We start from the raw sequence: 137,395 nt of genomic DNA, 5'->3' as shown, positions 1-137,395 counted from the left end.
GGATTGAGATAGAGAGACTACTAGTTGCGTGTCATCCGCATATGACACAACACTAATACAGTATTTTCGGATGATGTCTGCCAGAGGGGCCACATAAAGATTAAAAAGAGTAGGGCTTAGTATGGAACCCTGGGGAACTCCTTGAGCCAGCTTAATGCTTTTAGAGTAGTGTGGTCGTTGGGACACTTGGAAACTTCTGTCCTGTATAAAAGATCTCAGCCACTTCAAGGCCAGATTATCGAGCCCTCCTTCCTTGAGGCGCTGTAGGAGTATTGGATGGGCGACGGTGTTGAATGCGGCACTGAGGTCCAACAGGACCAATGCCACCGTCTGCCCTTCATCCACGTGCCTGCATATGGTTTCTGTAGACAGAAGCAGTGCTGACTCCATGGAGTACATGGCCCGAAAGCCTGATTGTGTCGGATAGAGTAGGCCGTGCTGGTCAATGTGCATTGTTAGTTGTGTATTGACCACATTTTTAGAAAAATATGGCAGAAGCGAGACTGGTCGTAGGTTCTCCAGCTGACTCGCACTTACACCCGCTTTTTTTTTTATGGGGATAACCACAGCTTCTTTCCACTTTTGTGGGACCACCCCTGAATCAAAGGAGAGTTTTAAGAGGTGTCTAATATAGGGTATTAGTGCCTCCATACTCTCCCTCAACGTTTTTGGAGTCGTAGAGTCCCTAGGTGAACCGGACTTAATACTCAGGGCCGTCTTTTTGAGATCGTCGCAGGTGGGGAGGGTAAAACTGGAGAGGCGGAGTGCTTCCTCCGTGATACATATTCCTGTCCCCTCCGACCTCCCATTGCGTGCCTCCTCTGGAAAGGTGTTGTAAATATTTTCCACCTTCTCAGAGAAAAAGACTGCTATCCGGTTGCAAATCTCCACTGAGTCGCTGCTAGGAGCTGTGGTTCTGGCTAGTGATGATAGATCCTTAAAAATCATAAATAACTCTCTAGAGGAGTTTTCGGCTTGCTCTATCTTCGTATTATAATATGCGGCCCGAGTTTTCCTAATGAACGCGTGGTAGTGTTTAAGGCTGGTTTTTATATGTAGCCCTCCTTTGATCTGAAAAGTCTCCTCTCCAGCTTCTTTCCAAGCACTTACATGATGACTTAACCGCCCTAAGTTCTTTGTTGAACCAAGGGGCAGAATTTGACTGTCTCCTTGGTGCGCTCGTGGCCCATGGGCCACTCTGTCTAGCGCCTCAATTATCCTGTCGTCAAGCAAGATGCAGGCGGATTCTGCATCACTTCCACCCAGTGGACTGCCCTGCTGGAGGGCGTGATTAAAACAGGCTGCTGAGAATCCAGCGCATTTCCTCTGCAGTCTCCCTGCCCTTGCCTTTTGCAGGAGAGGAGTGTTGGGAATCCTGGTGCTAAAAGGAATCATATAATGGTCTGTCCATGGGTCTGCGGTAGGATTTTCAACTGTTAGCTCCCCCCAGTTGGCAAAAATTGGATCTGATAGGTGGCCATGTTGGTGAGTCGGGAGGGATGATTGCAGCACCAGCTGTAACGCGGCCAACTCCTGACAGAGCTCTTGCGCTGCAGTATTATTAATAGCATTAAAGTGTAAATTCATGTTTCCTAGCACCAGTACTTTGGAGTACCGCAGTGCCGGTTGTATTACTAGTTCTCTGAGGCTAGATGCAAACTGTACAATAGGGCCTGGTGGTCTATAAATTAAAAAACCTTTCATGACATATTTAGTATTCGCTATGATAGTAAAGAAGCCTGCCTCACTGGCTTCAATGGTCACTGCTTCTAATGAGCATTGTACCGATAGCTTATGGATGATGGCTATCCTGCCCCCCTGTTCACTTGGCGATCAAGTCTGACGATCCCATAATTCAGAGGGAGGGCCTCAAGGATTTCTGGTGCAGAATCTTCATTCAGCCAAGTTTCAGTCTGAAACATGATAGCCAACCATATCAGTCAGATGGTCGTAGAGCTCGTACCTATGCTTATTGAGGGATCTACAATTGACCAGTATCATTTTGAATTCCTGATCCTTGTTAGTTTGTCCCTTGTTGCCCGCCATCGTATAAGAACAGTGGCTGCATTTATGTGTGCTAGAACCCATCTGTATACTATGTTTACATAGATCTTGGATGGGGGGGCACATTGAGTATAATTGCTCTACGGTGTATTTGTGAGATGGTAAAACATGGGCAGGGGTTCTGGCCCCGGCCGGCCGCGGACGGGTGCAGACGGGCTTGCCTTTGGCGCTCCTTTGTTGTGCCAGTGGCGCGCCCGCTACACGTGTCAGCTGCGTGTTGGTACAGGCATGCGATTTAAATAGTTTCCTCCCCTCTTCCACACTAAACCGATGACTGCCGTCCAGCCCAGAAGACCGGAAGTACCTCACCTTCTTTCCCTGCCCTCCGTTCAATCGGCACTGAAACGCCGCGACCGACCGGGGTGGGAAAACAAAATCAACTCCGATGCTCTGTGCGTGATTAGCAACCGTGAGTAACCATACATAAAAAGGCACAGTTAATTCAGTGATTTTCAAAAGAAACAGTGTTTCAGCTTCACACTAATGCAAATTCACAAATTCACTTTTAAAAAGTGTTATTCAGTTAAGTGTTAAAAAAGCGCTGTTGAGTGCCCTTCGTTATTACCGCTACAGACGGGTCACAAGCAGACACTGCCACTGTCTGCCCTTTCCCCGCTGCGCGTCCGTACAGGCAAGCGATTTAAATAGTTTCCTCCCCTCTCCACACTAGACCGCTGACTACCGTCCAGCCCAGGAGACCAGAAGTACATTGCCTTCTTTCCCTGCCCTCCATTCAATCAGCACTGAAATGCCGCGACGGACCGGGCGGGAAAAGAAAATCAACTCAGATGCTCTGTGCGTGATTAGCAAGCTGTGAGTAACCATACATAAAAAGACACAGTTAATTCAGTGAGTTTTAAAAGAACCAGTGTTTCAGCTTCACACTAATGCAAATTCACAAATTCAGTTTTAAAAAGTGTTATTGAGTTCAGTGTTAAAAAAGCGCTGTTGAGTGCCCTTCGTTATTACCACTACAGACGGGTCACAAGCAGACACTGCCACTGTCTGCCCTTTCGCCTGTATGAATGTACAGAATGTGACAAACTGTTCTTAATGAAGCAACCAAATGAGTGTACAGAAAGTAAAAAGGCATTTATTAGGAGGGTAGAGCTAAGCTAATGTACCATCAGAAAGTTCACAAATGGGAAATACCATATCAGTTCACTTATTGTACAAAGGCATTTGTAAAAAAAAAAACTAAAAAAAAACAACTGCATCAGAGAGTTCAAATGGTAGAGAAAGGACATGATTGCAACAAAACATTTATTAGAAAGGCATAGCTAATCAAAGTCTACATAGAGAAGAACACATGTGTCAGACACAGGATTGGATTAAAAAGGTCCCTCTCAGGATCGGTTCGTATCTCAATATGATCGACCTCTCGACACCCTCAATCTCTGAAGCCTTTTATAGTACAGAGCTTGGAAATGGTCAAGTGGGGAAAGGGAAGGAAGGGAACAGCGGGGAAGGAGACCTGTAACATAGAACAATGAGTGAGATCCAATAATTAACCAAACTTTATTGCAATATACTTTTGTCTAGTGTGTGTGTATATGTATGTGTATATAGACCTTGAAATACCTGTAACAAAACTAACTTCTGCATACTGAATGTTCAATTCTCATCTCATCTTGGTTATTCCTCAAGCTTAATCAGATTCATCACACTAAAAGAAAATCTGGATGTAATAATTAATATGTAAGCAATAAGATATCATAGCACTGTTAAAACACCTACCTAGGCCATTTACCATTCACACATCACAGGGGGGAAGATTCCTCCCTCAAAACTCTAGTAGCCCCTGGTAGAAATGCCCAGAAAAAATCATCAGAAAACATACATTGATGCGCATTCGTTTTTTTTTTTATCATAGTTCTATTTTCATTACCAGGTAGAAGTTCATTCAGTGTTTCCTTAACATTTTATTCTCCATCAGTAGAAAAGACTGAATAACTCTTTGATATGCTAGTAGAACGGTTTTGTCTCTATAATGAGAAGTGTAAATTAAGCAACTTATCCACATAGTGGCATTCCTTTCAGAACTGTATCAAAAGATATTCAGAGTAACTTTCCTCAAGAGCCAAGGGACAGTTTCCAACAGTTGAAAGTGTTCGATAGAGAAGTTATACCATATCGGTTAGAAGACTACATATAACAAGAAATAATGGTGGATCCTACGAGGACTCGGTTCCTTTAATAAACATACGAGGGCTATAACGAAAGGAGGAAACTTCCCTCTTATCACACCAAAACATGCCACATGCTGCATTAGGGACTTTGGAACTCCGTCTGTAGGTGACGAATAATCTACCCCAAAATGCGGTCAGGCTCTGATTTATCTCTTCCGCTAACAAAAGAAAGGGGGAAAAATGGAAGTACCACATAATCCTAAGCAGGCATATAAAACCGCATTGCTTCATGCGAAATGTAGTGCGATCTTCACAAGGTTTGTTTTTCTACCTAGTTTCGCACCGTCCGCCACTCTGTTAAGGTGGAATACGTTTGCCTACATTACTTGTGTCTGTCTTCCCAGTGACAGTTCTCCTTCTCCTGAGAACCACCCAAACAAGTGGCAGCGTTCCTTTGTCTTCTGGAAGAGTGTCTCAATCGAGTGGTAACAGCAGGACAAGAAGATCAGATATCACAATAAATGTGTACTGTCATTTGTAAAAAAAGACCGAACACAACATCAAAAAGTCAACCCTGGGGAGAAACTATATACATGTCATGAATGTGACAATTAATTTTTGGCAGCGCAAAGCTACTAGAATAACAATAAGTCAACACAGAGGAGAAAGTCCTGACGGTGGAGAATGCATATCACTGCACTCAAAGCAGCAAGACATCCTTTACAACAGAGATTCCTAAACTTATTTGGCTTACCGCAATTACCTTTTTATTTTGTCTTCTTTCTTAATGATCCACTGCCTCTTTTTTGTTTTCAACGTCCCCCAATTGCACCGGAGGCTACTACCTTCCCCTGGATCATTCTAGTGCCCGTGGGGGGGGGGGGGGGGCAGTATTGCTCACTTTGGGAACGACTGCTTTACAAGGTCAAAGCTAATGCAACATCAGAAAGTCGTTACTTGAGGTACTCCTGTCCTGCACACAGGAGCGACACCATAGGAATATACTGAATGTGACAAACCCGTCATTACAAAGGGACTATTTATGCAACATCTGAAAATCCACAGTGGGAAGTAATTGAAGCAATAAATGTGACCAGGTGCTGAGCAGATAGTGCATATTGGCAGAAACAACTTTTTATTGCAAACCATTTTTTCACGGGATGAACCTCATGTGTCAACATGCATTCCAGGGAAAAATGTTATGTCCTCATTGTGACAAGACATTCCTTACAAAGGAATAGCTAACGCTTGATCAGAAGTTATACACTGGGGAGAAGCAATTTGAATATTATAAATATGAAAGCACATTCCCTTCAAGCGCTCTCCGATAGGGCATCATAACGTCCACCTGGGTGTAAGATGTACTGATCGTGAAGTCTTCAATTTGAATCACCTATCAGTTTCTACATCAAAAGATCCACACCTGCTCACAGATATAGGGGATGAAATACCTGAAGAAAATGTGGAACAAAGGAATAGAAATGGTGTCAGTCATCGCAGGTGCCGAAGGATTGGTCAAGAAAAAGCTCTTTTCCACGGAGGTGACTATGTACAAACTCCAGTGAGCATCAAACTTTCTCAGAATGCAAATTTTACAGAAAGCAACAGCTAGATTTCTTTCAAAGCTCCCAGCTTATTGTGGTATAAGGCCTATTTTTCCCACCTAGTGATAAGACCTGGCTCTGCCTTTTTACCCAGTTATGTGAGATTTGTTCTGCAGGGCCTTCTACGGCTCATATCCACTGTTTTGATTGACATTTCTGATAATAAGATCCTAGCTAACAAACTTGGAATTTCATGTTCATGGTGTTTCCCGTTGACATTTTGTTTCTTTCATTAACACTACAGCCCGGTAGAGCACAAATGGAGTTTTGGGGTTGGTTGAAAGTCAGATGCCACTGACCTTCGAGGTTTGCAGCCCCTGAAGTACGTGTATATCAGGTTTATGGTCTCATGTGGGACAGGAGCTGCCACCATTTGTACAGACGTTGCAGGACAGTTTGCTGGACAAGCAGTGAATTAGAAACCTCTGCTTATAGCAGTGATTACCATCTCCTATATTCTGTGTAGACAATTGTATTCTTTCTACTTCTGTACGGTGTATTTTTTTAACGTGCTGATCAGTAACAAAATGAGCATCTGCTGAAAGGGCTGACTGCAAATTTAAATTTGAACACTGTAATCGTTCTTCTTCCGTACAGTGTATGTAGTTATTTACTTTTCTAAATAGCTCTTATGTCCATTCAGGCTATGCCTGTGCAACAGAAAAGAAAATGAAATCTGTTTGCCTGAATAGGGAAAGACCAAGCCGACTCCGTCATCGCACCCCAACTCCGGGACATCATCAACTGCTCCTTCAACACCGCCACCTTCCCAGAGAGCTGGAAGCATGCCGAACTCAGCGCCCTCCTGAAGAAACCATCAGCAGACCCTACCGACCTCAAGAACACCGCCCCATCTCGCGCCTCCCTTTTCCTGCCAAAGTCATCGAGAAGACCGTCAACAGACAGCTGGCCGCCTTCCTCGAGACGAATGGATCCCTCGACCACTCAAAGTCTGGCTTCCGCGCCAACCACAGCACCGAGACCGCCCTCATCGCAGCCACTGACGACATCCGAGCCCTGCTCGACAACGGGGAAACAGCGGCCCTCATCCTCCTAGACCTCTCCGCGGCGTTCGATACTGTCTGCCACTGCACCCTTGTGCAGCGCCTCAGCAACATCGGAATCCAAGAGAAGGCACTAGAGTGGTTCACCTCGTTCCTCGCCAGAAGAACCCAGAGAGTCCGCCTCCCTCCGTTCAGATCCGAGGCCACCGAAGTCATCTGCGGCGTTCCACAAGGATCATCACTCAGCCCCACCCTCTTCAACGTCTACATGAGCCCCCTCGCAGCCATCACACGCCAACACAACCTCAACATCATCTCCTACGCCGACGACACCCAGCTGATCCTCTCCATCACCAACGACCCAGCCACCGCCAGAACCAACCTACACGAAGGGATGAAAGACGTAGCCGAGTGGATGATGAACAGCCGCCTGAAACTGAACTCAGACAAGACGGAAGTCCTCATCCTTGGCTCATCCCCCTCTGCCTGGGACAACTCCTGGTGGCCCCCTGCACTGGGCAGCGCGCCCAAACCAACGGACCACGCACGTAACCTGGGCTTCATCTTGGACTCTTCCCTCTCGATGACCAGACAAGTCAACGCCATCGCATCATCATGTTTCAACATCCTACGCATGCTCGGAAAGATCTTCCGATGGATCCCCACCGAAACCAGGAAGACGGTCACCCAGGCCCTCGTCACCAGCCGACTGGACTACGGAAACACCCTCTACACCGGAACCACAGCCAACCTACAGAAAAGACTCCAACGCATCCAGAACGCCTCCGCACGACTCATCCTGGACATCTCCCGACACAGCCACATCTCCGGACACCTGAGAGACCTGCACTGGCTCCCCGTCAGCAAGACAATCACGTTCCGACTTCTCACCCACGCACACAAGGCCCTTAACAACCTGGGCCCCAGGTACCTCAATGACCGCCTGACCTTCTACACTCCCACTCGCCAGCTACGATCAACCAGCCACTCCCTCGCTGTTGTTCCACGCATCCGAAGAGCCACCATGGGAGGAAGATCCTTCTCCTACCTGGCAGCCAAGACTTGGAACTCCCTCCCCATCCACCTCCGTCTGACCCAAGACCACCTCTCCTTCAGGAAGCAACTCAAGACCTGGCTGTTCGAGCAGTAGCGGACCCCCCCCCCAAGCGCCTTGAGACCCTCTGGGTGAGTAGCGCGCTATACAAATTTCTTGATTGATTGACATATCTCTCCATGAACCTTGCTCCGAAAGGATAAACTCTGTGGGCACCATAGGGGAAAAATAGGAGGGGGTTAATGAGGAGACTAAAACAGAGAATTTATGTTTAGAGACCATGGAGACGGACTTGAAATTTCACCAATGTGTACCGCTCCCCTCACCCCAGTCTTATAAAATGTGAACACCTGGTCGATGGACCCCTTAGTTTTTTCGAATGTGAGTAAATGGTCTAGTACCCCCCCCCCCCCCGATTTGGGGGTGGAGGTGGAATTTATACAATCCTGATCCTGGAAGTGGGCAGAATGATGCATCATGGGATAGCCGGATGTAGCACTTTGCAGGAAGTGGTTATCCGGAGATAGGGAACCTGGTAGCCCACTGACTACCAACGGCAACCTACCCTGAGGGCATTTTATGAAGATAAATTGGGCACCCTGGCCTCCGATATTGTCCTGGTCTGGAAGCAGGACTACCCTGCTGCACCAAGTTTCAGGCACAGAGAGGGTGCACCAACACAGGCTGCACCAGGTAACTCGCAAAGAAGATCTGTACCTTAGAGCAAGCCAAAATCCAGAGAAGGATTTGGCTGTGACCGAGACACTGGATGACTGGCCATCCAGTGACAACTGGACTTCTGCCAGGCCCGAGAGGACCGTGAGGGACGTCAACATTTGTGGCCAGGATCACCTCACCAAGCCCGTGAACTGAGGAGCAGCTGCAGGAAGACACCCGTCAACCATGTTGCATCTACAGCATCTTTTAAGCATCTACAACGCATGTCTTTACCACGCATGCGTTACAACGGAATGCTATTGCCACGCATAACCTTTACCACGAATATTCCTTTACCACACACACCTTTACAATAATTTTTGTTGTAAATTCATGCATGGTTGATAAATGTTATACCCCTTCCCTGTACCCTTACGTGACCCCCCAGCCCGCAATCCTTCTTAGAAGTACCCCTGCCCAGAACCCTCAATCCTTATAGATATATATATATTTTTTTTTTATACTAAAATTCCCTTTACCTCTTCACGTCGTCTCCTCTCCTTGATCTTCCTTGGTGACGTTGCACGTCATAAAGAGGAAGCGGAAGTGTCTTTCCGTTTCCTCTAAAACGATGCCGATTGCCTCCACTTCGCAATGTTACAATAGGTGTTTTTTTTGGGGGGGAGACTCCACCAAGCCCCTTTTTTTCCCATGCATTTATTTTTTATTTTTGCGGGGAGACCCCCCAAGCCCCCTTTTTCTAATTTTAGCCTTTTAACACATAGGCCTTTACTACGTATCTCGTAGTAAAGGTATGCGTGGTAAAGGCTTTTCGTGGTAACCACGCATGCGTTGTAATGCATGTGTGGTTAACGTTTGCGTGGAAAGGGCCACGTTGTAGTGGCCGTTTCCCACACTGGGCATACATGTTAACACAGGTAAGACACACTCAGGATGTTAGCGTCAAGGACTGGGTAAACACACAGAAGGGTAACTTTACATGGGGGGCCAATAGGCCTTTTCAAAGGAAATCCACCTCTTCCTGTTGATCATCCTGGATTTCTTTGACTCTTTTGCCTGACTTTTCATCTTTGCTGGCTTTAGAACTCTGTGTACAATACCCCTGCTGACCAGTATGCTTCCCCTTTTAATTGTAGTTAAATTGGCTTATTCCTGACTGGCTCAATTAACTTGCCTGTACGTCACTAGTGTATGGTGTAGAAAATAGCACCCAAGGCCTAGAAGTTAAAAGGCACATGTGGACTGCAGTGCCAGTTGTGCCATCTACTAAAGTGGCAGTAAACATGCCTGCAGGCCTACCCCGTGTAGCTTGACTGCTCCAATGTAAACCTGCAGTGCGACCTGTTGTTTTAACAGCACAGTGTCATAAGTCCTGCTCGACAGGTCTGTTGTGCCATGTGCAACACTTGGAGTGCACTTCAACATGAAAGAACTGGATGCTAAGACAATTTTTTTGGAGCCCCTGATTGGTTGCTAAGGAACCCTGCTTTTGTCCTACCAGACTTCTTTCTGTATGTTTGTTGTGGGTGCAGTGTCTGCTTCAAACTGAATTTTAGTGTTCAATGTGGAATGACACTAGAATTACCACAGTATATTCCTCCGGCCCAGGTTTAGGGGTACTGAAGAGTTTCACCATCTTATAAATGCCTTGACACATGGCATTTTGGCCGTGTTTACAGTGATGCAGACATGAACTGGTGAGAGTGTATTGTAATGATTTCAAACAAATAAAAATAACACATTATTGTTTACTTGTTCTTTGTTGTGCATCTCAAAAACACCCCAGCACATTGTGGACACTGCAATTGACTTTAAGGTTGTCCGACCCTATGGAAAGTGGACTACGTTTCACTACAACACAGGAAACGTGGGCACGCAAGTGTAGAACACTCTTCATTCCTCTCCTACTTACCCTCACTTTAAGAGTAACAAAGTATTCTGGTCCTGACAAGGGGACTTCCTTGTAATTTCACACTTACGTAAGCAAAGTCATAATAATGGTATTTATGTATCTCAATCGGGTACGGTATTATTGGACAAGACACAACACAAGCATAATGATATGTTCCATGGTTGACAACACATGGTGATGATAAACATTACCTACAGGGCATCAAATCCTGCTGATGGAACCATTGGCAATGACCTACTATATCTTACTATTCATTGGCATCGACTCCTACATTGGTAGCACTTGCAAGGCATCACTTATTGCGTGACTTCCTTGCGTTTGTGTGGATCATGGTCGAACTACAGAGTTAACTTAATTAGTGTCTATCCACTGTTTCTGCTTCAAATTACGCAAGTTCACATTTATTTTTGTATATACCGGGAGAATAAGTGATTTACTTAGAATCACAGGATGTTGATGCGACACCGCATGTTTGTTTTTTTCAGTTGACTTCCTTGAATGTTGCAACTTTTGAGCCATTAATGCACCACTGTGGGTGGGCTTCAGGCAGTGCTGTTTTCAGTCGGCACCAGTAAACAAGCAGCGCATGTACTTTCACTGTTCACATTACCAGGGTTAGACTGGGACTAAAAATAGGTCTGGGAACAGGAAAAAAAAATTTGCCCTGATTAGTGATTCAAGTAGCTACAAAGGTGGCCCCCATTTGCAATTTAGAACAGTTTTGAACTTGTAAAGACGCTCTGTATGGGTATTTCACAAGGTATGAGAGACTGAATGCATTTGTGTTTGTTGCAGGCAAAGGGAAGTCATCGGTGAAAAGTGGCCTACCTGACACTAAAACAGGCCCGCAAACAGCCACCACAGTTTCATGCCAGAATAGCTTATCAGACATTGCCTGATTGCCCACCAGGCCATTCTGACCCTCTCCATTACAAATCCTGTCATTGAAACACTGTTTTGTCTATTGCGATTTTCCAAGTCCAGAAGTTGTGAGCACAGAGGTGATATTTTCGCCACAAGTGGAGTAAAAGCATCGACTTTAACTTTATTGTCTTGTATTTTAATTGAGTTGTCTGAGATTTTCATCGACAAACTCGCCATTTCCTTTCGTACATTTTTTATTTCAGTCGCAATAGTTTCTGTACTAGCACGAAGAGCCTGAATTTCCTCCAAAATGAAAGAAAGCGAGGGTTCAGATGACTCCACCACCTTTGATTTTATTGGGGGCGGTGAACTCTGCTGTTTTCTTTTATTTTTGTTATCCATTTTAGAGAAAAGATAATATAATTTGATTAAAAAAGTGTAGATTATGAGTAAAAAACGAAAAGGAACAAAGCAATCCTTCAAAATACTGGTGCAGCAGCTAAACTGGACTAGGGGTGTGGCTAGGCCCAAGCCAGGCCCTTTCCTGAAGTATGCTCCGCCCCCCTGACAGACTAACCAGGCAGTCCTTCAAAGCAGAGCTCGGAGCAGGAACCAGGGAGCCAGAAACACGACTTCCCACGAAGAAAACGAGCTGAAACCCCTTCACAATGCTGGTAAGCCTGTAATTAGCGCAGCGACCTCCTTTAGAGCAAAATTTTGACAGACTTTCGGCGTTTTATATAAAAAAACGGGCGAAAACGCGGAGGAGCTCACCGAGTGGCGGCCATCTTGATTCGCGCGCTCGCGCGTCTCCGAAACACTGTTTTAATCGCTGGAAAACAACATGGTTGTTGAAAGTCACCCCTGTTGTAGGACCAGCTGCATCTATGTGACCAGGTAAAAATTATTATCAAGAATGCCGCCCATTTGCTTGTTCCTCAGTGGCCTCTGCTGCTTTGTAATGTACTCCTATCCACCCACTCCACTACTATATACCTCTGTCTACTCCACTACAGTCTACCCCAATCTACCCCACTCCACCATGCTCCAATCTACAGCACTCTATTTTGCCACAATGTACCCCTGTCTACTGCACCCCACCATACCCCAATCTACCAAACCCTATCTCACTCCACCCTACCACAATCTACCCCACTCCACCCCAATCTCCACCGTTCCATTCTACCCTATTCCATTCTACCCCACTCCCACCTATTTCCTGCCAATCTACTCAACTCTATTCTACCACACTCTAATCTAACCCACTCCCCTGCATCCTGCCCCATTATATCCCTCCACCCCACTCTACTCTAACACACTCCACCCTACACCTATCTACTTCACTCTACCCCTTTCTACCCCACTTCAATCTACCCTACTCCAATCTACACCATTCTACACCACTCCATTCAAACCCACCCGATCTACCCCGATCTACACCACTTTGATCAACCCCAATCTTCCTCACTCCACTCTACCCCACTCCATCCCACGCCAATTTATTCCACTTTACCCCAATCTATTCCACTCTACCCAAATATATCCCACTCCACTCTATCCCACTCTACCGCACTGTATACTAGTCTATCCCACCTCACCAACGTTTACCCATGCTGAACAGCATCCACACTAGTTTACAACATGGCTAAAATACTATCCCAAAACCAATAGCTCTCGCATAGGTGTGACCTATGGCCTTTGCCAATGCTTGTTTTAAATTGTCACCTACTTCAGGGATCAACTAATTGTATGGAGATGCATTGTAATAGATTATGCTCTTAAGTATTCTTTGCATGTCTTCATTGTAGCTTTTCTTGCCAACTTTTGATTGTTACCATCAGAGCTACCCCTTACACAGCATAGCTCCACCATACAGTGCATAACTCCTCCAAACAGTGCATAGCTCCTCCAAGCACAGCATAGCTCCTCCATCCAACTACAGAGCTCCCTCCCCACAGACTTGAACCCACTTGGGTCTGTGAGTTGTACAAATGAGCTCGAGAAGCTGTCCCTAAAGAGGCGAGTTGAGCACATGCCATAAACTGTCACCTGCAGGTTACACAGTCCAGTCCCACTAAGAGAGGTCAGGAAGTCCAGTGCATGCTGGGGTGGTCTGTGGATAACAAGCAGGTCTAAAGACAGTAAGACAGCTTGGTTGGTTTATGCCCCTGCTGAACATGGGTATAGGGGAGTCTGGTTGAAATCACATTACGCAAATTGCTTTACCTTTAAAAAATTGATAATTTGAAGTACATGGAAATGCAACATCTCACCCACAATCACACGATGACGTGAGGATATCTCCACTATCACAGCATCAGTGGGTTACACAGCCATCAGGTCTCAATATCTGCTGGGTCTTCAGTTCTTACGGTGGGGGGGTCATACCCGATGGTGCCAACATACTGCACGCCTAGTTGTTCTGAGCGTCCCCTGAATCACTGAGACAGAACAGTGAACAAGCCATCATTGACAGCCCCTTCTATTTCATTATTCTAAACATTAGTGTGCAATAAATCAATTTAAAAAACGAATTTTCCCAAATGTAGGACTTTAAACCAATGTGGCCGAACGTTAAAGGGACACTGACGATTTGGGTGTAGTATATGATATGGCTGTGGGGCTTTATCATGCCATACAATCACAAATACCATCTTGGGTCCAGTCAGGCTCATTTACTTAACCTCAAGCCCAACCCTGGGCAGCTGTGGCTGAGAGCAGTAAGACTCAGGAAAGGAACTATGTGTAAAGCATTGAACAGCACCGCACAATGAAATAAAGGAATGACACACCAAAGAAAGAAGACCCCAATTTATAAAAATAATGATCTTATTTAATGAATTTCCAAAGAACTTGTAGAATGAAATTCACCTAAGGGTTCTGGAGATTCAGATTTTAGAAGATACTATCACGTTTAGATGCAATGGCAAACAAGCTCTGGTCAACAAAAACTTTGAAGACTTTTGAAAACTTTGAAACAGTTAGTTTGGCCCCTCCGGCTTGCGTTGACCGACCAATTTCAGCAGGACAGAGGTCTAGGGGACAACAGTGGATATATTGGACAGTTACCAGTCTTTTTTTGTACCAGTTTTTTTTTTGTGTGTAAAATCTGAACTTTACAGGGCAACCACCATAGCCCTCAATAGAGTGGTCCTCACGCTGAGGGATGCAAGAAAAAAGAATCTCAAAGGATGATCCAGTTGTGGTGCAGTTGACAGGAGGGGGTCCATTGTGGGCCCTCCTCGGTCCACTGGTGGAGTGGGACAAACTTGGCCTCAAAGATTGGGATCCCTCAAAGACCTCAATGGTGCAGTAGCAGGCCAGCCAATGCCTGGCTACTGGTCGATCTGCGCCATGGTTGGATCAAAATCCTTAGGTGGGGGCTAGTGCCGCGTAGGTGTGACAAATCCAGACTCGGATAGCACTCCCGGGTCAAGCAGACGCCGGTGCAACGTTTGGCTATCTTGGATTTGTCCTCTTTGGTGTCTGGCGACTGGTATTAGCAAACCTTTTGCGGTTGCAACCAACTTGTCGATTTGGGCTACTCCAGCTCTTGATTCCCTGGAGCTCGGTCCAGGAGATTAGCTGACTCGTGTTTGGAGTCACTGCTGTAGGTTAGAGCTGGGAATAAACTTGTTCCCCAACCCAGAGCCCACGGCACAGTTAAATCAATTTTCAGGTGAATGAGGCAGGGATGCCCCAATTTCCCAATTACTTTTTGTCATAGCTATGCACCGTCTTGTTTGCCACATGCAGGCCAGACCTCTTCATCAAGGACTCCAACTCAAGCAGGGACCACTGCTTCTTTCCCTATATGCAGATGACATACTCTTCATTAGACATCATACAGACAACCTCCCCCCACTTAGTGGAGGAGTCTCTCAGGTTTGCAGATTAGTTGGGCCAAGTCTGAGCTATTTCCGCATACAAACGCTACTCATCCAACACCGATTAGATACTCCCTCCAATGGACTGATGGCCACACTTGATACCTTGGCATTCAAATACACAAAGACGAGCACCAAGTACTACAATTAAATTATGGCCCGGCAATGGCGAACCTTCAAGTACAGGTTGAGAGGTGGATTAAGCTGCCACTCTCAATGGCTGGCCGAGTGGCCATTTTCAAGATGACTGTGCTCCCCCGGTTTTTATATCTCTTCCTTAACATTGCAATCCTGCTCCCAAACTTTCTTTCGAACTTTACTTAGCCATCTATTGCGCTTGATCTGGGCGGGTCATAATCCCGGCTAAAGTGGCATGCCCTGACATTACCATGTGATCGAGGAGGCCTGGGAATGCCCGACCCACAACTAATCTAGTTGGCAGCCAAATGCCAATTTGCACATAGATAGTACCATCCCGATGCTTGCATTCCCTATCTGAAACCGGAACTAGACCAACAGCAGGACATGCCGAATTTGTCCCTACTGCCTAAGGGTGTGCCACTAGATGCCACTGATATCAATACGGCATCCACGACATGCTGGGCATAGCGAACACTGCACCGTAAACTTGGCGGTGGCATTCTTTATTTCCCAAAGCTTCCTCTGAAGAACAATCCCTGGCTAATGTTGACTAGCGAGCCCCTCACACAGCGCATATTATGCCACTGTAACATGTACACTATTGGAGACCTGTTCCCAGACGGCCATGTGTTGCAGATTGCAGAAGATCCCCAATGTCAGAACATAAATTACAAGCACCGCTTCATATTTCAGTGTCTCTTCGCAAACCTGCGCTCTCAGCTGAATAGCTATCCTCTTGCCCCATAGGAATTCACACCACTCACACTGGTAGCGTCCAGCCTTGATAGTACGCATCTGACATCCAAACTATACCGTGCATATTTAGCACTAAAACCTGACACAACCACCAAGGTACGCGAGGCATGGGCGCAGGAGATTGGCACGCCAATTCCACATAAAATGAGGGATTATTGCTGTACACAAATTAAGAGAATATCTCTTAATCATGCACAAACTACTTCAAGTCAGGTTTCCTCACCCCACTGGACATTGCCAAGTACGACATAAGCAGACGAGATCACTGTCCCAAATGTCGCACCCCTGCAGCAGATTTTGCACACCTCACATGGACCCGTCCTACCATATCCATATACTGACTACTATCTGTTCGCTCATCCCTACAATACTAGGAGCCGATATGCAGCCTGACCCAGCGGTGGCACTCCTCGGCTACACTGCCAAGCTCCCTAGATCAGTGCGCAGGCTTGCATCCATGTCATTCCAGTTAGCCAAACGGGAGATTGCAGTACCCTGGGGAGGAGCGATACCTCTATCTTCATCCGCCTGGATAAAACGCATGTCTTATTGTGACAGCGTCAGCGCGGACTATGCCTCTCTTCAGCCCCGTCGTCGCGCCACATTGATCTTTGGCAACCCTTGTGTGATTACCTATGAACCCTTGAGCAAGGCACTGCTATGCACTGAACGCCCCCCCCACAAACCCCTGTACAGCCATCCCCAATACGCTGTTAGATTTCCCAGTCCGTTGGGCGATTGACGTCCACAGCCATACTTCTCAGGATATCTCACCTTCTACTGCCTTCATTTGTTTCTATACCTCCTATATCTGTTACCTATCGTACTTTATAGGCAAGTGAATGGAAAAGATACCACTGCAATGTAAAATGTGGAAATGTATAATATACTATGTTGGCACTTATGACATCTTTTTGTTATGACAAAATCAGTAAATAGATTTTTTTGTATTAAAAAAAGATCAAAGATAGTGGTATGATTAAAAATGTGAGATGTGAAAAGAGGTGTTAGGTGTATCTCACATCTATCGCTTGAAGAACCAGGTCAACATGTTTCAACGAACTTTGCGCCCTATGGGTCGATGGCTTTCGTCAGGACTGAAAGGTTGTTTTATAGTATCCCTTCATGAAATCAAATTTAATTAATGGGATACTTTCCCTCCAACTTTTGAAGTTTTTTTCTTTTTTTTTGGTCACATGGGACTTTGTGACTTAGTTACTGTTTTAGACGGTCTTCATAGGTCTGGGCAGAGGTGCGGTATTACTATTCCTTTCATTAGAGAAGAGAAGCTTAGTCCTTCAGTGTGCCCTCCACGTCACATCCTATCGAACCTGCAGAAGTATGTTACACATTTACATTTTGTAAAATAAAAGTTCTTGGCTAACACCAGACGAATAACGGAAACGGTGAATGTGGCATTCTGTATTTGTGCCCATGTGTGCATGAGTGTACATAAAGTGACAAGGCATTTATTAGACGGGCACAGCACAGCCAATGAACCATCAAAGTCCACTCCAGTGACTAAACCTAATACGACTTAAGAAAGTTCCCATGGTAGAGAAATGATATGAATGTACTGAATGCAACAGGGAAAAAAACCATGACACGGAGAACGCATTTGTCAAAAACGAAAGACCTAACATGACATCATAGTCCATGTTGGCAGGAACCACTTTTTTACAGGAGGAACCCAATTTGTCAACATGCATTCCAGGGAAATCTGTATCAGTCTTCAGTGTGACACGACATTCATTGCAAAGGAATAGCTAACGATTGATCAGAAATCATACACTGGGGAGAAGCTATTTGAATATTATAAACATGAAAGAGCATTTCCTGCCAAGCGCTCTCTGATGAGGCGTCAAAAAGGCCTCCCGGGTTTAAGATGCACTGATTGTGAAGTCTTTCATTTGAAACAGTCATCAGTCGCTGCGTCAATAAACCCACACCTGTACACTGATCTAGGGAATTAAATGCCTGAACAAAAGGTGGAACAAAGGAACAGGAATGGTGGCAGACATCGTAGGTGCCGAAGGATTAGTCAAGAAAAGGTTCCAGGACAACTTACCCGTTTCCCACAGAGGTGACGCTGTTCAAACTCCAGAGAGCATCAAACTTTCTCAGAATGCAAACGTTAAAGAAGCAACAGCTAGATTTCTTTCCCTGTTCCCAGCCTACTGTGGTATAAGAATTGTTTTGGCTTCCTCGTGATAAGACCTGGCTCTGCTTATTTACTCCGTTATGTAAGATTTGTTCTGCAAGGCCTTCTAGTGCTCGTATCCACAGTTTTAGAGACATTTGTGATAATAAAGTTCAGAGTGTGTTATCTACGATGTTATGTTCATGCTGTTTATTGTTGACATTTTGTTCCTTTCATTTGCAATACTGCCGGGGAGAGGACAAGTGAAGTTTTGGGGGGTGGTTGGAAGTCAGATGCCACTGGCCTTTTAGGATTTCAGCCCCCGAAGTGTGTGTGCATGAGGTGTATGCTTTCATGTTTAACGGGAACTTCCACCATTTGTACAGACATTGCAGGATAGTTTGCTGGACAACCTGTGAATAAGAGGCTTCTATTTAGATCAGTGATTACAATCTCCGATATCACTTGTGGGAAACCATTGTATCCTTTCTACTTCTGTGCGGTGTATTTTTTAACATGCTGATCTGGAATAAAATTAACATCTGCTGAAAGGACCGACTGCAATCCTAGATGTTTGAACGCTGTAAACGTTCTTATACTGTACAGTGTATATAGTTATTTACTCTCTTAAAGAACGCTAATATCCATTCAGGATATGCCCTTGCAGTATAAACAATCATTTGCAATGCAATAGGTCTCGCATTTGCAATTGTTTAAGGTATTGGCATTGTAAATGACAATCCCTTTTATTTATCTGTTTTGATAATTAACACAAATAAAAGGCATTGTCATGTACAATGCCAATAGCTCAAACTCTTGTAAATGTGAGACCTATTTCAAAGAAGCGGTCGCCATTGTCCCTGGCAGCTTGGAAAGTGAAAGCACGCATGGCGTGCTGAATACTGCAGGAAAGCATGTCGTGCCTGCAGTAGGAGAAACTCATTAAAGAAAATAGTGCTTACAGACTAAATAAAACTTACCGTGTAACTAAGTAAAAGGGCCAGTCCTCATGGGAGGTTATAAATGAAGATAAGGCAGTACTTAGGAGTGACTAACAAGCCTATTAACAAATCAAAAGCCATGATTTACAAAAGACAATGACACAAGCCATAAATATTGGCGGAGAGTGGTCGGGGCTTCAAGTCCATACTCGAATACAGCATGCCTCGCAGAGCAGCGCATGCGCTGCCCAGGCTCGACCTAAAATATAGCAAGGGTACAACGCACACAGCACTGGCATGCCTCAAAGTCAGCTACCACAATGCCAACAGCAACATCCAACATTAGCAAATTCCACCCACTGACTTAACTATACACAAAGGGCAGACCTTTTGGTACACATCAAACACAATTTGGAAATCTCATATAAGCTAATGTCCTTACACATGTGACCCCATCGACCTAACAATGTTTTTTTGTTTTTTTACTCTATCCAGATACACTTACAATTGCCTCTAACTCAACAGAGAACGTTAAACAAGCCTTCTGGCAAACATAAATGCACAGCTCCAAAGCTATTCAGTTTATTTATTTATTATAGTTTTTTGATATAGCGCTATTTATTCCCAACGGGAGTCACAGCACTTTAAATGTGCATTTTAGAGTCATGAGACAATATTACTATGAAAGGGTGGAATTTACAGCAAAACATTTGGAAGATAACAGGCATGTGACATAAGGAGCAGTCAGTCTTATAAGGCTGGGGCAGTGGGGAAAAATAATGGGGCATGGGCAACAGATCAGCATCCTGCGACAGGACCAGGTGAGACTGAGGACTAAGACTTGAGATCTGACTCGGTGCCCTGTGTGCCCAGTTTAGTTTTGAAGATCTGGAGGGAGGGTGCAGTGAGGGCATCCTATCTTATTCCGTGCAGGGGGAGGGTGCAGTGAGGGCATCCTATCTTATTCCGTGCAGGGGGAGGGTGCAGTGAGGGCACCCTATCTTATTCCGTGCATGGGGAGGGTGCAGTGAGGACATCCTATCTTATTCCGTGCAGGGGGAGGGTGCAGTGAGGGCATCCTATCTTATTCCGTGCAGGGGGAGGGTGCAGTGAGGACATCCTATCTTATTCCGTGCAGGGGGAGGGTGCAGTGAGGGCACCCTATCTTATTCCAAGCAGGGCTCGAAAAGATGTGTTTTATGGAGACTTGTTCTTGGAACTTGTGCAGTGATGAGAATCATTGAGGTTTCCTTCTAAGTGTTCTGTTGCAGCAGACTCCCTGCGAGAGGTCAGCAAATTTAATTGAGTGGCTGTAGGTGAGAAAAGCTTGTGACAGCGAGGGTTTAAAGAGAGCTGAGTCTAGTGCCTAGATCGGAGCAATGGAGAGAATGTTTGAAATTGCAAGGGTGATTAAATTATAAACACGTGCATTAACATGCAGAAGATAAAGCTCTCACTGCTCTAGTAGTTGGTTCACTTGTGCAGCTCTGCCTCCATGGTGGGACTAGGGGCTCTAGCCAAGCCAGGGTTTAAAGCCACGCTTGACCCCTCCCGGTCATAAACAGAGCGCGGTGTCTCTAAAGCGGGTGCCACGCTCAGCATGCAAGTTTATTTAATAAAGGTAAAAGAAAGCGCGGTGTTTCCATTGTACTATGGAGGTAGGGGGCAGGCACTTTTAAAGTTAGACCGGCATTGCGCTCAATAAGAAAGCGGCAAATTCAACATAAAGCAGCCGCCATTTTTCCCCCACTCTCTGGGTGAGCAGATGGCTCACCTTATGATGAACCATGCAAACATATTGCTGATTGGCGATTTTAATTATTGGGCCAATGATGCTCTGGGCGGCGGCCATGCTGAAGAGCTAACTGACCTACTTAATGGGTTAAATTTCACTCAGTGGGTAACTCTGGCCACGCACAGTAAGGGGCACACCCTAGACCATGATTGGACGGTTAACACCACAGTGTTGGCTTTGACAGTTTCTCCCTGTACATAGTCTGACCACCACCTAATACAGTTTACTATCAACAATATAACCAAGATCATTCCATCAGTAACTAAAGGGACTATGGCCAGGAATTGGAAGAGTATGGACAAAACTTCCTTCTTGGATACGCTGACAAACACAGTCACTACCACTCAGCCCTCCATCACAGCCAGTGTGGAAAGCCTCACCGCATGGCTTTTAGCGGCCAGCAACAATCACGCCCTGCTTAGGAGGGTGAAATCTGTTAGGCGCCACAAAGCCCAGAAATGGTTTTCGGAGGAGTTAAAAATACAAAAATTAGCCCTCTGTCAAACTGAAAGGAGAGAGGTCTATTTAGCTCAACTTAAGCTATATAAAAAGTCAATTTCCACAGCCAAGGCCACGTATTTTTCCACAAAAATCATGTGCTCTTCTAACAAGTTGAAAGAAATATTCCCCATTATTAATGAACTCTCGAATCCCGATAGTTACAGTAAAATCTACACCATCTCAAGCACTGTGTAACGCTCTCAACACCTTCTTCATAGATAAAATCCTTTCAATCAAGGACAGTATCTTAAAGTACAACACCCCCAAGGCACCTTCAACTATACCGGAAAACTCCCATTTTCTTGAGCAGTTTCCAGCGATCGACAACCTGGACTTTCTGGACCTTTGGTCCAAAGTAAAATCAGGGTCCCCGACGGACATTTGTCCACCACATGTTTTAAAAGAGGTTTTTTCCTTACTTCCTAAACCTTCCCTCTCTCTTTTAAATGAGTCACAGGCTAAGGGTATTGTCCCAAGAGCTTTTAAAGAAGCTGTTATTGTCCCCCTCCTAAAGAAACCAGGGGCTGACCCTGAGATATGGACTAACTATCGCCCAATCTCGCTGCTCCCTTACCTGGCCAAGGTACTTGAATCCCATGTGGCAAAATGTTTGTTCCTTCATCGAACAGTAGGAATTTCTCAACACCCGCCAAGCAGGATTTTGGCGAGCTCACTCTACAGAGGCAGTCATACTGAGCGCCCTGGATACACTCCGGAATGAAATAGACAAAGGATCCCCGCAGGCTTTGGTGCTGTTGGACCTGTCTGCCGCATTTGACACGGTCGATCACGTTATTTTGCTTGATCGTGTCCGATCCGCTGGGCTTCAGGGATCAGCTCTCAGATGGATAGGGTCGTTCTTGGAGGACCGTTCCCAGTCAGTTTGCTTATCCCAGTTCACAGCATCCGAAAGGAGTGTAACTTGCGGAGTACCCCAGGTCTCTTCGCTATCTCCTCATCTATTCAATCTTTATCTCCTACCACTGATTTAGTCTTTAAAGAAAGGAAGGTGTTTTCATTCAACTACGCGGATGATTTACAGCTAATATTCGCCATTAATAACTCTCCTGATTTGGCATTAGAATTCCAAACCACCATGCTGCATATCCGGGACTGGATGAATAGTAACCAGCTGAAACTCAAACCGGATAAGACTGAACTTATCCTGGTAGGAGGCACTCAGAATCCTTGGCGTCCGCAGTTTTGGCCAAACGAGTTGAGTGATTCCCCCACTCCAACTTCCTCAGCTAAAAGCCTTGGGGTGATAATCAACAACAAATTCTCAAAGACACAAATTGCATCGGGTACTTCGACCTGCCTTCATCAATTAAGAAAAATAAGGAAGATCAGCAGACTCCTCACGAGAGAAGCACTAATACAGACTGTTTTAGCCATGGAGATCTCTCATTTAGATTATGCCAATTCTCCGTACTTTGGCATACCATTGTATCTCCTCAGTAGACTGTAACTAGTACAGAACCAGGCCTCTAGACTCATCTTTCAGCAACCCAGATGACAACATGTTTCCCCCCCTTATGAGGGAGCTGCATTGGCCCCCTATCCCACAACGATCTGCTTTTAAAGTGGGCTGTTTGATTTTTAAGTCCCTGTTTGACCCAAGCCCAAAATTCATCTCCAACCTCATTCAAAGGCATTTACCTGTGCGCAGCCTGCGCTCATCTCATATGAACCTCCTAACCGCACCTTCTTACAAACTGAAGCGGCTAGGTGGCTGCAGATTTGCAGTACTAGCACCTAGATTTTGGAATTCCCTTCCATCAAACATCAGAGCATGTACAGACCTCATGAAATTCAAAAGTCTTAAGACCTGGCTATTTGCCCAAGCCTATGACTAACATAACAAATGAGTGAAGACAAAACTCTCAGCTCCAGCACATCCTAGATCAATCGCCAAGAAACCAATCGATAAACGTGCGCTCTATAAGTCATTTCAACATAACATAACACCTTGTCCCCATTAGTCCGCAATAAACTAAATAGTGCTCACCTACTTATAACCCACACTGTGTAACAAGCCAAGTAAAAGGGTCGGTCTCCATGGGAGGTTACACTTGAAGACAAGGCAGTACTAAGGAGGGACTAACAAGCCTATTTATGAATCCGAAGCCAGAATTTACGAAGGGCAATGACACAAGCCAACGAAAAATATGGGTGGAAAGTGAGCGGTGCGTCAAATGCATGCTCCAATACAGCATGCCTCCCAGAGCAGCGCATGAGCGCTGACTCTAGGCTCTACCTGAAAAGGGTGCACTTGTGGTGAAGGTGAGATTGAAAATGAGTGCACCGGGGGTAATGCCAAGGATAAGTATGACTGTCCTAGAGTAAAGATGGGGAGAGGATGTGGCCTAATGGCTATGGTGGTCAACCTCAAATCTGGGCAACGGGGTTAGAGTCTTGGCAACTGGGTGAATCACATAATCTCCCTGTGCCTAAATAAAAAATGAATGTGTCCTTGTGTTAGGCAACTGGTGCTCATGTAAAGTGCTCTGATACCTTCGGGTCAAGTTCCCGCTGTATAAAACTCCTGGGGGGGAAAAGATGAGGATGTAGAGGGATACACTGGTGCTGAAGAAGAGGATAGGGGCTGGTTGCGTTGTGATGAGGATGATGTGGGGGCGGGTGATAGTTCAATGTTTGCTCTGCTACTGCACTGGTGAGTCCACCCTAGTCAGTGTGCAGCCACCGGCTCATCCTCCAGTGCATGTGTGACCTTGGCCCCGCGCCTGTGTGGCTACTGGTGCCTCTCTACTCCTCACCTTTGCTAAAGATGTCTAGGACAGTGCAGCTGCTGCAGATCGGTGCATATAAATTCTCCCTACTTCCACAGACAGAGTAAACCTACAGTCGCACGCACATACTCTCATCATACGCTAGGGCCCATCACACTGACATTCATTCTATTACTCTATCCACACTGAACATATGAGAGAAACCTAAACCAATCTGCATCTAAAGCGAGGTCAATGCGACCATAAAGAAATTGTCCTGAGTCATGATTTTAAACATAGGAAATACATTAGAAACTCAATAAATGACAAAGAAATGACCACCCGACACTAGAATTCAAACAAATGGTTGTTTATCCAAAATGAATTCAAATGAAAGTTAATCAATAGCAAAATCATTATTCTCATAGTTACCTATTCTAGCTAAATGGGTTAGGACAGGTCTCTCAGTAAAGTCTCCCGAGTCGCCGTCCTCTCAATCAGCATCGGTCCTCACGAACATAGGTTTATGAAGAAGTGGCCTTAGACCCTCCCTAGTCTAACATTATTTATAATAAAACTTGCAAAAATAAAGTAACAAACAAACTCCAAATGTCCGTTGAGCCGCTGAGCAGAGCGAGCAGGAAAGGATGTCGCCTGGCAACATTTAGAAAACCTCCGCTCAGAAAAATCACAAAAATAACAACACGGAAGAAGGAAACTCGAGTTAGGCAATCGAAACATTTATGAATGCTCTTCCTTGGATCCATAGCGAAGCCACCACACGCTATCAAAGTTCATTGTGGCTTTATTCTTTTCCAAGGGCACTTGGAAGCAAGCCCGGAGCTGCTGTCCTCACGGAAACTTTTAATTCAGACAGAGGCTGTGGTCAGGTGACTTTCAACCATGTTCAGCAAGGCCTCTCGTCACATCTCAATCACTCGAGCGCAGGCTGTAAATAGCAGCCATCTTTGTTTAGGCCAAAACGGACCATCTTAATTAAAAGAAACACAAAACAACGTTACCACATCATAATGATTATACAGTGTTAATCCCCACTAATACCCTTATGTGTATGTAATTACCTAGCTGTCTGCAACGCAAAGAAGCATTAGAGCACGTTATTTAAAAGCGCCAACACGAAACAAATAGCACTTTTGCGACACTCATTTAATTAATTTGCTCACCAATTTAGTTCACATATTAATAAAGCAACATATATGCATTCCCACGTGTAATTTTCTCATTAGTAATGTTGGTTAATCAAGACTTTTAACAAAACTAATAATTAGTGATTATAAATTAGTAATTTTAATCATAACATATAAACAAAACTGGAGCTTAAAACTCAATACATTTTCAACAGAAAACTCTGCTCCAGCACAGCTCTCCTGTACCATGTGCTGCCCGCCCAGGTTTTCATTCAGACATGCATCAGAAAACAGTGACTGCTGAGTAGAAAATCTAGCAAGAAATATTCAGCTATTGAAAGACTCTATGCTAACCACTGCCTCAATCACAAACTCAGTGTATGTTTGTGCTGTGCAAACACTCACTCACTCTCACCTGTGCCTTCCATTGTGAGCATGTGAAATACATCAATGTTTACCTGTGGCACACATGGCTTCCGAGGCCTACGTCTATGGGTTCATTTTGTTTCGGCAACAAAAAGTTATGAGTTGAAACGCTTGAGCCAACATGTCTTGACCACCCGGAATCCCTATGGAGAACATTCCATTTCACTGTTTTCAGCTCATCTGTGACATCACATGAGAAAAGTAACTATTTTCGGATCAATATTGACCGCACCAAAGAGTCCAGCCCAAAGTGCCGGCAGTGGCTCCTTCAAGCAACCCCCAACCAGCCATAAGTCCAGACATCACATGTTCACCGAAAACATCCTAAAACAACCAACTTCGGCAAGAAACACACTGTTACATACACAGCAAATTTGGGGTATTTATGGAAAACATATAACAATTCTAGTATGTTTCAACTTCTAACCTATTACCCTCCCCACTCACAAGGCACGGCAGCACCCCATCAACCACCCAAACACGTGGCACATGTTTCAGCCTTGTTGGACCTCGGCCTGGGGTGAAGGAGAGATCTTGCACCTCAGAGCACTCTTTGGAATCTCTACTTTGTCAAAACTCTATGCAGTGGCCATGGCCTTCTCCTACAAAATGGAGGTCTGTGACTGAACGGTGCCCCCTATCCGGTGCCTCCACCCCACCCTACCAGCTTCAACATCAGGTCCAGCTCGGGTCAAACCAACTGTAATAAGGGGGAGGGCGGACAGCGCCAGCTGAGGAGTCAAACCCAGCAGACTATACCATCCAATCAAACGGGGGTTGGAAATTATCAAAATCAGGCACAAAATGTGGACCTCTCGCCTTCCTCACTGAATCAAAGCAAATGTCCCACTGTTCCTTAGAAACCCAAAAAAGGTAATTGTCAAGAGCAATAACTCAGAGCCACTATGACGCTGATCGCCTGGAGGTGGCAGAAAGACATGAAACTCCTGTTTTTTTGCAGTTTTTATATGTAGTGCGAACTCGACGTTATTGGAGCGCTTTAGATAAGCACCAGTTTGTTACATTACACAAATATACAATAATTTTTGTAGGCATGAGGATATTTGGTTATTTGCCCAGAATCACAGGGTTTGGAGCCGATGTCGAGACTCGAGCCTGGATCCTAGTTCCAAAGTTGGCAACTCTGATCCTTACACCACATCCTTCACAATACTAGAAGCTGAGTCAGTGCTTGGGCGCCTGAGGGTTTAGGCGCTAAAGAGATGTGAAAAGTAAATACTAATACCTACGCGGGGAGGGTGAATTGGACTCTTGTCAATCTGTGAGTTTTAAAGACAGTTCAGTTGCAAAAGTTGGAAAACGAGAGGCGGTATTCGGGGCGGGTAAGGGGGAAAAGCTTGCGTGTAGTCTGCCAGTGCCAGCTGCCGTGAATTGTAGTTGGCGCTCACAGACTAAAGAAGGCGACCATGTAACAACCTAAGTAAAAGGGCCAGTCGCCACTGGAGGTTACAAATGAAGGGAAGGCGGTACTAAGGAGGGACTAACAAGTCTCTTTACTAATCAAAGCCAGCATTTACGAAGGACAATGAGAGAAGCCTATACAAAATATGGGCGAAGAGTGGTTGGAGCTTCGATTTCATACTCCACTACAACAAGTCTCTCAGAGCAGCGCATGCGCGCTGACTCGGGCTTGACCTAAAAAAACAAAAACAAATTAATAGATCTGTTTGCTTATATAGGAAAAGACAAAGCAAAGGCCTTAACTCTCCACAAGCCGTGTTCCAAAAGGATAAACTCAGTGGCCACCATTGGGGAAAAATGGGAAGGGGTTAATGAGGAAACCCAAGCAGAGGATTTATGTTTAGAGGGCACGGAGAGGGACTAGAGATGTCAGCAATCTGTACCCCTCACCCTTCCTTAGTCTCATAAATTGTGAGTACCTGGTCAATGAACCCCCTTAGTTTCTTCTAATGTGAGTAAATGGTCTAGCACCCCCTCCCTCCCTTTGGTGTCTTCAATGATGAGGATGTGGCAGAAATTCATTCCATCTTGATCTTTTCTATAAATATTTGTTTATTTTTATTTAGAGCGTTTTATAAAGCACGAACATGATCTGAATGAATCAGAGACCTGTACATAGGAAAAGATTGTTTCGGTTACAAATATAAGCACAATACAATCTTTTAAGCCATCAACACAATGTAAGGGAGACATTGAATCAATTTTTCTAACTCTGTGCCCACGTACTTCGATTGAGGTGGTCTACGATGTCACTGCTGGTTGTGGTGATGGGCTAACGCATCCAGTGATGTGTCCCCACCCAGATGTTGCATTTGACTCCTTCCCCACGGCACGCATCTCGAAACTTTAACTTACCGGCTGACCCCCCTGGGGAGATAACTCTGCATCGTGATTTTTGTTTATGTGTGCCGTTCCGGAGGTTCAGGTGCGGCTGGAGGGGGAGGGGCCTGTGGGCCCGACCTGCGACATCCCCCACGACCGGGCCGTTATCGGGGACTGAGTCCATGACTAGGAGATACGTAAGACATTTGCAGCAGCTGCGCACCATCCCTCTGCAGGCAAAACACCCCTCTGAGCGAGATGACCCCTTACCATTCACCTACAGGGAACTTTTCCTAAGCCGCCACCAGCGATCTCCCCCTTCGTCCTCTGGGAGCTTTGAGACCCTAGTTCCTGGTGGAGGCAAGGAGGCTTTAACGGCGGCCTACCTCTTTCCGGGTAGCGGCATCACTATTTGATCCTGAAGCGCCCAGGGCCCCCCTACCACTGGGATCCTGCTCAAATGCCCAACACTCACTACTGCTGCTGGGAATGGGGAAGATCTGCGGACTTTGGAACTGTCCCTTCCACCTCTCCTCTCACCACTCTTGACCTGGGGGCGAGCTGGAGGATGAGGCGGACGGCGTTTACCAGAAGCATCGTAAGCGATGCTCTTGATGGAACTTTGATGCTGCCCTATGGGCGGAATCCATAACTGTCTGCACCTACCGCGGTGCCCGAGAAACCTTTGCTGATACCCGGTGGAGCTGTCCTATGCAGCTGTAGAGGAGTTTGGCCCTGGTTCACCCCTCAGCCGGCACCAACCCAGCCGGATATTGGACATTGTTTCCTCACCTTCCCGTTGTGTTTCCTACCAGCATTCCTAACCCCTGTTTACCATTCCCCCTCGCCCTTTTCACTCCCCATAAGACGTGTGAACGCGCTAATCAATCACATTATTGTGTAATCTCATGTTTTTTTCTCCTATGTCTATACTTGGCTATGTAATTATGCAACCTGCAACTCGCTGATCCTCATGTAAAGCGCTCTGATACCTTCGGGTCTAGCCAGCGCTATATAAAACTTTGCAAATAAATAAAAACTGCCTTAGGCCTGCCATTGTAGGGCCCGAGTATACAGTTTACTGCCACATCAACTTGGCATTTAAAACTACTTGCCAAGCCTTCAACACCCCTTTTATTACATATTATGAGGAGATGACTCCAGACAAGGTGCAAGCGCTGTCATCTACGTGCCCCCACAAGATGTAACCATGCTTTGATTCTTCTTCGGCATGGCCAGTTAATGCTCAAGATACATTCGCAACGTTGCTACAGTCAGTGTCCCATTGAGAGATTTGACCAAGTGAAATATCCCATTCCAGCGTCTCCTGAACATGACCAAAGCTTCGAAGACATAAAGCATGCAATTAAAAATGCATCCGAAATGGCCTATTTTGACCCCAAATTGCATACCGAAATCACAGAAGATGCGACCCGGTGTGGCTGGGAGCAATCCTTGCTCAACATAATGGTCACCCAAATGCACAGAGCCACATTGTGGCCTATGCCAGCTGAAGCCTATCTGAAACTGAACATGCTTACTCTTAGCCGGAGCTGTGGTGTGGGCCTGCGCACATTTTCATGTATTCCTCTACGGGATTAGTTACTCACTGTTTTTGAAAACCTGAAGGCCAAGATGCCCCCTCGCATCTAGAGGAGGGGTTCAGGTTGCAAACATACAAAAATGTCATCATCATCACAATCTTCATTCAATTTTATAGAAAAAATCACAAAAGACAGGTCATTTAAAAACAACATACAAAATATCAGTGCGAGTCATTCATATTTTAAAACTCCCACCAAAAAGCAAACATGAAAAAAGCAGGTAAAAGGTGAATTCCGCAGCTGTAAAAAAAGATGAGGCTGGCCTAACTTGGTTAAAATTGAGCAGTAATAAAATTGGGCATATGAATTTTTGTCACAGGTAACTATATTTTGGGTAAAACATAACCACATGGAATGTGTTTTTAATCGATGTATTATCGCAGTTGCAGAGGGGGCAAATCTGAGTATTTAAAACAACCCTGGTTTAAAGGTACCAGTCGGTGAAATAAATGTAATCTAAACTAGGTCAACAATCGGCGTTGGTGGTGGGGTATGTCCCAAGCCACATAAGGTTCAATATCACTAATTGTTTACACCGATGGCGCGTGTCGCATAGAGTGTTTTGTTCGAGCAACATCCTCGCGTTCTGATCTCAGCTTGTCCATAGGAAGGGGTTCAACCCATTTCCCATCGGCACGAGTTATGCTTGTGGTGTTAACAAACATATCCGATCTACAGCCTGCAAGCTACGTGCCACATACGCCAGCCATGGGATCTGTAGGGGGTTGTCTAATTGTAAGCTGTCTTGCAAGATCAGTCTACTAAAACCCAACTCCTCTGTTGTCCAGATTGAATTCCAGAGTTTTAATGGATTGAGGCACAGCCGATCAGTTAAATAATCCATGCCTAATTATTCGATGACGATTTCATAGGGTGTGCTTTGGCAAACTCCCAGGAGACTCCTTAAAAACGTATTTTCTGTGACTTGGAGTGGTGCAACCTGGCCGTATCCCCAGATTCCACAACCATAACACACTAGAGCAGAGGTCTTCAAATGTTTTGGTGCCGAGCCCCCCCTGTCAACATTTTCAGTCATAAGGACCCCCTCCTGACAATCATTTCTTTTGTGTTTAAGAATTTTATTGAGTTTTCAAGAGAAACAAATACAAAAAGAATACAGTCAATCACAAAATGAACATCCTATTTAACAAATTATAAAAAAAAAAAAATAATATAATGAATACCATAATATGATCAAACAGTAAAGAAAAAAAGAAAAGAAAAGAACTAGAGAAAAAGGGAAATAAAAATAAAGAAGGAGAGATACCAAGAAAATGAAAAGATAAAATTAAGGCATAGGAGCATGTGAAGAGAGATAAGATGTAAAAGGTAACCAGAGAAGATCAGATATAATTTTTTGAGAAAGGACAGAAGAAGAGACATTGGCAATCCGATGTTCATCGCAAATAAAATTCCACCACATTAATGAAGATATTTTCGAATTGTCTTTCCAAGATGATAAAATAACTTTGAATGCCAATGCAATAAAAAGATCGAACAATAAAGAAATAGAAGTGGAGTTATCTACATCAAGGGATGAGGAACCAAGAAAAAAATTGTGAAATGATAATGTAAGATTACAATTAAAAATATTCATGCAAGTAGACCAAACAGATTCCCAAAAAGTCAAAACATTGAAACAATCATAAAGTAGATGTCTCAAAGTGCCAGTATGCTTAGAGCAGGACCAGCATAGTGGAGATGTGGAAGGTGAGAACTTGGATATGCAAACAGGTGTAATAACAGCTCTATTATAAATAAAATACAGAGATTGAGTAATACGGGCAGCAGCAGAAATTTTAAATAACTTAGACCATAATTTATCCCAGAGATGGAAAATGAAAGAGATAAATCTATTTCCCAAGCAAGTTCAGTAGGAGATTTAGGTCTCTCGGTTATATGCAACAACAATAATTTATAAACAAGAGCGGCTTTAGGTTTATGTACAGGAAATAGGCTGTATAAAGGAGTCGGGGGAGTAAGGGATGGCAGGGTAGCGGGGAATGTCAAAAGAAGCTAACTGAGATTGTAACGCATCTGAAAGTAAAAGGTATTCATTTAGAGAAGTTGCAGGTAAATGAAAACATGTTTGCAAATCAGGGAAGGGAGTAACAGAGTGTTGGAGAATTCATTGATGTACAAAAATAATACCCTTCTCCTTCCAATGTTTGTAGTAGAATGACTTGCCCTTATATTTGAGAAATTTATTATACCAAATAGTAGAGGATAAAAAGCATTGAAATGGAGTTAGACCCTTAGTGAATGTATTATACAGTAGATTTTGGGAATAAAATAGGGTTATTAGAGATGAAAGTACAATTAGACATATAAATGACATTCTGGAAAGAAAATCCTTTAAAGAGGAGCGTTCAAAAACAATCCATCTAGGTATGGGAGTATCAGCAAAATCAAAAGATAAAGCAAAGGATTGTTTAATTAGAAAGGCTGAGTGGTATGCTTGAAAATCAGGAAAGCATACGCCACCTTCAGACTTAGGTCGTTTAAGTTTTGTAAGAGCAATACGTGGGTGCTTCTTGTTCCATAAAAATTTCACACAAATGGAATTAATCTGAGAAAAATAGGAAATGGGAATGCAAATAGGCAACATAGACAATGTATAAGGAACATGGGGTACAATCATTATTTTGATAGTATCTAACCTACCCCACCAGGAAAGATAAAGTGGGGTCCAAGAGAGAAGCAAGGATTGAATTTTAGTGATTAATGCAGCAAACGTGTATTTAATTGTGGTAGGGAGAGAAGCAGAAAACCAAATACCAAGGTATTTAATTTTTGTGGGGCACCATGTAAAATTAGTATCAGTAAACATATATTGATAACACATTGAGTTCAGAGGTAAAACTTCTGTCTTGGAGAGGTTTAACTTATAACCAGAAATGCTGGAATATAACCGAACCTCATCCAAGAAAGGGGTAAGGGAAGTAAGAGGGTTAGACATATATACCAAAATATCATCTGCATATGCTGATAATTTAGTTTCTAAAGAGTTATGGGTAAGACCAGCTATATGAGCATTAACACGGATACGCTCGAGGAAGGGTTCAAGGCAAAGAACGAATAACAAAGGGGAAAGAGGACAACCCTGACGTGTACCTCGGGACAAAGAAAAGAATTTTGAAAAATGATTATTAACAAAAATACTGGCCCGTGGACAGGAATACAATAATTTAATGTAGGAAATGAAATTCGGACCAAAACCAAACCATTGGAGAGTTCTAAACCTAAATTGCCAATTAATACGGTCAAAAGCCTTTTCGGCATCAAGTGATAGCGCTGCAAGAGGAGATTTGATTTTTTTTGCATGAGAGATAATATTTGCAAACATTCGAGCATTATCTGCTGCTAATCTACCCTTAACAAAACCAACCTGATCAGTCTTAACCAATACTGGAAAAAGACCCTCAAGACGAATAGCAAGAATCTTTGCAAAGATCTTACAATCATAATTAATTAATGAAATAGGACGATAATTTTTACACAGAGAATGATCTTTGTCAGGTTTAGGGATAAGAATTATAAAAGCATCCATAAAAGAGCCAGAGGCTTTAGCATCCTTGATAAAGGAATTAAACAGTGTCAGAAGTTTAGGGACAAAAATAGATGCAAAGGTAGAATAAAATTCCACCGAAAAGCCATCCGGCCCAGGAGCTTTTGATTTTTTTATAGATTTGATGGCAGTAGTAATTTCTTGGGCAGTAACCGCACCCTCCAAGGAATCAAATTCATTGGGTAAGGATGGAGGCGGGGCAAGGCCTGAAAAGAAAATATCAAAATTTTGAGGGGAAGGATTCGTGTCATCAGAATAAAGGGTTTCATAATAATCATGAAATATAGTAGCAATGTCGTCATCTGAGGACGCAAAGCGTTTAGTGGATTCATTTAAGATGGTCCCAATATTTTTACGTTCAGATTTGATTTTTAAGTAATTGGCTAACATCTTACCAGCTTTGTTTTGGCCACCATGATATTTAGATTTAATTTTAAGGAGAATATTACAGGCTTCAACTGTCGCAAGTTTATTAAGTTCAGATTTGGCCTTAATTAACTCATGAAGAGTCGAGGGTGATTTGGAAGTGAAGTAATTATGCTCCAGTATTTTAAGCTGTTGTAGTAGAACTGAATATTTGTTCCGAGCAATTTTCTTTTTCCTAGAAACATAGGAAATAGTAAACGCCCGAAAGGAGGCCTTAAAAGCATCCCAATTATTGGAAATGGATGTTTCTGAAGGATCGTTGAACATAAAAAACTCTTTAATAAAGGCAGTGGCTTCTGTAATGAAAGTAGAATCTGATAATAAAACATTATTAAGCTTCCAGCGGCTAAATTTTGGGAAGCTTAACGAAAAATCCAAAACAGCAAAAACCGGTGCATGGTCAGAAATAAAAATTGACCCAATTTCCGAGGATTGAATAGATGGGAGTAGGGATTTACTAACTAGGATATAATCAATGCGGGATCGTGTATGATGAACATTGGAAAAAAAAGTAAACTCAAGAGAATCAGGGTTACATGTCTTCCAAACATCTAATAATGGACGAGAGGCAATGGCCGATTGAAAAGCTTTGTGGGATTTGTCTGGATGAAATTTAGACTTAGATTGTCTATCAGAAAAGGGGTCAATCCATTGGTTGAAATCACCAGCAATAACAATATTAGGGCAGTCAAGGGAGGAAAGTAGAACCTTAATGTCATGCCAAAATTTGGGATCTGGTTTTACCGGACCATAAATATTCAATAAAACCAAATCCCTGCCTTGCACAACAATTCTGGCCATGACCCACCGTCCATCAGCATCATTTTGTGTAGATATAATTTGTACAGACAAAGATCTATGAAATAATATAGCAACACCCCCTTTTTTACTAGAAGCAGGAGAGTACACAACTTGGCCCACCCACTGTCTTTTTAACTTAAGTGATTCTGCTTCAGTACAGTGCGTTTCTTGAATAAAAGATATTTGAGAATTTAATTTGGATAAATGAGAAAGTACCTTCTGTCTTTTGACGGGATTTCCAAGACCACGAACATTCCACGAGACAAAATTACACATAATGGAGAAGCAGGAGGGTGAGATACGTAAGGAGGTGACACACTTCAGGGCAATAGCTAAAAAAAGAGAAACACCAAAAATAAGCAAAATAAAAAAAGTACACAGTAATGCAGCACACCGATCCAAAGGACACATGCAACAAATAGCACACTGTCAAAGAAGTGAGAAAACATAGAAGAGGAAAAAAAATCAAAGCGAAAAAAGAAAGAGAGAATAGAAAAAGAAGTAAAAGAAGATAGATCAAGGAAAAATATCCAGATCTAAAGGAAAACATCAATAACAGATGCATGGGGCGTAACAGCGCCGACAAGAGACGGAACGACAGAGAAAAATGTAAAAATAGAAAACTGAGATACAGCCATAGTAATAGAGATAGCAAACAGAGGGGAGTACACTAAGGATGAGAGGAAGAACCAGTTGCAGACATAGAAGACACATTTTGAAGAAACGATTTCAGCTTAAGAGGATCATCAAAAGAAGGAGTGGAGCCTTCATGTGTGATTTTACACAGACAAGGATGGAGGATGCCATAGCGAATATTCAACTGTCTCATTTGAGGGCGAAGAGCCAGAAATTTCTTCCGTCTTGCGTTGGTAGCATTAGATAAGTCTTGTGATATAAAGATGTTGTGACCTGACCAAGTAAGGTGGCGCTTTGTTTTGGCTGCCGAAAGGACTCGCATTAAATCCGTAAATTCCAAAAACAACAGGATAATACCTCTAGGTTTAGAAGCAGTAGGTTGAAAACGACCAAGTCTATGAGCCCGTTGAATATTTAAGGCAGGGTCAGGAGAGAGACCTAAGAGTTCTGTCAGGAATTTCTTCAGGAAGAGAAGCAAATCAGGACCCTTAAGATTTTCCGGCAGGCCATAAAGGCGCAGGTTGTTACGTCTATTACGATTTTCAAGGTCCTCAGTGTGAAGCTTAAGACGTTGGATTTCCTGCTCCAAAATTGGAATTTTAGTGGAAACATCCTGAACATCACTGATACGCTGTTCCATATCGAATACCTTAGCTTCCATAGTAATCCATCTATCCTCAATTAGTTGAAGCGCCTCATTAGTCGTGGCCATGAAAGATTTCAGACCTCTCACTTCATCTAAAATAGTGTCCAAAACAGGATTTTGAGAGGATAGTATAGGTGAGGGAGGGTCATTCTTGGCTCTCTTGGGTTTGGTACCCGATGATAATGCACTTGACGCAATTGAAGCTTCATTAGCCATCTTGAAATGATAGGACGGACGAGAAGTGATTCTCAGTAAGGATTTCCGCCTACCCATACGCCTGATGAAAACACGGCACTCCTCAACAGGACTTCAGAGAAAAAATGAAAAAAGTTAGCATGTGCAGTGAAGAGCGGCCCCAACCGTCAGCACTCTGGTGATATATGATAGACACTGTGAGGATAAACAAAGTTACATAGTAAAAAAAAAATATCAAATCACCAAGAGGCTAGGAAGTGCGACAAAAATAGATCAAGAGGATTGACAAAAAAAGAAAGTAACCACCAACATCTCTGAAGGAACTCCGTAGGCAAGTTAAAGAGTACAAGCTGCAACGTAGCATAGAGTGAGGAGCAGAAAAACATATCCATTATTGCGAAGCATGGTTGTATGCAGCAGGATGTTTGAAGAGAAAGAGTGTCAAATGTAGAACAATAATAAGAAAAAGAAACGTTGCCGCGCGTTTAAAGCTGGAAACGCCGGTTACCTCAGGAGCAGAGAGCAAAAAGCAAGTATCCAACACAAAATGGCGGCCGCCATCCACATTGCGATGAGGGAGGCACACCGCTACTGACACTCGATCCAAGACTGTATAAAACAGGGTCGGAACGACTTCACTCACCGCACCGAGCCCTCAGCAGCCTGAATTCATGCTCGAAAGCCCCCCCAAGGTCGAACCGAAGGCTGCAGCGTCAGGAATATCTCCGCGCTCAAGCGGAGCTCACGAACAAGCCGCCATCTTCTCGCGGCACGAGACCACGCCCCCTGACAATCATTTCTAAACTTGTAGGCAGGGCTACTGGAATTATGAGGCAGGTGAGGACCAAATTACACGACAGGCTTGACTAAATTGTGGTGGGAAGAAAATGTAAATAATGTTATGTGATGCCGCGTTATTTTGGGATAAAATTGCTTCATTATTTTGGCATTTTTTGTACACAGTAACACTGAGGAAAGATTTCACCCCATCAGTACCAGTTTATAACCAAAATACAGCAATTAACATCAGAAAGATGTCTAGTCAACCTTGGGGATGGGCCTTCCACTCCACGGGAATACGCGCTGCCACATAAGAAGCTCACCTGGCCCTAGCCGGGAGCAGCAGGGGTCCCTTAAAACCATGGCGGTCTTGTGCAGAGTTAAGGAATTTACCCATGCTGCTTTCCTCTCACCCCTCCTTTCCATCCCTCTCTCCTCTCCGCCCCCGATCCCGGATCCCTCTCTCACATCTCAGCCATTTTCTTACACCCCTTTTTACAACTTCTGAACTCTCCCCATTCAACTTCTCACTTCAGTCTTAATCACCTCTTGCCATTCTGTCTTTTCACTGCCCTCATCTCTAACAGTCTCTCGCATTTATCTCATGGCCTCTCTGGCCCCGTCACCTCCCGTGCCCATCTGCACTTCTCATTCACCTCAAGTCTCTCCATTCAAATTGTTCTCTATTTGTATCTTACACCTCTCCAGTCCCCCCCATTCATCTTTCCCATCTCTCCTTTGTTCTTCCACACCTTCTTGAACCAATGTCCCTCTCCCCTGTTACCTCAGCACCAGTGCTTAATTTGAGCAGGTGGTTTCTGGTGCTCCGCACTGGCACCTAATTGTGCACACTGGCACTATGACCGTCTGCCACATGGTGGCTCTGTCTGTGTAATTTAGAGATGAGCAGAACAGCTGTTTATTAATACAATATACATTAAACTCCTGACATCCATGCCATTCTTATAGCCTTGGAGGCTTGGAATAGTCACACTTGTACAAGTGTTATGATTGGTAGTTGCTTAGGTATTGTCATTGGCCGCACTGGCAAGGCAATGGGTGGGTGGTTAAAGTTGCAGTGGCCTACTGGTGAGGTCCCTGGCACATGTTTTGTTACAAATTAATCACTGCTCAGCACCCGCCCCAGTACTCCCTCTCTTCCTCGATCGCTGCTGTCCCCAACCCATGTCGCATCAAATTACTTTTTAGGTCACAGATCATCTCTCAGCTATCTTCTCTCACAGTTTGACAGTAGCCCTCCTCTGTGCCCTCAACTTTCCCTCACACTCACTTCTTGCGTGTCTGCACTTCCCTTCGGCACTTCACATTTCTCCTCATCCCTGACCTCTTCAATCGAATTCTCTCACTCCCTTGCTGTCCTTTCTCATCCTCTCATCTCTCCTCACCGAGCACACTGGTTAGACCCGTATGCTCCTCTTGGCCTGTGCCACTCTGCTTATTGTTCCCTAATTCAGGAAGGCACAAATTGTCGGTCATGCTGTTTTGGTGCAAGACGAACAGTTATGGAACGTGCACCCTGCTTTGCTTCACTCAACCAAGAATCTATTATCCTTTAGGAAGATATAAAAACCTGGCTCTATGTTCTGTAGGTCACCCCATTTGGCTGGTTCGCCTTCCCCTTCTGTGTGTTTCTCATTTGCCTTCAGGCAGCAGATGGCTATTAGCCCCTGGACACCTTTTGGTAACAGTAGCGCACTACAAATGTAAAAAATAATAGTAATAGGCAGAAGCAGGGGAGCCACTAGACCCAAACTTTGCGGGGACCTACAGTCCCAGGCAGGCCTGGCCCTAGCACTGGTCACACATGGTGCAACAGTCTTTTTTGGTGCCCCCTTTCCAGTTTCCTCCTTCTCCATAAATTCCCTCACTTCCACTCACCAACAATGCTGCTCATCTCTCTGTAGCACCTTTCTGACAAACATTCATTTGTATTTATAGCGCTACTCATAGTTTGCTCACACTCAGTTCTGTGATCTGCATAGTACATGTACTTTGTAGCAGGCACATTAACCCTCTGCACTCTGTGGATGACAAGAGTGACCATGTGAGTGCACGGTGAGCGATGCAACACTGTGAGAGTAGGGAAAAAGGAGTGACTGCAGGGTGAGTGAGGTGACCATATGAATTTGGGAGCAGATGTAAGTGCAGAGTGGGACAATGAATGCATGGTTAATGATGGGCTTGTTTGAGTGAGTTGCAAATTGAGCAGGGAGGGGGCAGGTGAATGAGGTGTCACATGAGTTCAGGATGAGAGCGGATGAGTAGTGTGACTGCAGGGTGAGGTACAGGGTGAACAGCGCAAGTGCATTCTGAATGCAGAGTGATCGCTGTGAGTGCAGGGTGAGCGGGTGAATGGTGTGAGTGCATAGTGATCAGTGTGAGTGCAGGGTGAGCGTGAAAGTGATGGGCGAGAATGAGAAGTGGGTTCTCTGAATGCAGGATGCATTCCCAGACACTTGAAGTAACTGTCACGATGGCCGGGGAATTCTCTCCTCAGGATGACGCTGAAGTTAATGGGGTCCACCTCCCATCCGTCCCCAGTCCGGAGAACGTGTAACACACACGGACTATGGAGACAGGTGGGCGAGGGAAGGAAGGGAAGGAACAGCGGGGAAAAGGGATCTGGAACGAAACAAGCACACCGTCAGACACCCGTCAGTAGTGACCCACTTGTTGCCTCCCCCCTCCCACTTTGCAGTGGTTTCTCACCTGTCACCTTCCAACCCGGGGTTTTGGGGGTTCTCTGGTCTGGCCTGCGTGACGCTCAGTTGAGGTTAGCACTGACGTGTCACCGCAGAGCCCGTGCGAACCCTTGGGATCGTACCGGACGGGCAGAGGGACGCTACCCCCTGGGAGCAAAAGCCAGCACTTGAACGGCAGTGCTTGATGCCCCCCAGAGCGCGTCCTGGATCAGGGTCACTCCCAAAAGAACGAGGAAATCGCCTCCCTGAAGGCTAAAGGAAAGAACAGTACTCACAGTTGTGCAGTGCTGAAAAAAGGAACGGGCGCTGCTACTCTAAACCTGGAACTCCATGGGCTGAGGAGCGTCCCAGTTCGCGCTTCCACTCTGGACCCGGTTCTCCGTGGGCAGAGGAGCGCACCAGTCCGCGCTACGACTCTGTACCCGGAACTCCGTGGGCAGAGGAGCGCGTGGAATGGATGAGGGAAGAAAACAGGAACGTGGAAGGTTGTTCCGACGCGTACCCGCGTCGGGGCTCACCGGCGAGGTTTTCACCTTCGCGCTACCACTCTGGACACGGTAATCCTTGGGCAGAGGAGCGCTGATGGAGGTTCCCTGGAGTCTGGAACGTTGAAGCTTGGGAGCTCCCCGCGGTCTTCCTTACTTCAGGGAAGGCGGCGAGGTAACACTGCTGGAGACGGAGAGGCTGGATACAAGGACGAGGGTAAGGCCGAGGACGCAAGGCTGGAAAGTTGTTTCCGAAACAAGAGTGCGAACAGGACTGGCTGGAATCATCGGCACCGCTTGGTGTTTGTTGGCGGTTTTAACCGCTGTCGCGCTTGGCGCCGAACACGTGGGGCGTGTTCTGCCGGGTGTCCTGGGAAACGTAGTTCCCCCGCGTGGCGGGGATGCGAGCGGTGCACTACCGGTTCTCGCCACCTGACAGTACACCCCCCTCCCCACTGAGTCAAGCGCCGCGAGGAGCACCGGGCTTCCCGGGGCAGCGGCGGTGGAAGGCAGCCACCAGGCGGGGGGCGTGGATCGCCGACGCTGGCTCCCAGGAATGCTCCTCCGGCCCATACCCCTTCCACGCCAGGAGGTACCACACCCTGCCCCGCACCAGCTTGGAGTCCAGCACCTTCTCCACCACGTACTCCCGCTCATGCTGCACCCAAACCGGAGGAGGAACACGTTTCACAGGACAAAAGGAGGGTTTGAGCAACGAGACGTGGAACACGGGGTGTATGTGCATGTGCGGTGGGAGGCGGAGCTGGACGGCCACAGGGTTGACGTGGCGGACCACCGCATAGGGGCCTATAAACTTGGGATTGAACACACTGGGTTTCTTGAAGGTGATGTGTTTTGTGGACAACCATACTTTATCCCCCTTATGGTACACAGGATTGGGCCTACGGTGCTTGTCGGCCTGCGCCTTGTACCTGTCCTTTGCTATGCAGAGGTTTTCGCGGGCCGTTGTGAGGGTCGAGCGTATCTGCGCGAGTCGGTGTTGGAGATCGGGCAGAGTGACGCCAGAGCGAGGGAGCAAAAAAGGGGTGAAACGAGGGTGAAACCCAGAGGAGAGGTAGAAGGGAGTGTGTTTTGTGGATGCATGAACGGTGCTGTTATAAGCTATCTCAGCCACCCATAACCACTCCACCCAGGCTTCCGAGGCTTTGTTCACATAGCAACGGAGGTACTGCTTCAGGGTTTGGTTGAGGCGCTCGGTTTGACCATCGGATTGGGGATGGAAGCTGGTGGACAGGGACGGTTGAATCCCCAGCTCGGTGCACCAGACCTTCCAAAAGCGGGCTGTGAATTGGGACCCCCTGTCCGACACGATCTCCAATGGAAGGCCGTGTAGCCTTATGATGTCCTTCAACATGAGTTTCGCCAAGGCCCCCGCTGTGGGTATCTGCCTGCACGGGATGAAATGCCCCATTTTGGTGAGGTAATCGATGACGACCACTATAGCCGTGCAGTTCTGATCTTTCGGCAGTCCCACTATGAAATCGACGGAGATCTTTTCCCACGGAGTCATAGGGGTCGGTAGTGGACGTAGGAGGCCTTGTTGCTTGCAGTGGTCGGTTTTCATCTGAGCGCAGACGGTGCAGTGCTTGACCCATCATAGGACATCCGGTCGAACCGACGGCCACCAGAACTGTCGCAGTACCTTTTCCAGGGTCTTGGAGCCACCCATGTGACCGGCGCTGGGGGCGTCGTGACACCAGCTGAACACAAGCTTTCGGAGGCGGAGTGTAGGGATCAGAACTCGGGAGCCACACAAGGGGATGCCTTGCAACAAACGCCACTCCTTGTGGCTGCGCAACCAGGACGACCAGGCGAACGATTTGATACCCCGTCTCACTCCGTCGAGGAACGATCCGGTTTCCACTCTCCCCACCACGTTGTCGGGGGTAATGATGGCTCGTTCGGCGTCTGCCAAGGGGAGACAGGTCATACCCTGGCGGGATAAGGTATCCGCCTCTTGGTTCTGGGTTCCTGGTCGGAACGTGACGAGGAAGTGGTACTCCGCGAAGAAGAGCATCCACCGTTGTTGTCTGGGGGTGAGATGCCTCGCAGACCGCAAAAACTGGAGGTTGCGATGGTCGGTATAGACCGTGACCTGGTGTTGTGCCCCCTTCAGCCAGTGTCTCCATTCCAGGAAGGCTTCCCGAATTGCTAGCAGTTCCTTTTCGGCGATCGTGTAGTTCTTTTCGGCGGGGTTGAGTTTCCTGGACAAGTAGGCCACTGGATGGAGGTGGCCAGTGTCTGGATGCCGCTGTGACAGAACCGCCCCGACTGCGATGTCAGAAGCGTCCGCCTCCACTATGAACGGGAGTTCAGGTTTGGCATGGCGTAGGACCGGAGCGGTGGTGAATGCGGTCTTGAGCTGCTCGAACGCTCTCTGTGTCTCGAGTTGCCAGGAAAACGGAACGCCTTTGCGAGTCAGTTTCGTAAGAGGTGCCACCAGTTGGGAGAAATGATGGATGAAGCGCCGGTAGAAGTTGGAGAAGCCGAGGAAGCTTTGCACTTCCTTGACAGTTGTAGGTGGCGGCCACTTCACCACTGCTTGCACCTTCCGATCCGACATGACTTGTCCGGCGGGAGTCAGGAGAACACCCAGGAATTCCACTGTCGTCACATGGAATTCACACTTCGTGAGCTTGCAGTATAAACGGTGCGCGCGGATGGCTTGCAAGACCTGTCTCACGTGGACGACGTGTTCTTTCGCGTTGGCCGAATAGATAAGGATGTTGTCGATGTAGACAATGACGGACTTATCCAGGTAGTCTCTTAAGGCCTCGTTGAGGAAGAACTGGAAGGCGGCAGGGGCGTTGCAGAGCCCAAAGGGCATCACGAGGTACTCGAATAACCCATACCGCGTCTTGAATGCCGTCTTCCATTCGTCTCCTTCTCTCATTCGAACCAGGTGGTATGCCCCACGGAGGTCCAGCTTGGTGTACAGGGCTGCCTCCCTGACCTGCTCGAGCAGCACCGGGATCAACGGCAAGGGGTATTGATTCTTTATTGTCACTGCGTTGAGCGCGCGATAGTCAATGCAGCAACGCAACTCACCGTTGGCCTTTGGGATGAAGAAGAGCGGAGAGGCTGCGGGCGATCGAGAGGGGCGAATGAAACCCAACGCGAGGTATGTGTCCAGATACTCTCGGAGGTGGCTCGTTTCGGGTCCAGTGAGAGCATAGACACGGCAACAGGGGATGACAGCTCCAGGTTCCAGGTCGATGCGGCAGTCATATGCCCGATGGGGTGGCAGCTCTTCGGCCTTCCGTTTGTCGAAGACGTCCGTATAGGCGCTATACCAAGCCGGGAGCACTACGTCTTTCTCCGCCGCCGTGGCGATATGTTGCTGAGAGACCAACTGAGTGGGTGGAGGCGAGTCAGGCACCGTACAGTGTTGACGACAAAAGGTGGAGCAAAAGGAAATGGGGTTCGCGGACCACTCTATGGTAGGTTCGTGTTTTCTTAACCAGGGTAGCCCCAGAATGAGTTTGCACCGGGGAGCTTTGATGATGTTTAAGGCCAACCATTCGCCGTGGGTCTTCCCGATGGTCATCCAGAGAGCTGGGGTAACATAACGGATGGGCCCCGAGTCCAACTCTTTCCCATCTACAGCATAGACGAGTTCAGGCGTGTGTTTGGGGAGAAGAGTGACCCCCAGCTTCTGGGCTTCGGTCTCGTCCAAAAAGCATCCTGTGGCCCCAGAATCGATCATGGCCCGAATGGTCCGAGTGGTTTGGTCTATCACGACGTGAAGCGTGAGGAAGAAGTGGTCCGGCTCTGCCTCAGCATCGGCTTCCACCGAAGGGATGGAGTGGTGGCTTGAAGGCTTCCCTTCAAGGTCCTTCAAGCCCGGGCGTTTCCCGCCTCCACTTCTCCCGTCACTGTCGCTGCTTGGCCTGCGCGAGGCCTCCCAACCTTAGGACGAACGGGACATTCTCTGAGGTAATGGCCTTTCTTGCCGCAGTACAGACAGAGGCCCTGCTTCCGGCGGTAATCCTTCTCACTCGAGGTTAGGGACGCTCTCACTGCCCCTATCTCCATGGGTTCGGGCCGGGCCGGCCCGTGATCAGGTGCTCGTGCCAGATCCGAGGACGGAGGGGGCCTTTCCTTTCTCCTATGGTCTCCTTTCCTTTCTCGGAGGCGGTATTCCAACCGCGAGGCAAGTTCCATCATCGCGGCACAGGAGCGTGGTTGGGGATCTATTTGTGCAATGACGTCCTTCAATTCTTCCGTCAACCCCCGGTAAAAGATGGCTGACTGTTTTGCTTCAGGCCAGTCAGTTTCCGCTACCAGCTTCCTGAAACTGTTGAGGTATCCGAGAAAATCGGAACTGCTCTGTTTGAGGTCGAGAAGATCGCGATCCGCGGAAAAGGTATCGGCTCTTCGGTCGAAGGTTTTCTCGAACTCTTCGCGGAACGTATCCCAATCATAGAGCAGGGCGTCGTCCCTCCTGACGATAGGAACCGCCCATTGGGCCGCTTCTCCTGACAGGTACGAGATGAGGAACGCTACCCTAGCCTGATTAGTAGCGAACAGCTTGGGTTTACAATGGAAGTTGAGGAGGACCTGAGTCATGAAGACCTGTACTTTCTGCATATCCCCATGGAACCGTTCAGGAGGGGCCAGGGGAACATGTGCGGGCATCTCTACCACTACCTGGGGCGTGGAGGCTGGGCCAATACTCCCGGCATCAAAGGGATTCCGTTGGATACGGTCCATCCGGGAGTGTAGGGCAGCGGTTTCTTGATGTGAGGCAGCTAGTTCACCCTGGACAAGAGCCAGGGCCGCCACTACGTCCTCTAAGGTGGTCATCCCTTATGACAGCGTGATCGGGAGGAGCGGTAATTCGTGGGCCGATGATTCTGTCACGATGGCCGGGGAATTCTCTCCTCAGGATGACGCTGTAGTTAATGGGGTCCACCTCCCATCCGTCCCCAGTCCGGAGAACGTGTAACACACACGGACTATGGAGACAGGTGGGCGAGGGAAGGAAGGGAAGGAACAGCGGGGAAAAGGGATCTGGAACGAAACAAGCACACCGTCAGACACCCGTCAGTAGTGACCCACTTGTTGCCTCCCCCTCCCACTTTGCAGTGGTTTCTCACCTGTCACCTTCCAACCCGGGGTTTTGGGGGTTCTCTGGTCTGGCCTGCGTGACGCTCAGTTGAGGTTAGCACTGACGTGTCACCGCAGAGCCCGGGCGAACCCTTGGGATCGTACCGGACGGGCAGAGGGACGCTACCCCCTGGGAGCAAAAGCCAGCACTTGAACGGCAGTGCTTGATGCCCCCCAGAGCGCGTCCTGGATCAGGGTCACTCCCAAAAGAACGAGGAAATCGCCTCCCTGAAGGCTAAAGGAAAGAACAGTACTCACAGTTGTGCAGTGCTGAAAAAAGGAACGGGCGCTGCTACTCTAAACCCGGAACTCCATGGGCTGAGGAGCGCCCCAGTTCGCGCTTCCACTCTGGACCCGGTTCTCCGTGGGCAGAGGAGCGCACCAGTCCGGGCTACGACTCTGTACCCGGAACTCCGTGGGCAGAGGAGCGCGTGGAATGGATGAGGGAAGAAAACAGGAACGTGGAAGGTTGTTCCGACACGTACCCGCGTCGGGGCTCACCGGCGAGGTTTTCACCTTCGCGCTACCACTCTGGACCCGGTAATCCTTGGGCAGAGGAGCGCTGATGGAGGTTCCCTGGAGTCTGGAACGTTGAAGCTTGGGAGCTCCCCGCGGTCTTCCTTACTTCAGGGAAGGCGGCGAGGTAACACTGCTGGAGACGGAGAGGCTGGATACAAGGACGAGGGTAAGGCCGAGGACGCAACGCTGGAACGTTGTTTCCGAAACAAGAGTGCGAACAGGACTGGCTGGAATCATCGGCACCGCTTGGTGTTTGTTGGCGGTTTTAACCGCTGCCGCGCTTGGCGCCGAACACGTGGGGCGTGTTCTGCCGGGCGTCCTGGGAAACGTAGTTCCCCCGCGTGGCGGGGATGCGAGCGGTGCACTACCGGTTCTCGCCACCTGACAGTAACTCAGCATATTATTGACGGCGGCGTAGGGTTTCAGATATAAGTTAAACTATTGCTATTGCATTAATCGGGGATCGAGGGTGGAGGAAATAAATAATATGAGGATCCGGCAACCCACTTCCAGTCCTAAGGTTAGGGTTGCCTGCTCATTATTTTGATGTCTCAGATGGTACAAAAATAAGCAGTCACCTAAAGCTGTATTTTTCAGCACTCATCTGTGCATACTTCGAACAGCAAATATAAATAGAAAGCACTTTTAATTGTGTTCTAGGGCTGCCTCAATGATCCATGACTGATAATTAAGGGGAACAAAGACAGAAAAGTCACATTAGGAATGAATGCATATGGTTTTATTTACAATCCTATTTAGTGTCAAGAGGAGGCCTTTGCAGGCTCTTTAAACATCAAATGGCTGGTATTTTTCTTTTGGCAACCCTACTTTATATTTATTTTCATGAAATGCGTTCTCACACTACTGCAGTAAATGTAAAATGCCTATTCCTTACATTTGTAGAGTGGGGGCCCATGGTGTACTGGAACTAGAAAAACAAGCATTGGCATAGCCAATAGGTCTCGCTTTGGGACCTTATAAGTATTTAGTTATGCAGCACAAAACCGTAGCTACTGTGTCATGGGCCCTGGTTCAAAGGAGGAAATATACATACTGACTGCTGCCTGAATTATGAAATTCAGAAATAATCATGGTTCAGTGTGCCCCTCAGTCATCTGGGCCCTGGTGCACTACACCTGCTGTACCAATGGAAGCTTAAAAGGCTCCTCAAACGCAATGTGGGGAAAAAAAATTATGAGGAGAGGAGGAGGCAGCAGGGGGAGGGGAGAGAGGAGGAGGCCTGCCCCTGTTTCCCTTGCGGGAAACACTAAGCCTCAGTAACCAGTTTACACAAGGTATGTGAACATGCAAATGGTCTTTAAAGACCTGTGAAAAACTCAGGCGTGCCATGCTGGAGATAAGACTGCAGACACAGCCCAGCGGAGCCCACAGCAGCTCGAGCTCAGACACACTACGGGGGAGGAGTGAGGCTGAATCCCTTGTAGTCCTATGGGCCTGGGCAGAAGTGTGACCAGGATTGCACGACCCCCATTCCATCACTCCACGGCCCCCCGGGGGGTCACGCCCCACACTTTGAAGACCCCTGCACTAGAAACACGCCGAACTCACTGCCCTTCTGAAAAAACCAACAGCGGACCCCACTGAACTCAAAAATTACCGCCCCATCTCGCTTCTTCCATTCCCGGCAAAAGTCATCGAGAAAGCCGTCAACAACCAGCTCGCCGCTTTCCTCGAAGCCAACAAATCCCTCGACTCCTCACAGTCCGGCTTCCGAGCCAAACACAGCACTGAGACCGCCCTCATCGCAGCAACAGACGACATTCGAACTCTACTGGACAACGGAGACACAGTCGCCCTCATCCTCCTCGACCTCTCTGCAGCATTCGATACAGTCTGCCACAGCACCCTTCTACAACACCTCAATAACATCGGAATCCAAGGAAAAGCACTTGAATGGATCACCTCGTTCCTCACCGGAAGAACCCAGAGAGTCCGCCTTCCTCCATTCAAGTCCGAGGCCTCTGAAGTCATCTGCGGCGTCCCTCAAGGATCCTCACTCAGTCCCACCCTCTTCAACGTATACATGAGCCCCCTCGCGGCCATCGCACGCCGACACAACCTCAACATCATCTCCTACGCGGACGACACTCAACTAATCCTTTCTCTCACCAATGACCCTAGCACCGCCAAAACTAACCTACACGAAGGAATGAAAGAAGTTGCCGAATGGATGAAACAAAGCCGTCTGAAACTGAACTCAGACAAAACTGAAGTCCTCATCTTAGGTACATCCCCCTCTGCATGGGACGATTCCTGGTGGCCTGAAGCCCTCGGAAAAGCACCCATCCCGACAGACCACGCACGGAACCTAGGCGTCATCCTGGATTCTTCACTCTCAATGAACAGACAAGTCAGCGCCGTATCCTCTTCCTGCTTCAACATTCTTCGCATGCTCAGAAAAACATTTCGCTGGATCCCCCTCGAAACAAGGAAAACAGTTACCCACGCTCTAGTCACGAGCCGACTGGACTACGGAAACACCCTCTACGCGGGTACTACCGCAAAGCTCCAGAAGAAACTCCAACGAATCCAAAACGCATCAGCCAGGCTCATATTAGACATCCCTCGCAACGAACACATCTCTGATCACCTTAAAGACCTCCACTGGCTACCCGTCAATAAGAGGATCACCTTCCGACTGCTTACCCACGCACACAAATCACTCTACGACATCGGACCAGATTGCCTCAACTCTCGACTGTCCTTCTACACCCCCTCCCGCCAACTACGATCTTCCAGCCAAGCCCTCGCCACTATACCTCGCATCAACAAGACCACCATGGGAGGCAGATCCTTTGCATACCTGGCTGCTAAAACATGGAACTCACTCCCCGCCTACCTTCGCCTCACCCAGAACCACCTAGCGTTCAGAAAGCAGCTTAAAACGTGGATATTTGACAAATAATCCTCCTCCCCTTCCTAAGCGCCTTGAAACCCTCTGGGTACGTAGTGCGCTATACAAATTTTATGACTTGACTTGACTTGAGAGGGATACATTTAACCCTGTAAGTCTCCAGGACCGATTGGGTGTGAGTGCGCCCCAATCGGCGGGAAAAGTCCCTAACACCAAATATCGCCCTGCTAAAAGAGGAAACATTCTGATTGATGAGCAAATGCCAATTGGGCTCAGAATCCAGTTGTATCCCCAGGTACTTGAACTTATCCACCCTTCTAATATGCTGGCCATCTATGACATATTTCATAGTTTTAGTTTTTGATGAGCCAAAGTTCATGACGTGATTTAGAAAACTTAGTGGATAGGTCAAGACTGTTCATAAAATTAATAAAAAGAGTAAGAAGCTTATTCACGCTTTTAGCAGTACGGGCCATTAATACGGTGTAATCCGCATATAGTAAGGCTGGAATGGGACGGCCACCTTCTCTAGGGACATCAACACATGCGAAGGTCAGGACCTGCTCCATGCTTTTGATATAAAATATAAACAAACAGGAGCTAAAATGCAACCCTGCCTGACCCCTCGCTGAAGTTTAAAGTGCTCAGTGCATTCCCCATTGGGGCCAAACCTAACGCTGGCAGAGAGACCGTTGTGCAAATCACGCAGAAAATTAATAGCAGCTCTGATCTCCGACAGGTTAAAAGTTAAGTTGCACTCTGTCTGGGGGCCTTCTACAGGCTCCGGCTCTACTTCAAGGCCATAAATGGCCGTAAAATGATCCACCCAGGCCTGAGATGGGATAGCACATGCCTGCTTGGTAAGATGGTGTTCATGGAAAGGGACGAGTTTATGACACTCCAGAAGGTGGCGCTATTGTGCTGCTGACTAGCCATCACCAACTTGTCCCACGTCTCTTCTTTGATTTGGGCTTTACGATCCTTACAGGCTTTCTTAAAGGGCGCCCTGGCCTTCTGAACTTTTTCTTGACAACGGGGTTAGCATGCAAGAGATTCCAGAGGTCCTTGTGGGCTCTGGAGCATTGCCTGTCAAATCATCTAACCACACAGGTGACCAGCGAAGCAGCAATTTTAAGGAGTGCAGACTTAAGAAACCTGCAGATATTAGTAAATGACGACAACATTCTCTGTGGTGGCTCTACATCTGACAGACAGGGTTGGAAATCAGCATGACATGAAACAATCAAATTTTGGGCAAAGTCTGATGGAACAATGCTGGCCCACTTTATCCTTCGACCCTGATCAGGCAGTGTGGTGGGCACCTTATAAGCGGGTGTAGAGCTCAGCGCTGTATTATCCCAATAAAACGATGCAGTCCACAGGTTGTGGTCGCTCAAATGATGTTTTAGAACCTCGAAGTCTAAGAGTGTGGCAAACAGGCAACCAGAGACAAAAATATAATCAATCACACTACAGTGCCCCGCCCCCCTTAAAAGTGGGAGTAAAAACCTCCACAGGATCATAGTTGCTCACCAAAATGTTCACCAGATTAAACTCAGAGATAAGGCTGTTTAAAATGTGCCTGGGTTACAAATGGTCCCTCAAAATCTGATTCCTTATTGTTAAAACAGGAACAACACGGGTGCAGGTTAAAATCTCCCGACAGCATGATTAGAGTAAAAGGGGGGTTCGGACTGAAAGAAATCTTCCATAAAACATTCAAGACTAACCAAAGCTTCCTTTTCATCTTTCAATGAAACTGCATTATACAAATTAGCAAGGAGCAGTCTACGTTTGTTAGGGAATACTACAAGGGTGCCCAAGATTGTTTTACATTTAGAATGAGTCACCTGGACTTTACAATTATACTCTAATTTAATTAGTCGTTAGGCCACCACTAGCCCGCCCACTAGAGGAGCGGGGAGCTAAAACTGAATGGGAGGAATAACCATCAAGATCCAAGCAACCCTTGGCATCCCATGTTTCCTGTAAGCAGATAAGACCAAAGTTGTTAAGCATACCCAGCCAATCGCCATCAGTTTCCTACAGATGACCTTGATAGAGTCTTGAGTCATAATCACAGGATCCCTGGTTGGGATGACATAAGTCTCAGAGTCTGTGATGGGAGTAGGGACCTGTCAATCTGGATCATTGAGCTCACTCAGAGAGTCAACGGTTGCTCAAAGATTGGGAAGTGGTGTTAAATGAAGCTTGGAATCTGCAAGCCCATGTCGTGACTTTCTCGGTGGCAGAGGCAAATGTCTCATGTCACCAACGTCGAGATTATTGGGGGAATAGAAGAAACCCAGTGGGAGAACTGTTATACGGTTTGAAGATGCACCTATCGGACCTAAGGCATGAAAAATTCAACCCGCCTCCAGAGGATTAATAAAATCCACTATTATGCAATCTCCCAACACCGTTTTCCGGGTTTGGCCTATCCAACCCACCCTATTCACCAGTATAATTTTCTCTCGCAGCATCTGCGTGGGGGGATAAGAAGCCTTTGTCCTGGTTGCCAGCCAGTGAACAGTCTTCTTTTTGAGTTGATCGAAGTTTTCCTCTGCCCACATCCTCAGAGGGGGCACATCTACCAGAACAATGACGTAAGGTGTGGCTGCCAGGGGCAGTTGAATAGTGGTATGGAAAGGGCAATATGCCGACTGTGATTTTTTTAGATGTGGCAGGGACGGACAAATCTGTGTTACTCAGGCTTCCCTGCTGGATTGGATGAGCCATACTAGGCACTTGCCGCCCAGAGTTAGCCACCATTATCCTAGGCACGTCGGTTAAATTGGGAGTATAGGTGCGCAAAGACGGTTAGCGATGGGGCTGCCGGTAGGACTTGGGCCTGAGCTTGAGCCTGGGGTGTTGCTCCCACACTTGTGCTGGCAATGGGTTCACAGGGGATAGAGCTTGGACCTGCATTTAGAAAAGTGTGCTGAAAATCGGGAAGCCGTCTGCTTATGCTTGAATGTATAGTGTCCACTGACCCCTTCAATGATCCAACTATTTGCTCAAGTGCGGAAATCCGAGTATCAAATGCATTGAAGGCTGAGATGATCTTCATTTCAAAGTCTTTACAGGATGCTAAAAAACTAACAGCTGGAGGATCCTTCCCAGTGGCTACCGGACAGTCCACTACGGAAGTAGATGGAGCATTCACACGCTCAGGAATAATCTTCCTGCTCGACTTGGTAGATACAGGCAACCCCGGAGTGGAATTTTTGCATCTGGTTCCCAGTTTCCGTGTTTTGGCGGGACATTTCAACGTAGGGTCTGTTGGTGTGGGCAGCTGATCCAGTGCTTTGGAGGGGAGCTGAGGGGTCAAGGGCAATGGGGGTGGGGGGGGGGGGCAGGAGGTGGACTGGTTATAAAGTTATTTGGATCAACTGGTCCTCTGGTCAAAATGTCTGCCACTTGGTTCTCTGTCGATGTAACTTGATGGTTCCCAGCCAGGTCTATTTCAGCACTAGTAATCTCCTCAGATAATACTCCCACAGCCTGGTTCAAGGATTGACGTGCTGGCTCTTGAATGTTTGTCACCGCCCTTAGTTGTTTACGCCTTTTGTTTTCCCCATATTCAGAGTACATAGACACTAAACTATGAATGAACAGACCAAAGAGATAGCAAATGATGCTGGGAGACAGTATTACACATAGTCACTCACTGCCTGCAGAGTACGCCAATATCCAAAAAGCCAGAAGAAAGGGGGATGGCCCAGGCTCTTTCGGTCTATGATGGGCTAAGACGGGCCTGTCTTTGTCCGGGTGCGTCCCGCGCAGTGGGAGCCTGAAGGTTCTATAAGTGCCTCTGGGTGCAGGAACAGCTGTGAGAAAGCAGCGGCTGCCGCGAAATGCTCTGGGTCTTGAAGTCCGCCCCTCTCAACCACTGGATACCAGGTCCCAAGCAGCGGGAGCCTGAAGGGTCTTTAAGCGCCTTAGGGTGCAGGAACTGTTCTGAGAAAGCGCAGCTGCCGCGGGATGCTCTGGAGCTTGAAGTCTACCCCTCTCAACCACCGGATACCATGTCATACAAATATGACATTGTACACAAACTGGGGAAAGCTCAAAATCAAGCAGATCTATTTTCAGAAGAACCACTACATCATCACAGTTCGACATCCAAGGAGGCTGAAGAATATCTCAATTTTATTGAGGTCCAGCACACCAGCGGCTCTGTCTGTGAAACAAATCATTGATTCCACCAATATGGACAAAGACATGACTATCATCAAAAGAAAAGGTTCCCGGCAACTTGCCGATGATCTCAAATTCCAAAAGTTCAATAATGTACAGGATGTGCTATCAGTCAACCAAGAAGGAATAATATTGAGAGTCTCGAGAATCGTCTTAATTGAGAGTCTAAGACAGCAGATCATCGAGCTTGCCCATGAAGGACACAGTGGTATTGTAGCCACCAAGAGAGCCTTAAGAGATCGAGTGTGGTTCCCTTGACTAGACGAGCGAGTCGAGAAGGAGTTAAAAACATGGCGCATTTGCCATTGCTTATCCCCCAAGGTGAAGCAGCACCCAGTGACAATGTTTGACCTTCCTGCACATGTCTGGGAGAGTTGCCATTGATTTCTTTGGGCATCTAGGAAATGGGCATCATCTCATGGTAGCAAACACACTCCGTTGACCACCTTGTTTTGTTTGCTATGTTCGTCCTAAGTGGCCAACGGTATGCCCAGATGGGGGTGCCTTGCTCGTTGTGCCACTGGATTCAACCTAGCCTGGCTGATGAGGGGTGAAACACCAAAACCGTTCCCAGGATGCTTGTTATCGGTCCAGGGAGGACCTGGCCTGGCAGTTTGGGCTGGACTGTTCCCATGAGGAGCAGGGTCAAGACTGATTTGCATATGGTTGGGTCAAAACTGGGGTGGCAAAGTGAACAAAAGGATAATGGATTAAATCCAGATCTGAGACTGGGTATGAGTGGTTGAAAGGTTTCAGCGCTCCGTCCATCATCTTGCTGTCTTTGCCATCATCTCTTGTTAATCATTGACGAAGATTAGCGTTTTCCTATGGTGAAAGACCTATTGTCGTCAACCCATGACAAAGTCATACAAGAGCTTGATGACATCTTGGAACCGTGGGCACCCGAGATCCTCATACCTGATAATAGCCCCCTCTTTAGTAGCAAAGAGTTCAAATAATTCTTGTTAGACAATGTCAAACACCAAAGGAGTATGCCCCTCTGGCCCCAAGCCAATAGTGCAGTTTAATGAGTTATATCACCCTAAAGAGGGTGGCGCAGCAGAACCCTGACCACAGGTGAAGCTGCTAGCTGTGTTTGATGTTTTACATATTGCTCTTACTTTAAAGGAAACGCCTTCCTTACGAATATTGCACTGATCAGATTTTAATGCTGATTTTAATGTCGACCAAGTTGTAACTTGTATTTTCCACAATCTAAACTTACCTGCACCCGATCACTCACACGGCCCGGTCCGACGCGGCAAGTACCGTTGAGCGGAGGGCCTCTCGGGAGTTGCATTTGGGGCAGGATACTTCCGGTAGTGGTCAGCGCGCTAGTCTTTCGCACTTCACCGCTATTTAAATTGATGCCCGAACGCACGCGCGGAGGACGCGCCGGCGGCGTGCCTAAGGCAAGCCCGTCTGCGCCCATCTGTGCCTGGACCGGGCCTAGGGCCACCCCGCCGGCCCTACTTTACCAACCCTGCCCAGCAAGAAACTATATTACTCAAGTACTCAATTCAACGACTATCGCCCAGCAATTAATGCACACACCTGTCCTCGCATGGAGTTAGGTTTGCTACCAACTTGCCCCCCCCCCCGTGTGTCACAAATGCGCTTTTAAACTGGATACTCAGTGTTGCCGAGTACACCCACCTGTGTGAGCGAGTAGACCCAATCCACAGGAGCGACGCAAATATCCCCACACTCTCAAGGCCTGTTCACGGAAGCGTGATTACAATACACTCTACCAGTAGGCAGCCTCCGAGAGATGTGGGGACCCAAAGCTTGGCAGCATATACTTTAGATCCCCCAGCAGATTATCTCAGGATGGTCAAGGAAGAGGATAACCTATAGAAGAGATAATAAGGAAATATTAGGAAAAGGTCTCTGCTCCCTAGAATCAGAAAAACATATTATACACTGTGGAGCTTCTGTTAGTGCTGATACCCATTCCCTTCTTACCCGCTGGACATCTCTGGAGTCAAGAAGGATTGTAGAAGGGAGTCTGCAGGACAGGCAATATTCAGGAATGGATAGAGCAGTGCATTGGGGGCTGGCGCTTAGTAGGATACAGACAAGAAAGGAAATTCACTGGGGCTCAGCGAAGAGAAATTAACGGGGATTCTCAACGAGACCTATTAACAGACCTCTCCCATCTGCTGGGCTGTTGAATGTGAGGGACCCACACACTTATAGAGAACACCTGTCTCCAACAGCGTCTAGAAGCCCCGCTCGTTACTGCTGCAATTGTATAATTAAAAGTTTCTCTAAATGTGGCACTCCACATGCACCTCAGTGCTAAAGAAATTCAAGTGAGGATCCTCAATTAATTTCAAACGCGCATTGCGCGTATAAAATAATCTTCTACACAAACATACACCTAGCGTCAGTGAAATGCTTCACCAGAAACAGGATACAATGTATCCGCTTTCACGCCCGCATTAGCTGACAGCGTGTATCACAGGGATGGTGCCACCATGTCAGGGGGAAAAAAGAAAGTCGGAAACTAAATATCTGTTCAGACGCGTCTGCGTTTCTTTCACTTTAACCTGCGGCCGCGAATTAAGACTCGTTATGGGGGGCGGAGAGCGGGGGAATTCTTTCCGTGTCGGTGACTCGCTCAAGAGGGAATAGACACTCGGGGACAGCGAGCTGGCGCCTGAATGACTATGGACTACAAGGGTTAGGGAACTCACAGAACCGGAAATCGTCAGGAGGGGCGTGGCGACTGAATACAGGAACCCGAAAGCCAAGCACCAGCTTCTCGGCAAAAAGGGCTTATAAAGAGGGAACGGGAGTAAACTCCACCCACCAGCACTCGGTAAGGGAGCGTCTACAAAGTGTATGGCCCCTAACACTCTTACTCGTTTCTCCCCAGCACCCATGTGACTATGCAGACGGCTCGACATGTAACACTCAGTCTAACCCTGCCCCATCTCGATCTCCCTCCATGCATATCGAACAGGAGAATATTAACGCAGCGCTTATAAACGCGCTTTCACTAGCCAAACATAAATATGAGATATCAGATTTCATAAAAAACTACAATCTTCATATTCTCTTCATTACCGAAACATGGACTGATCCTTCGTCTGGACCCGACCTTAGCTCTGCCACCCCTGATGGTTGTTTAGCCTTTAGACAAGACAGACCCATTAAAAGAGGAGGTGGACTAGCGATCATTTATCGCAGTAAATTTACAGCAAGGATGGAGACCATTCCCTCTCCGGCCTGTGAAGCCATTAACTTCGCTATCATGCTTACCCCTTCTCAACCTTTTAAGGGTATTTTGCTCTATCGCCCATCAGGCTCCCGGGCACAATTTCTATCTACCTTGGGAAATATGTTAGAGCCCTTAGCAGTGGAATCCACGTTCACCATTTTAGGCGATTTTACTTTTCACCTCGAAATCTGTTCTGACAACGACACCAATTCATTGTTCTCAGAATTGGAGGCAGTAGGCCTCACGCAATGGGTAACCAGCCCCACGCACTCAGCTGGTCACACCCTAGATGGCCTGTTTTCTAACTGCCAATCTATCTCCTTGAAGAGCACTGTGCGGTCATGTTTAATATCCAAATATCCAAATTATCAAAAAAGCTACGGGGAGTTCCATCTCACATAAGCCTGCATTTTTTAAAGCCTGGAATAGTATAGATCCACAGCTCCTTAAATCATATCTGCTCCCCACACAACCAAATCCCTCACCTGACCCTAATCTTGCCTCATCAAACTATTCGAACTGGCTGCATAAGGCATTTAATCTCTTGGTCCCACAAAAAAAAAGGCTCCAATTACCGACGCACCCCCTCTGCGCCCTGCTTTTCAGAAGCCCTCAGACAACAGAAGCAATCATGTAGAAATCTTGAGAGACATTGGCGAAATGATTACAATAAAAACGAAAAAAATTGCTACAAAGAGGCACTAATGAAATACAAAGTGCCCAGCTATTTCTTTGAAAAGGTCAATGACATATACACCAACTTTTCTTCTCAACCCAAGATAGATGGTCAGCTCCCGAATCATGACATCCTTGAACCCTCACCTTCTTTCTTAGAATTCGAGAGCACTTCACCTGAACAGATCACACATTTAATGTCCATCATTAAATCAGGATCTGCCACTAACCCATGCCCACCGGCCATTCTGAAACCCATCGCCGAGCTTATTGTACCAAGCATTTCGAACATCTGCAACGCGATGTTCACAACATGCATATACCCACGAATCTGGAAAAAACAATCATCAAACCCCTGCTAAAAAAACATCATCTTGATCCTGATGACCTTAAGAACTATAGACCCATAGCTAGCCTGCCTTTTGCAGCATAAATCTTTGAAAAGGTTAAGAATACCCAACTGTCTAAATATATCGAAGATCACCATCTCCTGGATGATACACAATTTGGTTTCCGTAAGGGCCATGGAACAGAGACAGCGCTTATTAAAGCATCAGAGGATATCAGGATGATACTAGATCAGGGGGGTGCCGCTGTTCTTATACTGCTGGATCTTTCAGCGGCGTTTGACACGGTCGATCATGCTACCCTGATCGACCGTGTCACAAATATTGGTATCACACATACAGCTAGAGCCCTTCTGACCTCTTTTCTTACTAACCGCACCCAATCAGTGAGTCTTGGCACCTTCAGTTCCCCACAATTGACCCTCCTGTGTGGTGTACCGTAGGGATGTTCACTGAGTCCGACACTATTTAACATCTATGTGTCGGATTTGGCCAAAGTTATCAAAGCACACAGGATGGGTCTCACGTCTTACGCCGATGACACACAATTGGTGCTGGCGGTGCATAATGATGGAGGTGAAGTAGCAGCCAACTTTCAGAAAGGCATGTTGGCCATCAGCAATTGGATGGCCAACAATTGCCTAAAACTTAACTCTGATAAAACAGAGGTAATGATATTTGGCAAACTACTGCCAGATTGGTCCTTCTCCTGGGGGCCGTCCTTATTGGGTACCGTCACTGTCCAGTAACCAAGGTCAGAAACGTAGGCGTTACATTTGATGATAAGTTGTCCTTCGTTCCTCACGCTAATTTTGTGGTCTCATCCGCTTTCCATAAACTGAGAATGATAAAAAAAGCTCTTACCATTTTTACCTCTCAGTGCTGGAAAGACACTAGTAAGTACATTAGTTATGTCCGCTATTGATTACTGCAATGGTCTCCTCATTAATGCACAAAGTCCTCAATAAACTACAATTGGTCCAGAACTCAGCGGCCAGAATCTTATCAGGATCCCCCAAATACAAACCCATTTCACATATACTTCGGCAGTATCATTGGCTTCCGATAAACAATCGCATTAAGTTCAAGGCCCTATGCATAGCATATAAAGCTTCGTGCAACTCTGGACCATTGTCCCTGCATGAGGCTCTAGGTGCCTACATACCTAATCGGGCCTTACGTTCATCCACAGCAAATTTGCTGAGGGTGCCTCATACAAAGACAGCATCGTGGGGTGACAAACGATTCACTGTCGCCACTGCCAAGCTGTGGAACTCCCTCCCAATTCACATCAAATCTAGCCCGACTCTGCTTGCTTTCAGAAAAAATGACAAAACCATGGCTTTTTAGCCAATAGTCTATTGTTTGGTTCCTGCTCACTGTCCCTAGCGCCGAGACACCCACAGGTATTTGCGCGCTCTATAAATTGCAAAAAATAAAATAAAATAAATTCAACGAGCGTCGATGAAAGGAATCGATCTGAACCAAGCTTCATGTTAGGCCCTCCCGGCCTATCGATCAACTACTCGCTCTCAGACTGGTGAGAGTCAGAAACCTTGCTAATTGGGAGAGTCATCAGAACAAATCCACTCCAATGGACGCTGAGTCTATCAGTAGATGCTGGTAAAATTTGTAACACTGATGATAGTCAGAAGCAAAATGAAAACGTGTGCAGATCAGCGCCATGGCACCCTAGGAACAGTCTTTGACAAAGGAGACTGGGTACTGGCTAAATAGAGACAGAAATGGAAAATGGCCTGTAGGTCGTCAAAAATACATGTACAACATTGTATGATTTGTAATGCACCGTTTATATTTAAAGTTGCATTCTGGGACTTGTAGTTTCATATACCATTTGTGTATCTGTTTATAAATAGCAGCAACAGAGCCAGGGATCGTTCTAAGAGACCCCCACGCAGGCACAGGTAGCCAGGCCTCAGTGAGGGCTGCTGCCTCCCACCCTCTCCCAAGGCCCTATAAATGGCCCCTCCCACAACAGAGCGCTGTGAAGCAATGTATATGAAGAGAGGAGCCCCTGGGGGGCTGGAGAATGATAACCAACAGACCCTACCTCAAGCATTTGGGGGCGGCAGCGTGAGTCTGCAGGGGGCAGACGGGCATGAATGGGGGCTGTCAGAATAGGTTAACAGCCCCTATGGCAGGAATTTGTAGGAGGGAGGAACAATCTGCAGGGGGAGGGGGGACAGCAAAGAGGCTTGGCAGGAGAAGGGAATAGCTACAGGGATGGTGGGAAATGTACCGTAGTCCGAGGGGTGCAGCCAGGACAGGGGGTGCCAGCACGAGGTGTTGGAGGGATGTTCAGTGCAAGAAGGTACTTCACACATTCCTATAGGAGGCTGCACCACAGATGACAAGGGGGCAGATTTATTGTGTAACCAGGGAGAAGAAAGCGTAGGAGGTGCCGGGGAGCCGTATATGAGCCAGTACGAGCTTGTTTAGATCAAGTATCGATAACCACAATCCCATGATGGATATTGAAGTTACATCTCCACCAGATAACAGTATAAGCTGCCTTTCTTTCAGTCCACCCACATTACCTGGGTCCTGGCTAATGGAGTGCGCTGTAGGATGGTGCAGACAATGGATAAACCATTGCAAAGGCTCAGCAGATGCAGTCAGGTCCAGTACTGATGATGGACCAAAGTATTTGCAGCTTCTTGTACTAATTCTGCAAAAATGTGGGATTTGAAGAGTAATCAAGCTATACAACTAGCACAGCATGAATATCCTATAAGGACTGTCTGCTGGATAAAAGCCCCAAATTACAGGTGTATAATGACAGGCAGCTGGGATAATAACCCTCTGCTGACATTGCCTCTGTCTGAAAGATGTTACTGTGCGCTGATGATGTGGTGACCCCATGGCTGCTGATGTGATTACCCCATGGCTGCTGGGGTGGTTTACCCCATGGCTGCTGATGTAGTTACCCCATGGCTGCTGATGTGTGTACCCCATGGCTGTTGATGGGGTTTACCCCACGGCTGCTGATGTGGTTTACCCCACGACTGCTGATGTGGTATACCCCACGGTTGCTGTTGTGGTTTACCCCATGGCTGCTGATGTAGTTTACCCCATGGATGCTGATGTGGTTTACCCCATGGCTGCTGATGTAGTTACCCCATGGCTGCTGATGTGTGTACCCCATGGCTGTTGATGGGGTTTACCCCACGGCTGCTGATGTGGTTTACCCCACGACTGCTGATGTGGTATACCCCACGGTTGCTGTTGTGGTTTACCCCATGGCTGCTGATGTAGTTTACCCCATGGATGCTGAAGTGGTTTACCGCATGGCTGCTGATGTGGTTTAATCCATGGCTTCTGATGTGGTTTATCCCATGGCTGCTGATGTGGCTTACCCCATGACTGCTGATGTGGTTTACCCCACGGCTGCTGTTGTGGTTTACCCCATGGCTGCTGATGTGGTTTACCCCATGGATGCTGATGTGGTTTACCCCACGACTGCTGATGTGGTTTACCCCACGGTTGCTGTTGTGGTTTACCCCATGGCTGCTGATATAGTTTACCCCATGGATGCTGATGTGGTTTACCCCATGACTGCTGATGTGGTTACCCCATGGCTTCTGATGTGGTTTACCCCATGGCTGCTGATGTGGTTTACCTCATGGTTGCTGATGCGGTTTAACCCATGGCTTCTGATGTGGTTTACCCCATGGCGGATGATGTGGTTTACCCCATGGATGCTGAAGTGGTTTACAGCATGGCTGCTGATGTGGTTACCCCATGGCTGCTGACGTGGGTACCCCATGGCTGCTGATGTGGTGACCCCATGGCTGTAGATGTGGTTTACTTCATGGCTGATGATGTGGTTTACGCCATAACTGCTGATGTGGTGACCCCATGGCTGCTGACGTGGGTACCCCATGGCTGATGATGTGGTTTACCCCTAGGCTGCTGATGTGGTTTACCCCTAGGCTGCTGATGTGGTTTACACCATGGCTGTAGATGTGGTCACCCCATAGATTCCCCTCTCAAACACCAGCCATATTTAAAGACAAACATAATAAACCCATATGGATTTGCTTTGAGGGGTATTGAACTAATATCCACTGAGAAGTATATCAGAACCCTAAGGAAAGCACTGCTAGTGCTTAACATAGATACGTCAATATATCAGAGGCCTATAAACAGCACTGCAGGTGTCTAACATAGATATGTAAGTTGTAGATCTATAAACATTCAAGTTCAAGTATATGGAAACAATAAAGAATAATTTTCCCTTCTTTTTCACAATAAACAAGGTACAGTAACAGGGATTCAAAACATTAATCCAACACGATCCAATTTTAGTGAAAATCTGTATTTCTTTATTCTTGTCGGTGAAGATATTCCATTGTTTTGATAAAACATTCCCAGCACATTATAGCCAACACGTGTTTTGTCTTGTCCTAAGACTTTCTCAAGGCTGGAATAGTAAACAGACTATAAAAATAATTTGACACACGAGGACAAACACATATATAACATTAAAACAAAAAAAGGAACTGTATGCATTAAGCCATGTGCCATGGTTGACACAGATGTAGTAGCATAGCCAGTCATAATTGTATATACAGGCCAAAATATAAACAATATGTGTACATTATACGTCTGTATTTTAAAATTGTATCACCAAGCACAGAGCAAGAGCGGAACAAGTTGAAATGTAGTCATTAACATGAGAGTAGAGAAATGTGCAAACTATTAAAGTCCCAAATCACCAAAGAACCACTGTGAAGCCCTACATGGGGTGCAACCAAAACCCTAACAAATACATTGAACCTACCATTTGAGTATAAAACTGCATATCATATAACAGTAGTAGCCAGAGTTCTTTGAAACATTATGAGATTTGTAAAAAAAAAAAAAACATAAGTAGGTACTGGTATACCCCTCAGAAAACTGAAAGAAAAGGGTGCCAAACGAATCAGAACAATATATAACCGTGCCCTGGAATAAATTGAACAGCATGCACCAAATTAATAAAAAAAAATATGTATATAATATAACCAGAAATACATCTACTATCACAGTTGTTTTCAGGTTCCGATCCCACTAATATTTGGGAAATATAACATAACTAACTTCTTGTAAATAGGAATCAACTACATCAGACCAATACAACCCTTCTGCGTAAAAAAGTCACTCATGTTAATTCATAAAAAGTATAGCTTGTTTATTTGAAACAAAACTTCATATAACGTGTAGAGGGGTGGGGTGCTAGGCCCACATACTCAGATAAGGATCACACAGACACTGCATGTAGCGTTATTAACTGGCCCAGGGCACTTGCGCCCGGCCTCTTTTATTACCAGGGTCACCTGACTGGTGACGCCTGTGGTGGGTGGGTGTAAAGTGTGTTACATCACGGGCTGACCACTAGAATGTATCCAGCAGGATACTACATCCCTCCCAATTTTTAATGAAACAAAACAAACAAAAGTCCAACCTGCAAGGAAAACAACTAAGCAACAATCACCACCAAATGAATCCCTTCAGGCGGTCTGCTGGGCAGTGTTCGAGTTCGGGACCGCATGGTCAGGACGCCTTCTTCGCTTAGGCGACATTCGGTAGACCGGCCTGGTCTCGCAGTGGTGAAGTTCAAATGTACAAATTATGTGTCGATGCATCTGTTGTGAAAATCCACTTTGGTGTCGGAAACGGTCTGTGTGAGGGAGGCCTTCCTGCGGGGTGTCGTGCTTGGTGACACTCATGTCCCTGATGGCTGAGTGACGTTCGACTGCATCTCTCGCCTGGACTCCTCTGCCACAGGAGTCTCTTGGTGGGCTTTTTCTGCTGGCTGCCATGGGACCGTGCGGACCGTGTGGGACTTCACTGGGGAGCTGCCAACGGACTCACAGCCAAGTCACTCATGTAGCCTCCGAGGATGGTGTCATAGTCTGGACGTCCTCACCGTCTGGACTCGGGTGTAGCGTCTTCCTCTGCCGATCTTGTGGGTGACCAGTCTTCAGCCTTAACCTTCATGATTCCTGCGCCTGACGTGGAGCGGTGGCCGACGCATCTCTCCCACTCGGACCCCATGTGCACGGGGACTCCGTCGAGGCCCTTGTCCCCTGGACTGCCACGTGACTGCGTGGGCTGTGTGGGACGTTGCGTAGGCCACGCTTGGGGTCACTGCGGAACTCCCGACAGGGCCACGGCCAAGTCTTGTGTAGTCCCCAAGGGTGGATCTTCCAATGGCCGGATGTACTTGATTTCGGCAGGCTGTAGGCGGACTGGGGTGTACAGACTGTTCATGGGTGGTTCGCCTCTTTGAGCTCCTATTTTTCTGGGCGTGTGGATTCACCCGGGTGGTGTGATGCTCCATGGTGGTGATGCACCTGGATGGTGGTAACAAGATGGTAGTTTTCTTCAGTGGGCAGGCAGGCAGTGATCTTCTGTTGGGGTGACCTGAGGGAGTGAGAAGGACTTGAGGGACTTTGTGGCGCTGCTCCGTTGTCTGCAAGCAGGTGCACAGCGAGGTGTGATGTTATCGATACCAAGCAGCCGGTGACATGTGAGAGGACGGTCGAACTGCGAATCGTGGAGCTGGGACACAGACTGCGCTGCTAGCGGCTTATGGTAGGTCCTCCCGCGGAGCTGTCTCCAGTGACGTCTCTGCACCCCGGTGGCTGGCTTGTGTGGATGAAAACCTTCCTACGTGCTGATGCGAGTCCTTGGTCCTGTCGCTCTTCTCTGTTCCATTGTGCGCGCCTGTGTTGGTCATCTGCCCTGTGGCGTCATGCCACTGTTCTTTCCTCCTTTGCGGAATGGCACCGTGCCACGCTCTTCTCCTTCTTCTGACCAGGCTCTTCTTTGGATGTGGTGTCCAGCCACCTGTCTCATGTTGCTCCACATGGACATTGCACTGGTCGCGTCTCTTGTGACGATTTTCCTTTTTCTGTTGCGGCCTACTGCAGTTCTGTTCTGTTGGTAGGACTTGCGTGTACCTCTTGGGGACTTCCCATGTCACCATCCCCTCCTCAGGGATGTCGCAGGGTCCCTCTTCTCTTTCCTTGAGAAGCTTCGTGCTTGCCCCGTCTTGCCGGCTGCTCCTTCCGGTTTTCCGGTGTGCTCGTCTGGACTGTTCACTCTGCATGAAGGGCTCCTTGCTTGCTGTGCGCTGTGACGTCCAGTCACGTGTCACTGTGCTGTTGGAGTGTCCGTTGCCGTGGCGGCCTGCCACGTGTGGTGTGCGACTCCTCTCTTGCTGTCTTGGGTCTCTGCCGACTCCGTCTTGAGGCAGTGCGAGGGAGGACACTGTTTCCTTCGGCCCACTGCGGGGCTTTGCTGGGGCGGTGGAGATATAGGGGATCTCCCTACAGCAGTGCTTCTTTCGTGGAGATGTCTCTATCTCCTGGGCGCCTGCCCGTGCTGGCAGGTTAATTGGCGTTCTCTTCTTTGCGCATCTGATGTAGTGCGCTTCGTCTTCTTCTGGGGCACTTTCCTGGCTGGCACTGGTGGCTATTCAGCACTGGGATAGGTGGCGCACTCTTCTCACTTGCGGTCGCGTAAGACAGCCACTGGGGGTTGCATGTTCAGTGTGTGTCTTTCTCGAGCCCATCGTGGGCTTGTAGCTTTTCTTCTTAGGGTTCCTCCACCGTGTCACCCTCTCCGTGGGGTACTTACTTCCTGCTTTGGGTAACCACTGTTGCCCCTGCGCTGCGGTCTTGTTCGCCTGGTGCGTCCCTGCGGTTTGTCACTTGTTCTTTCTAGCTGTGTGGTGGACGGTCACCACTCCAGTATGGCAGCTTTACGTGCACTCACTTTTGCACACCTGTAGATTTTTCTCCCTTGCGCTGCAATCAGCCGGTCTCCTGTTGCTGCTGGGTTTCCTTGGCTTGCTGCAAGCTTGTTTATTCCTGCATTGCTGCAGTACCCCAGGTGTCCACCAGATGACAGGGGAGCACCTTTCCAGGCACCGGCAATCTTTCCCTCTTTCTGGGCCTTTCCGGTGCTCTGCCTCCATGCAGCTTTGACGCTGGGATCAGAGCCTCAGTGGATGGGCTCAGGGCAACAGCCTCCTGCTGCCAGGCACTTGGTAAGTCCTATGCCTTTCATGCTGTGTGTGTGTCTTTTGTTGCTGCAGGCACCGGGACCACGTAGGAGTTTGGTTTACTTGGCTTTATGGATGCGTGTGCATTTGCATCACACAATCGGGTCACCTTTCCTGGAGACTCTTGCGTGTAGGCCTGGTAGCACTCTCTCCCCTTTTAGAGGCTGCATAGGGCCTCTCGCGACCTTCGCACTTATTTCCAATTTGCTCTCCCACGCGCTGCCGGCCACACGCTGACTTGACCTTACTCTCCCCGCCCCCCACAGCTCCTCGTTTCACACGCTGCCCGGGGCGGGGGAGGGTTGACGTCACTGTCTCTGCTCTACTCGTGAGTAGGGGGGGGCACACTACACCTTGGTAGTGGTTGGGGAGGGAGGTCGGGTTGTGTGAGGGCTCCGCTTTGCACCGGTGAGCCACGTTACAGTGCTGATCTCCTCGGCCGTAAGCATTCACCCTCCTCCTCTTGGGGGCATCTCGTGCTCTTCGCGCTTATTTCAAATCCGCGCTTCGATGCACCGCCGGCCACCCGCTGACTTGCCCTTGATTTTCCCCTGCGCTGGCCGCATGCAGTCAGTTTAAAACGTCCGGGGCCGCGCGCGGTCTCCTCTTTGTTCTCCCCGCCTCCGCAGCCTCACTCGACTTGCATGCTGCGCAGGAAGCCAGGAAGCGGGCAGGGAGACAGTGGACTCTCTGTGATGCGGCGGCTGCGGGTGGGCTCCGCTCTACAACTGTGAGCCGCTTATCCATCTGTCCCGCCCCCGCAGCAGGCCTCATCGTTTCTCGGCCCTGCGGGGGGGGGGGTGCTGGTGCCGCTTTCTTCGGCCATGCGCTGCCCGCCTTTCCTGCTGCCGCGGCGGGGTGGGCTCCCGCGGACCTCAACGCTCTCCGGGTGGGCCACGCTTGCTCTTGGGGAAATGAAGGCGCGCGGGGTGTGCTCCCGCTTGCTTCCCTTTACTTCCTCCCATGCGCTGCTCCTCACCTTCGGCCAGCGGGCCTCCTCCTCCACGCGGGTGGGCTCCACGTGGTTTACACCACTTGCGGGGGTCGCGGCCGATGCGGGTGGCCACCGATCGGTCCGCTCCTCTTCTGGGCACTTCCCAACGAGAAGGCTCGCAGCGACAGGCTCAACGGGGTCGGGGTGGGCACCCGACTTCCTCTTGCGGGGTGATAGCGTCGCGGCCGATGCGGGTGTGCTCCGCTCGGCTTGCTCTTCGTTCGGGGCAATTCCCCACCGGGGTCACGGCGGCAGGCTCATGAGGTGCGGGGTGGGCTCCCGGTCACCTCGTCAGCTTCCTGAAAGCTGACGAGGTGAAAGCTCATCGCATGCCCCTCGGACCGTTCGAGGTCCGGCGCCCTACGTGCTGAGGTTAGGTGCCGACTTCACGTGGCAGCTCTCTTCCCCTCGCCAGTCCTCCTTGGCCTCACGCTTCCCCCACCAGGACCAGGGGAGGCGAGGCCACCGCACACGTGGGATACGACCCACTCGTCGCCATTGTAGAGGGGTGGGGTGCTAGGCCCACATACTCCGATAAGGATCACACAGACACTGCATGTAGCGTTAGTAACTGGCCCAGGGCACGTGCGCCCGGCCTCTTTTATTAACACGGTCACCTGACTGGTGACGCCTGTGGTGGGTGGGTGTAAAGTGTGTTACATCACGGGCTGACCACTAGAATGTTTCCAGCAGGATACTACATAATGTATCTGTGTTGTCATATGATAACAACAAACTCACATTCCCCTACCGTGAAGGTACCGTGCTTAGCTTGATAGAGACACTAAGCACGGTACCTTAACGGTTCAGGGGACATCGTGCTGGTGTATCCTTTCTAATGGATATTTTTTCTATGTTTGATGGCAGCTATCATTTTAGAATCTATACGTTGACAGTAGGGGAACATATCTCTGTTTCTCTTTTAGAAATGACCTGGGCTCACTCACGCCTGTCAATCAGAGTGTGAGGGAGGCTGGTGCGGCGTGTTAGAAGATCTGCCTTAATGTATACAATGACATCTAAACGCTTATAGATTATTCCTTCATTGTTTCATCAAAACAAGCATTTTGCTATAGGCTCCGCCCCTTATCCCTCCGTCCTGCAATCTCCCATCATAGGTTTCAGTGGAGGTGATTGGAGGGGGTCTGGGGCTCCACCTCCCCCCTCCACTGAATGGAGCGCCTCTGACGTCACTGGTAATGGCGGGGCGACCACGCCAGCCCTGGATGCCAGACACAGACAGGCGAGTTATTTTCGCGTGAAGTGAGCGCGCCGTGTGATCTGCTGCAGGTGAGTTGTCGATGTGGGAGGGTTGGAGGCCGGGGAAGGTACTGAGTGACGGGGTTTTGTTCCCTTCTTCCGGTGACCGTGTAATTGTACCGTAGGGACCCGAGCTTCCGACTTTGGAGCTCTAGAGCTGGGAGACCAGGTTCGAGTCTCGGCGTCTGTTCCACATACTTGTGATTTTGGGTAAATCACATACCTTCCCGGCGCCTGGAAAAAAATGTGAATGTGCCCGTGTAATGTAACTGCAGGCCCGTCATCTCAAGGTGCCACAGTGATCTGAAAGGCACTGCAGAGACTTAGAACTGCCGAGTTTTCATTTAGGGGGCTTGAGGGAGGGGTGGGGGCAAAAGTGCCTCTTGGGTACTTCTCGGCACCAGGCCCCGCCCCCTCCTCAGGCCCCGCCTCCTCCTCACACAGTGATGTTTTGGCTCAGGTTGTCAGGCCAGTAATTGGCGCTCATGAAAAGCGCTCTAATACCTTCGGGCTGAGTTCACGCTGGATAAAAGTAATTAAAACAGGGGATTTTATTTTTTTCACGGCATCTCCCCGTGTGAAAGTAGGCCGTATGACGGCTGTTCTGACGTCCCTTCCCTCTCTCCCCTCTGCCTCCCTCCGCCTCCCTCCTACAGCTTCCTCTTTCTCCCCTCTCCCCTCCTCTCTCCCCTCTGCCTCCCTAAACCGGAAACAAGCATCCTGTGACCGGTAACACCCTTCATCAGCCAGGCAAAGTGAGCAAGGGACTCACATCTGGGCATACCCTGCCAACTTATCCAGAAACTTGGCAGTTCGGGCTGGACTGTTCCCATGAGGCACAGGGTCAGACTGATTTGCATATATCTGGATCTGAGCTGAGGTGGCGAAGTGAGCCAAAGAATGATGATGGATTCAACCCAGATCTGTGACTGGGGGTGAGTGTCTGAAAAGTTTCAGCGCTCCGTCCATCATCTTCTTGTGTTTGCGAAGTAGTTTTACCTCCTAAGTCACAATGACCATGAACTGCACACGCAGGCCCTGTCATGGCAGGCCTGAGACATGGCTAGGGGGCTACTTACGTGGGCCACACAATCAGTGCTGCGGGCCCACTAGTAACAATTAATTTATAGGCCCTGGGCACCTGTAGTGCACGTTATTAGGGACTTCTAAGCAAATCAAATATGCCAATTAGGTACAATCCAATGGTATAGTGATTTAGGGGAGAGAGTACCAGCACTTTAGCACTGATTAGCAGGTCTCAAGTGCGCAGAGTCCCAGAGACAGCAAAAATGGGTACAGAAAAGTGTGAGGGAGGCAGGCAAAATGTTGAGGGAGGACCACCCTAAGCCTGTCCGGTCGAACGCAGGGGTATTGTGGGTGAGGGTCATGCACGTGCTCTCGTCCAGTGAGCAAATGTGGGGTAAAGTGTTATTTTTTCCTCTGGAAGGGAGGTGGAGGGAGGGGTATGGGGGTGTCCAGAAGTGTGGATTTTTCTTTTTCGGTCACAGCCGACCACACAGCTGCTCAATACATCTTGGGGAGTGTTAGAAAGTTGCCTTGGGAATGCATCTGCCCCTGCTCGCTCGCCACATTTTCTGAGCAACACGAACAGCAGAGCAAGGGGCACTTTCACACTTCTTTGAAAGTGCAATTGTTCTGCAAAGCCAACAAAATCTGTGCAAACAACTACTTTTCATCTTGAGCCAAACCAATGTAAATAGGTTATTCTCCCATCTCCGTGAAAACCATGTAGTTTCCCCAGCTGGAAGTATAGTGCAGGGTTTAGAGGCAAAATGTGAAAGAGAATTTAGAGTTTCACTCACAGCAATAAACACATGCTAACCTTCCCATCCGCTGACGCGCTTTTTAGGTTGAGCCTAGGCAGCACGCATGCCCTGTTTGGAAGACCTGCTATAATCTCTATATAGAGTTTAATCCCACCTGCAACTTGCCATTGGTTCACTCCTATGTCCCTCTCCTTTGCTGTATCCTCATTGGTTGGTGCTCCAGATAAATCTGTTCTGTTTCTCGCTGAGGAGCACTGACCAAGGACAGTTTCCTTACGCTATGGATGTGTATATGTTCCTTTGGGAACTACTTGTTTTATTTACTACTTGTGTGATACTGTGTGTGCATCTAGTACACTACAGCGCATATTTCATCATCACAGTGTCTGCTTCATGGGCGTTTGCAGGGGGGGGCAAGGAGGGGAGCGTGCCCCCCTACCCTGGATCACCAGGCCGTGCAGGTGGTGACGTGGATGGTGCGGCTCAATTCAATTCAGATGCCTGGTTTCTTTTACTCATGCGCTCCTTAACTTGCCCCTCCCAGCCTCCCCAAGTCAGCCCCCACTGTCAACTATGAGGCAGCAGGCTCACACAAAATGATACAAGTAGTTACTTTAAGGTGCGAGAGGACGCGCCTTACGGTAACTACTTGTGTCATCATTGACAGCCCCCACAGTTATGTTTGTCTGTAGGGCCGTCAATATTAAGAGCGCGAGAAAGCACTTGTAATGATGGCCCTGCTTGATGAGCGGGACAACTGCTGCTGATCGGCAAGAGAGAAGGTCCGGGCCTGTCTGCTCCCACAGCTTGAAGTAAGCATAACCTCTCCTGTTTTCTGTCTAGCTCCTTACTTGCTGAAAACCGTGACTCCAAGAACTGGCTTCCCTCTCTTGCCGCTCCTTTACATCTTTCGTTCACCTTTGATATGGATCTAAAAAGGAAGTAATACTTTTGCTGGAAACGTCTTTTTCTGACATTTTTCTATTCCCAAGTGCAGTCTCGGGATGGAGAGAAAAAAATGGAAAAATACGAAAAATAACTAAATAAAGCAAGACAGAGTGGTCGCAAAGTAGCCATCTTTGGTTTTATTCACACCCAAACACATTAGCTCCACTTTACAGACTTTGCCAGTGAAGCACTACTTTCATTTTTTCTCGTCTTTGAATAGCATTGTTTTCCTCAGGTGAGGAAGTTCACCATTCCTGGAGGCAATGCGATATCTGGTTGATGCGTGGTGTCGAAAACGTTTAATGTGATCCTTATCAACAGTTTTCCTTTTATTAGTTTATAAAATGTGCGCTGCAGCTTTATGTTCATGACTGTGCTCTTTTAAAACCAGACTCCTTATGTTTTGTAAGGATTTAAGCAATGGACATTGAAACAGGTTTCTTCTGGGCCCTGTAGCCCTGTCCTTTGCTTTTCAAGTAAAAACCCTTGTTGATTTCTGAGTAGGGAGTGCGCAAGGGCCATCACTGAAGCTTTATTGACGTTCTTGCTTTTGGAGTTTGTTTACACCTTTTAGATACAAAATGTTGCTTAAATTAGCAGTGAGATTATGGCACGTTTTGCTCATTTTTTGGTATCCTCAAAGTGTCGGTATGATAAATCGTTCATTTAATTGGGGAAGTGCGTCTCGGGCTGTGTGAAATATTGGTACATAGAGGAATGCTATGTACGGTGCTTTATTAAGGGTAAGGGTTTCCGTTGGTTATGTGAAACTTGAGAGGAGGCTCATTGTGTGTTTGTGATTCAACTCTGCCTAGAAGTTGGTTTAGTACCTGTGGTGAGTGTGAAGTGAGCTAGCCCCCATTTAATGAACAGAAATAGGATTGTCGTTTTGCATTGGGGGGAGTGGGGGCAGTATAGAATGACTGACTTAATTGACAGCTCGTTGTGGTGGCATATTTGTGGGGTTTCGCTCTTTTCTGTGTGTGCTTTGGGGGTTATTTCTGAGAAGGCCCTCTTCGGGGAGTTGTGGCTAAAGCCACTTGTCTGGGCTATGTCTCTGGGAGTAATGTGCTGGTATTAAGTACCCCATGCCGTGGCATTGTTATTTTACCTTTTTGGCGGGGTCGATATTAATGTTTGGAAGAAATAAGTATTGGTGTGAGGCTCACCCTTTATGTGGGTCTTTGTTTGGGTGAACTGCAGAGCTTTGGTGACATTGGGGTGGTTGGGCACTGTCTGCGAATATACATTTTTCAGGGCAGTATCAGTCATATGTATAGGGTGACCAGATGACTCTCACCAGGGCACAACATTTCCAGTTTTGATTTGCCGAACCAGTGCATTTTGGGAGCTGTAGTCTAGGTTAATTTTATTCCAATCAATTGGTCTAACACACTAGCTAATAATGTAAAAGCAAAACCATGGTCAGGAAAAGTAATTCTCCCCGTAACTTCCAGGCATCTTGTCGCCTTAATTATATAGCAGCAATGGGCAGTGTCTCAGAAAGGAAGAACTCTTCCTTGGTGTATTTGAGAGATGTAGTTCTATTGAAGAAGTGTCTGCAAAGAGCTATATTTCTGTTGGGATCTGTGTGATGTGTCACTATTTTGAACAAAATGTAACCTCAAGCTCCATAGGAGCATTGTCGGTGTGAAGTGCAGCTCTTTAGGCAGGAATGGGTGTGGAGACTATGCATGTGTGTGTGTGCAATGGTGTCAACATGGGGTGTGCATATTTGAAGCCACTGTTCTTGGGCGAGCACCTGGAGAAGTATCTCTTTGGGATCAAGCTAATTGGCTCGTCATTGAAGGACGAAAAGGAGCAATGAAAACAGCACAGGCAAACTTTAAAGTTGAATTAAGTTTGTGTTATTATTGAGACAAGAAAAAACTAAAAATAATTCCCCACCCCTTTAGGTTTTTAAACAAATAGAATGGTCAATGAAAAGCTAATACATCATACCATTACCATCTACTATGCAATAAGCTAGCCTGTATTTGACTCTCGGCTATCTCTCTCACCACTTTACCTAGTTCTTTGGGTTCTAGGCCCTGGCCAGTTTGCATTGTCGTATTGGTCTCCTCTTAGTCCTACCAGACACCTTCTTCACACTGATCTTTTAGTCCTTTCTTAAACTTACCGGTATCAGGCCAGCACTGCCATATCTCGGGGATTCCAGGTTATATGATGTCTGACCCGGACCCTCTAGACAAATTAAGAGGTAGAATGTTCACTTGAATGGTTACCCCACCCCCATTTTCTGCAAACTGGAAGCAACTGTATTCGTCTATCTCCACCTTTGGTCATCTCTCATCGATCCCCAGCAAGTCTTACTTGATATGATTTATTGCTTCCCGACCTGCCTCTTTAGCTGATTACTTTTCTCCTAAATGTTTGTTAGCCATGAACATTTGTGTCCTAGCTTTAGCAACACCAGAAGGAACTGGGGCTACCACGTAACCCCCCCTCATCCCCCCACCCCCATCTACAGTACTTTTTTACTCTCACCGCATCACCTTTTTATGAAGTTGTAGAAATAAAAACCTTTTAAGGGGTTCACTGATGCACCTGGTCCTTAAACCAACAAAGAAGAGATTGGCACGGAAGCTGTAATATCAAAATAATGCATTTATTAACCTCACATGAGGGAGACTGCGTCATACAGTACCCTCGGGCCGATGTATGAGACAGTCTAAGGAGTACAGAGAACAGGGGCATTTTATGGCCAGTTTATTGCTGAGTTAGCATGAAGACTCAAACATACAAGTGTGCACAAAAATACATATAAGGATACATAAGAATTGCTTAGCTAACAGAGTGGGAGGAGAGACTAAACGGCTTACATCAGTAAGAATAGCCTGACAGACACATGCTGGAACAGGGGTATTGGCAGCTATAGGTCTTTTTGAGCATGTGCAAGGCTCTGGCTCAGTGCTGAAGGAGTTAACTATATCACATGACACAAGCAGAATACAAGGGCAGTCAACAGTGAAGAGGGAGAAAGCACATGGCGAGCACATGGCTAACTAAAATGGCTGTCAGAAAACAAAATGGCTAAAGCTGATGCTAACAGCCCTTTCAGCTAGTTTCCACAGACGGCCGTTTAAGCATTGGCTGAAGACATTCCGCTATGATCTAGAAGGAATATAGGAGATATTTTGCACATTTATTCTCCTAAATTAATATCTTTATCCATTGCTAGGTGGGCGTTTTTCATTCTAAATATTGTTAAGCGGGCATATATAAGGTATAGCCAGAAGCAAAAAGGAAACGGAGCATTGGGTCATAATTAACATACAGATAGCAGGAGAGAGTAATGACTATTATTACAAACAGAACTATCCATATTTTTCAACCCCAAGCAGAAAGCAAATTCCAAAACCATCCAGTCCAATTCTATGTAAAAAACATTTTCAGTACTGTCAGGAATGGTGGGAATCAGAAATACCTGTTCGTTATTGTTCTCATGTCAGTCCACAACAGGAGTAACCAGAGACACGATAAAGTTTAAAATGTTTATTTTATAAACTACGTGTCCTAAGATGCAGTACTTTGGCTAACATAAGCAGGCACATGATTAAAAATAAAACCATCAGCATTGTTACAATACCATAGAAAATGAAGGGAGAAATCATATTATAAATGACAGTGGAATACAGCCACCTTCCCTTAATTAGTAAGCTAATATTATTAGACTAATAGAAGGTCTCTAGTTTTTAATGGGGAACCCCATACCGTAAAGATCAGCTTAGTTGAATCACATCACAGGATCAGCTTTGCTCTGCTCCTGGGAAAGTTCTTCTCCAGAATGTGTGTAAAGCATGCAGACTGCAATATTAAAAACACTCGACTTTCAGGTATTTGCAGTTGTGTGCGTGTTATGGCTAAATAGTGGGCCGATCAACCTGAACTCAAAAACATGCATTGTCTGGCGACACAGACTGTTTTTTTGCACAATGTTCAGACCAAGGTCGCAGCGCACGTCTAGGGATGTGAACAACAGACAGTTCTCATGTGAAGAAAAAGCAAGCAAGCAGTTTTCAAACAATAACATGTGTCTGCAGTGTCGTGTGCAAAAGCAGCAAAAGTGGCAAGATGGCTTTCTAACATCTAACATGCTTATGCTAACATAGCAATGTATGTGTCTAAATCGCTGCCTTCACTACACTGCATATGACCTACAAACGCTACTACCCCTTGATAATGTTATTCAATAGGATAAACCCCACCTGCATATCTCCTACACTTGTATTATGTCTCAAGAAAACAGTGATATCCCCATGTGCTCATAACAGAATATGCAATATTTTCTGTTGCTAATGTTACCTAAAACATTACTTATAGTGATGTACCCTACAGTGTGAGAATCAGGATACTTAATTAATATAAAGAAATCAGTTGATTAAAAAACACTCCAACATTACAAGCTCCCATAGTGTAATGTAGAAATCACATACTGTCACAGTGGCTCCCTGCATGGAAATTAAACGTTCAGTAGGGCTGGTCAGTTCTAAAAACAGACCGTGGCCTCTGACCCTTAAACCTGTTGTCCCCTGTCTGAGAAGGGCTACGCCATGCAGACTTTCCAATTCAAAGCAACTCTGGAGAATCACAGCTGAAAGGTAGTCCGGTTTCGTACCTGTTTGCCAATAGTTTAAAGGTAGGATAATAACTTCTGTTGGTTTCTTTATACTTATTTTCATTTGTGTGCAGTGTGTGGTGTGCTGTCTAGCAGTATAGAGGTCCGCTGTTCGTTCTGTACTTGCATGTGTGCACTACTGAAACCTGAGATCAGTTTGAGAACTGCAAAACACACAAGATGATGGACGGAATGTTGCACAATGGCAAAACATTCACCCCCAGTCACAGATCTGGGTTTAATCCATCGTTATTTTGCTCACCACGCCACCCCAATTCAGACATGGCCATATGCAAATCAGTCTTGACCCTGTGCCTCATGGGAACAGTCCAGCCCGAACTGCCAAGCCATGTCTTCCCTGGACCGGAATCAAGCATCCTAGGACCGGTTTCTGGCTATCAGCCGTCATCAGCCAGGATAGCTTGACTCCAGTGGCGTAGTGAGCACGGGACCCACGTCTGGGCATACCCTTCCCACATAGGGTGAACAGCAAAACACACAAGATGATGGACGGAATGTTGCACAATGGCAAAACATTCACCCCCAGTCACAGATCTGGGTTTAATCCATCGTTATTTTGCTCACCACGCCACCCCAATTCAGACATGGCCATATGCAAATCAGTCTTGACCCTGTGCCTCATGGGAACAGTCCAGCCCGAACTGCCAAGCCATGTCTTCCCTGGACCGGAATCAAGCATCCTAGGACCGGTTTCTGGCTATCAGCCGTCATCAGCCAGGATAGCTTGACTCCAGTGGCGTAGTGAGCACGGGACCCACGTCTGGGCATACCCTTCCCACATAGGGTGAACAGCAAAACACACAAGATGATGGACGGAATGTTGCACAATGGCAAAACATTCACCCCCAGTCACAGATCTGGGTTTAATCCATCGTTATTTTGCTCACCACGCCACCCCAATTCAGACATGGCCATATGCAAATCAGTCTTGACCCTGTGCCTCATGGGAACAGTCCAGCCCGAACTGCCAAGCCATGTCTTCCCTGGACCGGAATCAAGCATCCTAGGACCGGTTTCTGGCTATCAGCCGTCATCAGCCAGGATAGCTTGACTCCAGTGGCGTAGTGAGCACGGGACCCACGTCTGGGCATACCCTTCCCACATAGGGTGAACAGCAAAACACACAAGATGATGGACGGAATGTTGCACAATGGCAAAACATTCACCCCCAGTCACAGATCTGGGTTTAATCCATCGTTATTTTGCTCACCACGCCACCCCAATTCAGACATGGCCATATGCAAATCAGTCTTGACCCTGTGCCTCATGGGAACAGTCCAGCCCGAACTGCCAAGCCATGTCTTCCCTGGACCGGAATCAAGCATCCTAGGACCGGTTTCTGGCTATCAGCCGTCATCAGCCAGGATAGCTTGACTCCAGTGGCGTAGTGAGCACGGGACCCACGTCTGGGCATACCCTAGAAGGTCTCTAGTTTTTAATGGGGAACCCCATACCGTAAAGATCAGCTTAGTTGAATCACATCACAGGATCAGCTTTGCTCTGCTCCTGGGAAAGTTCTTCTCCAGAATGTGTGTAAAGCATGCAGACTGCAATATTAAAAACACTCGACTTTCAGGTATTTGCAGTTGTGTGCGTGTTATGGCTAAATAGTGGGCCGATCAACCTGAACTCAAAAACATGCATTGTCTGGCGACACAGACTGTTTTTTTGCACAATGTTCAGACCAAGGTCGCAGCGCACGTCTAGGGATGTGAACAACAGACAGTTCTCATGTGAAGAAAAAGCAAGCAAGCAGTTTTCAAACAATAACATGTGTCTGCAGTGTCGTGTGCAAAAGCAGCAAAAGTGGCAAGATGGCTTTCTAACATCTAACATGCTTATGCTAACATAGCAATGTATGTGTCTAAATCGCTGCCTTCACTACACTGCATATGACCTACAAACGCTACTACCCCTTGATAATGTTATTCAATAGGATAAACCCCACCTGCATATCTCCTACACTTGTATTATGTCTCAAGAAAACAGTGATATCCCCATGTGCTCATAACAGAATATGCAATATTTTCTGTTGCTAATGTTACCTAAAACATTACTTATAGTGATGTACCCTACAGTGTGAGAATCAGGATACTTAATTAATATAAAGAAATCAGTTGATTAAAAAACACTCCAACATTACAAGCTCCCATAGTGTAATGTAGAAATCACATACTGTCACAGTGGCTCCCTGCATGGAAATTAAACGTTCAGTAGGGCTGGTCAGTTCTAAAAACAGACCGTGGCCTCTGACCCTTAAACCTGTTGTCCCCTGTCTGAGAAGGGCTACGCCATGCGGACTTTCCAATTCAAAGCAACTCTGGAGAATCACAGCTGAAAGGTAGTCCGGTTTCGTACCTGTTTGCCAATAGTTTAAAGGTAGGATAATAACTTCTGTTGGTTTCTTTATACTTATTTTCATTTGTGTGCAGTGTGTGGTGTGCTGTCTAGCAGTATAGAGGTCCGCTGTTCGTTCTGTACTTGCATGTGTGCACTACTGAAACCTGAGATCAGTTTGAGAACTGCCCTGGGTGGCAGAACTGCTTTTAAAAAGTACATTTTGCCCAAATTCGACTTTGGTGGTAGGGGCACTTAAAAATGGATAACCTACAATGTTGTGGCATATTAGGGACCCCTTACTAAATCCTAATGTCGTCACGGAAACCCCCCAAAAAAAGGATGACGCACCATTTATTATCCCCGTGACAGCAGCCTCCGAGCAGACAGCTTTCAACAGCTGCAAAAAGAAAGGAGAAAGGCTCTCTTTCTGGTGCTGAAATGTAAGCATAGTTCAGTCTGTTTAAAACTCGGGCATTGCAAGCTAGCACAAATCTATCGTCTTTTAATGTCGTGTTTATTTCAGCTACAACCAATTCACTCACATGATGTGAATGCCTTTTAATATTAATATATAAGGATAATACTGTAACATTTTGTATGGAGTCCTAGTTATGCAAAGCAAACAATTTTGTTTTTTTCTTTCTATGAGGCCTATTTTTTCATTTGAGAGTTAATTCTAATTTATCTTTATCATTGTGGCAATTTTACACACATCTATAGTTTGTTACTGTTTTACTTTTAATGGTAGCGTGCAGCTATGTAGCAAATGTTACATAATTAATTCCTTGAATTTTAATGACATTTACATAACAGAATGACAACAACATACCAAATTGAACTAATTCCAGACATTTTCAAGAAGGGGGTCATACACTCATAACACACAATACAGCGCGCTTAAGGCTAGCCATTCTTACACAAAGAGCGCAATCGCTACTCACTCACACAAGTACCACCGGTGTCAAACCACAAACCACATAGACATTCAAACACACAATCAACCCACAAATCAACACTTAGGACAAAAACAAGAGACAGCCCACAGACTGTACTCAAACCAAACCATTTGTAAATACTAATTGTAATTCATATTTACAAAAAGAGCTCTCAAAAAAAGTACAGAGATTACACCAAGAGAAATAGACAGCCAAAAGACTGCCGTGTTAAAAAGCACAGGCGCAAGCCTCAGACCTTTTTCAAAAATAAACCAAATTTCTAGTTTGGCTGGCAGAACACTCAAAAGCGCTCTGCATATCACCACTTATGAATATTACTAAGTGCACAGATCCGGATCCTTTGTATACATATATATATATCTTGTTCCATGGTGTACTAGTCACCATAGAAGAAATACCTTTTTTCTATACCTAAACCAAGTTAGGTATCCCCTCTAGGGGAATCAGCTGAGTACTTTCTAAATCCATATTGGTACCTCCAAAACAGCAACACTTTCTACGAAGTGTGCTAGAAACAGGCATGCCAAAAATATTGTAGCATATACAATATTATACACCAAGTGACACTTAACACAATGTGTGCAGTTCAAATTTTCAAAATCGGAGAAAAATCTCCTCATTACCTGCCCTCGTTAGCTGCAGCAAACAATCAAACAAACAAAATCTTGGCCAAGCTAATTCCAAATGTCAACCTTTCCAAACTAAAGTCTCCAGCTTCCAGCTGCCAAGTTCTACATGAACTTACGGTCGTTTAAAAATACTCACGCCAAAGAAGTTCTCAGTCGGGAGCGGCAAACACTTGGAGGGTCAGATCAGGGAAACCAGAAACACATGGGTTTGCAAAGACCAAGAATCTCCGTGCGCAGGGTACCTCCTCAGTAGATTCCTGTCCTATCATCCTCAGTAGTTTCCTGTCTCCCGTCAAGACCACTCCCTTGCATAGCCGCTTCGTCGATGAGCCCCACGTACGGCGCTGTTTTGTAGGAATAAAAACCTTTTAAGGGGTTCACTGATGCACCTGGTCCTTAAATCAACAAAGAAGAGATTGGCACGGAAGCTGTAATATCAAAATAATGCATTTATTAACCTCACATAAGGGAGACTGCGTCATACAGTACCCTCAGGCCGCTGTATGTGACAGTCTAAGGAGTCCAGAAAACAGGGGCCTTTTCTGGCCAGTTTATTGCTGAGTTAGCATGAAGACTCAAAAACAGGCAGTAAAAGTGTGCACACAAATACATATAAGGATACATAAGAATTTTTTAGTCAACAGAGTGGGAGGAGAGACTAAACTGCTTACATCAGTAAGAATAGCCTGACAGTTACATACTGGAACAGGGGTATTGGCAGCTACAGGTCTTTCTGAGCATGTGCAAGGCTGTGGCTCAGTGCTGAAGGAATGAACTATTATTTATTTATTTTTTTATTGGCATTTTCCAAAGAAATGACATACAAAGAGGAAAAAAAACCCAGAGAAAAAAGGAACAGGCAGTCATGATCATAAGTTACATAACCTGTGGTAGTACAAAGAGCACACATTAAGCAATAGGAATATCTACAATGGCTAGTACATGTCTAACGACTAACCCATGGTATGCAACCACATTTACGCTGCCGTTTTCGACCTAACGGCAAGTGTCATGAACATGCAGTGATTATCATCATGTGCAGTGGTACTGTACAACATAGTTAGGCTTAGGAGGCAGCGCTAATCATGTCCTTTGGCCCTACAGTACCTATGATGTCTGTGGAGGCGAAGTGTTAGGCTCCTGTGAACGCTGTAGGTATGCTAACAGGGGTTGCCAAATGTCCACCGGTCTAGAAGCGGGCAGCTGCAATTGAGCATATGTATCGCTGGTAGTGTTGCAATAAGTCATGCTGTGCAACCATGTGTGGAGTGTGGGGCTAGTTTTACCTGCCCACCTAAGGGCCACCTCGCGTTTGGCTAGCAAAAGCACTATCGCTACAAAGCGACGCCGGGACTTGGAGAGGTCATGGACATACCCCAATAGGACAAGGAGAGGCGATGGTGCTATGTCCATTTCAACCATCTTAGACATCTCACTTAAAATCGATGTCCAGTAAACCTCCAACTTGGGACATGTCCACGTCATATGGGCAAAGTTCGCCTGCGGGGCATTACATTTCGGGCAGGCATCAGACCGCGCTGGGTCAATGCGGTGTAGCTTACTGGGGGTAAGATATACACGCCGCAGAAACTTACATGTTTCAGCGAGACTTTTCGTGTTTGCTCACAGCAACGTCGCCATTGAAGGTCAGTTAAGTGATGTCCAAGATCACCCTCCCAGGCAGCCCTCACCGCCGTGTCTCTACTTGGTAGTCGTTCTATTGCCCCCTTGCACAGTCTAGCAACCAAGTGATTCCCATCTCCGCTAATAATCCCAGTCAGAAGATGAAATTCAGTGGGCGCCAATGGGTAGCTCTCAATGCAGGCCTCAGGCCGATAGTATGGGATCCGGAAATCCATGTTATACCAGTGCCGAGCAAAACTGGCCTGGGCAACCAAATAGTAAATGTGCAAGTTCGGTACGCCACAACCACCTCTCTCATATGGTAGCACCAAGGTGTCCCATCCAACTCGAGGCTGTCTCCCACACCAACCTCCCAAGCAAAGTGCGCAGTCTGGTAAAAAAACTGTTATAGAGAGGGATTGGGATGTTCGTAAAAAGATACAGAAACTGCGGCAACACCACCATTTTTATTAGGGCTATTCGGCCTGCCATGGACAGGGGGAGCCGCAACCATCGTTCCACGTTGCTTTCGAGCATCTCGACCGCCGGGCCATAGTTCAACTGCAAGACACGATCCCGGTCCCTATGGATATGGACACCTAGATACTTGACCGAGTCGTCACTCCAAGTTAATGGGTAGTCCCCCGTTCTGGCGCAAACCGCATCGGTAAGCGGGAGTACCTCTGATTTACCCCAATTAATGTGTAAACCTGACATGGTGCTATATCTAGTAACCTCGCCAAGCAGCGGTGGTAAGTTTTCATCAGGGCGCCGCACATAAAATATTATGTTGTTGGCATAGAGTGTGAGCAACAACGGTCCCGTCTTGAATTGTAAACCACGGTGGCTGTGCTTGCTCTGTAAATGGCGCACCAACGGGTCTAGCGCCAGTATAAAAAAAGGGGGGAAAGGGGGCATCCCTTCCGCATCCCACGGGTAAGAGGGAATGCCCTAGTCCGTGTGCCATTGAGGTGGATGCAGGCCGTCGGGTGGGTGTACAACAGTCTGATCACCGCGAAAAAACGTTCGGGGATCCCCAGGGCGCGAATGGTGGCATAAAGGAATGGCCATTCCAGTGAATCGAACACCTTTTCGGCGTCCAGCAGCACCGCTACAGCTGGTAAAGTCGGTTCAATCCTGTTAAGAGTGGTAAACAGTGTGCGTGTGTTCAGGGCCGTGGATTTGTGCGGAATAAAGCCCGATTTCTCCTGGGAGATGTGTTGCTCAATAATCAATGCAAGCCTGATGGCAACTACTTTAGCAAGGATTTTATTCTCAAAGTTTAATAGTGACAAGGGCCTGTATGCGGAGCAGTTCAAATGGTCTCTACCGGGTTTAGGTATTAGAATTATGACCGCTTCACTTAGAGTGGGCGGAAGTATCCCCTTATCCACTGCCTCCTGGAAAACGTCAATAAGATGGGGGGCTAACAGATCTTTATACTTTTTATAGAAACAGCCCGTAAAACCGTCCAACCCAGGTGCTTTAGTGCCACCAAGCGCGTCAATGGCATCCGAAATCTCGCCCTCCGTGAAGGGTTCAGCCAGGAACTCCTGATGTGACTTGCCCAACCAGGAGAGGGAAACCTCGTCAAGGTACTCCTGGCAGTCTTCCAGGGTCGAGTCAGTCCTAGAGGTGTATAGTTCCATACAATATTTCAGCACCTCATGCAACACCCCCACATTCCCGGTTATCCGCTCCCCGGAGTCCCCAGTCAATGCAGCTATGTGTGTGGGTTTACAAGTGCGTTGCATCAATCGTGCCAGTGTCCAACCGGGCCGTTCTCCCTCCCCGTACCTACGAGCTATGGCGTATTTACCCAGAAAATTGGCTTCTCTGTCCGCTGCTTCATTGAACTCAGCTAGCAGTGTAGCGCGCCTGAGCGTATCAGGGGAGTCCAGTGCACATGTGCTACTGTCAAGCTCCCGAAGTTTGGTCTCTACCTGCGCAAGTGTGAGGCGAAGCGACCGGAGCACACCAGCATGTTTAGAAATGCAAATACCCCTAACGTATGCCTTGAACGCCTCCCATAGGTTGGCCTTGGAGTCAACGGTACCCACGTTCAATTGGAAGTATTCCATGATAGCTTCTCCCAGTTCAGTGGCAAAAACAGAGTCTCGTAGGGCCATGTCCGGAAATCACCAAGTGCGCTCCAATCCCCAGCCCTTGGAATCCGTAAGTGTACCAGTATCGGGGAATGGTCGGGCAATGTACGCGGCAAATGCTTAACATCCTTGAGCCAAAGTAACGCGGCTGCCGAAAGGCACCAATAGTCAAGGCGCGTCCACGTGTTATGGGGTGCAGAGTAGTGCGTGTATCCTAAGTCGCTGCCAGAGTGGTAGCACCAGGCTTCTACCAGATCCAATTGTTCGAGGACACCCCACAGGGCGCGCCACGCACGTGATTTAGTGGCTGTGGTGCATGAAGTACTATCCAGCTCCGGGTTAAGGGTCAAATTAAAATCACCTCCCAAATATATATAATCTGCCCCCATGCTAAGAATATGTGAATAAACGTTGTTCAAGAACTTAGGGTCCTCTACGTTCGGGGCATAAAGAGGTCTCAAAACCTGGCTGTTCTCCCAACAGGTCTGCCAGTAGTTTTGTTTTCTTTTTGTTTATCTTTCAACCTGTTTTTAGTTGTGTTGTGTTAGTCCGAAGTCTGTTCCCCTTACCTAAAAGCGCCGGGACACTCTTTTTGAGTAACCGTTGCGCTATACAAAAGAATAAATAACATAACATAACATAACAAAAAGAACAGAGTGCTCCAGCATGCGGCCCTTAACCAACACATACCTCCCACCCTCATCCCTGTATACCTCATCCTCATGAAGGGCAGTCTCTTGTGGATGAGCACAGCCACTCCTCGGGCATAGGCGCTATAACCAGCAAAATATCTATGGGATCCCCAGGCAGCAGCAACTAATGGGGTGAAATTTGTAGTCAGATGGGTCTCCTGCAGTTAGGCGACATCCACCTGGTTGCGCTGTAAATAATTTGTCACTAGCTTACATTTACGGGCGTTAAGACCTCGGACATTCCAAGATATCAGAGACACATCAGCCATAGTCCACTGCAAAGAGAGTAAATAACTTTCCTATTCGCACAATAGGTGTGCTAAGCCGCAAGGTGTACATAATACCACATATAGCATGCAAATTTGACCGACTGTCCCAAACCCCACCCGCCCCCCACCCATCCACCCCACCATATGTGGGGAGAAGGACCCCATCCCACATCACAACTTCAAAATATAACTGCAAACCAAAAATCCCAGCAATGAACCCCCAAGACAACAAATAAATGTGCATCCGCACGTGGGAGGTGGCAACACCCCGCCATAACCCCATACCATATCATAACAGAACAACATAGTCACACATCTGTGGCGGCACAACATGTGGTGCCAGCAAGCGTTACTAGGAGGAGCTTCAACAAAAATTGTAACGTGGTGAGCAATGTCTACAGCTAAAATAGAGGAGCACAACAGATGGAGCTAATCGGTACCAAACAGGTCCGCACTTGCTCCTGAATTCGGAATGCCCTGAGAGTGTGAGGGAGATGCACCAGAGTTCTTCTTCGCAGCGTTTGCATATTGGTGGCAAACTCCTGGGCCTCATGGGGGGTGTCAAAAACCCGAGACCGTCCATCCACATCCACCATTAGACGCGCAAGGTACAGCATTCCGTAGCGCAGGCCAAGCTTCCGCAGTGCAATCTTGACCCCCGCATATTTCCAGCGCGCCTCCTGCACCATCGCTGTGAAATCGGGGAAGAGGGAGATGGTAGAGCCCTGCCAGTTCAGTTGCCCCTTTTCTCTGGCCAACCGCAGTGCAGCATCCCTGTCCATAAATTTCAAAAGGCGAGCTAAAATCGGGCGTGGAGGACACCCCGGATTCGGTCGAGGCCCCTGGATGCGGTGCGCATGTTCTACAACAAAAGTATCGGTGAATGACTCCCTGCCAAAGAGTTCCGTGAGAAGTTTTTCAACAAACAGATCCAACCTGCCAGTGCTTGTCGACTCAGCCACTCCCGTAATGCGGATATTATTCCTGCCCCCCCGGGCCTCCAAATCCTCATTCTTCATTGCCACCGTTTTAAGGAGCCTCTCCATCCTCTCATACTTTTTGGCAGTTTGGGCCGCACCATCCTCCAGGTCTGAGTTTCTACTGTCTGCCACTGTCAGACGCCCCTCATGTTTATCCAACCGGGCCCCCATCGCATCCAGATGCCGGTCGAGGGCATCAAATCTGGTGTCGAGGGCCTTGAATCCTGCCCGCAGCTCAGCCAGGAGACCCTCCGTGCCCGCCGCCGCCATCGCAGGAACCTCGCCGCCCTCCGCCATGATAGACTGTTGCGCAGCTGTGCTGGGCCCCAAAGCTTTGAAAGGGAGTGTACTCCGTCGGGGTTCCTTACGCCCTATACCCCCTGTACCGGCTGCACAGCGTGAGGAGGGGCGACTAGAAGCAGTACCACGAGTCAGCCACCGGCCACTGTGGTCTCCGATACGTAGAGGACCAAGACGAGGCAGGGTCGCAGTCCCCTGGGCAGCTATCACGCTGTCAGTCACCCCTGCAGCACCCAGAGCGACCAACGGTAGGGGAGGACAGAGGCCCGAGCTGTGTGGCACCAATAGGCAGCACATCCGAACAAACATAGGCTCCACAGGCGAGCAATGACGCAGTGCTAGAAAGAAGGTGCAGGGCATCCACACAGGCCAAACACAGGGCGAGGCACCAGTACCTTCACTATAGGCAGCAGTGGTGACGGGCTTCAACGGGGGCCTTGAAGAACCTAGACCTTAGGGGCCTGGCAGCGCAGGGTACGCCTTAAACTCCTGGGTTCACCTGCTTTGTCGAACAGAGACACGGGACACTCCGTTAGGCGTAGAAGATAAGGTTTATTAGCTGCAGCTAAGTACAGTTGTCCCAGAAGTACACTCTGTATGTTCTTAGGAGACTGCCGCTTTACTTTGTTGTGCACAATCTTTTATAGTACACATATTCGCAAAGAACACTCCCAATGCATACAGGGTTAACCAATGAAAGACATGTGAAAACAAGATTTAAGTAACTCAAATAAGCCTTTCTTACAACTGTTTTTGTCACCTTTCCCCACAAGTTAATCAGTGTTAGTGTTTATAATTCGACTTGCAGGTGACAGGACACATTTGTATGCCCCGAAGGACAGTTGCGAAATGAGAGAATACGAGTAAAGAATAGCGAAGGCCAGAGGATAAGATAAAGTAGAAAGATTGGTGTGAACCAACAGATAGTCGAGACAGGGATCAGTCAAACCAGACTAGTATTAGTGGAGAGACCCTGACACCAGCTCTAAACAGAGGCAGGAGGTTATTTGACACTTTGCAGTAGGAAGAGGGAAAACAACACCTCGTTCACCGTGCTGCCTGAGTGAGGGCAACACAAAATGGCGGCGAGACACAACATGGTGGCTAAATACGAACGGGGTTGGAAAACTGAATTACCTCAGACCCTCCTTTTGCCATTACTCAGGCAAAACGCTCGGACTCATTTTAATCTGAGTCGACGTCAATGGCTATGAGGTCATCAATATGTTGCTGCAACATCATTTTAATGCTCTCCGTCTTCCGTGACACAGGCCTTGGGACACACATAGTGGCACAAAGACCACAGATGGCAGGGCCACACTGCATACAGGGACAACAGGAAAAAATGATGGCCAAAAACACTCCTAGGAAGGTTAATATCTTCCATCCCCATTTGGACAGTAATCCCCAAAACCATTCCAATAAAGACCAATCTCCTTCGTCCTGATGAATCGACTCGGAGATCACATGTAATTTGGAGATGGCTTGGTATACCGTAGGGGCGTCGTCAGGTATATAAATGTAACTGCTAGAGCCGATCAATTTACAAACTCCACCCCGATCCGCAAGAATAACATCCAGAGCAATCCGGTTCTGCTATGTCATGAGACGATCCGCCTGAAGTTCAGCTGTGAGATTACTCAAAGCTCCCACGGTGACATCTATGGTAGTCTCAACAACACGAACCAACTGTCTCATGTTCCTGCTGTTGGCCATTGGGCCCCAAAAAGGGAGAAATCCTTTAAGGAAATCCCCTCCCTCTTGTCCTGACGTGTCTTTAGAATCAATAATCCCTCTACCATATCTGTTTCTGTGATGTCCCGAAGGAGCAGTGTATGTAGGAGGGAGAAAAAAGGCTATATAGCACGTTCCCGAAAAATCCGTCGGTAGCCACGTGTAGGGTCTGTCGTGGCAGACAAAATACGTGCCCTGGGATGGCACTAACGGTGGTGAATTCTGAGAGGAGTATATGTATGTATGGGAACAAAAACTTTTTCCTTGTCCAGTGTCAGTAGTCTGGCCATTTATTTGTAAACAAAAGTTACCTCGATGGGGCACAGTCCAAATTGGTGGAGATTTTCCCTGTTTAACTCTATCTGTGAGGCTAGTAACGTAACAAATCACGTTCCAACCATCGTATGCCCGTTTCTCATCAACAGGAACCCTACTATTCTCCACAATTCTAGCCATAGCCACTATTCCTTTTAACAGAGAACTATGACTACAATCTTGTCCACTACCATATAAACCAACTGGATGTCTAAATCGGTTCTGATATGCATTTGAAAGCATCACAAAATAGGCCCAAGCGGAACCTTCATAAGAAAATGGAAGGGCTAAATATGGCATCGCTTTGTCTGTGGTATGAGGCATAAGTCCACACACCCAACAGTCGGTTGTGTTGACTACCAATTGGTGTTGATGCAACAACTGGACAAATAAATTGTTAAAATATTCTGTCCTCCTGATCAGTTCATGTTGGGGAAGCGTATATAATTGATGTGGGGAGATAGTAGAATGAAGAGGCAAGGAAAGAGAAGTAGGGACAGATTTGTGCTGCATAGCATTGACAATCCAACCTACACAAGCCAATAAGATACTAAAAATCATAAGAACACACAATGTTATGCCACATTGACTGTACACTAATTTACAATATTTCCTTCCCATCTCTTTCTTCTTATTATTCTTTCCCAATTTGACATCCATCCTCTAAAATTGTTGCTCACTGCGATCTTCCTTACTCACTTGGCTGTGATTATTAGCCGTCCTATGACACTGCAAGTCCTGGGAGCCTAGCCACTATACAGGTCACGAACCAAGACTCCTACCGTGACCCTGCAACCTGGACAGATGATACATGTCACGAAAGAGATGAAAATCTTAGGTGTCCTTGACCAGTCTAGGCCTTAAATTATATCGAGTTCTGTTCAGTACAGTTTGGTCCTGAAATAGTGTCTGTGGATCTGTAGTGTTCAATCGGAGATGTGGCGATACAGCTTCTTGTAAAACGTCGTCATCTTCTTTCTCCGACCGAGCTCCATCTAGGTGTGCACTACTGAAAGGTATAAACCGGGGGACCCTTTCGCCTTCAAAATCACCTACACCCTTACGGACCCACTTGTCAAAAGGCAAGGGCAATGGCACCTTTTTGCAGTGAATGCCATGGATCCAGTTCTTTTTCCCCTCAACTTTCACTGCTGTTCGTGTCACCAGAAGAACCTGTCGAGGCGCCTTCCAACGAGGTTCCAAATTCCTTGTCCTCTGAACATTTTTCACACAAACCCAGTCTCCCGGTTGGATAGAATGACCTGGGTCTGTGGAGGCCTCTGGTAAAGCGTTTTGAACCTGTTGGTGGAGAACACGTAATTTAGTGGTGAGGTCATGTAAGTAGTCAATCAGCATTGGATACTGTATATCAGAATACTTTTTAGGGCAAGGGACTCCCCAAACATTAGCTGGGCGCCCAAAAACAACCTTGTATGGGCTGAGTCCCAAACGAGAATGTACAGCTGTTCTAGTGGATAGGAGAGCCAAAGGTAAAGCATCGGGCCAGGCAAGGCCCGTGCTAGCCTGTACATTTGCAAGCTTAAGTTTGAGAGTGCCGTTATAGCACTCTACCAAACCCGCTGATTGGGGATGGTTCGCCGCATGGAATTTCTGCCTGATACCAAGACCGACACACACCTTTTTCATAATTTGGCCACAAAATCACTTCCATTGTCACTCCAGACAATGCGTGGCAAACCGAACCTAGGGAAGAACTCTTTTAGAAGTACTTTGGCAGTGGACAAAGCAGTGTTGTCTTTCAGGGGGTAGGCCTCTATCCATCTGGAGAAGGCACACACCACCACCAAAACATATTTGAGATTGTTGCATCGTTCCATGTGAATATAATCAATTTGCAACACCTCAAAAGGACATTTTGGGGGAGCAAAGTGGCCTGCTGGAGTTGGGGTTCCTTTTCCCAGATTATGCATCAAGCAAACGATACAATGTTTTACTAAATGATCTGCACATTTTGGGATCCCTTCGTTCAGCCACACTGGAGCCAGGAGCTTACATATTCCTTTCGGACTGATGTGGGCTGGACCATGTGCCATAGTAACTACAGGCAGTACATAGGCATCTGGTAACAGCCAACGCTGATGTTCTGACAATTCTATCCAACATCCCTTCGCGTCTAACATTCCTGTACTCTCTTTCCACTTACTCAATTCTTTCTCTGTAGCCTCTCCTTGAATCAATCTCACACTTTCTATTGTATCCTCACACATTCCTTTTTCCTTGACCCAATTTGCAGGGCCCGCAACATACATGCAGCTTATAGCATCTCTGGTTGTTTCTTTCGCCACCTCATCCGCAAAAGCATTCCCGCGACCAACATCATCAGTAATCCTCTTATGCGCACTACACTTTATGATTGCTATCTGGGTAGGCAAAGCAAGTGACTCAAGAAGATCAGTTACCAACTGACCATGCTGTATTTTAGTACCGTGGGAGGTAAAGAATCCTCTTTCCTGCCACAAACGCCCAAAACTATGTGCTACACCAAACGCATACTGGCTGTCGGTATATACATTCACCCTCTTCCCCTTAGATAACACACACGCTGTGGTCAAAGCTATCAGTTCAGCTGCCTGAGCTGAATTATGTCTGATGCGTGCTGTCTCCACGATTGTATGCAAGGGGGTAACAGCATAAGCTGAAGTTGTTTCACCATTAGGCAGTTTAAAACAAGAACCGTCCACCCAAAGGATCCCATTCGGGTCCATTAGTGGTGTACCTTTCAAATCAATCCTACCTTTTGTCTCCTCCTCAGTACGGTGAAAACAATCATGTTGTTCCTCAATACCTTTCTCCTCTGGAAGAGGTAACAACGTGGCTGGATTTAAAGTGTTACATCGTTTGATGTGCACATGACTAGCCAAGAGCGTCAGCTCATACCCAGACAAGCGAGCACTTGTGAGATGCTGCGTTTTTGTCCTATTTAGCAAGGTATCCACTGCATGTGGTACCATAACAATAAGAGTGTTATCCAGCACCACTCCAGCAGACTGACGGATAGAAATTGCTGCTGCTGCTATAGCTTTAAGACAACTAGGCAATGCCTTGGCTACTGGATCTAATGTAGCCGAAAAGTAGGCGCATGGCCGCTGCTTGTCTCCAAATTGTTGTGTTAAGACTGACAACGCACAACCCTCTCTTTCATGGACATAGAGCGTGAAGTGCTTACTATAATCTGGAGTAACCAACACAGGAGCAGAGCACAGAGCAGTACGTAAATCAGAAAAACTCTTCTGACATTTGTCAGTCCAAGGAAGGGGTTGGGGTGTGTCTTTCAAAGTGAGTGCCAACAAAGGTTTAGCCAACAAAGAAAAATTTGGAATCCACTGTCTACAATAAGAGGTAATGCCCAGAAAGGCACGCACTTCTCTTTGTGTGGATGGCACAGACATTTGTGCAATTGCTTGAATACGTTCTGGGGTCAGTCGCCTTCCCTCCTTCGACAAAAGATGACCTAAATAGGTAACCTCTTGGCGGGCATATTGTAATTTAGAAGGTGAAACCTTATGGTGAAGGTCAGACAAGTGACGTAATAGTGCAATAGGCACGTTCTTGCAAATATCCTCTGAATCAGCAGCAATCAATAAATCATCCACATACTGAATAAGGGTAGCACCTTGCGGCAAAAAAAGCTTGGCTATAGATGGAGGGACTTTCACAGTAGACCTGGGGTGCGCGCTTCAACCGGAAACTTCGGCCTCCTAAAGAGAAGCCAAAAAAATATCCCTACTCTCTTCAGCAATGGGGATGCTGAAGAAAGCATTTTTCAGATCAATAACAGAAAACCAAGCTGCCGAGGCAGGTATCCTCGTTAACAGGGCAGTGATATCTGGTACAACAGGAAACTGCGGTACAACAATTTTAATAACCTCCCGGAGATCAATAATAAAGCGATTAGCAGGAGGCTGAGAAGGATCAGTGCATTTAAGAACCGGGAGAACAGGACTATTGCATACATTTCCCCTCGTCTCCTCAACCACACCTTTCTGAACCAAATCATAAATAATAGCAAAAAGCGCTCTTTCACCATCATTGGGAATTTTGTATTGAGGGATACGTGGCAATTTAGCATTGGGCTTGATGGTAACGACATAGGGTGGGATCTCAAGACAACCAACATCATTTGGACCCGTAGCCCAAAGTGTTGCGGTGAGAGAGAGCAACTCAGGTTGAAGTTGATCTTTAGACAAATACATTGGAGAAGTCAGTTTCTGCCCCAAAGCCAGATGTACACCAGAAGGAGAACAATATATCGTTGCATGCAATGTTTTAAATAAATCCAAACCCAACAGATTTTCGCCGCAACCAGTCGTTAAAAGAAGCGGAGCTTCCAAATCATAAGAACCAATTGAAATAGGCAGAGGACAAGAGACCGGGCTATGAACTGGGGCGCCAGAAAAACCTACGGATACGTTTGTTAAGCCAGCCAAAGGTACCCCAGGAAGTTTGGAGTGAATAATAGAACTTCTCATCGCACCAGTATCTAAAAGAAATGGCTCTGAAACACCCATTGTAGTGATGTTAACATAAGGCCCATTCTGATCTACTGGAATCGATACAACTCCCTCACTTTGTCTATGGCTGTCATAGTTAGCGTGAAGACCGTCATTCTCACCTTCAACATAGTAATCATCATTGTAAGACTGAGTATTTTGTTGATCAAAGTAGTTCATAGAATGTGGAGGTGGAAGGGAACGCTGTGTCTGGGGCGACATACCTCGACCTCTACCCCTGGGCGCTAACTGGGAACCACCACGACCTCGTGGAGTAGATAGTCCTCCATTACGCTGTAATAAAACCGGGCAGCCATTCTTAATGACCTTCCTCCCTACAATAGGCGCATTGGTTAGGACCTAACAAAGGCCGCGGTATATAGGGCTCAAGCTTTTGAAACGCCCTCTGAAACTGGAGAGGCCGTTGAAACTGGTGCTGATCAGAGCGAGGAGGATAAGCTTGTTGCAGAAGAACCTTCGTTTTTAATTCTTTAGTCTTTTTATCTTGCTTATCTTTCCTCTTTGTCCCTGTTTTCGTAATATTGAGCAGTAGCCAATATCTGAGCAGGAGAAGAAACAGCCCATGAACTTTCAGAGTCTTTTAATTTATGTGACAACTCGGGGAGCAAATTAAATACGAATTTATCTACAAATAATCGCTGTCCGCCCTCCGTAGTCATATCCTGACCACTGTGATTAATAAAAGTCTCCTCAAAACGAGTGAAGAAATCGGAGACACTCATCTTTCTTCTGTCTACACGCAGCTAATTTATCCCAATTAACTCGTAAGGCGGGCATCCTTGTTTTCATGAAAGTAATAATCCTACCAGGGAGTTCTGTGATCAAAACATCAGGCTTAGCACCACCCACTTGTGCTCTATCCGAAGCAGTCATAGCAGCCCATGTACCACCCAATTCTTGTCCGTGATCCTCTCTACGAATCCGAGCCCATAGCGCTTGTAGGACTATATTTCCCATCAACATGTCAATATCGGCTAAATTCATAATACAGGCATCAACAGTCTGGGACAATTCTTTATAGTAACCAGCAGGGTTTTTACGAGGATCCGGTAACGATTGTTTGAGGGCCAAACATCAGATCTCTTCCAGGGGACATGTACCCATATACGCTGGAGCGGGAATAGCTGGATTATTACCTACTTGCGCAACCTCTTCCCTCCATATCGGAGGAACCTCTCTCATTGGGTAATGTTTCAATGTCTGCCGAACAGCAGAATCAGAATCAAGAAAAGTTTGTGAAGAAAATAAGGACCTAAAAGTAACAAGTGACCTTACGGCGTCCTCAACCTTAGAACCCACAATGAGTCCTTTATCGAAATTAGCCTGAACATCCAACAGACCCTGGGGAAGTAACCCCAAATCCATATCCTCCCATCCTTTAACAAGAGTTTGTGGGAGGGTGGTTACGACCCAACTGACTAAGTTCATAGAGAGTGCGGGTCTGCTTCACCCGGCCCAGTCCAGATTCCGTGCCTCGCATAGTACTGAACTTGCTCTGCTTGAGGTGACTGAGGCTATCCGTGATTGTTTGGACGCTGGTGGGAAAGCAGCCTTGGTGTTGTTAGATCTCTCTGCCGCTTTCGACACTGTGCCCCACTCTCTGCTCTTGGATCGTATATCGGCTATAGGCATAGGTAGCTCTGCCCTGCAATGGCTCCGGTCTTTTCTGGAGGGTAGGTTCCAACAGGTTTGGATTCTTCCGTGTGCCTCCGTTCAACTGCAAGTGAATGCGGGTGTCCCTCAGGGCTCATCCCTTAGCCCCCTGTTATTTAACATCTATATGACCCCGCTGGTTTATCTGGCGGAGTCTTTGGGGGCTAGAGTGATGGCCTATGCGGACGACACTCCGCTCTTGTTTTGTTGGAATGAAGATGATAACTCTGCCACGGTGGCGCAACAGTGCCTGTCGTCGGTCTTCCATTGGTTGGCTGATGCCCAGTTAAAATGCAACTTAAGGTAAATCTGAAGTTCTCTTCTACGGCTCCCCTTCGGTTGAGTTTAGAGACAGGTTTTGGCCTCTCAAATTTTCGCGTCCTTCCATTGATAATGTGGCAGTACAAAATCTTGGAGTTTGGTTCGAGGAGAACCTGAATTTTGCAACCCAAGTGAGGAGGCTGGCTAGTGTCTGCTTTGGTACTCTTAAAAGTTTGCGGAGGTTTCTTCCTTTTCTTCCTGACAAGACTAAAGAAACTGTGGTTCGGGCCCTCATTCTATCTCGTCTAGACTACGCAAATGCTCTTCTGGTAGGCAGCCCAGGATATTTGATTAAGAAACTGCAGTTTGTCCAAAATGCAGCGGCCAGACTCCTCCATGGTGTGGGCCCTAGGCTTAGTGCTCGCTCTCAGCTGCGCTCTTTGCACTGGCTCCCAGTGAAATCTCGTGTGAAATTTAAGATGCTCTCTATTGTGCATAAGGCCCTTTATGGATTGGGCCCTTGTTATCTACGTAAGAGGTTTGCCTTCAACACACCAGGTAGGACGCTGCGCTCGTCTGCTCAGATTTTGATTCGGACCCCTAGGTTCAATCGCCAAAGAATGGGCGGGAACTCCTTCGGCCGTAAAGCAGGCTTAGCCTGGAACTCCCTGCCTGTAGCACTTCGCTCTACCCAGGACCCTCTTCTGTTCAAAAGTAAATTAAAAACCTTGCTGTTTTAGCTTGCTGGGCTTTTACCTTTCTTCAGTCTCTTGTCTTGAGTTTAGCGCCGGGACACTTTCGAGTAGCTGTGCGCTTTATAAATTAAAGATAACATAACATAACAGAGTGTCACACATAACATTAAATACATATCTCTGCGTGGGCGCATCCCACTGGTGAAAGGTGATCATGATATCTTTCACACTATACTGGGGACCCTTCTCGATCCATTTGCGAGCGAGAGAGTCCAACACCACCCGTTCGTCGGAACCTGGAAGTTGACTACGAGACTGTCTTCGAGAAAAAGCCAGAGACATGTTCAGAGTCCCAAAGAAAGGGGACAAGAAACCAGAGACAGTATCTGTTATTCGTTTGCGCACAGTAGGAGAATTAGACATAAGGACAGGGGACAAGGTATTAGGCGATACAGCAGAGGAACTGGCAGTTATAAGGGGAGCCGAAGGCAAGGGTGATAGATGTTCAGGAGGTGGAGACAAAGGAATCGGTGGTACAGGAGGTGGGAGTGGCAATACCGGAAGGGGCAAATGTGGAAGAACCGGAACAGTTGGGGGGACAACAGGCAACTGAACAGGTTGTAACAACGGGAGTGTGTTAGCACCTTGTACATAGGGTGGAGGCAATCTCAATAGGTGAGACATCAAAGGGTCTTCCTCCAGATCCTTACTTTTGTCAGAAGGGGAATTAGGCAACACCGGATAGCATCTATCTATTGCCATACGATGCTGTCTCTCTGAAATTTCCATTGCATTATCAATCTCATTATCTTTAAACTGCTGGGCAGCCTGTGTAATCGTCATATTTTGTGCTTTGTTATCTCGTTTTGCCTGCTTAATTTCTTTCTGTTTGGCTTCCTTACGCCAAAGGCGGAAAGAGTCAAACATTGCCGGCCGGGCTTGTCTTTTGAATAATATCGCTTCCAAATTGTCTAATATGTCAGGCTCAAAACTACCATTCTGTGGCCACTGTAGAACGCCATCGTTCTTCGTGTATCGGATCCATGCCTTATTAAAGGCAATAGGGCTGACACCATGTTTTGAGTAAAGCTCATAGGTGGGAGTTTCAACTGGAGGAATCGGACAAGAGTCCTCCAGCCGGCAATCCCTATTACAACCAAGGCACCATAACTTCCTAAACTTACTCAGACCAGGCATCGTTATTTCACTGGACTGTTCACAAACATCAAGGGGTTAAATCAAATAATACAGTACAAACGTACTCACCCCTCGGCTTCTGCTTTTGCAATAGCCGAATCAAAGACCCAAATCAAAACAAAATAGTGGGAGCTACCCACCAATACTTAACTAAGTGTCTTCTTACGCCAACAGGGGCCCGTCTAATGTCTCGAGATACCAAACATCATCGAAGGGACCAAAGCAGGGCGGCAGTCAGGGCGGCAGTCGTCCGCAGCCGTCAGAAAGGAGAAACCGCGTTGTAAAAGACCTTCGGACCACTTCGACATACAGGGGTCGCTTGACGTGGTTCGCGATCCCTCCAGAATTTTCTTGCGGGGCTCCTCATGATCCTCGGGCAGAACTGCTACCTCTGAAGCCGCCCCACGTTGATGCGCCAATTGAAGAACCTAGACCTTAGGGGCCTGTCGGCGCAGGGTACGCCTTAATCTCCTGGGTTCACCTGCTTTGTCGAACAGAGACACGGGACACTCCGTTAGGCGTAGAAGATAAGGTTTATTAGCTGCAGCTAAGTACAGTTGTCCCAGAAGTACACTCGGTATGTTCTTAGGAGACTGCCGCTTTACTTTGTTGCACACAATCTTTTATAGTACACATATTCGCAAAGAACACTCCCAATGCATACAGGGTTAACCAATGAAAAACATGTGAAAACAAGTTTTAAGTAACTCAAATAAGCCTTTCTTACAACTGTGTTTGTCACCTTTCCCCACAAGTTAATCAGTGTTAGTGTTTATAATTCGATTTGCAGGTGACAGGACACATTTGTATGCCCCGAAGGACAGTTGCGAAATGAGAGAATACGAGTAAAGAATAGCGAAGGCCAGAGGATAAGATAAAGTTGAAAGAATGGTGCGAACCAACAAATAGTCGAGACAGGGATCAGTTAAACCAGACGAGGATTAGTGGAGAGACCCTGACGCCAGCTCTAAACAGAGGCAGGAGGTTATTCGACACTTGTAGTAGGAAGAGGGAAAACAACACCTCGTTCACCGTGCTGCCTGAATGAGGGCAACACAAACTGGCGGCGAGACACAACATGGTTGGAAAACTGAATTACCTCAGCCTCCGTGGGAGCCCCACAGGATGGGTTCACGCGGCATCCGCAGTCATGGGCAATAGATTAAACTCAGGGGCGGGGTCTCGGGCACAGCCACGGGCAGGGCTCCAGCCGGCGCCGGTCTGCCAACACACACGTGGCCCCTGACACCATGGTGCCTCCGCTAAAGCCCACACACAGCCTCAATATTTAAGGGGCCGCCGCTTATCGCCTCCTCCGCCGGTGTCACGGCAATCCCTCCAATGCGGCACCGCCACCGGTCAAGGCCCGGCCCACCGCAGCACGCAAGGCCCCGGCTTCAGGTTCAGTCCTAGGCCCAACCACGCAGCCTCTCTCCACTCACGGTGCCGTTCCGCTCCACAAGCAACGAGTGGTCTGGAGCTGCAGCCGCCGCAGCCCACCGACCTCACTCGCCTCCAGGGGTCATTTTCGCGGCGATACCAGCATGAGCGCCACCACAGATGGAGCTGGAAAGAAGGGCTACAACGGAGCTACCATCCTACGCAGCCATCACGGTCGGCGGCTAGGCCACGCCCCGAAGGAGTTAAATATATCACATGACACAAGCAGAATACAAGGGCAGTCAACAGTGAAGAGGGAGAAAGCACATGGCGAGCACATGGCTAACTAAAATGGCTGCCAGAAAAAAAAATGGTTTCAGCTGATGCTAGCTTTGCAGCTGGTTTCCACAAAGTGACCTCAAAACACAGTTTCTTCTCTAGAATGGACAAGGTCCCTGAATGTAAAATATGGCATCAAGCTCATCATCCATTTACTTGCCCCCCCCTACTCCTAGCTGAATGTAACTCCCAAGTCTGTCAGAACTCCATCTCACCAAACCCATGAACTCCATTCTGTCCATTCTTACTGTTTGCCTTTTGTTCTCTGCCTCTGTTCTAAAGAGGTGTGCATTAGAGGACATGTAGCTTTCCCACTTCTGTGTTCAATGACTTGCAGAGTACACCTAAAATCTACCCATTTATCAGTCCCCTGCTTTCCTTGTTTCAGTTTTCCTACACCTGGCCTTTACTTCTGTACTGAGCTCTCCCTCTCTTGCTTTTTCACAAACTCTAACAAGCATTTGCAATGCAATAGGTCTCACATGTGCAAGAGTTTGAGCTATTGGCATTGTAAATGAAAATGCCTTTAATTTATGTTTTTTGTAAACCTGCAAGCGGTGGGTAAACACGCACTTTGTTCTTCTAATCCTTGCTTATGAGAAGCGAGACTGGCAGTTAAGAGGCGCAGTTACTGCCAGCCTTGCTTCTCGTAAGCAACGACTATAAGTACAAAGTGTGTGTCTACGCACCGCTCGCGGATTATCAAAAAACATAAATAAAAGGCATTGTAATTTACAATGCCAATCGCTCAAACTCTTGCAAATGCGAGACCTATTGCATTGCAAATGCTTGTTCACTTTGCAGCTAAAGAATGCTGGCAGAAATAAATACTTGGCATTGGACAACGCCGAGAAGGAAGCATTTTCAACTGCCTCAGAAGACATGGTTGGTAAGTAGGTCTATCGCACTAGTGTTAAGATAATTTTGAGGCTGAATATTTTGTAAATAGATCGGTTGGGAAATCGAATCCTCTATAATACCATGAATGGTGTAATACTTCTAAAATCTACACTTATTTTTTACGGTAGCATAAATCAGCCACTCATTAAAATGCATTTCTGGTACATTTGATATGTTTACGTAATTCGAAACAGGAAGAAAGCAGGGCGGCGGAAAGAATTACGTTTTCTAGCCCAGAGTCGGTCTGAAGAGGTGTTAATTCTATAGCAAAAACGCCCAAATACAGTTCCTAATTGCATTAGAAACCTAGTATGAGGAAGCCAGCGGAGTAGTTCTCAAACGACGCCCCCAGAAAAATAAATCTACTTTCGAATTACTTGGTAAACGCAACAAGCGTACACAAGGCGGAAACCAAGTTATCGAGGTAAAGCTTTGTAAATAAAGGGTGCAGTCTGTGACACTTGCCTCGAACGAGTAGTTTAAAATAAAATTGGGCAACACTTATCACCATATCCATGTGGATTTTAGCAACTGAACGCAATATATACGGGCTTGCATATTTAAGTCCGAGTTTACGCGTACATAAAATGTCTCGTTAAAGATTGAAACTGCATCTTAATCCACTTAACACTTAAAGTAAGAACCCGTAATTAAAAATAAAAATCACACAAAACTCTTAATCACGCGAGGTTGGTGAAATCACATCAGCTTGATTCACCATAATCACGTTTTCAGCAATTGAAGTCAAACGTAATTTCCCGAACCGCCTGTGTACTGCAGCCTGTGTTATTGTGAAATAGTAAATATTTGCTTAGGAGTCAGTCCATGACAGGCCTCAGCGCTTCGGCTGGATGAGAGATCAACATTATCAGAGCGAGGACAAAGGCAATGACTGAACAACAGTTTGTTTGAAGTGACTGCAACATAATAAACGGCCTGTGGTCAGCTGGAAATCATTCAACGGTGTTTGACAAAGCAAAGCCGGAGGACTAAGCCAAGGCTGTGTCACTAAAAACTATCGAAGCAGAATTGTTAAGAGCCCATCAGAAGCTATCAGATCGTTTTCATCAACACCGCCGCTCGCCACCTCCAACGGGGGCAATGAGTGCGTGTGCGGTGATGCAAGCAGGAGGAAAAAGTTCAGCTACCTACGAACCGTAAACAACAGACTAGACAGAGCCCCAATGCATATCCACAAAAGCAGTGCAATCGTCAAACCGGTAGCTGCACATGTTTCTGTGCCAAGATTAAACACGCCTGCCCCCAGCCACCGTTGTGCACAAGCGACACCGCAAGTTTTAAAGCAGACACAATGAGGGCCTGCACCACAAATCACAGTAACTGGCCTCGCCACCCCCTTAACCCCCCTCCTCACATATCCCCTCGCTTCCTAGGACTAAACTCTCCGAGTGCGCCCGCGCCTCCGATAATTACACAAGCCACTAACTCACCCACCACACACACCCCCGCCTTGTGCTCGGCAAGGTGCGCGCGTGTCTAACCTTGCCCCTCCCCGGGCCAAAGAAAGGAATGTGGAGGGCTCAGCAGCCCTGAGATCTCATGCCAACATCATAGGTCTTCGCACACAGTGTAAACTGCCCTGGGTCACCAGGTGAGAATAAGCACTAACAAGCAAGGCCATCTATTTTATCTGACAGATAACTGTGCTACTCTTCCACGGTGGCTCAGTCCTCCTCGGGTAGAAGACAGACTGAATCTCCCTGTTCGCATCACGTCTTACCTCAAGACAACAGACCCAGAGGACACGTCAGTACGTATGTTCTGTCAATACAGAGACATAGGCGCTGCAGCCTGCAGAGAAGCCCGGCCCAGCCCCTGGTTCCTGCTTCCTGCTACTGCCAAAGGAGGAGCTGAGGTGGGAGGAGGAACCTGCCAGAGGTAGTGAGTGCCTACATCTGTGTGTTGTGAGAACCCACGTGGATGAGCCTCGTCAAAGAGTGCCTCTGTGCTCCACCCGAGGGTGGCAGCACAAGAAAACTTAAATCGCCAATACACATAATCCCACAGCCGGTTCAGCTGCAAGGAGAAGGCAAAAAAACAGTGTCCCATGCTCCGAGACAGGCTGCAGCAGCTGCATAACCCGCCTTCTCCATTCCCTGTCTTCGCTTCTCTACTGGAACCCTATGACTGATTGGGGGAGGGAGGAGCTCGGAAATAGAGAACAAGGAAAGTGAAACCAGCCACGGCATCGCTGCTGGTTGAGGTTTGACTCGATCCTGTTTGGGAGGCGGAAGGGGTGTTTTTGGCATGCAAGCATTATGGGCGCTGTAATGAGCGCTTATAAAATAAAAACTAGCAACGTTCAAAGGCACTTGTGGGCGTCAACTTACAATACACAAGTTTCTTCTTGGCGGGGAGCTTGGTCAGGCTGGCGGAGCTGGTCTTGGAGTCGCGAGTAAAATGCAATTAAATAACAGCGCTCGCCATGACATTTTCGTTTGGCTTTTTCTGCCGTGGCCTCGCCTGCTAAAAGGTTTCTTATCTTTATGGGGCCATGTGTTGGCCCCATTAAGATAAGAAACCTTTTGCGACCAACGCAAAGCAAGCGAGTCCGTTCAAATGGGACGGCTCGAAAAGCCAAGCAAAAACCTAATCGACACCAATGGCTGGCCACCGTTTAGCATAAACGGTGACGCCGGCCAATGGAACAGAGGGGCTTAAAGCCCCTTACAGAAAATACCCTGTTAATACTAAATCTCGCCAGCGTGACTGCGTATGGGCGCAGCCTACGCCAGGCGAGACCTAGAAAGGACACTCCTCTGAGTTTTTTGTCCAGGTAGATAGATGGAATCAGTCATGGCTTTGGTACTTAATATGGTGCTTCATTAACATTGTTCTAGACAATGTGGCTTAGCGAGGCTGACCCTACTAGTTCTTGTATATGATATAATCGTCCACTGTAGCAATATTGCTGGTGAACAGACACCAGTGTACTGAGTGCACTGCGGTGGAAAGGAACAGTTGCAATATTCTTGAGCAGCTAGACAAAATTACCATGAGTTTGAACTTGTTTAAACAACAAACTAATAAACAATCAACACTAGGTTTATAGCAAAATCACTGTATTAGAGAAATGAAAACACAGTAACTGTTCAATTAAACAAGGCATCAATCTGCGAACAGTAAGGCAAATGAAGCATGATGATACAGTCAATGACAAACTGCACAGAGGCAGTGAACTTTATCGTCAGTTCTAAAGAAAATCAAAACAAGCCCAATGCATTTCGGGATGATTCACATCCCTTCTTCAGGGGCAGCTGTAAAAAATGAAAGAAAACAACAAACACTTCGGTAATCTTGGGGTACTTTGCACATTCTATTCAGTTTCATTCATACTGAGGACTGGCTCGTTTTTCCTTAACCCACCATCACTTATTGTTTTCTCACGATATTTTCACTGAATTGCTTCTGTCTGATCTAGACCAGTTTCCAATTCCCTGTGCCTTGATACGATGCATCTTGTCAATGTTTTAATAGAAGAATTCTTATTCACTTGTATAGCAATGGCTTTCAATGTTGTTTTCTTTCATTTTTTACAGCTGCCCCTGAAGAAGGGATGTGAATCATCCCGAAATGCATTGGGCTTGTTTTGATTTTCTTTAGAACTGACGATAAAGTTCACTGCCTCTGTGCAGTTTGTCATTGACTGTATCATCATGCTTCATTTGCCTTACTGTTCGCAGATTGATGCCTTGTTTAATTGAACAGTTACTGTGTTTTCATTTCTCTAATACAGTGATTTTGCTATAAACCTAGTGTTGATTGTTTATTAGTTTGTTGTTTAAACAAGTTCAAACTCATGGTAATTTTGTCTAGCTGCTCAAGAATATTGCAACTGTTCCTTTCCACCGCAGTGCACTCAGTACACTGGTGTCTGTTCACCAGCAATATTGCTGTTTTGATTGCGAGGTGGGCTTCCTCGTCTCTGAGTAGCACGCCACAATTGTCTATTTGTATGAAATATGATTCAGTTTTTTACCCTTAGTGTGCGCTAACTTTCATTTCATTGATAATCGTCCACTGTACCATCAATGAAAGCTTTGTTGATGTGGATCTCTCTAGAACCTCATCAATCTGATTTAGGGATTTTTTTTTCTGGCCATTTTTGGTTTTTTCCTCTGTTCCATCGTAGTTGCCAGGTCATCTGCTGTGGCGCCTGACAAGAATTTTCTCTCTCCCCCCACCCCCCATGGGTTTCTTTGTTTATTAAAGCTCTGTGTATTATTCGATTTGTTTAATTTATTTATTTAATACTTGTGCTCAATCATGTCGGAGGATGGTGATGAAGTAAACATTTTAAGCCCCCCCCTCATCTCCCGGAAAAATGTCTGCGGACGCCCATGTTTATGGGATACCGCACTATAACTTTTACTTTACTCCGCTGCGGGTCCGCACGCCCTCTTTCATAAGCAGTAATGTATAACTTGTATTTTACTCCGCTGACAGTCTGGACTGCACACCCTCTTTCATAAGCAATGTAGGAAAGTAGGATCTGCTTTCCTGATTACCCCCACTTTTTGCTGGTGTTTTGTTTTCCCGACCAGTCTAACTCGGGTCCTGGTAATCAGGAACCCAGTCACTGTACTAAGGTACCCAGGGCATAGGTCCACCAGGGGTCTTCCATGGGCTGCAGCACATATTATGCCACCCATAGAAGACCACTCAAACTGTGACTAAAGCCTGCCCATGCAGCCTCTGTGAGCTGGTGCTAGCACCACTTATGACAGGTATACGTTTTCTTATATCAGATGTCACTACACTTAAACCCTATATGTCACCCCTATAGTAGGCTCTTCAGTCCTGAGGCCAGGCAGTTTGATTATAAGTGTGAGGGTGTTACTGCATGAGCAGGACACCCCTACAAACCACACATTCTCCAGGCTTTGTAAGTGTGGGCAGCCATTTTGAAACATATAGTGGATATCAGTTCATTACGAGATGTCTCACTATATACTGGCTGCACCCGGTCATGTAGTAATCATACCCCAACACCAATTCCGGTGTTGGAAGTATAATCCCATGTACTAGGGTGCACCCTTGGGGGTATTCTCCCCCACCCCCTGTACTACCGGTTACAGCCTTTCAGGGTCTGACAATAAGCTAGTGCTGCTGCCAACCATAGACTCTATTTTGCCCTCCTGATGCTGAGCCAAGCTTGAGCACAGGAAGGCAGGACAAGAGGTTTTGTGTCACTGGAGGTGTGACCACCTCCCAGACAGGACTTAGTGTATTGGGCTGGGGTGCGGGCGCTTGCCAGCACCACCAGACTGCTTTGAAGGGCACATTTGGGTCCCTCCTTGCATACTCCAGTTTGAGCCAGTTCAGGCAGCCCTTGGCTCCTGCTCTGGTGCTAAACTGGACAAAGGATGTGGGAGTATCCTCCACTCTGTCCAGCCCCTTCTCTGGGAGGGACCCCTGAATTGTCCCAACCCTTTGCCTAGGGTACTTAAGGGCTTACCTGTGGGTGGTTCTTCAGATTCGTCGTGGGACAGGATTCGGGTCCGAAACCATTTTAACTTCAACCGTCTGGGCACCTTCGCTGGATTTTGCTTGGAACCGAGACTGCACCTACGAAGACTCCTGCTGCTCCTGGTCTCGCTGTTCTACAAGCTTCTTAGTCATCTGTGCCTGTGCCTCTTCCAGGTTCCTCTCCAGGCCTTTTGGCATTAAGGACCCCCAAAGTAATCTCCCTTTGGAGTGAAGGAGTCACTCCCCTGTATCTGCATTCACCGCAACAAAGCTGACCAGTCTGCTGCTTCTGATGTCCTACAGACTCCAAAAGGCCCTGCTACACAGGTGGTGGTTCTGCAACTCCTTTGAGGCCTGCCCTGTCCTCCCAGCCAGTTTGAGGCCAATATTCCTTGTCAGAACCGCTGGAGCCGGACCCCTGAGCACTGTGTCGACTTGCCTGTTGCCAAGGTTTGTAGGCACTTACTCCAGAGATCTTTGGGCTAGAAGAAACTCCTGCCTCCAGTATCTCTTCCTGTCAAGATCTTTGTCCTCGCCGCATCATTTGCACCGTGGGCCTGCATCTATAGTGAGCTGCTTGAGGTACGCTTGTGACTCCCATGCCTTTGGCCTGTGGGTCCTCTTGAGCGTCTTATTTGCCTTCAATGGACTCCCTGCTTACTCGGGGGCCTGCTCTCACTCTCCTGCAGTTGGTGAGTCCGCTGCACCTTGCTGGTCCCAACATTACTCATTGTTTCCTTTCCACATAGCAGCTTTTTTCTGTCCAGTGGTGTGCAGTTGTTCAATTATCTGCTGCATGTGTGCATATTTTGCAGTGATGCAAATTTACTTGTTTACTTAACCTGAAGCCCAACCCTGGGCTGTAGCTGAGAGCAGTAAGACTCGGATAAGGAACTATGTGTAAAACATTTCAACAGCACCAAACAATGAAATAAGAAATCAACATACGGAAGTTATAAAAATAGATTATATTTTTATTTATTTTTAGAGACCTTGATGTATGAAATACCCTAGAGGGTTCCGGAGATACAGATTTAAGATGATATCATCACTTGTAGACGCACCTGCAAACAAGCATTCGCCAACAAATTCTTTAAAGACTTCTGAACAGTTTGAAACTGTTAGTTCGGCTACTCCAGCCTGGGTTGGGTGGCCAGTTCCAGCTGGGCAGAGTTGTAAAGAGCTAGAATGGACCCTCTGCACAGTCACCTGGTCCCAGGAGCATTTTTGAATCAAAATCCAAACTTTACACGACAACAATCATAGACCTCAGTGTGTAGTGGTCCTGATGCTGAGGGATGCTCGAAGGATGCTCCGGTTGTGGTGTGGTTGACGGGGATGTCTTTGTGGGTGCTCCTTGGTCCACTGGTGGGGTGGTCACAGTGATCTGGGTCCCTCAAAGACCTCTATGTTGCAGACCAGCAGATGCTGGGGTACTGGTCAGTCTGCACCACAGTTGGGGTGAAATCCTTTAGTGGGTTCTAGCCTCACTCAAGCTTGCATCCTTCATGGCAGTGTGAGACTCTGCCACCTCTTCCTCAAGTCACAGTAGTCTCTCTCTGTCTCTCTCTCTCACTCACTCACTCACTCACTCACTCACTCACTCACTCACTCACTCACTCTCTCACTCTCTCACTCTCTCACTCTCTCACTCTCTCACTCTCTCACTCTCTCACTCTCTCACTCTCTCACTCTCTCACTCTCTCACTCTCTCACTCTCTCACTCTCTCACTCTCTCACTCTCTCACTCTCTCACTCTCTCATATCCTAATAGCTCTCACGGATGCCAGGCACTCATCAAGGCCAACTCCCCCCTACATATTTGGGCACAATTCTCTTAGGCTGCCTGGGGTCATAGGCACCCCCTGCAGTTGCCTCATTACAGTTGCCACCATGTCCATGGGGTTTGATCCCTAGCTTGACCCTGTTCTCCTCCAGGGCTAATCTCCTCACCCCCTGGGCGAGCTTTGTCTCCTAAATCTCCAAGAGGGTAATCTGAGCCTCTAGGTTTCTTGGTCTCCTCACCACTGTGGAGCTCTTTTCACTCCCAGGCAGAGAGTCGTTTCATGGTACTAAACACATACATGCAAGCAGGTCTCCACTGGTGGTCATTCCCTTGAACATATTAAAAAGAGATTTTGGAATAGGAGTAAGAGTGGCTCAGCCATCCTGATCAAATTGCCAACATGTTTCCGCCTTCATCTAAAGTTCATTCGAGTCTGAGCCATTCATCAGGGCTAAATGCATCCCTGCCTATAACTGATTAATACTGTGCATGACCATGAATCCAAAGGCACTCACCTAATCTAAGTCTCTTCTTGGGTGGATCCCTATCGTGAAGTTAAGATACAGATGGAGACGTCGTGAGAAAACAATATGACCACATACATTTGTTATTCCATACATTTTTTTTTAGATCTTTAGCTCTTAGTTAAAAAATGTCACCCACCCTTAAATAGCATCTCTATCTCAGTCGCAACATCTAACAATAAATAAAATAAAATGTTTGAATGTTGGAGACTTTTTTGTGACACTGCAAACTTATACTGCATGTATGGACATGCATGCGTGTGAGTATTCATGCAAGATATCCATTCATACGCTTATCCATACTTGGGGGTAATCTAGAAGTCATGCGAGTCAATCGGGGAGGCATACCCCTGTAGTCACACTACGCAAGATAAAGGAATGCAGCTATCTTGAGTGACCCGTGCATACAGCAATTTGTGTTGTATGGGAGAGCAGTGAGTTATATTATAAGTATTGCTATTAGGGCAAGGAAATATGCTGACATTAAGTGGAAGAGTGCACTCTGCATAGCTTCGCAATTGGCCGATATTGATGTACTGGTTACAATATCAAGGGCCACCGTAAATCGAGAGACAGTTGCTTTTAAGTGGTGTAAGTGAGCCAGCCCTTCCCCCACCACGTCTTCCCATACTTCATCAAGGTGGTCATGCCTGCCTTCAAACCTGAATGCTCCCTCACGTACCAGCAGCAATACAGTTCGTGTTCATGCGTTGAGGTTTTTTTAAACGGGGACAATGTAGCATGTGAAATTTCGTCATAACGTGATGACGCAGAAGTGTGTAGCCATTGCATACATTGCACACTTGGCTCATGGCAGTTGTAGTCTTCCGGGGCATGCTTCTTATAGTCCACTGATTGAATCTCGCAATTAGCTGATATTTGGAGAAGTGTGTCATATGTTGTGTGTGCATTTCTAGAATAGTATTGTGCCTTGGAATTTGGTTAATTTTGGACTCATTGTTTTAACAGGGCCCCCAGTGAAAATCATTATTTGTCCCCACATCCCGGTGGTGCTAATTACATTTTTGGGGGGCGGCTTATGGGGAATTGAAATTTATTGTCAGGGGGTCGCACTTGTAGTGTAATGTCTCGTTGATACTGCTGTGTGATTTTGAGATCTGTCCCATAATGTGTCCGCATCCACTGAATTAGTCGCAGTCCATGTGAAGTCATTTTCGGAGTGTCTCATTTCAACATAGCAATGCATTAGTTTCATGACAATTTTATTTATTTTTTACACCTGAAGGTGCTTTTGTGCTCATTGATTCGGGTACGAATCTTCCTTATTGTGTTGCCGACATACCTCAATCCACAAGGCCAGAGCAGCATGTAAACTACATTCGTTGAGTCAAAATTGGTACGTCGCTTCAGTCACCAGGGTGTTTTTAGTCTTAGATCAACGCCTTTTGCCTACTTAGTGAGGGGGCAGATGTTGCAAAGGCCACACAGGTAATGTCCCAAAACTAGGGGCAGACTCCATATAGACCGTATGGTGTGGGTTTTTTTTTTTGGTTGGTTACGTTTTTGGTCTTTTCTGCTTAAGTGAATCCTTTAATGATCCACCATGTTAAAGGAAAACATTGGTTTCTGCAAATTAAGGGGACCCTACGTGAGGATTCTCCAGTGCTTATTTTTTTTTAATTTGGAGTGTGTGTTGTACATGGAAATACAAATGAGGCGTTCATTTTTTGATTTCTCAAAAAGTTTGTAGAAGAGATTGTCTGCCGTCGTTACCTCCTCTTTTCAAGACCATCTTTGTAAGGCTCACAGGATAGGTTTTTTTGTCTCTAATTTGCTGGTCAATAATGTTGCATGCTGTTCATAGCATTCTTCTTGGTGCAGTTCCTCCTTAATCTTAGGAACTGGCCTACTGGTAAATTATCCCTCTGATTTGGGATGGAAACTATCATCCCTTAGAAGGTTGTTCCAGTCTATCGGTTTATAATAGACATGGAGTGGGTGTAACTCACAGAGTTTCACACTGCAGAATTCCGCGGAGTTACATCAAAACTCAGTGATATTCCATGGAGTTATGCAAGCCAAAAGAATTCGGCACGTAGCTTGTTCCACGCTGTAAAATCAGTGCGAATGGCACTACATGGTGTTTCAGATGGCGCTGCTGCTTTCTGCCGCTTGAATAGATTTTCTTCTTGAGTGGCTACAAGCATCTGCATTGAAAAAATCTCACCCGGACGTGTTCTAGTGCTAAATTTTCTCGCTGAAGAAGCAATCAATTTATTGATCGGTTCCGCCCTGAACTGAGATTCTCTAATCTGTGTTAGTGGACCTCTGTAGGCCCAGAGTTTAAAAGAATAACTCAATCCTATTGGACGAGGGAGCTATTTTCGTGGTGTCCATATTTGGTTCTGGAATTCCTCTGTAAATCTGATTGTCTGACTGCAAGAGGAAAAACATGTTGCAGCTGTCATTATAGGAATCGGCCACTCACTTCCCATGTCCTGAAAAGAAATTGCATACAAATGAATGGTGGGTAAACCCTGACCCCCAGGCCATGTCGGGGGCCCCAAAATGTTCTCATTTAAAGAACAAACTTTTTAAAAGGTATATTTAGTTGTGGAATTTTCAGATGTCACTGCAGGAATAGCATGCTTAAGCACGACTCCCGAGGTATGCAAACGTGCAGCAGAGGTCCTAGTTCTCTGTTCGACCTCCTACAGTGTTGTGAACCCCATGGAAGGTAGGATAAGGGACCAGAACCCAGCAGGAGTTTGCAAATGCTTGACTAGAGTCCACAGACATCAGAAACAGTTTTAATGAGCCCCAAAAATTCACTGAAAAAGAAAAAGTGAGGTCATGATTTGCGTTTGGTTAAAGGATCTTAATATATGTTACAATTCGTTTTTTGAAGATTACTTATGGACCATGGAGGACAGGCTACTGTCTGTCATGGTGGTGGTGAATGTATTGCTTAAAACTCGGACAGACATTAGTTCATCCTGCATGGAGATGACAGCGGACCAGCGGGCAGCTCTGTATGTTGAAAGAACCACCATCACAGCGGTTCCTTCACTATGCAAAAAGTTTCTTAGCCAGATGCTGGTTTTGATGTGCATCCAGCAAACATATAATATTGTTGTTCAAACACAAACTCCATATGTAGTTATTGAAAAAACTAATGGCCCCCTGTTTGAAATGAGGGTCTCTAGTTGGCAATGGCTTGCACCTTTGTCCAAATACGGACCATTCCTTCTTGTCAGGATAAGGGGGATATACTCCTAAAATAACACCTGCTCACCCCCTTGGTAGCTTGGCACAAGCAGTCCGGCTTATCTTGTGGGCAGTGTGTGAAGCATTTGCATATAACCAACAGTCATACAGTGAAAACATTGCACAAAACATCACACCAGTTTTAGAAAAATTACCAATATTTATCTGTGCAACCAAGACCACAACAATACAAGACCAACATACAGTAATAAAAAAATAGGCAGTTTGCAAGTATGACTTAAAAATACAGTTCCTTGAAGTCGGTAGCTCCATCCAGTGCTACAGCGGTGCTGAAAATAACAGAACCCAACAGTTCTGGCCGACCCTGTCGGTGCAAATCGGTGTTCGTGTCAGCAGACTTGTAAATAGTACCTTTGGTTCCAGCCGGTTGTGGTTGCAGTGTGAAACGTAGCAGTGCCCTCAATTCTCGTTGCAGGCAAGCGCTCGTTGACAATCATTCAGCGCCGTCGGTGAAACCATGGCTACAGTGCTGAGTGAGGCGGTGCTCGTCGCAATGCGAACAGGTCACGGTGCAAGCGACAGTGCTGGTTGAGGTGAGCTAGCGTCAGTCGGCCCAGACCGCGGTGTGGGACGGGGTGGTGCATCATGTAATTTACGAGCTGTGCCCCCAAACCACGGTGCGGTGACTGCTGTCACAGGCAGCGACATCGGTGAGACCAGGGCGGCACAGTTAAGCGAGGCGGTGCGGAGTGGTGCCCACAGGTCATGGTGCAAGCAGCGGCTCGGTTGCGGAGGCAGTCGTGGGTGAGACCAGGGTTGCGGTGTGAAGTGCGGCGGTGCCCTCTGTGGTGCCTTCAGGACATCCACAGCAGTGTGGGTGACGGAGTCTGCTGCTTTCCCCCTCTGTGGCAACTGAAACTGTAGTTCCAGAGGCAGTACCCAGAGGTAGGTGAAGGCTTTGCTGTACCTGAGACATTGTGAACAGGAGGCAGTACCCAGAGGTAGGTGAAGGCTTTGCTGTACCTGAGACATTGTGAACAGGAGGCAATCTCTATTTCAAGCCCTTGGAGATACTCGGCAACAAGTAAAGACAGTTCAGTCTTGTCCTTTCACTCCCCAAGGCAGAAGCAGCAATTGCAGGCCAACCCAACAAAGCAACTACACAGCAATGGGGCAGTACTCCTCCCTGCAGTTCTTCCAGCTCGTCTTCTTGGCAGGTTCCTTGATCCAAACAAATTCTGGGGTCTGGGCCCCAATATTTATACCGCATTTCTCTTTGATCTCTTTGACAGAGAGTGTCTGTGCTTAGTCCAAACCAGTTCTATCCTCCCTGGCCCAGCTTCCCAGCAGGAGATGGAGACAGCATTGTCCAAGGCAGACCTGGCCCATTCAGGTGCAAGGAAATCTCCTTTCGCTACTCTAAATGCAGCCCAGGCCTATTCAGCCCAGCCCTGACTCATCCAGGAAAGGCAGGACACACCTCGACCCCCCCCCCCGTCTCCCCCCAGTGGCTCTCTGAAGAGAATGTACATCCCCAGACCCTGTCACTCCAAAGCCAAATAGTCAATCCACAACCCAGCAGAGGCACATAGGATGGCAAAGCAAGACAATACAGACTTTCTAAAAGTGATATTTTCAAACATAGAACATAAAAATCATTGTCACTAAAAGATGCATTTCTACATTCTGAGTACAGGCATACTAAACTCCATTTCTCTATCTTGTCCCAGTGGTAAGATATACTGGTAAAATATTACAGAGTATTCCCCATTCAATCCTATGGGGCAGATAGCCTTTCAACAGTAAAAAACGAATACACTGTAGTTCACTTTCAGGGCACGTCACACATACCAGTACATGTCCTACCTTTCAAATACACTGCACCCTGTCCAAAGGGGTACCTTGGGCCTACCTTAGGGGTGACGTATGTAATAAAAGGTAAGGTTGGGGCTTGGCCAGAGGGTGTACACGCAAAGTCGACATGGTAGTAAGAACTGTGCACAGACTGTGTTGTCAGGCCTGAGAACCCTTTGAAAGGCTGCTCGTGTAGGTGGCACAATCAGTGCTGCAGGCCCACTAGCAGCATTTGATTTGCCTGCCCAGGCATACTCAGTGCACTTTACTAGGGACTTACCAGTAAATCAAATATGCCAATAATGGAAACACCAATATTTAGTCCAATTTACAAAAGGAGCACTTTCACTTTATCACAGAACAGTAGGGAGAAGATGCGCAGAGACCCTAAACCAGCAAAAACAACGTCAAACCCGGGAGGCCAGAAAGCAAAAAGACTGGGGAAACACACCAAAAGATGCCAGGTCTAACAACCCCCACCCCAAACACCAAGGGTTTTCTGTTCCAGGGTGTGGGGTTCCATATGTGTGTGTATGTGTATTTTTTTCTATTTTCTTTTCCATTGTCACTCCCATTGTCACTCCCAACCAGGCTACACAGGGAGGCCATATTTTGGTTGTCAATATAAATGCTGCAGTTCAAGCCAACAGATCCGGTGTTGGGCGCCAGCCTTTTGACTTTTGCAATTCTTGATTTGTTCTGTCTTAATATTGCAAAACATTATAGTTGTGGGGCTGCCAGTCCTTTTCCAATCTACAAAAGGTTGAGTAAAGGAAAAAATACTAAAATGTGAATGACGCAACAGACTTATGGATGACGTCTGACTGAAAACCATTAGACTGAAAGTGTTTTACACAAATTTGGTAAGCTCAAACTAATACCCAACCTAAACAAGCATTGGCAAAGCCAATAGGTCTCGCCTTTGGGGCCTTATAAGTATTTAGTTATGCAGCACAATATCCTTCCTGTAACAACATCAACTGTTGCATGGCTAAACACTTATAAGGTCCCAAAGGCGAGATCTATTGGCTATGCGATGCTTGTTTCCATTGCAATGGAAAACACCATTTTGCACAACAGGGAAGTAGGAGGGTGAGAGGGTACAGAGCGGGTGGGTGAGAGGGTACAGAGCGGGTGGGTGGGAGGGGACGGAGCAAGTGAAAAAATGAACACTGATATGTGATGCTTAAATCCAAATAAAAAAGTAGATCCAAAAACAGGAGCAGTGGATGGACACGGGTACTTGGTCCATGTTCTAAGAGAGAAGGGGTGGGGGGGGGCAAACTCGAGCGGCGTTCAATAGAACAAATGGCAAGCCTACGAATTGTAAACAACATGTCTCCAAGAGGCAGCGGCCTAGCCAGGAAAATCACAAGAGACACGACAGCAAAAATAAAATAGAAAACTTATGAAAAGGGCGAATGAGATGAAAATAAACAAGCTGTATATATTAAAGCACTGTGTGTAATCTGCAGGTCACTAGTTACATGATTTGCAGTATTACAGTGGGATTGTATATTAGCTGTTGAGACCCACATACAGCTCATGGGTTCCAATCCTAATCGAGAAATTCAGAGAGAGAGAAAGGTCGAGAGAGAGAAAGGTCGAGAGAGAGAAAGGTCGAGAGAGAGAAAGGTCGAGAGAGAAAGGTCGAGAGAGAGAAAGGTCGAGAGAGAGAAAGGTCGAGAGAGAGAAGGGTCGAGAGAGAGAAGGGTCGAGAGAGAGAAGGGTCGAGAGAGAGAAAGGTCGAGAGAGAGAAAGATCGAGAGAGAGAAAGATCAAAGATCGAGAGAGAGAGAGAGAGAGAGAGAGAGAGAGAGAGATCAAGAAAGAGAGAGATCCAGAAATAGATCAAGGGAGAGAGAGAGGAAGAGAAAGAGAGACAGGCAGAAAGAGAGAGAGAGGGAGGGAGATAGAGGGGGAGGGGGGAGAGTGAGAGACTGAATCACGAGAGAGATCAAGAGAGAGAGAGAGAGAAGGAGAGTTTGGATGAGTGTGTTAGGGAACCTGTTGCAGAGATTTGTACATAATCTATTGACCACAGAATCCAGTCGGGAGGACTTCAAGCAGAGGGTTAATGCACCTGCTGCAGTGATTCGTCTGCAAGGTGTATGTTACGGGTTGCAGTATTTATGATATAGCCCCATCTCAAGAATGAAAACACAGACTGGAGATTACAAAATGGGAGCTTCCTAAATGATACGTAAGTGATTCAATGTCGGAAATCTGTGTTTTAAAAAACATAAATACATGTTAAACCATCCGTAAGTATGCCGTTTCAGCCAATATTTTCTCTTTTTTGTTATATAGATGACCAGCCAGCAAAATACTTGCAAGGTATTTAGTCTTCCCCGTCTGACACCGCCCCTGGTGCCACCCACCACTTGCATCCAAGATCACATATTTCCTGCGTATTAATTATTACTTCGAGCCTTGCCGGCTGATCTCTGCCACTCACCTCGTTCTTCAAGGCAGGGGCGCAGACCATCACTTCGGCTTGGTAGACGGTGGTCCTCGGGGGTCAAGAGATCACTTCCGGATCGAGGACTGAGTGTCCTTAGCTTCCAGTCGTGCTTTGAGTGTGATAGCTCGAGGCGCAGCCTTATTTATACCCTGCTGTCAGGAAAGTACCGGTCAGGAAGAGAAAACTTGGCATCCAAACAACATAACAAACAGCAGAGCTCTGGAAAGTACAGTGAATTATGGCGAAAAGTAAACACTGAAACCAGCATAATAAGCGCGGGCTGTCCCTGGGACTGAGAGGCTTATGGACTTTGTCATACTCCCAATAAAACATTGATGAGACATATGTGGGCTTCTTCTGCCTTCAGACAAAACGCTAATAAATGAGATTTGGGTAATACAATGCATGCGGGTATGGGTGGTGGGCTGGAATGCAGACCAAAGGAAAACGAGAAACAGGAATGAAGGAATAATGAAAATATGGGATAACACAGAGAGAGGAAGAAACAGAAAAAGTATACATGAGAGGGAAAGGTAAGAGAGGAAAAGGAGGATTAGTAAAATAAGCGCGCGCCTCGGGCTGAAAGATAAAAAAAAAAAAAAACAAGCATTGAAAGTGATCGCGATCAAACATCCAAGCGGCCGTGCGGCCGCGAAAGTGAAAGTAATAGCGGTAAAGCGCGATGCACGCGCCCGCTCACATGCACTGTAGGTCTAGGCTGGCCTGGTAGCACTTTTTGGAGCCCTCACAAAATGTCTTGCCAGACCAGTGCATGCGCTGAGTCAGGCGAGACCTAAAAAGACAATTGATTTGGTAGAGGCTGCCAACCTTTTGCCTTTGCAAATGCTTTTTTGTAATGTTTTTGTAGGACTTTATTACAAATGGTACAGATGGTTGAAATGTTAGCGAAATAGAGAGGCTTGCAAAACAAATTATAAAGACAGATGGGCAGGTTTGGAAAAACATAATGATAAAGATAACCTTTCTGATAGAGCTAGATCAACTTGAAAAGATAGATCCATTGATAGAATGATAATTTACAAAGATAGATAGAATTCAAAAAGATTGATCAATTTGCAAAGGTAAGTCTCATGGATAGAATGACGGTAAATAGGTTGATAGACCGGTAGATACATACATAGAAGGACAGGTAGATAGACGAGTTGATGGACACACAGATAGATAGGGTTACAAAGACAGACCACACAGCACAGATTCAACTAGTAAAGTAATAATTAAATACCTATATAAGCACTGCAAACAAGAGCACTGAAAATAAATTAAAAAGACCTTCAAGCAGGACATACAGACTAAGTTGGTTTACAAACATAGCTGTAGGCCTCAATTAAAATACATTCAGGAGGGCATTTCATTGCATGCGGTCACTTAACGGGCAAATAACCACAGATACTAAGGAAGTTAAGTGAGAAGTTTTATTTATGAGTTCGCTTTATAAGCCAGTTGACCACTTAGTCTGGACGACTTAAATTCAGTTTGATTATACAAACTCAAAAAAAGCAAAAAAGGTTTTAACTCGTTGTCTATTTTTCTTTTCTAGGTCCTGGCGGAGTCCTCGGACTGTTTTCTTGATGCCCACGAAAAGAAAAGATTGCCAGGGTAAGTCGCTCTTCTTTCTAATACTAGGTATAAGAGAGGATAGGCTGGTTCCCAGAGAGCCAAACACCCATTCTCCTGATTTAGCCAACAAAAATGGTGGACGAGAAGTCTTTCTCTTTGGTTTGTGCAACTTAAGAAAAGGAATGGAAGATTGAAAGAAACAATTTTCACTTATTGTGTCAACTGACTATTTATACAAGGCTTATAGACATTTAATATTTTAAGCCCTTGGAGTGGAACGATGAAAAAGGGAAAAAAAGAAAGAGGGAAATACAAAACATAAAAACACAACCCGATAGATTGCCGCTCTGCTTTTTACCCCGAAGGTTTCACTCCTCTCCCCAAGATCCTGCCCCTTACCTGGCTTAGCCACGTTTCTCCTGATACGTGGCGGGTGTTGTGTCGGGTACAGGACCCGGCCACGCTCTGCCATTGCAAGGTCGCTGCCAGTAATGAAAGAATTCTGGAAGGTGGCAGCAGGGAATTCGGTTACTGCTTCTCCTCTGGTCCTTTCACCAGGAAGTGTGGAGGTCCAAGCAGCTGGGATGATGGGGTTATTAAACCCTCACTGGTTTTCTCACTTCCAGCCTCTGGCGAGGAAACAGGTTGGTTTTGGCTCCTAAAAATCTTCACATGTGTAGCTCTTTCCGGCATCTGTACCTGTGCTGCGTTTTCCTTCTGTGTTTTCTGTTAAGCCACCTTCTTCCGTATTCAAGGGTTTAAAAGGTCCTCCCCGCTCTCTGATTGGTTCTCCGGTGACCTCGTGACCGGCACCATCCGGTTCTCCTGAGGTTGCGGTTTCCTTTTCTGTCTGACCCTCGTGATGACTATCGGGCTGCAGAGGAAGAGAAGAGTGTTCAGGTAAGCAGAGAACATGCCAGGGAATGGTATGCTCTTCTTCTGATTCCTGTTCCTTCTCCCTTTTACAAATGCATTCTAAAAAGTGAATTACTTTATGAAGGAACTATTCAAATGAACACCATCTGCTATACTCTGATAAAGCTGAAATCGTGCAAACAAAGGCAGCTCCAGAAGGAATTTACAACATCATTAGCAGGAGGCAGTCACTGATAAACTGCAGTCACTGAGGTTAGCCAGTAGCTAAATTAGGCTGACTTACTGCCCCATGCTGTTTTCTGTAGTGGGTGGAATCAAATTGTGAATGGCGCACCAAACGGCCAATGGATGGAGAGCTACAACCCTTAAGTTAATCATATATGTAATTTTTGTAAAATATTAGGTTTTGGCTAACACCAGACTAAACGGAAAATGGTGCATGTGTAATTCTGTAGGTGTGCATGTTGGTGGAGGAAAAATGTGCATGCCTACAGAGTGATGCAACAGACGGCCACCTCATTGCACTTTCTTTTTTCTGAGGTTTTGCCGCATTGGGAAAGCCTTTATGTCTAAAAGGTGAGCCTTATTGATGTTGTCATTATGTGTTCAAAATGTTTGTAAACCCCCTTTCCTTGTATAGATCTGGTCAGAGACTCTGATCTCTGCAGTTACAATATGTGGAAGAAGCTCATAATACCAGTCCGGATCCTGTGCCAGGGTCTGATAGTATAAATGACTCCCTTGCAGCAATTGCTTATGTTTCCTGCCGTTATTGTAATGCTCTGCGTTGCATGTTCCATCTTGTATTATTTGTTAGGTTTTGTGATAATTGGAGCATTCCCTGGATATGAATGGGGGCATCTTATCACTATGGATTTAACATTGTATTGTGTCATGTGGAGATGGTCTGACTCATCGAATGAGGAACCTTCTCTTGTTTCTTGGTTACTCCTTCAGTCCACATTCCTTGCTAGAAGGGGATCATGGAAGGATCGTATGCCCTTTAACTGTCTACTGTATCTTTACATTGAAAGTGTAATCTAGAATTTCTTCAGCGCACTGTCTGTATAGGCTCTGTATTTAAGGTTATTCAGTGTTTCTTTTTCTTAATCTAACAGGTGAAACAAATGCAGTAATAAATTCACAAGATAAAGGCATTAACTATAACTGGAGTGGGCAGTGATGTAAAAACAGAATACCACTAAATATCTTCCCTTGAGGGCTAATGCCTCGCCAAATCTTTCTACAGCAAAAAACCCAAACTGCTCAACGAGGTTTGTTCTTGGCTCTTAGGCATCAGCTGAAATACATAGAAGACATAACACACTGACATTCTGAAGCAAGTCCGATGATGTACTCATTACGAAGAAAGGGCTACCCTGGTATCAGAAAGAACATGCAGAAGAGAAACCGTATGGATATCTAGAATGTGGCAAAACATTTATTAGGCAGAGAAAGAGCAAGTGCAACATCATAAATTCATACTGAAGAAAAAGCATATTGATGGACTGTGTGTGGAAAAGTGTTCTTTGCAATGAAAGACCTAATGCAGCGTCAGTGTCCACGTAGAGGAGAACTCATATAAATGTACAGAATGTAATAAAGTGTTCCATAGGGGAAAAAAATCTAAGGCGGCATTACAAAATCCACAATGGTGAGCAACCTTATGAATGCGCAGAATGTAACAAGGGATTTATTAGAAAGGCACAACTAATGTTACATCAGAAGGTCCACACTGGGGAGAAACAGTATGAATGTAGAGACTGTGAAAAGGCATTTATAAAAAATGGAGATCTAAAACAACATCAGAAAATCCACACTGGGGAAAGACCATATACATGTACTGAATGTGATAAAGTATTCAGATGGAAGAATACTCTAAAGCGACATCAGAAAGACCACACTGGGGAGAAAAGGTATGAATGTACAGAATGTTCCAAGGCATTTAGAACAAATGGAGAGCTAAAGCACCATCAGAAACTCCACGCTGGGGAGAAACCATATCAATGTGCAGAATGTAACGAGGCATTTATTGCAAAGCGAAGTTTAAAAATACATTGGAAAGTTCACAAAGGAGAGAAACCATATCAATGTACGGAATGTGACAAAGCATTTAGACAAAATAGAGAGCTAAAGCAACATCAAAATGTCCACACTGGGGAGAAACCATATCAATGTACAGAATGTGACCAGGCATTTATAACAAAAAGAAACCTAAAACGACATCAGAAAATCCACACTGGGGAGAAACCGTATCATTGTACAGAATGTGACAAGGCATATATAACAAATGGAGAGCTGAAGCAACATCAGAAAATCCACACTGGGGAGAGACCACATGAATGTACAGAATGTGACAAAGCATTTATAACAAATAGAATGCTAAAACAACATCAGAAAATCCACACTGGAGAGAGACCATATCAGTGTACAGAATGTGACAAAGCATTTATAAGAAATGGAATGCTAAAAGAACATCAGAAAATCCACACTGGAGAAAGACCATATCAATGTACAGAATGTGACAAAGCATTTATAGCAAATGGGATGCTAAAACGACATCAGAAAATCCACACAGGAGAGAGACCATATGAATGTACAGAATGTGACAAAGCATTTATAACAAATGGATTGCTAAAACAACATCAGAAAATCCACACTGGAGAGAGACCATATCAGTGTACAGAATGTGACAAAGCATTTATAAGAAATGGAATGCTAAAAGAACATCAGAAAATCCACACTGGAGAGAGACCATATCAATGTACAGAATGTGACAAAGCATTTATAACAAATGGAATGCTAAAACAACATCAGAAAATCCACACTGGAGAGCGACCATATCAATGTACAGAATGTGACAAAGCATTTATAAGAAATGGATCCCTAAAGCAACATCAAAATGTCCACATTGGAGTGAGACCATTCAACTGCACTGAATGTGAGAAGGCATTTTCTATCAAGCGCATCCTAGAGCGGCATCTACAGATCCACTCTGGGAAAAAAACGCATGAATGTACAGAATGTGACAAGGCATTTATCACAAAGTCCCATCTAATGCAACATCAGAAAGTCCACACCGGGGAGAGACCCTATAAATGCACTGAATGTGACAAAGCATTTATAACAAATAGACAGCTAAAGCAACATCAGAAAATCCACACTGGGGAGAGACCCTATGAATGCACTGATTGTGATAAAGCATTTATTGGAAAGTCACATCTAATGCAACATCAGAAAGTCCACACCGGGGGGAAACCCTATGAATGCACTGAATGTGATAAGGCATTTATTGGAAAGTCACAACTAATGCTACATCAGAAAGTCCACACCGGGGAGAAACCCTATGAATGCACTGAATGTGATAAGGCATTTATTGGAAAGTCACAACTAATGCTACATCAGAAAATCGCACACCGGGTAGAGACCCTATGAATGCACTGAATGTGACAAAGCATTTATAACAAATGGAGAGCTAAAGCAACATCAAAAAATCCTCACTGGGGAGGAACCATCTAAATGTCCTGAATGTAATTAAGTGTTTAGATGAAAGAAGAATCTAAGGCAACATCAGATAGTCCAGTCTGCCGAGAAACCCATATGAATGTACAGGATGTAATAAATTGTTTCAAAGCAAGACCAACCTAAAGCAACATCAATAAATCCTCACTGAAGAGAAACCATATGAATGTGACCAGGGATTTATTTGTAAGCAAAAATTAATTCAACATTGGAAAGTTCACACGTCAGAGAAACCATATCAATGTATTGAATGTCACAAGACATTTATAACAAATGAAAAACTGAGCAACATCAAATGACTCATGGACAGAAATCCTATGTACGTACAAAATGTAATAAAGTGTTCCACAGGAAGAATAACTAAAGGCAGCATCAATAAATCCATACTAGGGAGAAACCATATTAATGGACAGGAAGAGCCTTAATACAAAACCACATTTAATATGACATCAGAATGTTCAGACAGGAGATAAACCATATAAATGTGTTGAATGTGGTAATGCACTCATAAGAGATGGAGACCTAATGCAACATCAAAAGTCCACACTGAAGACTACACTGAACGTGGCAAGGCTATTATAAGAAAGGGAGAGTTAAAACAACATCAGAAAGTCCCAGCTGGGAAACATCTGTATGAATATACAGAATGTGAGGAAGTGTTTTTAACGAAGCAACCACATGAGTGTGCAGAAAGTAAAATGGCATTTATTACGAGGGTACAGCACAGCCAATGTACCCTCAGAAAGTTCACACATGAGAGATACCATATCAGTGCACTGAGGTCCAACAGGACCAATGCCACCGTCTGCCCTTCATCCATGTGCCTGCGTATGGTTACTGTAGACAGAAGCAATGCTGACTCCGTGGAGTACATGGCCCGAAAGCCTGATTGTGTTGGATGGAGTAGGCCGTGCTGGTCCATGTGCATTGTTATTTGAGTATTGACCACTTTTTCTGCTATTTTAGCAAAATATGGCAGAAGCAAGACTGGTCGTAGGCTCTCCAGCTGACTTGCACTTACACCCGTTTTTTTTTTTATGGGGATAACCACAGCTTTTTTTCACTTTTGTGGGACCACCCCTGAATCAAAGGAGAGCTTTAAGAGGTGTCTAATATTGGGTATTAGTACCTCCATACTCTCCCTCAACGTTTTTGGAGTCGTAGAGTGCCTAGGTGAACCGGACTTAATACTCAGGGCCGTCTTTTTGAGATCGTCGCAGGTGGGGAGGTTAAAACTGGAAAGGTGGAGTGCTTCCTCCATGATACATATGCCCGTCCCCTCCGACCTCCCATTGCTTGCCTCCTCCTGGAAGGTGTTGTAAATCTTTTCCACCGTCTAGGAGAAAAAGTCTGCTATCCAGTTGCAAGACTCCACTGAGTCGCTGCTAGGAGCGTGGTTCTGGCTAGTGATGATAGATCCTTAAAAATCATAAATAACTCTCTAGAGGAGTTTTCGACTTGCTCTATCTTCGTATTATAATACGCGGCCAGAGTTTTCCTAATTAGCGTGTGGTAGTGTTTAAGGCTGGTTTTATATGTGGCCCTCCTTTGATCTGAAAAGTCTCCTCTCCAGCTTCTTTCCAAGCGCTTACATGACTACTTAACTGCCCTAAGTTCTTCATTGAACCAAGGGGCAGAATTTGACTGTCTCCTTGGTGCACTCGTAGCCCATGGGGCCACTCTGTCTAGCGCCTCCATTATCCTGTCATCAAGCAAGATGCAGGCGGATTTGGCATTACTTCCACCAGGTGGACTGCCCTGCTGGAGGGCGTGATTAAAACAGGCTGCTGAGAATCCAGCGCATTTCCTCTGCAGTCTCCCTGCCCTTGCCTTTTGCAGGAGAGGAGTGTTGGGAATCCTGGTGCTAAAAGGAATCATATAATGGTCTGTCCATGGGTCTGCGGTAGGATTTTCAAATGTTAGCTCCCCCCAGTTGGCGAAAAATTGGATCTAATAGGTGGCCATGTTGGTGAGTCGGGAGGGATGATTGCAGCACCAGATGTAACGTGGCCAACTCCTGACAGAGCTCTTGCGCTGCGGAATTATTAATAGCATCAAAGTGTAAATTCATGTCTCCTAGCCCCAGTACGTTGGAGTACCGCAGTGCCGGTTGTATCACTAGTTCTCTGAGGCTAGATGCAAACTGTACATTAGAGCCTGGTGGTCTATAAATTAAAAAACCTTTCATGACATATTTAGTATTCGCTATGATAGTGAAGAAGCCTGCCTCACTGGCTTCAATAGTCACTGCTTCTAATGAGCATTGTACCAATAGCTTATGGATGATGGCTATCCTGCCCCCCTGTTCGCTTGGCGATCAAGTCTGACGATCCCATAATTCAGAGGGAGGGCCTCAAGGATTTCTGGTGCAGAATCTTCATTCAGCCAAGTTTCAGTCAAAACATGATATCTGGTTGGCTATCAGTCAGATGGTCGTAGAGCTCGTATTTATGCTTATTGAGGGATCTACAATTGACCAGTATCATTTTAAATTCCTGATCCTTGTTAGTTTGTCCCATGTTGCCCGCCATCGTATAAGAACAGCGGCTGCATTTATGTGTGCTAGACCCCATCTGTATACTATGTTTACATAGATCTTGGATGGTGGGGCACATTGAGTATAATTGCTCTACGGTGTATTTGTGAGATGGGAAAAGACGGGCAGGGGTTCTGGCCCCAGGCCGCGGCCAGCCGCAGACGGGCGCAGACGGGCTTGCCTTTAGCGCTCCTTTGTCGTGCCAGCGGCGCGCCCGCTGCACGTGTCAGCTGCGCATCGGTACAGGCATGCGATTTTAAATAGTTTCCTCCCCTCTCCACACTAGACCGCGGACTGCCGTCCAGCCCAGGAGACCGGAAGTACCTCGCCTTCTTTCCCTGCCCTCCGTTCAATCGGCACTGAAACGCCGCGACGGACCGGGGCAGGAAAACAAAATCAACTCAGATGCTCTGTGCGTGATTAGCAAGCTGTGAGTAACCATACATAAAAAGGCACAGTTTAATTCAGTGACTTTTAAAATAAACAGTGTTTCAGGTTCACACTAATGCAAATTCACAAATTCAGTTTTAAAAATTGTTAATCAGTTAAGTGTTAAAGCGCTGTTGAGTGCCCTTCGTTATTACCGCTATAGACCGGTCACAAGCAGACACTGCCGCTGTCTGCCCTTTCGCCTGTATGAATGTACAGAATGTGACAAAGTGTTCTTAACAAAGCAACCACATGAGTGTACAGAAAGTGAAAAGGCATTTATTAGGAGGGTACAGCACAGCTAATGTACCATCAGAAAGTTCACACATGGGAGATACCATATCAGTGCACTTATTGTACCAAGGCATTTGTGTAAAAAAATAAAAAAAACGACATCAGAAAGTTCACATGGTAGAGAAATGACATGATTGCAACAAAACCTTTATAAGAAAGGCATACCTAATGTACCATCAAAGTCTACATAGAGAAGAACGCATGTGTCCCTCTCAGGATCGGTTCGTATCTCAAAATGGTCGACCTCTCGACACCCTCAATCTCTGAAGCCTTTTATAGTACAGAGCTTGGAGATGGTCAAGTGGGGGAAGGGAAGGAAGGGAACAGCGGGGAAGGAGACCTGTAACGTAGAACAATGAGTGAGATCCAATAATTAACCAAACTTTATTGCAATATACTTTCGTCTAGTGCGTGTATATATGTATGTGTATATATGTATGTGTATATAGACCTTAAAATACCTGTCACAAAAAATAACTTCTGCATACTGAATGTTCAATTCTCATCTCATCTCGGTTATTCATCAAGCTTAGTCAGATTCATCACACTAAAAGAAAATCTGGATGTAATAATTAATATATAAGCAATACGATATCATAGCACTGTTGAAACACCTACCTAGGCCATTTACCATTCACACATCACAGGGGGGAAGATTCCTCCCTCAAAACTCTAGTAGCCCCTGGTAGAAATGCCCAGAAAAAGGAATCAGGAAACATACATTGATGCGCATTCGTTTTTTTTTATCATAGTTCTATTTTCATTACCAGGTAGAAGTTCATTCAGTGTTTTCTTAACATTTTATTCTCCATCAGAAGAAAAGACTAAATAACTCTTTGATATGCTAGTAGAACGGTTCCATCTCTATAATGAGAATTGTAAATTAATCAACTTATCCACATACTGGCATTCCTTTCGGAACTGTATCAAAAGATATTCAGAGTAACTTTCCTCAAGAGCCAAGGGACAGTTTTCAACAGTTGAAAGTGTTCGATCGAGAAGTTATACCATATCGGTTAGAAGACTAAATAAACAAGAAATAATGGTGGATCCTACGAGGACTCGGTTCCTTTAATAAACATACGAGGGCTATAACGAAAGGAGGGAACTTCCCTCTTATCACACCGAAACATGCCACATACTGCATTCGGGACTCTGGAACTCTGTCTGTAGGTGATGAATAATCTGGCCCAAAATGTTGTCAGGCTCTGATTTATCTCTGCCGCTAACAAAAGAAAGGGGGAAAAAATAGAAGTACCACATAATCCTAAACAGGCATATAAAACCGCATTCCTTCATGCAAAATGTAGTGCGGTCTTCACAAGGTTTGTTTTTCTACCTAGTTTTGCACCGCCCGCCACTCTTTTAAGGTGGAATACGTTTGCCTACATTACTTGCGTCTGTCTTCCCAGTGACTGTTCTCCTTCGCCGGAGAACCATCCAAACAAGTGGCAGCGTTCCTTTGTCTTCTGGAAGAGTGTCTCAATCGAGTGGTAACAGCATGACAAGAAGAACAGATATCACAATAAATGTGTACTGTCAATTGTAAAAAAAAAAGACCGAACACAACATCAAAAAGTCAACCCTGGGGAGTAACTATATACATGTCATGAATGTGACAATTCATTTTTGGCAGCGCAAAGCTACTACAATAACAATAAGCCAACACAGAGGAGAAAGTCCTGACGGTGGAGAAAGCATATCACTGCACTCAAAGCAGCAAGACATCCTTTACAACAGAGATTCCTAAACTTATTTCGCTTACCGCAATTACCTTTTTATTTTGTCTTCTTTCTTAATACTTCCATTGCCCCTTTTTTGGTTTCAACGTCCACCAATTACACCGGAGGCTACTACCTCCCCCTGGATCATTCTGGTGCCCGCGGAGAGGGGTTGGGGGGGGGGGGGGCAGGATTGCTCACTTTTGGAACGACTGCTTTACAAGGTCAAAGCTAATGCAACATCAGAAAGTCGTTACTTGAGGTACTCCTGTCCTGCACACAGGAGCGACACCATAGGAATATACTGAATGTGACAAACCCATCATTACAAAGGGACTATTTATGCAACATCTGAAAATCCACAGTGGGAAGTAATTGCAGCAATACATGTGACCAGGTGCTTTGCAGGTAGTGCATATTGGCAGAAACTACTTTTTATTGCAAACCATTTTTTCACGTGATGAACCTCATGTGTCAACATGCATTCCAGGGAAAAATGTTATGTCCTCATTGTGACAAGACATTCCTTACAAAGGAATAGCTAACGCTTGATCAGAAGTTAAACACTGGGGAGAAGCAATTTGAATATTATAAATATGAAAGCGCATTCCCTTAAAGCGATCTCTGATGGGGCATCGTAAAGGCCACCTGGGTGTAAGATGTACTGATTGTGAAGTCTTCAATTTGAATCACCTATCAGTTTCTACATCAGAAAATCCACACCTATTCACAGATATAGGGTATGGATTACCTGAACAAAATGTGGAACATAGGAACAGAAATAGTGTCAGTCATCGCAGGTGCCGAAGGATTGGTCAAGAAAAGGCTCTTTTCCACGGAGGTGACTATGTACAAACTCCAGTGAGCATCAAACTTTTCTCAGAATGCAAATTTTACAGAAAGCAACAGCTAGATTTCTTTCAAAGCTCCCAGCCTTCTGTGGTATAAGGGCTATTTTGCCCACCTAGTGATAAGACCTGGCTCTGCCTTTTTACCTAGTTATGTGAGATTTGTTCTGCAGGGCCTTCTACGGCTCGTATCCACAGTTTTGATTGACATTTCTGATAATAAGATCCTAGCTAACAAACTTGGAATTTTATGTTCATGTTTGTTTCTTTCATTAACACTACAGCCCGGTAGAGCACAAATGGAGTTTTGGGGTCGGTTGAAAGTCAGATGCCACTGGCCTTCAAGGTTTGCAGCCCCTGAAGTACGTGTACATCAGGTTTATGGCCTCATGTGGGACAGGAGCTGCCACCATTTGTACAGACGTTGCAGGACAGTTTGCTGGACAAGCAGTGAATTAGAAACCTCTGCTTATAGCAGTGATTAACATCTCCTATATTCTGTGTAGACAACAATTGTATTCTTTCTACTTCTGTACAGTGTATTTTTTTAACGTGCTGAGCAGTAATAAAATGAGCATCTGCTGAAAGGGCTGACTGCAATTTTAAATTTGAACACTGTAATCTTTCTTTTTCCGTACAATGTATGTAGTTATTTACTTTTCTAAAGTGCTCTTATGTCCATTCAGGCTGTGCCCGTGCAACAGAAAAGAAAAATAAATCTGTTTGCCTGAATAGGGAAAGACCAAGCAATGGACATATCTCTCCATGAACCTTGCTCCAAAAGGATAAACTCTGTGGCCACCATAGGGGAAAAATAGGAGGGGGTTAATGAGGAGACTAAAACAGAGGATTTATGTTTAGAGACCATGGAGACGGACTCGAAATTTCACCAATGTGTACCGCTCCCCTCACCCCAGTCTTATAAAATGTGAACACCTGGTCGATGGACCCCTTAGTTTTTTCCAATGTGAGTAAATGGTCTAGTACCCCCCTGATTTTGGGGTGGAGGTGGAATTTATACAATCCTTATCCTGGAAGTAGGCAGAATGGTGCGTCATGGGATAGCCAGATGTAGCACTTTGCAGGAAGTGGTTATCAGGAGGTAGGGAACCTGGTACGAAAACTGGGGTACGAGTGAAAAGTCCAGCTAACTATAACGCCCCTGAAACCTATGGTTTTTTCAGTGAATTTCTAAGGTTTTTTTAAATGCTAATTCCTAGCTATAACGTGCCTGAAACCTATGGTTTTTTCAGTGAATTTCAAAGGTTTTTTAAATGCTAATTTCTAGCTATGCCTACAGAGATAGGACATGTGAAGAAAGAAGGAAAAACGCACAGAAAGAAAAAAAAGAAATGCAGAAAGAAGCAACAGAAGTCCTCAAAGACGAAGAAAAGTGCAGGAAGAAGAATCACGTGCAGAAAGAACAAACAGAAGAGCAGAAACAAGCCTTGTTGCAAAATCATCCTGTACCCTCAACTTTTTCAGTCGGATACTGGTGGTAACTGAGTCTGACTAACCAGTCCTAGAGCCAGTGCTATGTTAAAAGACACTAAGAATACAGTGAAAACACCTACATACACTAGGGCACACTATGCGTTGGGGTCCCCCTGTGATTAAGATGACCTCCTCTGTAATCCCCTAGTATATAATAGGGCAGGGGATTAAAACTACCTCTTAAAACGCACCACAGGGCGTGTTTGAACACATCACCTCATGCCCCGTCCCCTCCCTTCCCCACTGTGTAAACACGCCCTGTGGCCATTTTAAGTTGGGAGATTAAGTCCCCTTGAATCCTGAGGGTCCCTAGGGTCCAACTAGACCACTAGGTACCTCCAGTAAGCGCCACAGAGCTGCGCTGCACATAGGTGTAAAAAGTGGCACGGCCTGCACCACCTCTCTGCAACGCAGAACAGTGGTGCTTACTGGAAGCACCTGGTGGGCTAGTTGGACCCCAGGGTCCCTCAGGATTGAAAGGGAATTATTTCCCCAACTTAAAAACGCGCCACAGGGCGTGTTTGCACACGTCACCTCAGGCCCCGTCCCCTCCCTTCACCACTGTGTAAACGCGCCCTGTGGCCGTTCTGAGTTGAGAGATTAAGTCCCCTTGAATCCTAAGGGTCCCTAGGGTCAAACTAGCCCACTAGGTACCTCCAGTAAGCGCCACAGAGCTGCGTTGCATGGAGGTGTAAAAAGGGGCGTGGCCTCAGAACACCTGTCTGCAACGCAGCTCCCTGGTGCATACTGGAGATACATGTTGGGCTAGTTGGCCCTCAGGGACCCTCAGTATTGAAGGGGAATTAATTCCTCAAATTACAACTGGCCAGGGGGCGCGTTTGCAGAGTGCTGCAAGGAGGGGGCGTGGCCTCCGGCGCGATGCCGGTCTTTTATTTATTTATTTTTTTAGGAGGAGGGCTGTGTGGCCCCCTTCTTTTTCCAATTTATTAGCCCTGGGGACCCCATCCCACAGGGCCTGCACCCTAATTTTTTTTGTTGAAAAAAAAATTAATTTGGCCCTCCCAAACCCCCGGGTCATGGCCTATTTTTTTTTTTTTTTATTCTTTAGGAGGGGGGCTGTGTTGCCCCCCTCCTCAGGCCACTTATGGCCCCGGGGACCCCACCCCCCGGGGCCGGCCTTTGATTTTTATTATGTTAAAAAAATATATATTTATAGAAACACCTAGGACATGCTGGACAAACCGTATGTACCTATCACCATGACGATTTGCGTGATATTCATTAAAAGGCGACTATGCATACAATGAATCCACGTAGAATGTATTCACACCGCTAGTGAAGCTCTGACATGTCTGACACCCTACCGTGCCTAATCCCGGCGCCCCTGCTGGTGGGTACTCTCCAAGTAGACACCCTTGTCGTTTATTTATACAAACATGGGTAGCTATTGACGGGCACATTTAATACACATGCACACCAAGCCATTCAAAGGGGATTCGACAAAAATTCGACCAAACTATGCAAGAAACTTCCTCACGGTTAATAAAACACACATCCACCACCGGATGTGTAATACTTTTTATTTTACTCTCTGGAAAGGAGACAAACCTCACTTGAGAGTCACAGCGTGCTCCTGGCTGAGCCCAATGCTGTGTTACACCCACTAGTGCCCGCCGAGTGCCACACACCTCTGTGTTGTATTCCACCAGCTAGTGCGTATGCTATGACACTCTCTAGCCCATGTGCACTGTAACACCACCCCGTGAATATGTCATGCCACACTTGCCTTCGCACGGGTTATATTGCCCCATCTAACGTGCCTTCCTCGATGCCTATGTTAAAAGCACAGCGCTATGCCATACATATTATAATCTGGGATCCATATCTTTGTTACAGTGCATATGCAATGTTACACTACCCAGCACATATTTTATATTACAACTTTAGAGACTACTTAGGTTACACAACACTGCCCTGTGCATATTACACTCCAAGGCGCATATCACATAGCCAGCACTAGTGCCTGTGCTATCTCGCGCTCTCCAATGAATCTGTCATTGCGCACAATGTATTGCATATTATATTTCAAGGCCCGGTTCATCTTATATCACACTTCTTGGTGCATAGTTTATACCATATACTATATCTAGTTTTCATTTTCAATCGTGCTCTCAGGACTATGTTCTATATAACACTGCGTCCACCTACCCTTTTCACGGGCATTACATTTTGCGATGGGGGGTGGAGAGTCAGGGGATGTTTCTGCCAAGTGAGTCTGGAGTCACAGTCCCAAACGTCCTCTTCTTCCTGAATAAAAGTGAGGAGATTAGGCTGCATACTTGTTCATATTTTAAGTAGTTCGCACAGACACACATTTTAAAAACAATAAAGTTCCTAATAGCCACCTTCTATGAACAGTTAGCTTGCTGCCCCATCCACTTCCTCCCTATCCTCTGTTGTCTGAATCCATGGACTAGCCTCCTCCCTCCTGACATGCATGGTCTGATGTGCTGCCACTGCCCTCCATTTAGCATGATGTACCAGTCCACTCCTCCTGCCCTCCATTGCCCAATTCTATGGCCCATCATTGACCTCCTACTTAGCCTCTGTGCTTAGCTTGCTGCCCCTATTCTCCTTCCCCCTGCCCTCCGATGTCTTTGTGCATGCCTCTGCTCCATCCTTTTTGACCACCATGTTCCATGGACCTGCCACTCCTATCTACTCTGAGTGTTCTGTTGAGCTCCCCTCCCACCTGCCTAGCATTGTCAGATGACTGTAACCTGTCCCTGCCACCTCCACCCTGCCTGTCCACATGCCATACCCATATCCCCTTCCTCCTGTCCTCCATTGTCCATTTTACTGCCACACCCTTCTGCCCTCCCTGGTCTGTTGTTCTGCAACTGCTCCTCCTGCCTGCCCCACGCGGTCTGTTGTGAGGCCCCTTCCCCTGAACTCTCTTGTCTGTGCCCAGGTCCTGGCCCTCCTTTCTATCCTCCATGGTCCTTTGTGCATGCCCCTGCTCCCTCCTTCTTGCCCATCATAGCCATTGTGCTGCCACTTATCCTCCCGCTTGCCATGCATGGTCTTCTGTGCTGCTATGGCCCCTCCCACCTTCCCTGTGTGGTCAGCTAGCTGCTCCTGACCCCCTCCCACCTTCCCTCCATGGTCTGTGTGTATGCCATCATAGTCTCACTGTTGCTCTCCATGGTGTGTCTTGTTTCTAGTGCCCATCCTGCCTGACCTCCATGGTCACCTTGCTGCTCCTGCCCTGCCCCCTTGCCCCCAGCCCTCTGTTTCCATGTGCAGACCCATATTCCCTCCCTCCTGGCTTGTCGGTTCCATTGTAATGCCCCTGATCCGTCCCTCCTGCCCTTTATGGTCTGTTATGCTGCAGCTTTCTCTCCTGTCTGTCCATTATGGTCAGCTAGCTACCATTGCCTCTTTCCCCTCTGTTGTCTGTTGTCCATGTGCATGGTCCTGTCCCCTCCTTATTGCTTTCTATGGATTGTTGTGCTGCACTCCCGTCCCGCATGCCGTGTGTGGTGTATTGTGCTGCTGCAAACCCTGATGCCTGCCCTGTAGGGTCAGTTTGGTGCACCTCTCAATGTTTCTCCTGTCCTCTGTTATCCGAGTCCATGTCCCTACCCCAATTCCTCCTGCCTACCATGATCCAATGTACCATACTTGCGAACATTTTGAACTTGGTAAGAGGGAGATTTTGAAATAAAACTGGGGTATTGATTTTCCCCTTTGAGTTACATTGAAAAAGAGAAGATTGTAGACAGGAAACAGATCAAGTAAAGCCCATTTGAGCTTAAAAACATTGGACGTTTCCTGGCTGAAACGGGTCTGTTGGCATGTATGGTTGTATGACCGCTGCCTCTTCCTTCTGCCCACAATGGTCTATTATATTGCCACAGCCTCTCTTGCCAGTCCTGTATTGTTGGTTTGTTGCCCCTGCCCCCCTTTCCACTGCCCTCCATAGTCTGTTGTGCTGCCACTGCCCTTCCTGCCTGCCTAGTGTGGTCAAATTGTTGCCTCTGCACTCTCCTACCTGCCTTCAATTTTCAGAGTCCGTGCCCCTGGCCTCTGCCTCTCAACAGTATCCCAGTGAACAACTAGATTGCTAACATTCTATATTTATTACAAAAGTGTGGAACGCCTGACGTCATCTTGATGTAATCAAAACTGTAATGCCTAGAGCATTTCCTTTAGAAATTACATATATGAGAGGGTCTTATTTGCATCAAAATTATGGTTAGTGCTCTAAAAAACTAAAATGAAGACATATTTTCTGAGTTTTCAAATAGTGACAAAGAACTTTTAAATTATTTGTAATCTTAGTTTTTTATCCAGTTGACCACTTGATTAAATGTTGCATCCAAGGGGAGAGGGTGTGGTGTTACTTCCAGAGCTGCAGACTTTGCAACTGGGGAACCAGGTTGGAGTTTCTGCTTCAGCTCAACATTCTGTGATTCTGGTCAAATCACTTAATCTCCCCATGTCTACAACCAAAATGAATTTGATCTTGTGTGATGTAACCAATGCTCATGTAAAGCACTCCAATACCTGACAAGTCTGCACTATATAAAACTGCAAATACACAAACAATAAGTGATTTTCACACTTCTGTCATTGGGCTACATTTGGGCTACATCTGGGTGATATTTGGGCTACATTTGGGCTACATTTGGGCTCTTTTGTCTCTGGTGGCCATTTTAGGAGATTTATTTGTTATGAAGTTTCCTAATTTCCTCATTTACTGCAGTCTCCTCAGTAGGAAATGCTTTCAGTTTTTTACTTTGATTCCATCAAAAAGGTATTCAGATATGTCACACATTTGCCATAAATTCTGAATGTTAGCACTCTAGTTGCTCATTAGATCACTGTAGTAAAGCTACTGCTCACCACGGAAGTCTGCTGCTAGTATTAGAAGTGCATGTTTCAGTCTGCATATCAGAATTTTTTAATGAAATAGAAGAGGATTTGAGAAGTCACTCAAAATGTGCCCTAATTTTTCTTTCTTCAGCACTAATCATAATTTCTATGGCAAAATGAACCCTCTCATTGTGTTACTTTTTAAATTAAATGTTTTAAGTGTTGCCACTTTATTCCAATCAAGATGGCTTCAGGTGTGCCATACTTTTGTCATAAGTAAGACTGTTAGCGCTCTAGTTGTTCTTTAGAGCACTCTGGGAAGCTGCAGTAGAACACAAAGGAATCAACTGACAGTCTCTGCCCTTGTTGGATGTACATGTTTTACTGAGAATGTCAGACTTGATTCTTACATGACTGAGAAAGATAATGTGAATTTACAGAAAATATGCTCTCAGTTTAGCTTATAGATCACCTTCCAAACCTCTGTGGGAAAAGCATGAGAAAATAGTTTTCTCTCAAACATGGTTCATGATATCACAGCAGAAGGCTTTTTCACATGGTAAAATCACCTTAGAACACACCACAATTCCTAAAATGAGTATGGTACCATCAACAAATGATTTATAATGTAACTAAAGTCTTAAAACCTTCTATTAACTGCAATGCTTTTTAATGAGGTGCTATCATGTATATTGGTCCCAAGATGACTGCCAACACTTCTTGGATGAAGTACTGACAGCCAATCAGATCTCACGATGAGATGTGTCGTTAGGCTCCGCCCAGATATATATGTGATTTTACTTTTGATTTTCTCAGGAACTACTGAACAGATTGACACCATGTATGCAAAAGGCACATCCCTGAGCTGAGGACTACCTCTCTGCCAAATTTCAAGTAACACTGTTCAGCCGTTCGGGCTGTACCTTGGACTAAAGGTCCCTATGGAAAATTGCATGGGAAAAATGCGTTTTGGGACACCCCTTTTTTCTAAGCCCCCGGATGACGAATCTCCCCGAGACTTTCAGGGTAGGGGCGGAGCGGAGCGCCCCACCTAAATTTCGCGAGGATTCGTCAACCGGCGCCAAAGTTATTCCAAATAGAATGTTGCGGATTTCCTATGGAAACACGGTCCTAACTATAACTATCTACTGGCGACCGCCAGTAGATAATATATAAATATATATATGAAGCTCAATGGGGAGTGTCCAACAACGAACCGCACTCAACTCAGATACGCTTTTCCCCAAACAGCATTTATTGGTATGGACAGGCAGGCTCGCAGTAAATAAGGCAGTTGACAGTAGCCCAACGCGTTTCAAGACATTTCTCTTCCTCAGGGGCGTGACGGTCAAAGAGAGCATGGCAGACTCCAACTTCCTTTAAAGCGATATCGCACACCATGATTGGTTGCTCTGGATGAGACAGTGCGTTGCATTGTGGTTGTTGAAGTCACAAATGGATGCTCTCGCAATTCCTGCTAATTGAAAGCTCTAACATGAGCCCTGACGAGCTTGGCTGTCCTCAATCCATTGTGTGAGTCCCACATAGCGAGCCCAAGATTCCTCCGAGCTCGTGGCCCCGATGCTTTCGGGTGGTGCTGGCTCAGCGGCAGGACGGCCGCTATACATGAAGCTCAATGGGGAGTGTCCAACAACGAACCGCACTCAACTCAGATACGCTTTTCCTCAAACAGCATTTATTGGTATGGACAGGCAGGCTCGCAGTAAATAAGGCAGTTGACAGTAGCCCAACGCGTTTCAAGACATTTCTCTTCCTCAGGGGCGTAAAGGTCAAAGAGAGCATGGCAGACTCCAACTTCCTTTAAAGCGATATCGCACACCATGATTGGTTGCTCTGGATGAGACAGTGCGTTGCATTGTGGTTGTTGAAGTCACAAATGGATGCTCTCGCAATTCCTGCTAATTGAAAGCTCTAACATGAGCCCTGACGAGCTTGGCTGTCCTCAATCCATTGTCTGAGTCCCACATAGCGAGCCCAAGATTCCTCCGAGCTCGTGGCCCTGATGCTTTATATATATAGTTTTTTTTAAACTAAAATTCCCTTTACCTCTGCACGTCGTCTCCTCCCCTTGATCTTCCTTGGTCACGTCGTAAAGAGGAAGCGGAAGTGTCTTTCCGTTTCCTCTAAAACGACGCCGATTGCCTCCACTTTGCGATGTTAGAATAGGTGTTTTTTTGGGGGGGAGACCTCCCCTCCCCGCCCAGCCCCTTTTTTTCACACACATTTATTTTTTATTTTTGGGGGGAGACCCACCAAGCCCCCTTTTTCTACTTTTAGCCTTTAACACACATGCCTTTACTACGTATCTCTTAGTAAAGGTATGCGTGGTAAAGGCTATTCGTAGTAACCACGCATGCGTTGTAATGCATGCGTGGTTAAGGTTTGCGTGGAAACGGCCGTGTTGTAGTGGCCGTTTCCCACACTGGGCATACATGTTAACACAGGTAAGGCACACTCAGGATGTTAGCGTCAAGGACTTGGTAAACACACAGAAGGGTAACTTTACATGGGGGGCCAAAAGGCCTTTCGAAGGAAATCCACCTTTTCCTGTTGATCATCCTGGATTTCTTTGACCCTTTTGCCTAACTTTACATCTTTGCTGGCTTTAGAACTCGGTGTACAATACCCCTGCTAACCAGTATGCTTTCCCTTTTAATCGTAGTTAAATTGGCTTATTCCTGACTGGCTCAATTAACTTGCCTGTACGTCACTAGTGTATGGTGCAGAAAATAGCACCCAAGGCCTAGAAGTTAAAAGGCATATGTGGACTGCAACACCAGATGTGCCATCTACTAAAGTGGCAGTAAACATGCCTGCAGGCCTACCCCGTGTAGCTTGACTGCTCCAATGTAAACCTGCAGTGCGACCTGTTGTTTTAACAGCACAGTGTCAAAAATCCTGCTCGACAGGTCTGCTGTGCCACACTTGGAACACTTGGAGTGCACTTCAATGTGAAAAAACTGGATGCTAAGACAATTTTTGGGGAGCCCCTGATTGGTTGCTGAGGAACCCTGCTTTGTCCTACCAGACTTCTTTCTCTAGGTTTATTGTGGGTGCAGTGTCTGCTTCAAACTGAATTTTAGTGTTAGATGTGGGACGACACTAGAATTACCACAGTATATTCCCTAGTTACACCCCCAGCCTCCGGGCCCAGGTTTAGGGGTACTGAAGAGTTTCACCATCTTAGAAATGCCTTGACACATGGCATTTTAGCCCTGTTTACAGTGATGCAGACATGAACTAGTGAGAGTGTATTGTAATGATTTCAAGACAAATAAAAAGAACACATTTTTGTTTACTTGTTCTTTGTTGTGCATCTCAAAAACACCCCAGCACATTGTGGACACTGCAATTGACTTTAAGGTTGTTCCACCCTATGGAAAGTGGACTGTGTTTGACTACAACACAGGAAATGTGGGCATGCAAGTGTAGAACACTCTTCATTCATCTCCTACTTACCCTCACTTTAAGAGTAACAAAGTCTTCCGGTCATGACAAGGGGACTTCCCTGTAGTTTCACACTTACGTAAGCAAAGTAATAATAATGGTATTTATGTATCTCAATTGGGTACGGTAATATTGGACAAGGCACAACACAAGCATAATGATATGTTTCATGGTTGGCAAACATGGTGATGATAAACGTTACCTACAGGTGGTTTTTCAGCATCAAATCCTGCTGATGAAACCATTGGCAATGGCCTACTGTATCTTACTATTCATTGGCATTGACTCCTACATTGGTAGCACTTGTGAGGCGTCGCTTACTGTGTGACTTCCTTGCATTTGTGTTGTTCACGGTCGAACTACAGAGTTAACTTAATTAGTGTCTATCCACTGTTTCTGCTTCAAATTACACAAGTTCACATTTATTTTTGTTTATACCGGGAGAATAAGTGATTTGCTAAGAATCACAGGATGTAGATGTGACACCGCTTGTTTGTTTTTTTCTATTGAGTTCCTCGAATGTTCCAACTGTTGAGCCATTAATGCACCACTGTGGGTGGGCTTCAGGCAGTGCTGTTTTCAGTCAGCAGCAGTAACCAAGCAGCGCATGTACTTTCACTGTTCTCATTACCAGGGTTGGACTCGGACTAAAAATAGGTCTGGGAACAGGGAAAAAAAGTGGCCCTGATGAGTGATTCAAGCAGCTACAAAGGTGGCCCCCATTTGCAATTTAGAACAGTTTTGAACTTGTAAAGACGCTCTGTACGGGTATTTCACCAGGTATGAGAGACTGAATGCATTTGTGTTTGTTGCATGCAAAGCTTTTATAGATATCAGGGAAGTCATCAGTGAAAACTGGCCTACCTGACACTAAAACAGGCCCACAAACAGCCAAAAAAGCAGCCACCACAGTTTCCTACCAGAATAGCTTATCAGGCACTGCCTGATTGCCCACCAGGCCATTCCGACCCTGCCCATAAAAAATCTTGTCATTGAAACACTGTTTTACTCGCTGGAAAACAACATGGTTGTTGGAAGTCACCCCTGATGTATGACCAGCTTGTGTCTATGTGATCAGGTAAAAACTATTATCAAGAATGCCACCTATTTGCTTGTTCCTCAGTGACCTCTGCTGCTTTGTAATGTACTCCTATCCACCCCACTCCACTACTATATACCTCTGTCTACTCCACTACAGTCTACCCCAATCTACCCCACTCCACCATGCTCCAATCTACAGCACTCTATTTTGCCACACTGTACCTCTGTCTACTGCACCCCACCATACCCCAATCTACCAAACCCTACCTCACTCCACCCTACCACAATCTACCCCACTCCACCCCAATCTCCACCGTTCTAGTCCACCCTATTCCATTCTACCCCACTCCCACCTATTTCCTGCCAATCTACTCCACTCCATTCTACCACACTCTAATCTACCCCACTCCCCTGCATCCTGCCCCATTATATCCCTCTACCCCACTCTACTCTAACACACTCCACTCTACACCTATCTACTTCACTCTGCCCCTTTCTACCCCACTTCAATCTACCCTACTCCGATCTACACCATTCTACACCACTCCATTCAAACCCACCCGATCTACCCCAATCTACACCACTTCGATCAACCCCAATCTTCCTCACTCCACTCTGCCCCACCCCAATTTACCCCACTCCATCCCACACCAATTCATTCCACTTTACCCATATCTATTCCACTCTACCCAAATATATCCCACTCCACTCTATCCCTCTCTACCGCACTGTATACTAGTCTATCCTACCTCACCAACGTTTACCCATGCTGAACAGCATCCACACTAGTTTACAACATGGCTAAAATACTATCCCAAAACAATAGCTCTCGCATAGGTGTGACCTATGGCCTTTGCCAATGCTTGTTTTAAATTGTCACCTACTTCAGGGATCAACTAATTTTATGGAGATGCATTGTAATAGACTATGCTCTTAAGTATTCTTTGCATGTCTTCATTGTAGCTTTTCTTGCCAACTTTTGATTGGTACCATCAGAGCTACCCCTTACATAGCATAGCTCCTCCATACAGTGCATCGCTCCTCCAAGCACAGCATAGCTCCTCCATCCAACTACAGAGCTCCCTCCCCACAGACTTGAACCCTCCTGGGTCTGTGAGTTGTACAAATGAGCTTGAGAAGCTGTCCCTAAAGAGGCGAGTTGAGCACATGCCATAAACTGTCACCTGCAGGTTACACAGTCCAGTCCCACTGAGAGAGGTCAGGAAGTCCAGTGCCTGCTGGGGTGATCTGTGGATAACAAGCAGGTCACCTGCTCTAAAGCCAGTAACACAGCTTGGTTGGTTTATGCCCCTGCTGAACATGTGTATGGGGCAGTCTGGTTGCAATCATATTACGCAAATTGCTTTACCTTTAAAAAATGGATAATTTGAAGTACATGGAAATGCAACATCTCACCCACAATCACACGATGACGTGAGGATATCTCCACTATCACAGCATCAGTGGGTTACACAGCCATCTGGTCTCAATATCTGCTGGGTCTTCAGATTTTACGGTGGGGGGTCATACCCGATGGTGGCAACGTACTGCACGCTTAGTTGTTCTGAGCGTCCCCTGAATCACTGCGACAGAAAAGTGAACAAGCCATCATTGACAGCCCCTTCTATTTCATTATTCTAAACATTAGTGTGCAATGAATCACTTTAAAAAATGAATTTTCCCAAATGCAGATCTTTAAACCAATGTGGCCGAACGTTAAAGGGACACTGAGGATTTGGGTGTAGTATATGATATGGCTGTGGGGCTTTATCGTGCAGTTCACTCACAGATACCATCTTGGGTCCAGTCAGGCTCATTTACTTAACCTCAAGCCCAACCCTGGGCAGCTGTGGCTGAGAGCAGTAAGACTCAGGAAAGGAACTATGTGTAAAGCATTGAACAGCAC

General features: G+C 46.3%; 1 protein-coding gene across 2 annotated transcripts; it reads left to right on the top strand.

The window, feature by feature from the left end:
• Window positions 1-67,119: 67,119 nt before the first annotated feature.
• LOC146822357 (uncharacterized) lies at window positions 67,120-125,234 on the top strand. Of its 2 annotated transcripts, XM_085613446.1 has the most exons (4): window positions 67,120-67,271; window positions 114,402-114,460; window positions 115,177-115,321; window positions 116,416-125,234. In XM_085613446.1, exon 4 carries the CDS (start codon window positions 117,011-117,013, stop codon window positions 118,730-118,732), a length of 1,722 nt encoding a protein of 573 aa, XP_085469572.1. In that variant the 5' UTR covers window positions 67,120-67,271; window positions 114,402-114,460; window positions 115,177-115,321; window positions 116,416-117,010; the 3' UTR covers window positions 118,733-125,234. The 2 variants fall into 2 exon arrangements, with proteins under 2 accessions (XP_085469572.1, XP_085469571.1); XM_085613445.1 differs by lacking the exon at window positions 115,177-115,321 and having other exon boundaries at window positions 67,121-67,271.
• The last annotated feature ends 12,161 nt before the right edge of the window (window positions 125,235-137,395 follow it).

This window comes from Triturus cristatus, chromosome 6 (genome assembly GCF_964204655.1).
Source record: "Triturus cristatus chromosome 6, aTriCri1.1, whole genome shotgun sequence".
NCBI classification, from domain to species: domain Eukaryota; kingdom Metazoa; phylum Chordata; class Amphibia; order Caudata; family Salamandridae; genus Triturus; species Triturus cristatus.
This window is presented reverse-complemented; position numbering and strand designations above follow the sequence as displayed.

Coding starts and splice junctions, on each gene's coding strand:
- LOC146822357 (XM_085613446.1), top strand. CDS start 117,011: ATGTTACATCAGAAGGTCCACACTGGGGAGAAACAGTATGAATGTAGA.